The sequence below is a fragment of the Oculina patagonica genome, chromosome 1 (genome assembly GCF_052425735.1).
Source record: "Oculina patagonica isolate OP01 chromosome 1, crgOcupat, whole genome shotgun sequence".
In the NCBI taxonomy this organism is placed as follows: domain Eukaryota; kingdom Metazoa; phylum Cnidaria; class Anthozoa; order Scleractinia; family Oculinidae; genus Oculina; species Oculina patagonica.
In genome coordinates, this window is record NC_135758.1 from 21,078,390 (window position 1) to 21,192,302 (window position 113,913).

The window sequence follows — 113,913 nt, forward strand, 5'->3', positions numbered from 1 at the left end:
GCACGTAGGCCGGCCATATTAACAGGGTGAAATTTATAGGAGTCAGTAGTAATTGAGAATTTGTCCAGTTAGTTTCTGTTTCAAGCTCTAATAATAAAAACTTTCTGTGCTGTCTACCAAAAGGATACTAAGAGTAACTTAAAAATATACACTGGGATTTTCGATAGATTTCCGATTACTTCTGTCAGTAAACTCTTGTTTGCCGACGTACATCGTATTACTACCGATTAGAAAAAAAGCAAGGGCTATTCAAATTATTCATGCCGGAGCCCCAATTTTTCTTTATTTCTACTTTGCAAAGAGCATCGTATCGATAACAAGTAGTGTTTATGGGAAAATCTTAAAAAAATTACCGGACGATATTACGATCACAGATTGACTTCACGAGAATAACAGGTTCAACAATAATCTGAATAATTATAGAAGGATAATAACCAGAGATTCTTGGAAATCAATGGCAAATGTTGGCGTCATCATTCATTTGATTTATGTTTTGCTGTTGCAGCATCTCACCTTATTTGCAACTTCATCGCACATGCAAGGTAAGTTTAACAGTAACGATGTATAAAAGGGATATTGAGACAGGCAGATAATGATTGAAAAATAACAGACGGAGCGAAAAGTCGCAGGTTCTTATTAAGGTAGAACGTATTGTGAAAAGCGGATAAAGGTTGCAATTGGTTCTCATATGACCGCCCCGATCGTTTCTATCGCATCGATCGTTTGCAAATACTGAGACGATCGTAGGCGATCGAAGCGATAAGGGTTTTTCATATGATCGTCCCGATCGCCTCAGTGGTATGAGCTAAGACCTACGAAAAGCAATCATTTTTTTCCCTAGATCTAACACAATGGCAGCCTTCAATGGAAGAGCAAAACCAGTGGCCCCATATTTCTCAGTTATTGCAGTTCTACGGCGAAGAAGGGAGGGAGAAGCAAGAAGGATAGAACGCGGGCAATCCGAAACATCATGATCGCTCCAATCGCCGCAGACGTTAGCGATCGCCTGTGTTATGTTATCATATAATCGCCCCGATCTCAAAAAAAAAAAAAAAAACCTTTTGAAGTGACAGAGGCGATAGAAACGATCCGTGCGATTATATGAGAACCAGCCTTAAATAGCGCGCTTATCAATCCCCACCCTCCTCTTGCTCCTTTTCCGATATATCCAGAGATATTTATATCAAAGGTTTTGCGTCTGTCAGATGCAGGCCTCATTTTGAAACAAAAGGCCAATGATCATGACGATTCGGAAAAGCCTTCTACCTGATGTAGAATTCAGATAAAAAAAGCACCAGATACTAAAGTGATTGTTTTTTCACCAGAATGCACCATTGTCGTAGATATTGTCTTCATGATTGATTCTTCACAGTCTATGGGAAATCAGGAGTTCGCGGATACCAAAGCGTTTATCGGCAAAGTAATTCCGCACCTCAACCCCTCCAGTAAAGGTACCGGTCATAACACTGCATGTGATCAGAGTCATATCACCTAGGTGATATGCTTCTGATGTGATAAATTTAATAGCCTCTTTTCTTATTCAAGAGCGATTTAAATTAAAAGAATCTAAGATTGAAAACAAGTATAACTTGGTCTGGCAGAAATACAAGGTTTGTTTCTAATTCTGCATTACGGTGCGCAGGTTTTTTACTCATATATTAACCTCCAGTTTGCTGAAAAAAGGCAGATTTTATTCGTATGTTGTGGTTTTAATCTATCTTTGGTTTATTTTTTTTTTAACCAGTTTGACTCCTTTCCCTTAACCCTATGATTTTGTGTACTTTGCAGTAATTTTGGGTGGTTTTCTGGCATTTTTAAAAAATTTTGAAATCCAAGATGGCGGATACAAGATAGCGGCTGTTTGACATCATGATGTAATTGTTACGTGATGTCACGTCATCATCTCACGTGACGTATACCAAAAGAAAGATGTTCGGACATACTATATATCCTATAATTTTTATTGTGATTGCTTAAATATTCTGGAAGTTACAACCCCCACCCCCACCCCGGTCAGAGAAGGTTCAAAAAAGCCTGGTCTGAATAGGGTTAAATTTAAACCACAGCTCATACACCTTTTTTTCGTTATTTAACTAATTTTGTTTCTGAATTCATGCTTTTCTTATTCTCTAACAAGAAAAGTAGAGAAAAAAATCTAGAAGTTTTGCTGTTCATTGCTACGGTCGTCCGTTTAGTTTTACAGGTGCAATTTCTACGACGTTGCTTATTAGCCACGCCAATAATGTTGTGGGCAATGCGTAGCGTATGGGCACGTCCTAATAAAAACAGTTGCATTATAACAATGCCTTAAGCAATCTAACAACTGATTTTCCTCAGCAGACCATTTTAACGTAGCTTTGACCTTAAAAACCAGTTTTAATTGAGGAAAAAGCATAAGCTAAGGCAAATCCTCGCTGAACATTCGAAGAGTTCCCGATTCGGGTATCTCATTAAGAGCTAGCGCGAGAACACAGAAAAAAAGTTCCATTAGCATGAACCAACATCGTTAGCAAAACTCGCGGGCTCAGGCTAGTTTCGCACACGGACTGTCGTCGTCAACCGGTATTTGTTTCCACAATGAACTGTAGTTGATTTAACTAAAGATCTCTTAAGCTAATTATACCTCGGCTATCTGTGGAAGAAAACGGTATTGTCTCTTAGAGATATTCTTCACAGAAACGCCATCAAAAAACCTCCAGAGAAAGTTTTAACCAAAAACCAATGCATCTGAGCATTTTAATATTGACTATATGTATTAAGAATATCTTTTATTTGTAATAGCAATTAATTTTAGTGTAGTTCTAGTCTGGTATTTATAGGGGACGGCTGTTATTTAAACTACCGAGCCATCAGTAAAAAATTTCTCCAAAGTACTATTACTATCATTATAATCATTATTTTTGTTATTCATGTATTTAGTCATTCACTTTATTTGTCTTAAAGGAACTCACGTGGGGATTCTTGCCTTTGCGAACTCTGCAAATATCAAACATTCTTTTACGGATAAGCAAGATATCTCAACCATACAGAAGGCTTTGGATGACATTCTTTTGTTCGGGACAGCAAATACAATCATTGCCTTCAACGAGGCTAAGAGACAAATCAATAAACCCCATGGTCACGGAAACCAACACAAGCGACGGCGAGTGCTGGTTGTTGCTTCTAATGGAAAATATCCGTGTAAGAGCACAATGCTTCCCACTTTCTTTGCTCTGTTTCTCGTAATCTTTTATATACAAAGTAGTCAAAGATGGCGTATTTTGACAAAAGTCTAAAGTTATCAAGTTCTTTTTTTCGTTTGTAGACCGTCTCAGTCTCTTCACAGATCACTTTACGGAAAAGGATGGCGAATAGCACAATTACACATAGTTCTTAGCGCACGAAAACCCAAAAACCCTTATTAAAGGGGTAGTATCATGAGAATCAACTCGAAAAGTCAAAAGAAATATCTACTTATAAAATATAATTTGGTTTTTTTTTTTTTTTTTTTTTTTTATTAATGGAAAAATAATATTAAAAAAATAATATTAAAAATTAAAAATAATTTAGCTTTGTTAAAAATTATTATAACAGTCCACTAAAGTAACAAAATAGGTATTAACATGAGTTAAACAGGCATGAGATTTTAATCAAAAATTGAAAACGTCTGCCAGACGTTTTCAAACTCTGCCCATGTGTCTTAGATAAATCGTTAAAAAGTAATTACACTTTGCTCTCCTTCACTTAATATCCTTTCTTTGGTGTTCAAGGCGCATCTTGTAAATGACCGAAGCTATTTAGTAATAATTTTAGCTCTGTTATGGCCACAAATGCATCAACACCCCCATGATTCTGCCACTTTAAAACGCTAAAAATAAGTTTCGAAAACTTCAAACCTGCAGCAACATGGTTTTCTATTTGCCTATTGGCTGTGTTAGGTTCGCAAGGTGTTGTGGTAAATTGTACAGTTGTCATAGTTTTCCTTATGGAGAATTAGCCATCTTTATTCCATGTACTAATTTGGCGTTTTGACCTTATTTTTGTACATTACAAAACGTTATATATCTTTTGTGAGTTATATTAGCTCCCTTAAGACTTTCCTCTAGAGCGCTGCTTTACAAAAATAAGTCTTACAAGCTAAAAGAGAGCTTCCAAAGTCCTAAATTCGAGCCTGAGTGTTAATACTCTTCGCAAAAACCCGTTGTAAATAAATTGAATGGCGTTATGCAGGTTGTTATTTATATTTTTAGATCCAAGCATGGCTATACCGGCTGCTCAGCAACTGAAGGATGATGGGATTGTCATAATTAGCCTGGGGCTCGAATCTTTTGTAGATAGAGCACAACTAGAATCCGTCGCTACTTCCGTAGATCAAGTGGTTACCCCGACGACGAAAAGTGATGTCTCTGCCATAGCTGACCTCCTTTCAATGATTTGCGCAGGTAAAAACACTGCAGGAATTATACTAATCTTAGTATGAACTATACAAATATCAAAAAGAACTATAATGAACAAAAGAAAATCGAAGCACCTCCTTTGGACATCTATATGAGGAATAAGGGGGGGGGGGGGGGTCTTATTTATAACTGCACCTTTGTCAAATCTACGGATAGCTTTTATTTTTTTTTAAGGTAGCAATGTTAAATTAGTAATGTTTTTTCCACGTTCGGATGAGTGCGGATGAAAATGCAATTTGCTTGGATGTAATGTAACGCTGTTTTTTTTATTATTTCTTGTGAATTTGAAATGGCCAAGGTAACAAGAGCGTTTGTGAAGTTTCCTCTTTCAACTTCTTGTAAAAATGCATGTTCTTTTAGTCGACAGAAAACCAGAAGTCGTCGTCTCCCGCTCAGCGGAAGAGTCTGCACTCAGAGGTCACGTAATTGGCACGGTGCATGCGTGGGATGACTTCGCGTGCGCCTTCAGCTGTCTCCATACAAAGAACTGTTTCTCTTTCAACTTCAAGGAAAGGTCACAAGTGTGCGAGTTGAACCATTCAAACAAGTTAGCATCGCCCCAAGATCTTGTTATAGACCTAGATTCCAGCTATTATGAGTTAGATTTCTCATAAAAGAATGGCTTTTAGTCCTCCCAGACCATGCAAAGTCATAAGGTTTACAAAAAATCAAACATATTATTTTCATTTCAGTATGGCCTGGGATCTTTGTCTCATATACTCTTTGTTATAACAGTACTGGAACAATTTTTTTGTAAAAGGGGACTTGCGAAAAATCTTCGAGCGTACCATCGTAACTATCTGTAGAACAAGATGGAGCTTTCAGGTTGCCGTAAACTTTTATTTGTGCTAGTTATCCATAATTACTTAATAGGATAAACTAGATGAACTAAATAAACGTTGAATCACTGATTTTTCGTAAAATATGATCTGAACCAGCCCTTCCTATGCCGAAAAAAAAAGTTTCAAACGATATGTTGTGATTAAGTTTTATTCTTGGTACAATCTGGTATTTGCCATTGTTTTAAATATATTACCATACACCAGTACGAAGAAAAAAAAAAAAGTACATATATTTTGACAACAATGTGCCAATTTATTTAGCACCGTTGTGCTCATTCAAGACATTGTAAATAAGCAAACAAGTATTGCATTCAATTAAATATAAATAACTGTGTAAAATGCAACGGTAAAACAATAAAGTGAGAGGAAAGCAGCTCACTGTATGTAAGAATCATTGGGTAAAAGGGGGAAGAAACATTCCGCGTAAGTAAATTGCCAAAGAGCTTGCGACTACAGTTACTGTTCTTAAACGAAGAACTTATTTTCATTGGATGTCGAAAGCAATTTCGCTGCACAGACTTGAATGGCTTTAAGCTATCCATTATTATCTGCCCAAATGCAGTTTAATAAGCACCGATAAGCTAAGGCACAGAACTGAAGAAGGCAGGGCAAAACATTGCTCCGGGAGAGAGTGCTTCTTATGCTGGACTATACGGGGAGGCTCAATAATTTCAATTTGATTAATTAATTATTGTATTTCAAAGCAATAGTTAAATACATAGCACTTAAAGGCATTTGCAATAAAAATCTATATTTTCAGTATTACTTGCTATAAATTAAACAAACAGGGATAAAGTTACAATCATTTAACGGTATCGTAAACAATAGTACAAAATCTATCTTGAGATGTATTTCTTGTAGGAATTAAGGAAAAAGAAAAGAATAAAAGAGAGTGAGCCTTTCTTGATGCACGTAATAGTTACACTAACATTGAGTAATTAAAAAGTGACCGATAGGTCGTACGTTTTATTCAAAGGCATGTATCCCAGACTCCCTCGATGCACCAGGCTTCTTCCAGTAGTTCCCGGATGTAAGACGCCTTGGGTCTGTTCTCGTCCATCTCCTCAAAGCACAGGTTCATAATTTCATGTAGCTAAAGAAAAACGATTTTAAGTGAGCCACTAAAAAAAGGTTGAAATTTGTCTTCTTGATTGGTAAATTCCATACGTTCTTTCATACATGGCAAATTTGCCCTCCCGTGTTACTGTCTTATTGCTAATACAGCCATTTACCTGCTGAAGTTTTCATTTTAAATATGCAAATAGGCGGGCTAAATCGGTGCATTTTTTCAAGATAATTGAAGAAACAGAAGCTAAATTTGTTATTAATTTGTATACGACAAGTATTTGTTATTTCTGAGTTTAACTTGTACTGTAAAACTGAAACAACTTTATTAAATTTCCTTTTTTTCTTACTGAAAAACAAGTTTTATTTTCATCTTTCCTAAGACATTCCTGACGTCAAATATTCATATCACTAACGTATGTTTTCCAAAGAGAAAATTTGTCGCAAACTTCGAAATCGCTGAAGTTGTCCAAATGAATTATTGAAGTTGATGGTTTCAAAAAAACGAACAGAAAATCGTGAATGGACGTTAAATGCGGAATATTTCAAACACGGCTCTAAAGTGAATAGTAATTGATTATGTTACGATGCAAAATGTGACCAAATGCGCAGTTCTATATTCCTTTGTAATACTGAATGATACACAAACACCACAACTACATTAATTTTACCTTGATGTATTCACAGGAGTCATAACAATACCCTAATAAGGTAGCTAGCAACTGTCCAAACTGTTGAATGTCGTTGCCACAGTTACTCTGTCCATCAACCTCTACGTTTTTAAAGGCACCAGAATCATTCATCTTAGACGCACGAGAAAATCCACCCAAGACTGCTCTTATAGGAGGAAGCTATAGAAAAAGTTGATTAATAAAAAAGCTAAGGTTGAATGAGATACAGACCTATGAAAGGCAAAAAAGAAATTTGTTTGTCGAGAGTGTTTATTTACTCTAGCATGATTACACTTTTAATATATTCTCTATAATCATGGTGCAAATTTACTCAAACAGTTAAATGCTCGGCGCATAAAAGCTCCGTCCACGTACCATGCTTGTTATTGTGTTTGGTTTTAACTAACATTTATTTAGAACATCTCTCCTATCTATTTATAAAAGAAAACTGTCCAAGTGTGCGAAATAAACTAAATAGGGTTACTTAACGTAAGGTCGGGTTTAAGTTCACTTACTCTTGGGCATTGACCAATCAAAATGTTGTTTGTTGTAATGCTGTTATGGAGTATTCCATGATCCTGAAGTCGTTCTATAGCGCTGATGACGTCACAGGCAATGGCGCACACTGCGTCGAAGTTAAGAATAATTCCTTTCTCGCAAAGGAAATCTTTCAATGTTGAACTCGACACAAAGTCATAGCAAATCAGGCTTGAGAAAAAAAAAAGAATCAATTAATTAATATAACTATGATGTTTTCCTGTCTTTCAAGTCTGGGCAAACCGGAAACGAGAACGAGAGTAGACGAGGGGCGCCTTCCTTTTGACCAAAAATTACAAGAACTGTTGAATTTTTACATGTTAACTAGTCAACCGAAAATATTGGGAGAAAAAACAATTGAACGGGGAATTTCCGGGAAGAAACTTCCGAAAATTTAAGTGTTCCTCAAGAGGTTGTCCTCTTTCTCGGACATTAGACCCATCACCGGCTGAAGGCGATTTTAATTTGTTAATTCAACTTTTTAGTACTCTTATAAGATGCCAACTTACAAACTGTTTGAGTCAGTTAAATCACGAATCTTCACATTTCCCTCGATGCTTTGGTCACGAGCTAAAAAAAAAAGATTAACTGATTGCAAATGGATACACAGAAACAACTTAACGTGTATAGCGTAAACATTCCATCAAATCAGTTTACAATACTACACCGCATGCATCCTCGCACACCTCCCCAGTGACTCCGAGAATAGCAACCAGTACATTATATATAAGGTTTGAATATAACTGTTTTCGCCATACAATTGTCATGGTCTCGTCAAAAATGTAACGGAATTTGTGGCCAAGACTGTTTCTCATTTGAATAATACGAAAAAGGTTGCAAAAACGATTTTATCATCTTTTTCAGTAATACAATAAAGGACAAGTCGTGTTCTGCTAGCGATTTTTAGATTTATTTTTTGGAGTTTGAAGTGGTGTCTTGTCCACACATTTAAATAACCACACATTTAAGGGACCGGTCATTATTTTTCGCCTGGGGGGGGGGGGGGGAGCGGAGGATTATGGGGGGATCACTTGATTTTAAGGAGAGCAGAAGGGGGGATCTTTCGTAACTGAGAGTCCAAATGGGGGATCACTAAAAATTTTGGAAGGATTCAGATGCGGGACCACTCAAATCTGCTTGGATAATGCCAGTTTGAGAGCATACAAAATAAATGCGCCCATTCTACTGGGAGATTAAAGCATTTACAGTCTTAATTTGTTCTAACACAACTTTATTTAAAGAAAACGGAAGCTGTCAAACTGGCGAATGTGCACATTTGAATTTATATCGAGAACATTTTGTGTTTGACCGTGCTTATGCCTTAGCTAATATTCATCTTTGAACATGACAGGCGAGTTCTAAATCGTGAACCATCACTTCTAATAACTGAAACATTGTGAAATAGCATGTTCGTTTAAACATAAAGCATTTATTGCGTCTCTAGGGAATGGGCTCCTGTCTCAACTCTAAACTTAATCCGATTCAACTGCTTCATCTGCCTCGCCCTTAAAAAGGGCGCTGCTTGCTCTAGATTTTTTGTTATGGTCATGCTAAAAATACGCTTTTCTAGCAGCCACAGCAAAGGGTCAGATGCAAACGCCTCGTTGTTTTTTTTAGCAAAGTCAGCATTGATGCTAACTACATATACATATATGTTACCCTAACATTCTCTTCGATTGAACCGAAAATTTGCCCCGCGAACTAGAGATGACGTGTCCTCTATAAGAGATGACATGCCCTCTGCTCGAGTAGTTTCTTCCTGGTTTTTCGGACCTTCCTCTTATTTTTAGTTCCTTTCTTCTTGACATTGATGATTTTTTCGCGCATAAAAAAAACTTCGACAGGTTGATATGCGCTGTTGCCAACTTGCCGTTAGAAGCGGACTGAAGTTCATCGTACAGCGTAGTGATTCGCCTTTCTGCTTCTTCTAAAAAGGCGAGCTCGTCGCCTCCAAATTTTTTGGCACACTTCAAATTTCTTACTCTTTAGTAAATTATTCGCTTTGTTCAGTACTAGTTTGACAGCTCCTCGATCTAATTATTTAGCGCTCATCACATTTGCTGTTGTTCAAGCAGGTAGTTCCTGAACCCAGCTTACTTGTGATGAAACACAGACTCGTAAATCTGTTGAGCAGTGCTGTAAAAAAAACTTCAAATTCGTTTTTTTTTATATTTATTGCCAGGGTTTCATGTCTGAACACTGAATATTGATGCGAAGTAATCGGGGGGCGGTGGGGGGGGGGGGGGGGGGATCACGAATTTTTTCTATATTAATGAGGGGGGATCACTTCAATGCAATAACATTAAAAGGGGGAACGCCTAAATTTTACCATGTTTAGCACAAAAACCTCCGCTCCCCCCCCCCCCCCCAGGCGATAAATAATGACCGGTCCCTAAATAACCTAGCCAGGTCTGACAGTCATCTATTTGACATCATATTTAAAGTTAGTTGATTAAATCTGGAAAGCTGCGTGAAATTATAAATTAACGCTCATTTCATCAGCTCATTTCTCACTCACTGTATCAAATTAACTGTAAAAAAATGAGCTTCTTGCCTTTGGAGTGCCAGCGATAATAAAGTAGATTGGCGTGCGGATCTTCACCACAAGACAGACCCTGTATTATATCTGCCTCTCGATCCCAGTCCTCTTTCAATTCTTTTCCAAAATATTTCAGTAACACCATACTTGCAATATTTCCTTCCTCGCACCAAGCGGTAGCATAACCCTAAAATATATATGAAATTTATAAGACTGAGCAGAACTAACAGCTTTTCTAGACGCATTTTATCGGGTCCCCACTGTTTCAGTGAAACAAATTTCCACATTCTCAATGGGTTAGAAATTTTCAGATAACTTAGAAGCAATGACATGTGACATAAGAAAGAAGGGCGTAGTGGCAAATGACGACATGACGTAGTTACTTTGCGAGTTTAAGTGGGAAACACGCCTACGCGCACGATCATTACGTTGTTACTGTTTAACTCTTAGAGCCAAACCTAACGCTGAGGAGCTTGATCTTCCAACAACACCGCCTCACGCGCGCTTTGTTTGAATACACGAATTACGATTATACTAGAGCCGAGACTGGAATAGTTGCTGGAAATAAAGTAACATACTTTGACCATGATTCGGTTGTAAAGCGCGTTTTACTGTTGCTGTTGTGGTTGTGATTTAGTTGTTGATTTATGCAGTGCACGTGCACTGCCCTATTGTGATTAATATTTCATTCGTAGTTAAACTTTCATGCTCCCGCCTAGTGTGATCGCAGTATCAGTTTCTTGCAGGACCTCACGTAGGTAGGGGTTTAGGTTGCAGTGTTGCTCAACTTTTATTTAGTGATGTAGAAATAAAGGGCAGTCTTGGTGGTTAAGAGATAAAAAAGGCAAACATAATTCCAACCAATGAAGGAAGACTACCGGAATATTGATAAAACACTATGCAAGAAGGCCATGATTTGTTCCTAGGTAGTCTACTGCAATCAACCCAAAGTATGTGTTAATTAAATACTGGTTTAGAAAGAGACGTAACGAGATTGATTTTCAATGTGCCAAAAACACGCCCGCACGCAGGCACAGCGCCCAAGCGCAGCGCGCATGCACGCACACATATGCATGAACAGTTCTCCAGCGTGAGCAAACCACAAACCTCTTGATATCGCTTCGAATAATGTTGTTCATTCTTTGTCAAATAAAAACCCATTTGCTACTTACTGTTGAACGCTTTTCTTCAGTGTCGTCTTGCAAAATGTTAACTTGTTCAATCAGCCTCAGTTTAACCTGTACTTGTTTATTTTCTCGTTCCTTTATTTCCGATGTTGGCGATAACGATACAGGACTGGAACCAGCGTTGACATTGGAAACTATAGTGTTGTCACCAGATGCTTCTCGCCAATGAACTGGTTGACGTTTCGTATCTAAAAATTGACAACAGAAGAGGAAGTGTTCAAAGACCTTCCCAAGATGGAATACGTTTAGTAAAGTAGATATGTATAGCCATCTTATTATAAGGATCGAAGTGACAGTAGCTTTTATGCTGAAAAGTTCGTTGTGTAATAGTCATTTTAATTTCGATGTTTTACAGGGTTAGCTGTTTTCAGTTATTAGGCCTCGTCGAGTGTTTTCCTACTATAAATGTTCCACAGTGAGAGCCGATTATGTTCAGCAAGAAAATTAACTCTTCTTCGTCTCCTCTGTTGAAACTGCAGAAATTTAAATATTTCTTTATTGCATCGCTGTCCTTTGCAGTGATAATTAAAACCGTTAAAAATAGATTGATCTGCATGATTTTACCCACCTGACCCAGAGATTTTCATCATCTGCAAAACAAATCCAGTAACCTTTTTCCTCTTCCGTGTTAAGCTTCGTTTAGTTCTCTTGGTGGAAAAGGTGTACAAGATTGGATTGAGGGACGAATTAAGCGGAAGAACAAACACTGCTATCCACACGTAAGCAATCTTGTTTGGATCCTCAAAATTTCCAGTCAAAGACAAAATGTTGATAATAATTATGGGCATCCAACAGCAGAAGTCCGTCATCACAATGAAGACAAGACGCTTGGCCATAGCGGATTCTTTGTTTAGATTTGTTGACCTTACGGCGCGGGAAACGCGCTTTACCGTCCAGAACATTGAAATGTAAGCGATCAGGATAAACGTGAAAGAAATAAAGTTCAAACCAACGAAAAAGGCGACAGAATATTCCCAACCAGCCGGTGTCCCTTCGGACAGTTGAAGCGGAAGGCAAACGGCGGAGCGGCTGTAGAAACCGAAGTTACTGGCGCTCTCGTAGCCGTAGAAGTAGCTTATCCCAGTGATGGGAATCACTGATATGGCTACACCAAATATCCATACCCCAGTGCACGCAAAAACGGCGGCTTTGTTAGTGAGGCGCTTGAACTTGAAAGGGAAGACAATCGATATTAGTCTATCTAACGTGATAATGGTTAGAATCAGCACGGATACTTCACTGGAGAGCATCGAAAGAGCTCCAGCAATTTTACAACCTATCCCAGATCTCCATTCGATGTCATGTTTAAAATATTCCCCTTGCCACCTCAAGTCCATGATTGCAATTGTCATCATATAAACTCCCATAAACATATCGGCCACTGCCAGATTTGTCAGCAAGAACGAATGAACTCTGTTTTCTTCCTTATCAATGATCCGCCATATTATGACCAGAAGATTCCCAGCGAAGCCGAGGATTCCCAGAATCCAAATACAGATCTGAAGAGCTTTATTCTTCATAAGGTCGTCGCAGCTTGAGAATTCATCCACTGGAGATTCACATTCAACTCCAACTATTGTTTTCTTGGCGTAGCAGCAAAGGATGAAGCGGTCAAGTTTCCTGTGTGAGAATTTTAAGAAAGGTAAATTCGGTTTCTTTTAGTCATCTGAAAGAGTCAGGTGCCTTGTACAAGAACACAACCGACCTATTCCAGGGTGCGAGCCCAGTCTTATTGATTAGCTAGAGATTAAACGGACAAATTAAATTAAAGGCGGCTGCCGTGACTCGTATAATGTACAACTTTAAAAATTAAGATTTCGAGCTCGGGCTTAATAATAAGTTAACCCTCGGACGTACAAGGGGGGGGAGGGGGGATGTCACCCCCCCGTAAGGTTTTTTCCAAATTTTGAAAAAAGCATTTACCCTACAATGCTGAAACTTTCGGTAGCTGTTCATTCATTCTTTGCGGAAATGTTGATATGTCAACCATGTGTCCATGGTATATGACGTTGCCATGGCAACGTCATAAATACAAGCAGGTCTTGCCAAAAATCGTCATTTTTAACATTTTTCTTGATTTTTCTAGTTTTTTAAAACAGAAGTGCAAGATTTGTTTATTTTTACATTCCATAAGCATTCTAGCTTGATTTTGCATCAATTTCCGTTATTTTGTGACTTTCTAAGAAAATGTTGAAATCCAAGATGGCGGATCCGATGGCGGCTCTTATGACGTCACGTGACGTCATATGAAGTCAAAGCCAATTAAAATTATGTCATCTTGTAGAGTAAGCTAAGGGCTTTCTTCTCAGAGCAATATAATTTCGCTACGCCTTAATATAACGAAAACTCCGGGGAGGGGTTCCATCCACCCCCCTTCCCCCCCCTTGTACGATGATGGGGGTATGAGTTTCTTGTACGTCCGAGGGTTCAGAAATGAAAAGGAATGAATAAAATCACTCACAGATATTTGAGGTTGGTCAGTTCACTAAATGCATCTGCAGGTATCTTGTATAGTTTATTTCTGTCCAGATACCTGCGTTGAAATATAAGGAAAGACTTAAACATATCAGGCGATGTAGTCCACATTTTTTCTGTTTGTTGCCAAGTGTTATTTGTTTGGAAGTAGCAACGTCATAATTTCATTAGAAATTTAGGTTTTGGTACTTCTTCGTGTCACTAAGTTCAGATTCCTCAGGGGTCTATAAAGACGCTTACATTGATTTTAATTCTGTGCTTTGAAATAGGGGTGTAAAGGAAAACCGTTCCATCCCTCCATTTCTCTTTTTTGATTACATTGCTCTTAATAAAAGTGCAATGTAATCCGACACTTTAACAGTTAGGTAATCAATCCCGCTATCATTTAACTTTATAAGTAGTATTTCTAACCTAAATTGCGGTAGCGGTCTTTGTCACTACATTACGTACTTACATGTATTCTAATGACTTCAATCCTTGAAACGTCTCCTTTGTAACTGTTCTCAACTCGTTGCTGCTTAAATTCCTAGCAATGGCAAAATCAAACAGTGAAGACAAAATTAGGAAGTATTTTTCAATTCACTGTGACAAAACGTTTTCCTTGAGAGCGTCCTGAAAAAAAATAAACTTTAGTAATCGTCGGTTTACATGGTCTTACATAAACATGTACTCACAATAATTTTAGTTTTGAAAGAGCCCCAAACAGGCCATCTGGTAATGCTGTGAGCATGTTATCCTGAAGGTATCTAAGTAGCAATAAACAAATAGTTCACAGACCGGTCAAATGCGTCCCCAGGAGGGTAAAACGCATGCACGTAATTATCGAGGTACGTCGGTATACAGTGACTTTTCTGTAAACTGCGTAACTTATGTAGAGAAAATGGACGGAAAACTTAACTTATTTCCTACTAATCTACTTTTTTAACGATGACTACTCTACCTTTTGTTTTTAATTTGTTTGGGTATGTTGGATATGTTTCCATGACTTTGATGCCTTTGCGAACCGCCGGCTATCGTACACTTCTTATGGCACCATTGTGTCCCCTATATAAGCACACTGTCTTAACAGGGAGCTAACTAGATCGTTTTATACACATAAAGTCCCATTCATCGTCATTATTATGATAACAAATGGTATTTGTAAAACAGAGTTGGACAGTTACACCACTGAAGTAAAGAACTTAACAAATAAACACGAGAAAGCAAGGGATGTACTTTTACTCACAAATATGTCATGTTGCCTTGCTTGTCAAAAACACCATGCTCCAACTCCGTCAGTTGGTTTGAACGCATGCTTCTAAAGAAAAAAAACACTTAACTCAAGTTTAAACTTATAACTGATCGTTAACTTCATCGAAATAAATACAGTCTACAGCGACATGGGCATTAAAACTTAGCACTTACAAAACTTCCAAATTTGATAGTCCATCAAACACTCCACTGACTGCTTTGCGAAGAAGATTCCTTCCCAAATCTCTGAGAAAAAAAAAATAATTGAAATCTCCATTAAAATCTCGTATTGGAATACGTAACTATCCCCTTACGTCTATAGAAAATGTAGGAATACAAAAACGTTTGTATAGTTTTATTGATGGAAAATATAACTTATGGTGTTACTCACAGGACGCGTAAATAAGGCAGTCCGGTGAGTGCTCCAACTGGGAGAGTGCGAAGAAAGTTGGAGTTTAGTCTCCTGGAACAAACAAGAAGAAAACGAATCAACACATCACAATTACGAAAAAAACTCATTCTTGTTGTTTGACTGCCCCACTAAACTGACATGTCTTTAACATGAAGTGTGTTAGGCTTTACTGTTGATCTTTGCTTTCAAGGATGTTCAACGTACTCCCTAAGGTCTGTCATAAGTTGTAGTTTTGACATCGTGTTATTTCTTCTAATAAGTTCCCTCTTGTCTTGTCAATCGAGTTTTGCCATCAATGTGAACCGTTTGGAGCATGATTCACAGTCAAGAAAAATGAAAGTCATTCTAAATCGCTGAATTAGATGGTGATTGATTTTCTCTCAATTTTTAGGTTACAATGATATTTTATCATTAAATTACCTTCATTTTTCACTACTTACAGTGTTTTGACGGAAGAAACATTTTGGAAACAGTCTTCATCAAGGTGAAAGAGAACATTGAAACTCATGTCGCTTGAGACAACGAAGAAGAAGAAAAATACAATCATAGTTAATCAGTGATGCTGTGTATATGTCGGACAATGGCCTAACCATCACAGACCAGTGGCATTTCTGTACGTTTAATTTTAATTTCCTTATATGTTGCAAAATAATCAGATGATCAAGGATTTCGAACAAGGAATTCTGGAAATGTAACACAATATGCCGTTTTACTTTAGTAAAGTGAACACAACTCGTACAGAATTTAAAATAAACATGTTCCCCTTCTCCCCACTCAAGCTAGAAAATGCCAGATCTAAAATAAACTACATATTACAATTCAAGGAAAATGAAATTAAAAAGTAAAATCTTGCTTACATGTATTCCAGTTTTGTGAGATTTGCGAAATTCTTTTCTCGCAAATGGGATATCCGGTTTTGCTGGAAAAATCTGAACAATATCAACATTTTAGATAAACAGGAAATCTTCTGAAACTACACGTATATATGTACATTAAACAATCGTTTTTCGCTTGGAAATTGGGAGATAATAAATTATAAACACAGTAATTATGCAAACAAGGTAAGCCATTATGATAGCTTTTGCTTACTAATGTTCTTATAAATCTAAAGTCAATTTTCAAACCAAGTCGTATTTTACCAAGTGTATTCCATAGATTGTTTTTTTTTTTTTATTTCTTGTTAATCGCTCGTTAAACAGTGCACAAGGCAAAACACAAACGAGGCTTGAAGGTAGCTGGTTTCTATTTGCTATTTTACTGCCTGCTAACATACACTGCTCCAGTGTTTGAAGGAAGGTTGCTCGGCACAGTCAGCAAGTCTTCTCCGGTCACCACAATCTTCTGGTCTGGATCTTCGCCAAACACTTCACATTTGCAACTTGGTGGGCATCCTTAAATTAAATTCCCTTGTTTAGCAAGACGTCCTTAATAAATAAGCCATTGATCGAAAACAGAATCTGATTGCAGTGCTGCCTTCTTTCATTACTGCCAAACCCGTTTAGCACTGTACGCTCTTTTCGAATTTTTTAAGAATCCCGTATATATAGCTAGAAACTGGATGGTGCACTAGAATTTCGGTCCACGAGATAACATGAAAAATAGCCCCTGATAATTGATAAACCGATCCTTTAAAAGAAACAAAATTAGCCGTTAAACAAACAAGAAGCATTTAGATGTTGCAGATCTCTCTATTCAAGACAGTTGTAAACAGTGTTGTCACCTTTGTCTATAGATTAGTCTATGGTAGTCAACTGTAGCCCCTCTTAAACGTATTTTAACATCTTAATTTTATATAACTAAACTATCACAAGGAAAATTTTGAAACAACTATTATGTTTATGTCTAACTGTGAAAGCGTTTTTGTTTACCTTCTTGATGTGAACAAGACAACCCAGTATCGTCATCAGCTGAAAAATAGGCGAAAGCTTTAACTCAACATCTCAATAAAATTAAGTGAAGGCCATTTTCAAAGTTATCAGAGACAGTTGTACAAATCCTTCATTGCAGGCGTTTGAACGTTTGGAATTTTAAGTGTGTATATATGTAAAATGAACAGGTTATTTTCGAGTTGTCACACTTTTGTCTACGGTTGAAAAATGAAGTCTAGAACAAAATCTATGTATTATCGTGTCATTAAAACTAATCTCCTGATGGCAGGTTTGCTCCAGGCTCAGGTTTTACACATTTTCAGATCTTCCGACGGACGGAATCTTGGTGTAAAATAATTCATACTAAATTATTCCAGTGTTGATTGTAAGCAATTCTATCAATACAATTACTTGTATAACTACTATTCTTATCTTTATCTCGAAGTCAAGATCCCCTTATCGTGCGGTTGTTGTTGTTTTTTGGTGTTCTTGATAGTAAAGCCTTCCAGTTTAGGCAAGTATTCAACTTATTTTTTGGTCATGGTGTCTTATCCAGCTCCTCAGCTCTTTTATTTTCCTATTATCTTTTTTTTTCCAGTCGAGATAACGTTAAAGTTAATAGTAAATAAGAAAAAAAAGAGATACCTGCAATAGAGTGATAAAAGGCCTTGAATCTTGTTCCATGCAATTTTCCATGACAATAAAGAACAATAGTTAAATGATTTGATGAAGAGATAAAAACTGTAGGATACGTATAACCGCAGTATTTGCCTATCGCGGGCGCAGTCCTATCACGTCCATCGAAAATCTGAAGAAAACAGTCCTCACACGTGGGGTGGTCCTTGAGTCGGAATTCTTGCAACTCCAGGTGAATGGTGTAACGAGATGGGACGGTGATGTGCCACGTGCAGAACATGTCATCAAGATAGTACCCGGGAAATGACGGAGAGAAGAAATATCCTGACGTGTTCAATAAGTTCTCACTGCAAGCTGGAAACAAAAGCAAAATGTAAATGGATGGTCATGACGAAATTAACTTTTCTTACAGATATCAGCATACCAATTTTCTATTCTGGCTTACATATTGACAGAATAAGAGGGATGTTCTTGGTTATTACCCTCCTTGCAGTGTTACCTTGTTTGGCCATCAGCGGCTTGTGTTTGCAATTTTTCTCCTCGTCAATGTAAAGTCCCGTCAATGCAATCAAGCCTTCTTTAATCTCTTTTTCACCTTTTATCAATACCTGTTGTGTCAGTGAAATACGTTCGCCGTTAGAAAAAAACCACAAGGAATCACTAAATACATAGGGAATCATTTCGCGAAGTTTAATGAGAGCTACTGTTTGTACTGAGGAAGCACATTGGCCAGGTGCCCATTTTTAGCACCTTGCACTTGTGACTGACGTTTGATAGTTTAATCACTGTTTTCTCTCTTACTGTTCCATCCTCCAGAACTCACTTCAGTCAAAAGTATTTCGACTTACCCGGGGTGTTAAATTGCGTACTGAAAAAGTTTTGGAGGTGACTTAGAATTAAATGCCATTCGATCCAATAGTAAAGGAGAAACGATACTTATAGTTGTTCTAATCAAAAATAACCCGAGTTAAGATTCTTAGTCGTGGGCAACTTAAAATTGGTGAAGGTTTTACCTTTTACTGTCTGTAAAAGGTGGATTGTTGGAGTATATAAGTACGATGCTCGTTTAAAACACCAGTGAAGGGATTATGCATCGGGAGGCACCATCTACTGGGGTAGGAAAGAAGTGTTAAAGTATATTTCATAAAACAGTGATTACTTGAAACTCCAAAACAGAACTCAGTGGAACTTGTCCGTAACTCCAAGTTGGGCCAGTGTTGCTTCCTGAGATCCAGATAGGTATCTCTCGATAGCTGTTTGTTTTTTGGTAAATTGTAAGTCTTTTCTCCCCTGGCCCTCTCAACATGAAACGAAACCTTAAGCACCTGCTGTGCCAGTCACGTGATCTGTTGTATGGTCGGCTCGCAAGAACAGCGGTTTGGTAAAATTGAATATCGTTGGTATCTACAACGAGCCGGTCGCCTATTAAAAAAATAATGATAACGTTTATGTTTAGGGAATAACTTGAGCATGTTAGTATAATTATAAAATGATAAATTCTTAGCATGCTCGACAAATATAATTTAATGTAATATAATATTAGTTCGTCCGCCGAAGCTATAAAATGTTATTTTATAGATTTATTTAAAAAACAGTCACTTCAACATAGGCTTACTGAGCATTGATATTACATTTTTCGTGAAGACTTGCCTTTTCTATCTTTGCAAGTTCGAAACCATTTCACTGCCACTTCTTTTTGCAACCATTTTCTTACTGTTTCCCAGGCCTTCGCGTCTCCTGCTTCAGTACCACATCCATGTGACATGCGCTGTATTTCTTCCGGTAAGAGTACGTGACTCCATACATTAAAACCACTCAATTTACCAAGAACAACTGAGGCGTTTTTGCTCGGTGCTCTAAAACCAATCGTCATGATTCTACTTCCTTATGAGACACATAATGCTCAAGGTTAGTTAATTGACGTTGAATAAAATTTGCAGCAACGTTCATTTATAACAGCAATAATAATAATAACAACAGACAACAGTCACTCAAACCATGGTGGTCTACTTATGTCGGACTGTTTTTCTATCCTTAGACCTCTAATTCCACAAAGCTAGCTATCCAAGCCAAAAGGTTACAAGTGTCCCCACCTAAAGCCTATCAACTCGTTGGGCTTTTCGAATGTTAAAATGTGTCTGCCTTTACTTGGTGACTTTTTCTAACATAATCACTTGCCAATTTAAATTTCGTTTGTAAAATGAATTTGCAAACTAGCTATTCCTCACGGCGAAAGCAATGTTACTCAAACTCGAGATCGCAAAAGGCAAAGAGCAGTGGCTTCACGTTTTCGTAATACATTAAACATTTATAAATGACTTTAAGATCTAAATTGCAATAGTTACCTTCAATCCCCTGATTTCGTGAACTTGACCAATATCCATATGACTCTGATTTTCTTTTCCCATCTTTGAATACCGACAGCAACCCGCTGTCAGCTTCCCACGATAAGCACACTTGGTGCCATGTGTCATCAGCAACACCCATCGCGACTTCACTGCGAATCATACAATTGTTTTAATCAATTAAAGCGTCAAGGATTAAATTGATTAATTTATGATAACGCAAGTGTTTAAGAATGCCGGTCTCTTAAGGTGGATTTCCACTGACGCGTAAATATTTACGTACGTAAAACGTGCGTAAAAAAAGATACGTAGGCAAATTTCCACTGTCGCGTAAAAAGTAATAAAAAGCGTTTCCTTTTTACGCGCGTTGAACGTGCGTAAATGCCCGCCATACTGAATTATCAAGTTGGTGAATAGAGTGCGTGATTGTCGGCCATATTGGAGAAGTGAAACAATAAGTTGTTTTTCCTTTGGGAAAAAATCGTTAACATTTTTATGCAAATATCTTGTTGTTTGACTCTTCCAACATGGCTGCCATGAAAACACTTTGTACCACACGCTAGAAAAAGAAATGCGTTAATATGACCGAGAGGCATTTTATAAATACTTCCGAAAGACACCATCGAGTAAAAGAAGATTTGAGGCGACCTTCCCGGATTCCCGGTACAAAGCCTACGTGACCTGACGCCAGGCGTTTTCTTTCACTACTGCGTTCGTGTAATTTGGTTCTGTTGCCAGTTCTATAGATAATTTCTTGAAATGTTAAGACTTTCTCGATGAGAAGTGTTTCTACATCTGATTTTTTTCCCAAGTAAATCGATGGGCGATTTAAAACAAAATGGTTTTCCACATGGTAAGTGCTGTCATGTGACGAAATCCAAAAGTATGATTGGGTAAATCGTTGCGTAACCGCAGACAGCCACGAAAAAAGTTGAACTCGGTTCAACTTTTTTCAAAACCCCCAAAATCGCTACGCGCGTAAACGTGCGCGTCACGTGCGTAAATACCTGGAAAAAAACGTGGCATTGGAAATTGGACAACGTAAATTCGACGCACGTAATCGCGCGCGTAAAATTTCATTTTACGTACGTTTATAATTTTTACGCGCGTTAACGTGCGTAAACAAAAACGCGACAGTGGAAATCCACCTTTAGGGCCTGTTTACATGATTCCGGAATGACTTTCATTCCGGAACGAAACTCGTTCCGGAATGAAGTTCGTTCTGCATTTACATGACAGAGTCGATCGGTTCAACCAAAGGCATTTGCACGTGCGTGGTTTTAGCGCGAGGTCAAAACAAGATGGTGCATGTTTCGCGCAAACATGTTTTTGTGCCCATTAATGGCCGTATCTGCAATTTTAACGAGTAATTTGACCATAGAGCTGCTTCTTTGGGCTAAACAGTAAATGCTTTTACGTTTTTTCGCTTTGAATTCAAACTGTGGAGTCCGTATGCGGTTTCATGAGTTGCGATTTCATCTCGGAACGAATTTCGTTCTGTGTTTACATGATACCAGAATGAAATCTCATTCCAGAACGAAACTTTCATTCCGGAATGAAAACCGGAATGAACTCATTCCGGAATGACTTGACTTTCGTCTCGGTATCATGTAAACAGATACAGAGAAATGTATGGGGATGGAATGAACTCGTTCCGGAATGAAAGTCATTCCGGAATCATGTAAACAGGCCCTTAGAATCAGACATATCGCGGTAAGAGCGGGAACTTCGATTTCTTGCATATTTTAATGTTAGATAGGCTAGGGTATAACTTAAATTACTGTATAGTTTTTTCGATGGAATATCCTTTTATTTTAAAGAAAAATGCAAATAAGGAAAATTCGTTAAAATCGCCATTTGAGGCGCTAAATTATTGCACGAGTTTGAGAGCCTCGCGTGCAAAAACAAATCACTTTACCGTCTTTAAAACACGAAAATCTTTTTTAACAATCTCTGAAGATCTACTGAAATGATTTTGGGAAATATTGCGTTGTTCTTTGTAGACAAAATAATTTAATTTCGAAGGCATACAATTCACTGCCGTAAAAGTACTTGGTAAATAAAATTAATTTTTACCATGTGCAAAACCTTCAAATCGTTTTAACTTCTGGTGGTTGATATAAGAAGAATGGTATATAGATCCCTGTAAAAATTAAAATTCCTTGGCTAATGATTAAGAGCGACGTGAGAGCTTATCGAATTCGGTTAAAAATGCAAATATTTGACCTTCAGCGGCCAACTTTGAAGTTACGGATCAGACATGAATTTCAATCCGTGCACATGTCTTAACCCATTTTAGGTCAAAATAAGCACATACAAAAACATTATGAAATGTTCTAACCTTAATCTGCTGTAAAAGGTAGGTTCGAAGGCCATTTAAGCACGATTCCGGCTCTTGTCATCCGTCGCAATTGAGCAATTGTATTTGTTTTTGTGTAGATTTGTCCGAAGCACCGTGCCAACTGTCAACATATTCAGTAGTCGAATTCCAATCTTTTATCAACTTTCGGCGCATCTCATCACCACTGCATCCTCTTCGACGGCATAGCCGTTTGTAAAGTATTGCTTGGCTTATAGTACACATAAATATTACTTCTGATCCCTGCTAAAATGTCACCTTTAATGTCGGCGCTTTACAGTCTATCTCGCACGAAGCCGTTTGTTCGTCACGCAATACAGTATGTCATGACATACAGGGTGGAAAGGGCTTAATTTGCTTGGAAAACGATCGATTTATGGAACCTCTATAACCTCGGATTAAACGAATTCCTCAGTATAACGGACAATACTCTGCTCCAGTTATAATAAAATACGTAAAAAAGATACGTACAATAAAATACGTAGCCTCAATAAAAAGGAAACTTCGTGGCAGTGAACACATTTTGCGAGTCTCTTGGCCCTTAGATTTGTAACCTTATATCGAGGTTCAACTGTACTTTCTCTAGCCTTGAAACACCAACAAGACTGATTTACAGTGAAAATACGAAAACCGTGAACACCTTAATTATAGTTAGAAAGAAAAATGGGAGAAATTAGTTGTCAAACTGTTCAAAAAAAACTTTTGACTCCATCACTGTCCATGTTTCAACACTTTCCGGCATTTTGAGCTGTCACTTAATTGTTTATGCACAAATTTTCATATCCAAGAGCAATAAAAGTGTTCACGGTTTTATGGTTTTCACTGTAAGAAAAAGAAAACATACGATAGAAGAATTTTGTTCTCCCTTGCTTGTGTTATCTATGCTTAACCCTGCAATAAGTTATCACTCATTGCAGGCGAACACCATTCAGGCTTAGTTACAATAGCTTTTTGGGCATTTTTTGTACTAATTATTAGCTTTGCTTTAATCTGCTCACCAAAATCGTAGAACAAATACCTTAGCTAAAAAGCTTGCCCAGGATAATAACGGTGGTATGGTATGGCTTTTCGCTGCAGGTAAGAGTGCTGTTCTGGACGAGGACGTGGTGCGCGCAAATGACATCGGTGCTCTGTTTTCTCCCGAGTTTTCAGACATATAAACTTAAGCGTGGAGCAGAATCAGCTTATTTTGACTAAAGCAAGCAGTCTGAAACGTTTAAATGTGCTTTATTTAAACCGAACTGGTGACACTTAGGGACCGGTTAATGTTAATTATTATTAACGAATGACAGTGGGGAGCGCATTGGAGGCGTATTCTGATCTCCCTTCGAGTAACTCGTTATACCTCGTTATATTTTCTTATCTAATACATACAAGCCAATCATCATGCCACAAACTGGGAACAATGGCTTCGGCTTAAATGTGATACGCACTTCTATCCTTATTAATTTATCTAACTGTGAGAGCTCAGAGCAAGCTGTTCCTGGATTCTATCTATCTCCTCCTGGTACATTCGTCTTTTTCTTGCTGACATTCAACAAAAGCAGCCGGTCTTTTTTGTAGCCAGGCGTGATCAAAAAACTTGCAACAACGTTTTTTTTTTACATAAAATGAGATCAACCTCATCATCAGGACAGGTCAATTTATACCCAGACTGGTCATGTCCTTATCACATGACAGTAGTGGTTACAGTAGTGGAACGATTTCAGTGTCACGCTTTCGGTCTTTAGCACCATAATCACAAGCTCCACTAAAAAGGGCCTTAAAAAACAACAACCTTCCATTTCCAGTGAAAATTTGACTTTAAAAAATTTCACTCATGCCCTGCCTTAATGTATTAGTCAATTCCAAAACCACCCATTCCCCCCCACCTCCCGGGCAAACCCCCGGGCAATTGAAATTTTTTGGTCAAATTTCCTACTATATTGACAGCTTACAGCGGCTAGGTTTTCAAAGAGGTTCAAATCCCCCCACGTTTTCCAGTTTTTAAATAGGAAAGAAAGACAATTCCCAAATTACTTTTGCTTCATGTAACTTGAAAACGCTTTTTCTAGCTTATCTTTAACGGAAGCATAAGAATAAAATCTCTTCTGACAGCGCATCCACACTTAATTACATTTCAATAAAGGCAAAAGTCGCAAAAGGCTATCAAAGCAAAAGCAGAGGTGGAATCGTGAAATGACAGGAGTTCTGTGAGGAGTGAATGGATTATAAAACCAAAACGAAACCCTTTGGCAGGAGACCGCTGACTGATGTTTTTTCGATGGTCCAATGCCCGACCCGGTGGGCATAGTTTATCGTCAAATGCCCCACTATACAGAGTTAACCTCAAGTCAAATGCCCGGAGCATGCCCGGGGGATGGGCGGTCTTGGAATTGACTGATACATAAAACAATCAAACGGCGCCAAGTTATAGGCCTTATCACGGTTTTCGACGCCATTTTGAATTGACGAGTAGGCAAAACGGGTAGAAATTACAGTGTTTGTATGGGAATCGGACGGCAAATATCTTTTACAAAAATTACATTTTGGATAACTTATGAATTGTAAAGTTAAAATACTAGACAAAAGTTTTTATTCACCGAGATTGAAGGATGTAGCTGGTAGAAAGCATTTCCGCATTTTCAACCTCCCCACCCCCCTAAAATCCCAATGACATGGTATTGCGTGACAAACAAACGGCTGTGCAAGATAGACTGTAAAGCGCCGACATTTAAGTGCCATTTTAGCAGCGATCAGAAGTAAAATTTGTGTGTACTATAAGCCAAGCAATACTTTACAAACGGCTATGCCGTCGAAGAAGATGCAGTGGTGATGAGATGCGCCGAAAGTTGATAAAATATTGGAATTCGACCACTGAATATGTTGACAGTTGGCACGGTGCTTCGGACAAATCTACACAAACAAAGCTCAATTGCGACGGATGACAAGAGCCGGAATCGTGCTTTAATGGCCTTCGAACCTACCTTTTACAGCAGATTAAGGTTAGAACATTTCATAATGTTTTTGTATGTGCTTATTTTGACCTAAAATGGGCACGGATTGAAATTCATGTCTGATCCGTAACTTCAAAGTTGACCGCTGATCGTCAAATATTTGCATTTTTAACCGAATTCGATAAGCTCTCGCGTCGCTCTTAATCATTTGCCCAGGGAAATTTTTACAGGGATCTATACACCATTCTTCTTATATTCAACCATCAGAAGTTTAAACGATTTGAAGGTTTCGCACATGGTGAAAATTAATTTTATTTACCAAGTGCTTTAACGGCAGTGAATTGAATGCCTTCGAAATTAAATTATTTTGTCTACAAAGAACAACGCAATATTTCCCAAAATCATTTCAGCAGATCTTCAGAGATTGTAAAAAAAGATTTTCGTGTTTTAAAGACGGTAAAGTGATTTGTTTTTGCTCGCGAGGCTCTCAAACTCGTGCAATAATTTAGCGTCACCAATGGCGATTTTAACGGATTTTCCTTATTTGCATTTTTCTTTAAAATAAAAGGATATTCCATCGAAAAAACTATACAGTAATTTAAGTTATACCCTAGCCTATCTAACATTAAAATATGAAAGAAATCGAAGTAGTCCCTCTTGCCGGCATTTTCAAAATTGTCTGATTCTAAGAGACCGGCATTCTTAACAATGACTATACTGACATCGCTTGCTAAAATCTGAAGAAGTTTTTTTTTTACGTTTTGCAATTGTAGGTAGATTAAAATGAGACTACTTGCGGACACTTTATTGGTTTAACTTCGACAACTTATCTCGCATGGCTTTGATGACATAATATACCGAAATAAAGGCAGAAAGATATTTTAATACAAAAGTAAAACGTAGGACGTCGTTGTTAATTTAATAATCGGAAAGTCAGCTCGTTTTTAAATAAATGTGCAAATGTGCGCATACATATAAGACGGAAACAAAAAAGAGTAATATAGAGAAAGCGACTAGAAAAAAAGGCAGCAAGAACTTCGATAACTTTTCATTTTATTTTAAGAACAACAAGAAGAAAAACAAAACTACTTTGTACCTTTTTTGGTTTCCGAGCTGAGTTCTAAAAATGTTGTTATGACAATAAACTCCCAGCAGCAGCGTTTCATTCTGTTTCGTCACAAGATTGTATTCAATGAAGAAGCCACTGTACGCGGTCTTCAGCCAGAAACACATAGTAAAGCCCAGATGAAGGGGTGAGATATCGGAGAAGGACACATAGCCAAGATCAATGTCGGGAAGGTGGATCTCGTAGTCACCTGGACCAAAAAATCCTAAAATGACAAGCAGCAAACATCTTGATATATGTACGGCTAATTGCAAATGTTCTTATGAGCTTTGAATGGCCTTTTGCGATCTTTAAAGATTCTGCAAGGAGCAGGAAGGAATTATTTTTAGGATAAATATCAGAACTTGTCTTTTTCTTTATTAACTAATTAACTTGTAAAAATTAAACTTTGGTTAAGAAAGAAGAGAAAACGTTTTGTGTTCGTATCTTTTGGGAAAAGACATAGATTTGCTGCCCTGTAAAGCAAGTCAAGATTGCGACAGTTTATTATAAAAAAATGTTTTTAATTCTCCCCGCCCGGACAACTCAGTTTACCATGCTGAATTTGTCAGAAACCACTTGCTTACTTACCTTGATCATCAGAGCCAGCACCACCATCTTTTTCATCTTCTTCGTTGTCACCATCCTCCTGATAGCCCTGGTCAAGCTCTTTGTATCTTATTTGTTTCCAACCATGCATGCTTTTCCATCCACACCAGTCTACTGATATGTCGCAGGGACGGTGATCTATATTGGATTTAAGAAGTACACTTCTTACACAGTATTTGTTTTTGTATATGTTTGCACTACAAGAACGGTTTCATGACTAATGTGTGACACTTAACGGGGTGTTTATATATGATTTCTAAGGGTCACAAAATATGTGTAGTCATCAGTTTCTCCTATACGTCTTTAGTGTAGATGCCTTGCAAGTCCAGGCTTCCTAAATTCGATTAATACGAAAACTTAATAGCTTAAGAATGAAAATAATGTTATTTTTGACAAAGATAAAATCTTCATTTGTCACTAAGCAACGAGAGACTGTTGGTGAGCTAGGCCATTAACTAGGTTCATAGGTTTTTGTGTGTCAAACTTCCTTCTTTAAAATGAGATCCTTTATGGAGTAGTGTTGATTCTTGTCTTTGGATTTACTCGTTTTATATTTCGTTTGTGTCTGCTTCACGAAGGAGATGATTTCACGAGAATTATTCTTTTTTTTGTCATATTGTTATAACAAGTTGTAGCTGGTCACCTTTAAAATTTTTCGGAAAAAGGATGGTTATGTTGCTTGTGTGTATGGCCAATCCAAAAAGCTAAGAGCCCAGACTACCTGTAAAAAACTCCTTATCATAGTACCTCGACAGCCATACAGTTCCACTCTCATTGATATGTGGTTATGCCAAGCCGCTGGTCTAAAACGGATGTAACGTGCTCTGATTGGTGGGATTAATTCATGATAAACAACAATGTTGTTGTCTGTGTTTCCAACAAAAACCTAAATCATAAATGGCAAACCGTTAGCGATTTGTAAACAACTCCGAGTCGTCACTTTTCCAGCGCCACCTCACACAATACACGAAATAAACTCCATGAATGGAAAAATAAAAGTGATGGTATCAAGAGCGTGCGTGATTCATGCTTAATGTTCACTAACTGGAAACGAACTCAAACGTTTATGTGGGTAAAATATGCTTTACCTTATCTGCAGTTTGTCCTTGTTCCCTGTAGTACTGGAAGTTTACTCCATCGTTACTGTACCGCAGTTTGTAACTTGTTACCCACTGGGCGGCATCACTTCTTCCTTGCGTCGCTAAACGTGACACCTCAGTGTACTGACTACCAAGATCAATCTGGAGCCATTGATTTACATCATTGCTGCCAGCTGACCAGGATCCCGCTTCACACTGAAGCCTGCCCTGGACGGCAGAATGATTGGCATCCAGTTGAGAGGAAACACTAATTTGTTCATCAGGTATTGCGCCGTTTTCCATCCCGAGAGTTTCTTGACATTCTATAAAGGTTCGATGAAATCGATACATATTGATTACGTTGTGAAATGCATCTTCAATTCAATAGGTACACATTTTCTTACGACAAACCTTTTTTTCGTGAAAAAAAAAAAACGTGATTGCGTAAGTCTCGCAGTTGACCAATTTAAAAGGTTTTATTTTTCAAAAGTGCACATGTAAATTACAATTTACAACATGTAAATCTTATTTACATTCTTTGTAAATTACAATTTACATGTTGAAGTTTTGTAAAACTAAATTTCCATGAAATTTACAGTTTTAAACGGATCATGTAAATTCATTGCAAAAATTGATTTACATGGTTCTGTATAACAAAGATAATTTAAAGAACATGTAAAAAACATGTCAAATGTATTATCCACATTTGCAGTTTCTTCTTTGTAAGAAAAACATGTAAATTTCTTTACTAAATCATGTAAAAGAGACATGGAAATTGACAAAGAGGGCCTGTTTGGAAACATGGAAATCGACAAAGGAGGCTTGTTTGGAAACATGTAAAAACCATGGAAATTGACAAAGGAGGCCTGTTTGGAAACATGTAAAAAAACATGGAAATTGACAAAGGGGGCTGTTGGAAACATGTAAGAACGCGTACGGTGTAAATTACAAAAGGAGACCTGATTTTAAAACCTGTATAGTAAGTGGGACTTTCATGTCCCCTGGGAACACGATGCTAACAGGAATAGGGGGGCTTTTATAGTTATATGCAAACGGGAAATGGCTCATTTTCTACATCTACATCTACATTTTAATACGTCGGTAAAAAGTCCATACGGATATCACATTAACATCTAAAAATAACTAAAATACAATATGTACATATATAATAACTAAAAAATTCTAAAAATTCTAAAAATTCTAAAAAATTCTAAAAATTCTAAAAAAAAAAAAAAAATAAAAATTCTAAAATTCTATGGGTAAACAACTAAATTAATAAAAATGCTCGCGCAGTCCAGACTGGAAACATGCAAGGAGAGTCGGACTCAACAATCGCCGCAGGGAGTGCATTCCACTCTCTTATGGTCCTCGGAAAATACGAGTAAAAATACGCGTTTTTCGTCGCTCTATATTGCGTATATTTGAAATTATGGCTGCCGCGAGTTCTGGATTCATTATGTCTACTAAGATAGGAGTCAACATTTATATCTACAAGGTCGTGACTCATTTTATATAGTAATGTAAGTCGGAAAGATTTTCTCCGTTGTTCCAATGTTTACCAGCCCAACTCCTGGATCATATCAGTTACACTGGCGGTTGGGTGGTAGTCGTTTGTGCAAAACCGCGCCGCTTTCCTCTGTACTCTTTCGAGGGAGTTTATGTCCTTTTGGAGATAAGGATCCCAGGCTGCGCAAGCGTATTCGAGCTTTGGGCGAACAATAGCTGTGTATGCAGTTTCTTTCACATTCTTGGGGCAATTCCAGAGGTTTCTTTTAATCATTCCCAGAACCTTGCTCGCTTTGCCAGGGATGGATGAGACGTGATTTGACCATTTCAAGTTGTCGTTCAGGATTACTCCTAGATAAGAAATAGAGTCAACTTGTTCCAACTCGGTTCCAACTCGGTTCCACAGACATCTTTCTCTGTGGGGGAACTTTCTTAGTAGAGAGACAGATGGTCTTGCACTTAGCAGGATTAAATGACATCTGCCACTTGCTTTGCCACACTTCCAGTTTCCTTAGGTTCTCCTGGAGTTGATCGCCGTTCTCCACACTTGAAACAATATATACCGTATAGGAGTGCATCATCCGAAAAAAGCCTGATTGAGGATTTCAGGTTATCAGGCAGGTCATTGACGTACAATAGGAAAAGCAAAGGTCCTAATACGGTTCCTTGGGGCACGCCAGAGGTTACTTGAGCGGAATTAGAGAGCTTGCCCTCGCACACCACAGACTGAGAGCGGTTTGTCAAGAACGATTCCATCCAGCTTAACAAAGGTCCGCGGATATTATTGTAGTGTAGCTTGTAAATTAGGCGTTTTTTTGAGGAACCTTATCGAAGGCCTTACTGAAATCCAAAACAGCAGCATTAACAGAGTTATTTTCTTGGATGGTTTTGGCCATATCGTGAATGGTCAAGATCAGCTGGGTTACAGTGGATCGTTTTGCTCTGAATCCATGTTGCACGTCTGTTAAAGCTGATTTCCAGTCCGTACTGCGCAGACTCGGGGTTTGTTTTCGTTTTTGTTTTGAATTCGTTGAAACGTTACACTTCGGTGACAGCATACATGAAGTTTTTAGTCCGCCATTACAGTTCGTTTCGTTCCAGATTTTCCGATGAGCTGAAACGTCGGTTTGAAATAGCGTCAGGTTCTTCTACTCGTTTTATTTGTTCTGCAAGGATATCTGGCGTTAATAATGAAGAAAAAGGTAAGTTTGTCGCGGATTTTTAGTTTTGCTTGTAAACATTTCTTCGTGGTGGGCTCACATAAACATTGCAGCCGAGATTGCGCAGTACGGACTGGAATTCATCTTTAAGATCGCGTGCTGTTCTAAGTGCTTCATTATGTGACTGCGGATAATATGCTCAAGGACCTTTGATGAAATGCAGGTTAATGAGATCGGTCTATAATTAGCAGGGTCCGATTTTTCTCAATTCTTGAACACACCACATACGTTGGCGTGTTTCCATTTGGATGGTACATGGCCGGCATCAATGGAGGTTTGGTAAATTGCTAAAAGGGAGGCTGTCCAAACAAGAAGAAAATATGAAATTACCTTATATTTCGCTTAAAAGAAGCCGTTCTTTTTTCTTTTTGTTCTACAACAGATAGTATCCGAAAGTCTCAAGAAAGTTATAAAGCTTTGTGTTGGATTTTGCGATCAGGAATCTGAGCGCCTCGAACGTTTGTCATAGTTTCAGTTATACCCTGATGAAATAATGCCTTTTCCTAGGAGTCAAAAACGTCTGGACCGTATCGAGAAATTGGGGCCAAAATAATGGAAATTAAGGTCATGGAATTAACGCTCCACTTTATTAATGGTGCGGAAATTAATTATAACGTTAACAAAAATTAACGCGACTTAAATAAACGCGAATTTTTGAATTTCGCGTTAATTTCGTGAAGCGTTAATTTCCTATAATAAGGTAGATGAGGAAATTTTCCACGCGACCGGCGGTAAAATTTGTCGTTTGCAGTGTTTGACCTGGTCGAGAGGTAAGGCCGAGAAGCACTGGCGCGAACAGAAATTAATCCCGGCGTCCTCTCTGGTACTTTTTGGCGCTCGGTTCAACGGTTCGAAGATCGATCATTGAGAGGCCTTTCTCTCGCAAAAAACGGCAGTTTTCCTCTCTTTAAGACCTCTTTACTTCCAAATTAGCCGCATGGAGTCTTCTTTCACCGGATCTCCAATTACTACGCCCGTTTTAGCCAAGTTTCTTTCCAAGGTAAGCTTATATATGACCATTCGAATCATGTTTTGGTTGATTTCCTAGATTTAGCTTGGAGGTGAGATTGGTTTTAATATTTAACTAGTAATACGTGACTCGCAGGGCCTCGCGAAGCTCTGGGTTGGGGAGGCGGGGGGGGGGGAGGTGGTGTTATAAATAAGGAGTGGATTATTTGAAGTTGAACATTGTACATATTCAATTTTCCACAGTAGGCAGGAAGATATATTTGTTAAAAATTAGTAACAGGCATGGCCGCGACACCCTCGTTCCCAGGGTCTACTCCGCTTTGAAGATGGCGGCTCTTTCAGGTTCGTAAAGAGGTATAAAGCGTTGGGAAGCGCAGGCTATTTTCAAAATCATCGACAAATTATTGGATAGTCGCATTTTGGACATTTATTTGAGGGCATTAAAAAAAAAGAAGAACGAACGGCAGGAGGATTCGAACCCTCCGCCCGCGCGCCCCTGATGGCGATGAAAGGTTTATAGCCTGAATACCTTTTTCAGGGAGTATTATGTGGAAATCAGTGTTATTTTAATCCGAAAAGAAAAACGATATAAATGAAAGGCTCAGGATTCTAACCCACAAAAAAAAATAAGGAAAAAAAAAAAAAAAAAAAAAAAAAACCCTAGCCGGATTCGAACCCGCGCCCTCAGTCCCGAAGATCTGATTTCAAGTTCGACGCCTTACCATTATGCCACCAGCGCGCGGCGGCCGTGTGACGTCATTTCCGCCACACACCAAGCTCACAAATAAATAAATATATATATATATATATATGACCGTAAACTCCACACGAGATTTCATCCCGCCTGAGCCCTTTGAGGGACAAAATTATACACCCCGCTACGCTCGGCCTTCGGCCTCGCTTCGCGAGGAATTAGAAGTTCAGAATGTAGAATTTCATTTTTGTTCTTGCACTCCATACGTATAATTCAGCACTTCTGAAACATGTAGTTATTGTTAGAATAAATTGAATAATTGCGTGTACATATAGAGATGTCAACACAGAACTGTTCAACATGTTTATTATAAGCTTAATAAGCTTATATTATTTAAGAGTGCAAGGCTTATTTATTCATGTTATTGTGTGTGTATTAATTATTATTTTGCCGATTAAACTCAATATAGTTCTTAACTGGCAAATTATAAAGCAAACTAAAACAGCTTTAAAATTATCTCCGAAATTATTTAGCAGCATTAATCAATCTTGTCTATAGAACTCCCGGCATATCGAACAAAATCAAACCCAATCGAACACCAATCATTCGATTAGGTTTGGTAGTCGAAAAAAATCGAACATCTATTTTGCTGTGAGTTTGATTATTGAACCAATCGTAGACAACCGAACACAATCAAACTCAATTCGATTCGACTGTGTTCGAAATCCAGCTCTTGATATGTAAAACATGCAGGACTAATCACAGTGTCTGACATTTGCAGAATGCAGAACGCAGAACACAGAATGCACAAGGCGGACTAAGATAATATATTGTGTTACCTTTACCACTGTTGAATGCTAACCGTAAACAGGCTAACCAAAGTGCTATTTAGGCTACGGAGTTAGCCTACTATACACTCCGGTTAGCCTGTTTATGGTTAGCTTTCAATAATGGAAAAGGTGACACAATGTATTCTCTTAGTCTGCATTTTGCGTTCCGCATTCTGCATTCAGCAAATTTCAGGCACTGGTATAAGCAAACGAAACAACAGTTAAATACTGATATGTACCTTTTGTTTACATTTTAATAGTGGAGGGAAGGAAATGGTTTCTGCCCTGTAGTCACCATAATACTCAAACAGAACAATTTTTTTACTCAAACAGAACTTACACCATTTCATTCACTGCAACATAGGCAATAGTAAAACAAAATAGTAAAAAAAAAAAAATAAACAACAACAACAAACATAGGCAGTAGTGCACCATACAAAATGTCTGCATTATATACAAACAAGGAAGAGTTTGGTAATCGAACATTTGATTTTGTTCGATGGACCAAATTTTATTCTGAGTTCGGTTATGTGCATTTACCGTACCCAGTCAACCATTGGTGTTCGATGGGGTTGAAATACGAAATGTTCAATTGGTAACGTCGGGAGTACTGAAATGATTTTCTAATTAAGTCAGAAAATTACATTAAATTGTTTGAATGTGTTATTATTTTCAGATGAAAGAGTTGATGGCAAGAGTGACATGTAAGTACAAGCTTCAATCTATGTCTAAATGACTAGCAGCCAGTCAAAGTTTTAAATACAATGTAGACTTAATGACCCACAGTCAAAGGCCTTTTTCTGTTAGTCGAATAGCACTGCAATAAGCCCCAATAGGACTAAGGTTAGCCAAAATAGCAACCCAGCTAACCTCAATAGCACTCTGGATAGCCTTAATAGCATTGCAGTTACAATGTAGCCTAAATAGCACTCCAGTTGGCCTTGACAGCACATTGTTTGGCCCTAAAATTTAAAACTCTGGTTAGGCTGTTTATGGTTAGCCTTAAATAGTGGTAATGGCAACATAATGTGTACTTTAAAAATTTTGACAGTTGGCAGCTGGCCTCTGTGGCCCAGTGGTCATGAGTACGGCTTACCATGCTGTCAACTTTAAAGGAAATTTGCTACATGTTGACAGCTGGTCTAGATAATACAAAATGATTCCTACATGTCCATATGTGCATTGTTGAGTGCTTAGAAAGTACATGTTCAACTGTACATGTGCATACTTCTATTAATTTTGTGATGCCATAAGGTCTTTAAAGTTTGAATTTGCGTGCAACCAGTGGACGGCAAAACTCTATTTCTCGCATCCTTTACATACAGCTGGATGGCAATGTGCATAGGGCAATGTGCATGGAGCAATGTAGGCTACAAGTGAAAAATTACTTCCAGTCAGCTGTCCTCAAGGTCAGCCCTCCCAGTTATCTTGAAGTCCCTAATGTGTAGGTTCAGATGTGTTGATGTTGTGGTTTCAACTCTTTGTTGGTTTAATTTTTCAAACCAGTTTGATTTTTATTTCCTTTTGTTTCAGATAATATTAAGGAATGAGACAATGAAAAGTAAAAATTGGTTTTGAAAAATTTTAATCCACAACATTGATCTAACCAGGATGTCATCCCTAATGATTCTTTATAATTTGTTGCCAGGTTAAAAAAGGCTCTACCACTTTCACTGATGAAGTCTTGTACACACAAATACAAATACTAAAGGTGGTAAAGGTGTTTATCACTTTACATTGGTGTCAGTATCAAGTCTGTACCATCACAATGAAGCATCTTGCTGAATTTTCAGTTGGTGTATGAACATGTACATGTCGTATAGTTTTCTGGTGGGAATTTATTCCATCAGTTTTGTTCTACTTAATTGTGCAATTTGGATTCATGACAGTTTTTTAATAGGGGCATGTTAATAAAGCCTAACAATTACAGTGATAAATACGGTACATGTGTTAAGTGAACCTTGGCTAGTCAGTGTTCGAAATCATTGTGCAAAAGGTTCTGCTATGGTTATTTGATGTCATAGCTTTTTGATCAATTGTAGTGCTATGATAGTAGTTGAAGGGTGGGAACCCAGACCATTTGCCAAATAACCACTGTTAAAGGTGAAGAATTATTCTACATCAGTGTCAGTCTTGTACTTTCACAATGAAAGCACTTTTTAATGGTGGAAAATTTTTCCACCCGAAACTTTTTTCAAAGTTTTCTACTTTTGTACAATTTAAATTCATGACATTTTTTTTCTAGGACTATGTTAACATAGCTAAGCAATGAATGATGTTTGAACTTAGCCTGAGGGCAGGCTCACCTTGGGGCACGAAATGTACGGCGGCAGTAGAATTATACGAAATATACTGGGGGGCACAGCAATATGGTGGGGAGGAGACTGGTGGAGAGGCACCAATAAATTTCATACCTCAATGAATTTCATATCTTGTCAACATTCCTGCCAAACTTCTACTGCCGGTGAAATTAAATTGGCTTATCAGTATTTCTGCGGTTTTCTGGATAGGAGTGAAAAATTGGCAGAGGTCAATGCAGGCTCACTGACGGCTGACGCCGCTCGCTGTCCCAGCTTTGCTGCGTAGGTGTCGCTCTCACGCATGCCCCAAGGTGAGCCTGCTCACAGGATAGTGTGAACTTGGCTGTTTAGTGTTCAAAATCATTGTGCAAAAGGTTCTGCAACGTGTATTATTCGTTCGATTTCATAATTTTATGATTACAGCGGGCCGTGGTAGTAACTGAAGGGCTGAAAGCAAAATTATGTGCCAAACATTACATGAATTGAAGCAAAAGACAAGCATTCAACCAAATCCTGAAATACCATGGTTTCATTTCCAACCCTTCAGTTACTGTTTAGTATATTTTATTTGGTTATCGAAAAAGACAGTTTACGTCTGTGAATAAGAGTGATCAATATTTTACCCATAGTATAACTTTTAAAGGCTCATTTTCTTCTACAGTACGTCTTTCATGATATGGTACATTTCTTATATGCTAAGCTATTGCATAATTCACTTCATTTTGAGTGGACAAAGACACTTCAGTAGAGGAACAGAGGATAAATTGGGGCACATGCCAAGCAAAAGAGATTTGCTTTTTAAGAGAGAAGCAAACACCCGTGCAACATGCAGGATCAAAGTGGGCCTTTGCAATAGACGAGTAGTATTATTGCTATTTAGAAATGAAGTCACTGATATGTTATTAGACAGTTCTATCAATTCATCATGCATAATTTATCTTCATCTTCATTGTTTTCCATAATAATTATGTGAAGTTGAAATAATTGGTATCAGCAATATTTGAACTGATAAAACTGATTATTTGAACTGATAAATCTATACAAAACTATACGTTCTAAATCATTTTATCCTGAATGAAATGCTTATTTTTATTATATATAAAATGAATATACCAAAGCTATATGTACACGTTTTATTACAAGATACATGCAGACGAACTTTTTTACTTATGGAGTATAAAATTATTTTTATGTACTGTATTTTTATTAACTGGAAAAATAAGCAATGACGTACTGAAAATGGATGTAGATAGTATCAAAAAAAGGTTCTGGACGAATAAAAGTAAACAGTGCCAGGTATTTTGTTCTTCATTTTCATTACAGGGGATAGGCAAGCACCCTTTTTCAATAGCCATGTTATTTACAGAGTCAAGGGTCTCCCTTTTTCAATTTCCATGTTATGGACAGGGTCTAGGTAGGCCCAATTTTTCAAATTGGCATGTTATTAGCAGGCTTCCTTTGTCAATTTCCATGTTTATTACATGTTTCAAACAGGCTCCCTTTGTAAATTTCCATGTGTTTTACATGTTTCAAACAGGCCCCCTTTGTCAATTTTCATGTTTTTTACATGTTTCAAACAGGTCCCCTTTTTCATTTTTTTATTTTTTTTACTGGTTCAAACGGCCCCCTTTGTCAATTTCCATGTTTTTTACAGGTTTACATACAGGCCTCCTTTGTCAATTTCCATATTATTAATAATAAACAGGCCCCTTTTTTTTTTTTTTTTTTTTTTTTTTTTTTTTTCTGAATGAATTTCCATGTTTTTTACATGTTTCACACAGGCCTCCTTTGTCAATTTCCATGCTTTTTACAGGGTTCAGTCCTTTTATAAGCATCAGGTGTAAATGTTTTTACATGCTTTTTACAGGGTTTATCGGATAAATTGACTTGTTATTTACATGGTCCGTGGTCTTTCGTTTGGGAAATTTACAGGATGTTCCGTGTTTTTAACATGTTTTACTTCAAATATTGACATGTTTTTGACAGGTTTTGAGAAGAACATGTAAAAGGGTAAAAACTATGTAAATCATCCTTTACAGTGTCTTTACATGTTATTTACATGTTATTTACATACTATGTAAATTTTCAACTTTTCCATGCACAAAACGCGTTCAATTGTAGCATGTTGTTGACCTTAAAGATTGACGCTTCAACTGATCGCTAAGTCCATGTCACTTTATGCAGTCTACTCTTTTTAAAGCGTTTTATATGTTTGACACCATAATCATATTAAAATATGATAATGATGGTTGAAATGACATGGCGTGAGATAACAAAACATTAAATTACCTTATTATTACGGTACGGTAAAAGTTGTTCACAAAATAGCACACTTAACATTACCGAAACGTATTTTGACTTGAAGGCCAAGAGTAACAAATATTCTTTTTATGCCTATTTTTTAGTTTAAGGGGATGTGTGCCTATTAAACAGAACGCCACACTTCAGCTACAGATTACGAATCGTTTTTGTTACAAATGTAAAACTTCCCACTAACCTTGACAGCCATAGAGCTCCACTCTCATCGATATCCAGCGAAACCAAGCAATTGGTCGAAAACGAATGAATTGTGCTCTGATCGGTGGGTTTAGGTCGTGAAAGACAACGGTATCTCGGTCGGTGTTTCCAGCAAACACCTATGTCAGAATGATAGTATACTGTGAGAGATCTATAATTGCTCAAATTTTACATTCATTATCTCCTTAAAAAGACGACACTCGCATGACCTACTCGCATGGGGCGAAAAAAAAAATGATTATCATCCCTATTGAACAGGTTTTCCTGAACAAACAGTTGGCTTTTTTTACCGACAAAAAAAAATATAATCATGATTGCAAAAATGGACTATGTAGCACCCTTTTATTACCACTGAAGACAGCATAAACGTGTCGGCCGTTTTCACGCACATCGTTTTTTCCAACAACAAGGCCTATCCCATATACTAGTCACTGTCGGCAGCCACTGGAGCCCAAAGGACACTACAGACTGAAAATAATAAAAACTTCTTCCCCAGCAAAAAAAAGAAAAAAAAAACAGTTTAGCTCAGAAAGGTAAGAGCATTACATTACTACGGCAAGGAAACATTGGTTGTCATTTTATCAACGAAGGTAAATACTGCTGTCAGATAGGATGAGTGCTCGGATAGGGCGCCCGAGAAAAAGGCAACTTTTTCTTTTTGAAGGAAACATAAAGTTTATTTTAAAGATAAAGCTGCTGCTTAAGATGAATTATCTTTATAGCTGCTATCCATTGCAATACTATTTAGAACTGAAGAAAGGAACGAACAAGTCGATAAACATTACAGTTGATAGAGTTTGTTTTACCTTATCTGCAGTTTGTCCTTGTTCTCTGTAATACTGGAACTTCACTTCATCGTTACTGAACTGCAGTTTGTATCTGGTTACCCATTCGTACCAGCTGTACGAATTTCTCCCTTGCGTAGCTACACGCGTCACTTTAGTGTACTGGGTTACCAGATCAATTTGGAGCCATGGGTGGGGATCATTTCTAGCAGGTGTCCAAGATCCTGGTTTCCATGGATTGACTTTGCAGTGTAGTCTGCCCTGGGTGGCGGCATGGCTGGCATCCCATTGCGTAGAAGCTCTAATCTGGGCGTCAGATATTGCACCACTTTGCATACCGAGAGCATCATGGCACTCTAATAAAGGAAGAAGTGATTGGTATAAGGGACTATGGCACGAATTTTAGCCTAACTTAGGCATTGGTGATGACCATCAAATTTGGTGAAATAAAACCTCTTAAAACAGCGAAAGAACATATCAATAACATAGCAAATACAAAAGAAGACACGGACGGCAAAGGTGGGGAAGATTGAAACGAATTGCAATATGGGTTTTTCAAATATTGTTAAGCTGAACAATTTTCAAAGTTAGTCTTGTTTGCTTGTAATTTTAAAGTATAACGCCTGGCAGACACATTTGGTCGGAATAAAGCTATGGTTTGTCATTTGGATGCATAGGAGTAATTTCTTTGAAAACATTAAGTTCCATAGCAAGTATTTGGCAAAACTTAATAAAAGACTTAAATCAGCCATGACACATCCTTTCAAGTAAAAAAAAAAGCTGCTGGAAATTAGAATTATATTTCCCCCCACCAAACAAAATCAAGAACAACTACTTGCCTCCTACGTTACCTTCCTGACAACCATACAGCTCCACTCTCATTGATATGTGACCATGCCAAGCCTCGGGTCTAAAGCGAATGTAGCGTGCTGTGATTGAAGAATTCAGTGTATGCCATACAACAGTGTCCTGGTCTGAGTTTCCATTAAATATCTAATCAAACAAATAACAAATTCACATTCTATTATAAGAGAACATTAGTGCTTAAACTTTCAAATATCCACCCCCCCCCCCCCCCCAAACTAAGCTGGTAGAGTTTCACTAGAGAAATAGTAATATAAATAAGTTGACAATTGCTGACAGTCAAGTTCGTACCGTAGCAAAATTTTATTTTAAAACACTAACACTCACTTGCTGAGATACTAAGTAAGAACAGCATCTCAGTGGTTTTAGTCTGTTTCACCTTATCCGTTGTTTGTCCTTGGTCCCTGTAGTACTGGAAGTTCACTCCATTGTTACTGTACTGCAGTTTGTACTTGGTTACCCACTGTTCTGCATCATTTCTCCCCTGCGTTGCTACACGTGTGACCTTAGTGTTTTGACTACCCAGATAAATCTGGAGCCATTGCTGGAGGTCATTTCTGGCAGCTGACCAAGACCCCACTCTCTTTGGAATTTCTCGAAAGTCCAGTCTGCCTTGGATGGCGGCATGATTAGCATCGAATTGCGAAGAGGCAGTAATTTGAGCATCAAAGATTGCGCCGTTTTTCATTCCCAAAGCTCCGTGACATTCTAAATGTTTCATAGAAATGATAAAAATGAAAATTGAACTATGAAGGGAAACGAAAAACAGTTCGAGTAAGCGGGGTTTCGAGTTATCACGGTCGATCGAATATTCAATTTGCCATGTTGATAATTGATAGTTAACTGATTTTATAGCTTCAGTATACAGTATATTGCAATGCCAATGAAACTTGACTCGTCAGAAACTCTAAAACGATATTTTAGGCTTATGATAAGGGTAAAAAATGCTTGAAATTGCTGTTGTGTTAGTTTTAGTGTTTGAATCCGATTACATGACAAGGAGATGTAGAGCTAATGGGATATTTTAATGGGCATCCGAAGCGGGTTGCAAGAACCGGAACTGGAGTTATCGGGGTAAATGTGACCCAAATGAAATTTAGTTCGAGTAAGCGGGCAATTCGAGTTATGCGAGTTCGAGTTTTGGGGGTTCTACTATACTTTTACTGCAATAAACATGAATATCTTACCTTTATCATAAAATCCTGTAAGAACTGCGTGTTAAATTGCTATATTTAGAGAGGGAGCCACATCAGCACTAGCTAGTTTTCATGTGGGTCCTCCCGCTATCCAAGTCGAATTGGATATTGGAATTTGTATAAAAAAAGGTTGGTCAGTGTTGACGAATCTACTTCGCATAAAAAACACGCAATTGTTTATCCTCCAGAAAAAGACATTCTTAATTGTGATATTTTCGTAGCCTTTTGACTGACATTTTGTGCTCTAATTTCACAATTCATGAGTTACATTATGGATGGTTATAAATACTTAGCCAGCTGACACCAAATCCAATAAACTTCTCTTTTTCGTGTAGACATGTACCTTCTCGACATCCATACAATTCCACTCTCATTGATATGTGGTTATGCCAAGCTATTGGTCGAAAACGGATGTAACGTGCTCTTATTGGTGGCCTTAGCTCATGATAAACAACAGTATCCTGGTCTGTGTTTCCAGTAAAATCCTACAAATCCAGAAAAAATTGACAGTTTTGCCATGCGTTTTACACATGAGCCTTTGGATTTGACGTGTGAGGACAACCTCGCATCGCATATGGCGTTAATAAATTGATTGATTGACCGTAAAATCTTAAATCTGTAACGCCCCATATTAACCACATAATTATTGTATATAGTTATTCTTAGATCGGTGTTATTTACATTAACTCATAAATTGCATTTCTTTCTGACTTTTATTGTCCCCAATTAGCTGAATGCTTACTCTCATTGAGATGTACATTGTATTTTCACTATATTTCTTCCTGAAGTAACCTTTACCTTGTTAATATACCCTAAGTCAGAATGTCGTGGGTATAATTTCTTTTGAACTTTACCATGAGTTAATGAAACGGCCTTCAAGAGAAATTTTGAGAAGAAGAGGACTGAAGAAAAAGAAACTAGTCAACCTGAACCTAGATCACCTTATCTGCAGTTTTTCCTTGTTCCTTGTAGTACGGGAAGTTCATTCCATCCTTGCTGTACTGCAGTTTGTACTTGGTTACCCACTGAGGGTAATCGCTTCTTCCTTGCGTTGCTACACGTGTTACTTCAGTGTTGTCACTACCCAGATGAACCTGGAGCCATTGATTTGCATCATTGCCATAAGCTGCCCAACATCCTGCTACACGGTGTAGTCTGCCCTGGTAGGCAGCATGCCTGGCACCAAACCAGGAAGAGGCTCTAATTTGTCCATCAGAAATTGCACCATTCTCCATGCCAAAAGCTTTTTGACATTTTAATTGTTCTATGGAATGTATACAATACAAAGTTTATTGTCAAAACAAATGATACAACGAACTTTGCTCCATGAATTAATTATTTTAAGAAATGATAGATACACAAGTAATTAATGGTAACAGTTTTCAACGATTTTAGTCATGTTATTGTTGTAATCTCCACGGTCGAAACTTGCATCCCGTCCACCTCTGGTATACCACCAGGCAGATTACAAAGAGAACAGAGGCATCATTTCACTAATATATAGGAATTTTAAGCGTATACATATATAGAACAAGGTTAGGGGATCATACTTTCTTAATTAGACATTTTATTAACAATTCTGTTAGACAAGATGAATCCACTTGCAATATGAAGATATATCAAGCTGACAAGTGAAGAAAATGTTCAACTACGGGATATTGCAAATATTGCATTTCTAAAAAACTGTTTGTAAGGAGGATCAATACTTTGAGCTTGAAATCTCTAAGCAACGTTTAACTATCTTTCAAAATTCTCATTTCTAATATTACCTTCAACTGTTTTCCACGGGATCGATCGACAAGTTTCTTTGGAGAAGGAAACGTCATCAATAGCTATGAATGGTCCACTAGAGGATTTGCTCCAACCAACAAAATCAATCTGTATCATGTAACAGGAAAACAAATACTAAGCTTTTAGCTTGTGGACACTTGCATTAGAAAAAAATCTCATGATTTGGTAAGTGCAGAATGCAATATGGAATAATTGAAGTATGATGTTTTATATATGTTCGTGTTTATTTGCTTTATTTTACTTTCGGAAAAACTGTTCACAGGCACTTCTTTCCGTGTTCCACGCCTGCACGTCACCACTTTTTCGTTTGTAACAAAATCTTTGTCAAATGCGTAACAGAAACTTTTTTTTTTTTTTTTTACGGCGGCACGAGACATTTGTTTAATTTAATTAAGTTACTAGACTGCACGAAAGACGACTCACTAAAGAAAAACAAAAACAACAGTAAAACGCAGTACAAAGGATATTTGTTTCCTGGTATCTGTTCCCCATCCCGGTGCAAGTGCAACCTAATTACGAAAGCGATGCGAAAGTCTCAAAATCTAATATTATGCGGTACTTGGCGCCAAGAGGAGGAAGCCACCGCAACAGAACGCGATGCATGAAGCCAGAAAACAACGAGACAACTGCGCATGCGTTTGGTGTAAATTACGTTGAGTAGTACTACAAGGAGAGCAAAGGGTTTCTGAAACAAATATATACGTTTAGATCTCATGGCGAGATGTGCCCTGGGCCAGGGGCGCGGCCCCCCCCCCCCCCCGAGAAGAATGACAAAGCAAGCGAGGGGGGGGGGGAGGGGGGGGGGGGGGAGGGGAGGGAGACAGCCCCAACAAACCCACAAGACTGCACTAAAAGGACAAAAAATATGATACTAACAGTTTTAAGTGAAATAGTGATAGTTAAAGGGGGTATATAGTCCATTCGATATATAGAAGGGATACTAAATGTACGAGTACAACGTCTGTAAATACCTTTGCATTAGTGTAATTGCTTGGTAAGGGTATCTGTGTATATCGCGCCTTGTTTGTAACTTCGTCCACAAAGAAAAGCAGAACAGTTTGGTTCGACAGTATTTGCCTTAGTAGCACCATTAATGAGGCCGTATGCCAGTCATTAGCGTGATCACTGCCAATGAAATACCAGAAACGTAAGCACTTCCATTCGTAAGCTTTGGTGTTGATGATCGGAGAGGACAGAGACGAAGGCAATTCAGATCCCCCGGCAGGAAGAGAAGCAACGAATCCCCCTGATAAAAGAATGCAACAGTTAGTGCCTATCAAGCTACTGAATAAGATAGAAGTATGTTACGTACAACACTTAACAATCATCTCACCTGACTTCTCAAATCCCTTCACTTGTCTGTCTAGGATCCAACCTTCTCGAGCCTCCCAATCGCAGTTATCCTCTTCAAAATCACAGTCTGGGCTTGCTGGCGATAAAAAAAAAAAACAATAGTAAAAAAACCGGCGTCGGACGAATAAATACCTTTTACATCCAGCATTTCTTAAATGACATTCTTTTTAATGAGGACGTAAGCGTTCTGAGAGGAGATATACTATTTAGACATGATAAACTTCAACTTCTGAAAGAAGCAGTATTTTGCACCCAAGCAGGGACAAAATAACCTAACATTTTTGCTGAGATTTTCGTCCCCATAAAATTGATGGACAAAACTGAATTCTGAGCTTTTTATTAAAATTAATATCAGTCAGTAGTTTTATTTACTAGCAACCTTTGTGACTTTTTTTTGGTGTTGATATAAGAATCCCAAATAGAACATGCCGTTTGTTGTATTGCAGACTGAGTTTTTATATTGCTAACTTACCCTGCCTTTTGATCATTTCACAGATTCCATCTAGAATGGTTAGGTCATCTAGCGCAATGTCACCTTTGCTTCCATTACCAACCGTTCCTTCTAGTACAAACTGACGAAATATTAAAAAAGGATGAGGCTAATCTACTGAAATGTTATTTCCAAAATCGGACAGAGAGTAAATATTTCTGTACGTTCTAAAATGGTACTTTTATTATCTGTAGTTTGAAACCAATGTTTTTTTGTGATTTCTGGTTTGTATGCTTTTTCATAAATCCCAGTCGAAGAGAAAAGTGAATGTACTGTTAGTTTTTTTAAAAAAGAACCTTAAGTGTGGGTTTTTACCGAACGTGATTACATGTAACTAAGACAACTTACTCTATATGAAATCTGACTATTCAGCGCCGTCTGCCCAAATCTCCAGCGGTTTCCTTGATCTCCTGAGCTCCTCCAGACGAGAGTCTCTGATTGGTTAGTTTTCAGATAAATGCTCAGGTTGCCAATATCTGATCCGTGCATGTGATACCAAAACTGAACACAAACTGTTTCGCTGGGCTCTTTCCAGCCGCTTAACAACCATGCCTTGTCTCCAGGGTTTTTGTGAGAAGCTTCAGTGAAGATGTACAGACCTACGAAATAAGAACTTCATTAAGATATACGTATTATATAAACGAAGAGTAGAAAATGTGTCACTCTTTGGCAAAGTAGGCTTCTACTGCTACTATTATAATACACTGCCTGCAGCAAATAAAGTAGAACGTTTTGTCATCGTCCAGGGGAGGGGGGGGGGGGGGGGGAAGAAAGTCGGCACTTTTCTTTGAAGACATAGCAGTGCCTGGAAACGGTGCGAGTCTATGATTAATAGGCCGTTGCTAAGAAACACCAAAAAGTCACCCAAAGTTTTGTTTTCTCAGAAAGATTTAAATATCAATGACAACATGGGTGTAAAATGCAAATTGTGGCAGTGTTTGCGTTTGATGTTTCACGCCACCTGATTTCTCGCCTGATGTTTCACGTCACTGAGAATGTTTTGGAGGCGTGGAATACCATGCGAAAAATTGGTCACGGTTCACATTTAACAACCAAAAAAAAAAAGGTTAATCGTTTCAGAATCATTGGAGTTATTTTTAATTGATATAATTCGCAAGCCCTACTTTTGCTAGACTGGACACCGTTATCACTGTTTGTTGTTGTGATGTCCGGCAAACTTCAAAAGAACAAACAAAATGCAAATAACTATTGTGTTTTGTGCACGGTCAAGACCAAGACATGCGAACTAGACAATGACTTTGTCAAGCTATTCACTATGCCCTTAGCAACCATTCGATAGCTACTGCGCACATTCGGTTGCCCGGCACCGCTATGACCCCCTTTACAGGCGTGTAACAAAGGGAGTTTCTTCCCCCCTGTAATCGACCAAGAATAGTGCGAGAGAAGTAGGGTCCCAAATGCCCATTAAGCACTCAAAGGTAACCTGCAAATAGCGCAGGAGGATTTACATTTAACGTTCCAATGTCGACTACCACAATACCCTTTTATTATTTACCATTCGTGTGCTAGAGAACTGCTACTTTCAGTTATATAGCTTGCACATGCTTTTTTAATCAAACAAGGAGCTTAGCAAAAGTAAAGCCTAAAGAATAATAAAAGGTGTACAAAAATAAGATAAAGACGATCATATTAGTGTTACAAACAACAAAACGTGTGCACACATACTTCCCATAGTTTGAGAACTGATTAACGACGTCGCATTGTAATCACTTTCGAATTTGCATTTCATTTTGTTGACGCATTTTCTTACCATCTTTATCGAACGACGTATGATCGTAACTCGGCCCAGTATTTTCTGTTGGTGTCTCGCCTGAACCCACGGTCCAATGGAACGTTGCATTTTTATCAGTTTTCAGACCACAATTTTCATTTTGGAAACTGCAGTGACCTGTTTCATAACAACCAAAGAAAAAGAAATGCTAAAAATGAAAGACGGATTATTTTTCTTCCCCCTGGTCACCCACGTCCTAATGGGATCCCATCACATTGAGAGTATGATAATCGTCTTTAAATAAATTTATTTGTACCCAAAGGAAGATTTTTTTTCCTTCACCCAACAAAATAAATCTTGTTACAAGTTTTTCTTTTGACACCGATATATTGCATACTTTAAATGATGAGGTTACGAGATTAAACTATAGAATCGTGAAGACATAACGGAGTCTTTTGACTAAACTTGATGCTGGAGAACTTGCTCAATTCTGAATTTATACCAAACTCTTGTTGGCTTAGTCACCAGAAAGCGTTTTTGAAAGCTTCTCGAAATCGCCCTAAAGATAGTTGCGGCACTACCTTAAATGCTATCTTCTAACAAATCTCTATAAAAGATACATGGAAACTAATAATTATATTCAATAAGAATGGAAAAAGAAAAGTCGAATTTGAAGCAAATAAATGATATCGCTTCATTAAATGTACTTAATAGAAAAAATCCCTTTTTTCATCTTACCTCGAAAAGATCTGCATCTTCGATGTTCACTGGAATTTTTCGAGAGACACGCTAAATCATTAAGATGACACTTTCCAGATTCTGCAAACAAAAGAAGAAAAGAAAGAAAGCATCGAAGGGATGAAATGTTTTTACATGACTTCATTCGTTTTGGTAAAACAACCTTAACGCTACGATATCTGATATCTGAATATACCATGCCCAATCCTATAAGGTTAACCACGAGCTCAAAAGCACCAAAGCTGAGTCAAAAGATACTTAAACAATTAAGTAGATGGTGAAATGATCTAAAAATGTTACAGTTACTGTAAAAAAGTTGACAATTTTTTAAAAAAATGTTCAGGTCACATCACTTCAATTTTTATCTGTGGGAGACACACATTCTTTCCACCTACTCACCCCGTCATTCTCCTGTCTCGGATGCATAATAAAATGCAAAAAGGCACGGTTTCAGTCGGAGGAGAATCCTTGTAAGTTGTACGTTTTACCAAACATTCTGGCTTTACTTACCACACACGGACGGCGTGTTAGTTCCGTCTCTGCAGAAAGGTGTTTGACTACATGTATTTGACCACGAAACACAAGATCCATCAAGGCACTGATGACTAGAGGGGCATGGATTTTCTGAAAGGTAATAAGAACATGGGAAGTTACATCGTGTAGTTCAGATCAATGCATGCATAAAGAAACTCGCTAAAGTAACAGGACAAGAAGACATGAGTCTGGATGGGTTATAAAGTGTTTGCCAACTCACGGCAGCTTCTTTCGTCATCTCCGTTATAACAGTCATATCTTCCGTCGCACATTGCTGTTGCTAGGATACATCTTCCTTCCTGACACTGAAACATCGTAGAAGAACATCGACAATCGTCTTCGTCTGAACCATCTTGACAGGCTAAGTCGCCATCACATTTCAAATTCTTCTTGACGCATTCGCCATTTTTACATGTAAACTGGTTATCAGCGCAGCTAAAACCTAAACACCGCAGCACATAAACAAGTCATTCATCTGAAAACCATTATTTTGGTGATTTTGACTTTCATGAGTAGGTACTGCTCTGAGTGTCCCAAAAAGATGTTCGATTTCAACGCCTCTTTGGCGACTGAACACGGAAATCAGTGGAACGTGTTATTGGGTAAAAACCCATATTAGAGTCGGCAATTGTCTTGCCCATCACGATTTAACCGGATTAAATGGAATATGATGACCTAAACTATGCTTTAATCAATTATAATTGATGCCTTATGTGAACACGGCTTTATATAGTCCCAATCCTACAGCGGCGACTGGCACTGTGCAGAAATTTTCGTCCGTGATTATAAAAAAAATATGATATTTCACGGAGACTAAAATAACAAATAAAAGCAAAAGAAGCAAACGTTTACCTGGTTTAGCAAAGTAAGGTCTCAAGGAGCATTTCTCTGTCGTTAAGATGACGTCATCGACAGCAACACTCATCTCATTATTAAGAAAACCTTCTCCCTCGAAAATAATCTAAAAATAAAAGAAAAAGAGTCAAAGAAATGTCATGCAGTTATGTATCAACCATCTGTTTTACTGAGTTGTTGCCAATAATCGCCACAACGTATTTTTAAAGTGTTGAGTAACATTAAATTAAAATATATACTCCCCACCGCATGTCAATGGAATAATAAATCACTTTCATTCATTAATATTATTTAACATTTATTTAACACTCAATGCATTGTTTCAGCAATTTAATTTTAGTTTCTGTTTGCTTTAACCTGAAATCCCTTGATATCTGCCAAAGGCACCTGAGCCTCAGACCATTCTTCACCGTGGTATCCGTCCAATCGCCATACTAATAACGGATTTTCTCCGTTTGATTCTCTAAGGAAAACTTTCAAAGTAGGCCTTGATTTAGCAGGCATGAGGTACTTAAACCGCAAACACAAACCAAGGGATTGATATAATGGTTTCCATGGTAACAAGGGACTTTTCAACTGTGCTTTGTATGGGTCATCAATATAGGCAAAATGACCTGAAAAAAGGGATTTGTTATACGTTGTTAGTATATATAAGAAAAAGTTAAAAGACAATTTAGGCTTACTAATTTAGACACTTGGCTTCACGTCTTGACAAATATATCCTCCTTTGTTCCTGTCCTCCTTCCGGTTCGTGAGCCAGTGATTCCCCCCCCTCCCCCCCCCCCCCCCCTCCTCTCCATTCCACATGTATACCAAACCAACCAACCTATAACCTGTAGGGCTTAACCTCTATGACATTTAATTTGACGGGCCCAAAAAGTGTTATTTTTATTGAAATCACCCGTCAGTTGGGACGTGTTTTTCTTCAAAATGACGTCACCATTTTAAAAAGGTTCGTCATTTTGGATCCGCCATCTTGTACTGTTTACGTTAGTAAAGTTGAAATTACAGTCGAAGCTCTCATAAGCGGACACCCTCGGGACGCGAAAAAAGTGTCCGCAACTGGAGCTGGCCGCTTACGAGAATGGTTCTTGTAAGCGGCCACTAGAGGTGTAGTGGATAGATGGCCGCTTACGGGAGCTTGCCCAGCTAACATAATGGTAATATGCATGTTAGTGAAGTTTCGAAATGTAACCGGACGTGGATGACGACAAAGCAAACACTGAAATATGGTACTGTAATTACAGTAAAATCATTGTGACGAACGGCGATGTGAAGTTGATTGATTAATACAAGATACAGAGGTTTTTTATATGATTTTCTTTGCGGTGTCCGCTTACGGGAGCTTAAAAACAAAGATAAAGTCTAAGTCGTAATCTCGGAAAGTGTCCGCGGCCGCTTACGGGAATGTCCGCTTACGAGAATGTAAAAATACAGAGTTTGTTTGGGAGTAAAAACGGGGTTTCTAAAAAGGTGGCCGTAAGTAGAGCTGTCCGCTTACGAGAGTGTCCGTTAAGAGAGCTTCGACTGTAGGTGAGGGCACTCTGTGCCTCTCCCCCCTCCCTCCTCTCCCTCCCTGCGCACAGCCCATGCTAAATAAGGGATCTGATGTTTCAAAAGAGAGATTGATTGCATACCCTTTCAAAGAACTGTCTCAGATAAAACTGATTTACAAATTTAAACTTGCCGGAATATTTCATAAATGCTCTTTCAATTGACAACTTCCATATGCCTTCGTCACCAATGCATGTCCAACCACAATAACCGGATTCAAAATGGCATTCTTCTAGAACCACGGCTGATAATAAAAACGGGGAAGAAGCTTATTGGTTGAAAATGGTTATGATGCTGATATCAGTCATCTCATCTGTGACAGCACCAACCTAAACAATCTTATATACATGTATTATCAGCTTGGAAGGTTTGACCTAGTTTTCAGATTAGTACATAACTGTCACAACTCTTTAAGTGTTAATTTGCAAACAAGATTGTGCCTTGTTTAAAGAATATTGATTTCTATTCAAAGCCATACAATATTGCATCCAGCAAATCAAAATTACATATAGGATGATGCATCATTTTTCTCAAGGCGTTCACTTTCAGTGCACGTATTTACCTGATGATTTTTAACCGTGTCTAAGGAAATGTTAAATCAATCAATCAATAAATAAACATTTATTCATGTTTCACGCTCTTTTAGATTGAAACAATAATTTGAGTCTTTTGACGGTTATTCTTAGCTAGTGAACATTTAGTGCATTTTTGTAATAAAACTGCTATATTTTATCCAATGTTACATAATGTATCTACCTATGCAAAAAAAAAAAAGAACAAAGAAAAAGGCGTTAACGTTTACCTTGAAGATGAGTATGTCCCAACACTCTCTCGTACACAGTTTGCTCTGAAGTGTTGACAAGCGTATAACCGATCTAGAAAAACAGTCAAGTCTGCGATGAATGAACTGAATACCAGGAATGGTTTCTTCAAGAATTTCAAAATATGAAATAAATCATACAAATATATCACGCCGTCAAATTAAATGGTTGGCAAGCGTCTTTTAAATTCAATTAAACACCTTAGATTCGTGTTGAACTTCTTGTTAGAATTTGTATCATAAAAAATGATTTTAGACGTTCCGTTTTACTTAAATTTCTACTTTGAATAACAAGAACAACTAGACGTCTATTGTTCGGTGACTGTTTTAAGGACATTTTTTTACTTTAAAGAAAGCAAAGACTATAACCTTTTGTACCAAAATTATTCGAAACCATTTTATATACATTTTATCTAACTAACATTTGAAAACAACTGACCTTTATTGCAAAAATTCCAGGTTGACTGTTCGTGTTAAAAGTAGCCCTGAATGATGTGTTCACACAAGACAGGCTCAGTGCGGAATTCACTGATATATTTTGTCCAAGGGTCGAGATACTCAGTTCCAACGGGCAACCCGGGCAATATACACCCTCACAACAGAATCGGTAAAAGCCTGTTTGGCAAGAAAAGCTAAGGTTTTTTTTCGCATCCAAATAACGACAAGAAACTTTTATTTCTAGAATACATACATACAACTTTTCTTTCAAAGACATCAAAACTTGATACCATTTGATATTACACGATACTCCGTTTTTTTTAATCTCACTTTTTCTAATAGTTTTAAACCATGCTCTTGAAACAATTTAGATCTTCTGATCGCTGATCTTCAATAATTGATATTTATCCATGAGTTACGCTATTACCGGATAGGACTATGATCTGAACTCGCCTGAAATATGTAACTGTGAACCAACAATGACAGATAACAATGTTTTGCGATCCTGCAGTGTCACCTCTAATGTGCGTGTTCCTGTAGAAAAAGACCATTCATTTAATTGCTGCGACATATTTTACAGCTTCGCATATTATCCCTTAAATCCAGCCAGATAAATACTATTTCGAAAATTAGGATTTGTAAATTGTCCAAAAAAAGAAAAATAGAAAACAAAAACTGTTTCAAAACACGAGGCAAGCACTTAGGCACTTAAGTTGGCTGACAATGGTTTTCAGTATTTTCCACCACTTACACCAGGGTCTGGAAGGGTATTTTCGGGATCCGGGATTTGACCAAAATACGGTGTGGGACTCGGGAAAACGCAAAAAATCTTGACGGGATTCGGGATTTGACTGCTCTCCGGGAAGCGGGATGCGCCAAAACTTGGGCACGGGATGCGGGATTTTTTTGCCTGTCTGTCGGGAATTTGGGAAATTGTCCCAACCTGAATAATTAAAGGAGCGATTCTAGAATACCCCGCCACTATTGCGTGACATGTTTTTTCTGCTCCCGCGGTCCGTGGTCCGCAGTGAAAGTTTTATGATGTTATATTAGGCTCCTACCGCAATTCCTCAAGCTGTTTACATTTATTGTAATCTTGAGGAGATTGTTTAAACAGTTTAACTGCTAGATAAGGCATATAGTTATGCTGGCTCTGCTCTCTTGAATAAGACAGTCAAAGTTTCGGTGTCGTTCTTTCTTGTGGCTACAGACAAGGCTGCTGACCTATTTCTAGAACGGGGTATCATTTAGAATGCAAATTCTTTCTAAAACAGGGTGCTAATTTGGAGACGCGGCCGACACATACCCATCCAAAACATTTCAAAGTTCCACTAAGCGACGAACAAAAATTGCTCTACGGATTTAAGGAGCACTTGTAAACTTTCACAGCGACACTGAGATAGAAGAAATCCCAAGGAGTAAAGGATTTGGAGAAAACTCGGAGCTCATGATTGCTAGAGTGCAAAAAACAATCAGTGTCGGTGATACTTTTACCCTAAGGACACAAGATGTATAGCAATATGTACGTCTTTTTAAATTTATTTTTAAAGAAAGAGAAAACAGGATTCGGGATAGCAATGGAAAAAAGGGCGGGATGCGGGATTTGCGTAAAAAAGGAGCGGAAATGCAGGATCAGGACCCCCTTCCAGACCCTGTTATACTTTGATGGATCAGTATTACATTTCTTTGTCAGATGCTATAACAATAATTGTATGAAACAAAGGCCCAAACATTAGCCTACAAGTAGTTAACTTTTTTCGACATTAATTTTATGGCTTTCAGTGCCAACAGCTCAAAAATGTGCTGAAATGGCAAATTTTAAAAACGATCTATCAGAGGAGTTCAGAGCCGCATAAATATTTTTAAAATTTAAGGTGGCTCTGATCTCCTCAGTAAAGAATTTTTTTAAAACTTTGCCAAAACTTGTCTCAGACAGATGTGGCACAATAGGGCATGTTACTAGTATGTGCAAATTTGACCCTGCAATAGATCTCTACATAATTATGTCCGCACCTTTACATTCTTCGAGACACTTTATACCTATTTACTACTCGAAAATGGTGCCACGTTAACTAGAAAGAAAGGAATTACCTTGGTAAAGTTCAGTGGATTAATTAAAATGTTTGCAAAAGAGAACACTGTCTTGCTATAAATATCCCAAGCAATTTCAATTTGTCTAAATCCATAATCAGGTCAAAGCAACATTACCCAGCATAGTGAAGTTACCTGGTTTAGTCCAAAACAGTCTTGTTCCTGGAATAGGTCGTTCGTATTCGCCACTTGGTTTGCGCATGCCCACAGAGATGTGGTCGTGACCTCTTCCTTCCCACATAAAGGCCTCCATTTGATAAACGCGACATTTGTCGAGAAAAATTGATTGGGACATTTGCTCTGGGTACCTTGAAAACCAAAACATAACAAAAGATCAGGTTAACAAATCTATCAAGGCGGATATTTGGTCCTCTACGTACTGCGCAAAGCTGAGCGTTCTGGGAAAATTAACTTTTAATAGTCAAAATCTGGCTATGTTGGCTTTACAGACTATGACCTAAAATGTAAGAAAAATGCCCAGCATTGACGCTTAGTTGACAAGATTTCTGTCTAACCCCATGCTTTATCATGGTCAAGCTCCTTGTTGAAAGGAAAATAGCCCAAATATTTGAGTTTCTTACAAACTAACACGTACTGTTCTTTTTTGACACTTTCGACTGTTTCAGCGAACAACTAAGCATAACAGACTCCGTCAGCCAAGCGCAAAAGGAAATAAAAAGTAGCTCTGGAATAAAAAGTAAGAGGACGAGGAATACTTAAAAAAATAAAGCTTTTAGTCGGAAAAAGCTTAAGCTAGCAGCAATCTGGTTAAGTATGCCATCGCTTTACTAACCGGTTCCATTGACGATACCAAGTGTATCTCTTAACGGTAACAATTGGTTGCTCGGTTACAATTTCCTCAGCGTTCATGTCCTTTTCTTCAATGACACTGACATCATGCTTCCACAGCTCACACAAATCATCACACGACAGGTAAAATGTATACTTGCCGCTTTCAGGAACCTGTAAAATAATAACTTAACTGAAGAGGACTGTGAGATACGGTCGAAAGCTTTGTTTGCTTTAATTTTCAAACTTTGTTACCTAAATTATTATCATTAAACTCACCCCAAGGCCAAAAAATGAACGTACATAGTTTAAGCACTAAAACCTTTTTTCATGAACTTGAACGGTACATGAGTATAACTGTATACTGCATTTCATTGAAACACTTTAAATGACATTGTTTTTTTGAAATAGGGAACCAAAGATCACTTTTTCTGGTTTTGCTATCTAGCATTTATCTTTGCTTAAAATAATAAAAAAATGTCTCTTCGTATTTCTAGGTTGAACTAGAAGCTGTATGTTAAATTGTGCTGCGAGTTCGTGGTAAATGACATTGAAATGCTGTTAGTTTTAAAAAAAAATATATGCAAAAATACCTGCAAGTAGCTTGTCAATCGTTGAATGTAATTGTTGTCCATATTTACTGGTGCATCGAAATCCCTCACAATGATCTGGCTTTCAACTGGATGCCTAAACGCGGGATTTTCTCGCATCGTGGATGTTTTCGTGGAGTCGTAATTTACGCCGTACCACACTTCACGTAAAACGCCGTGGGCGTCTCCGACAGACTCTACAACAGATCAAATGAAAAGGAACTCCCAAAAAAGGCCTTTTTAATTTACATTATTCAGTCTTATACCTATTCGCTTTTTAATTTTGATTTCATCCCAAAGCAAACTGCGTCTATAGCCTCACAACTTCGGTTTGTAATTCCTCAATTTTTTACAATGAACCTTCAAAAGTTCAGCTGGCGAGACTCTGGGGCTAACAGTGAACCAAAGTTGAAACAATTATAACATGCACATCCCACGGACATGTGCGAATCTCTCACATTATTCAAACTACACACTGGATCATGAACTGAGCCTGCCAGCACACCAGTTATCGTACCTTCTTGCTGCACATGCCGCATTGGTTGAAGTCGAACGGCTAGAGGGTACCTACATTGTAACTTACCGATTGTTCTCAGGACAACATGGCATAGAACTAGCGTGACATTATCTCCAGTCAACATCACTGTGACGTACGTGCCGCGCGCCGGTGGAGAACAATGTACTTTGTAGTCCTGAGCTTTCCCATACTGCAGTGATCCTGTACAAGTTGAGTCTAAACCGGTTTGACTGGTAGAAACAGTAATGTTTATCATGCCACTGTCACGTGGACAGCAATCGATTTTGTCGATAATTTCTACAGATGTAACATAGAGTGGTTTCTTAAGGGTAACTTGCCACCATGGGTTGGATTCCTAAATGGAAAAAGAATTAAAAGAGGTAAGACCTAAACAGGGAAATATTTGCAAGAAGGCACACACAAAATAAAACAATTTTAGGTTAATCCCCTAATTAGAAAAAGACAAAACCTTAAGTTACTTAACATTTGCCAAGACTTGGCAAGCCTTATTTAGTTATCAAAACATAAAGCCAGATAGAAAACCATTTCTATTGTTACCTTCAATGAACGAAAGCAAGTGGTATAGGATCTATCAATGGCCAGAGAAGGAGAATAAGGCAACCGTACACTTGAACCTTGGGTCAAACTCAGGTTTGACAACGAATCTACTGATAGGAAACAAAACAAGGGATAATCAATTCATACTAGCAAACTATCAACTAAATTATGTTGCAGCAGTACAATTCCGGTAGGGTTGGACATGGGGTAGTTTTTCAAAGATATGCTGATCTGAGCTAGGTCAGCGACAACAGTTGATGTCAGTTGATAAGGCCACCAATGTTAAATTACTTCGGGTCTGTTCTCCCGTAGACTGTTAAAACAGTTTTAGCAACAATTGCCTAGAGACCGAAAACGTCATAAAAAATTTGGTTTCAGAATCATTTAAAAGCAGGTCATAGAAACCTACCGGGTTTCTTCTGGCACAAAGGGAAAAACGTTAACCCGCAATTCTCGTTCTTTATCCTGGATGAACCAGCGGATAGAACAGCACAGCCCTGGATTTCCTTGTAAGATGTAGGATTTCCAGGCATCCATAAAGAAGGATTTAACGGGCTGCCATCTATCCACACCCAATCATCGCGGGCCAACAAACCAATGTGCAAGTTGTACCGCCTTGGTTTCATTCTTTCTAGCATGTTGGAAAATGCATATCTTAAACCTTCCCGTGATATTTTGGCCAAGGTACCTCCTTTAAGATTGCACTGTGCCAAAGCTTGTTGCCAATTTAGGAAATTCTTGGTATTGATGGAGAAGCACCCACCGTGGAAAGGGAGAAAGTTGGGGTTGCATGTCAAAGGTGCTGCGTAAAAAAAGTAAAAGGATTTGATCAACATTTAAAGTTTGCAACTAATTGATTGTCAAGAAAAAAGGTCAACAGAACTGTAATCATAGTGCTTTGATGTACTACCAAAAGATCATAATCAACATCAAAGGTATAACAATCAACGCGAATAACTTGTATTCTATATTAATTTTTCTCTTATTGTTCTGTTCTCTGTTTACGGTTTATCTTTCTATAATTCAGATCTAAATGCTACATCCTGCCACCAAAAACTCAGATTAAAAAAAAACAAAACAAAAGTTAAGCCGGTCTTAAGGTGGATTTCCACTGACGCGTAAATTTTTACGTGCGTAAAAAATTTAGAGACATTGGGCGGGGGCGGGGGGCGCGGGCACATTGTATGAACGACTTGCGTACACGTTAACGCAAGTCGTTCATACATTGTCTCTTAATTTTTTTACGCACGTAAAAAATTAGGCGTCAGTGGAAATCCACCTTTAGCTTGTCTTTGTGTATACTCTACCAGGAGCTTTAATTATCGATTTACACAAGAAAGTTTCGTTTCTCAAAATGTAATATATATTGCAAGTCATTATCGAATTTTAAATTAAATTTAGGGAAGCATGTAAACAAGTAAAGTAAATTGTAAATAAGTATTTTTATATCTAATTTATGCATGTACATTTTGTTTTTTATTTTTGTATCTATTTTTATAGTTGATGTGATGTCTTAAACGATTTTATCAACTCAATAAATGTAGATGTAGATGTAGATGTAGATGTATCTGTCTTTGTGTTAGAAGATATTCTCGTTTCGTTAAATAAGTAATGGGTCATGTACATAGGACGCAGCAAATAAGAGAGTACCTGGCTTAATTAAAATAACTAATATATATTTATACCCTAACAGAGCAGTGTTAGTGTGTGAAGTGTGCCCTTGCTGTAAAAGCTTTTTTTCAATATACTTACTGGTCTGGTTACACCTTTCTTTAACCTTAATAATTTGGTCCACCGAAAGCGCTTGATCATAAAATTGTAAGCACGAGATTTTGCCGCGGAAATGAGTCTTCTGGTTCCTTGAAGCTCCAACTCTTACATTAGACTGAGTTGCTAGTTCCATTTTTGCTCCGATAGAACTCAGTATTACAATGTTGTTATTCACCCACACAGTTGCAAGACCTGTGTGGTAGTCATACGTTGTTCCAACAAAATTCCACGCGTTTCCTTCCAGAACATTTTCCTTGTGCAACTTGTGATTCTTGGAAGTTTTCCTATCGATGTATTGGACTTCGATTGCTAAGGTGGATTGAGAAACCCGCATCGAGCAACCGTACTTGAATATCAGGCCATCATTGTTGTCAAAATATACCCATGCGAAAACACTGATCGAGAACCTGGTATCAAGTTCTCCGGTATTTTTCAATTCGACATAGCTGTTTACATCGCCGCTAAAGAAAAAGGAGCCATTTGGATTTCCAAGTGGGCCTGGTGCAAATGTAATATTATTAGACACAGCCTTGGTGGCTCCATTTGGACTCATGTCCGCAGTTCCATTGGTGCCACTCAGCGAAAATAGAGCCACAGGCATAGGAATAGCTAGAAATGAAAAAAAAAAAAGACAGTTATAAAAGCAATAATTGTTTCTTCATGTATGTTGTAAGAGGACTTCTGACAAACTTCAAAGGAACCTGAGCCAAAGTTGAGCCTCAGGTGTAGCAGTCTAATTCATTTTGTTCATCTTAATAGTTAGTCATCCTCCTATCCTAACAAGTTCCAGTCGTTTTTAAAGTCCGGCACGTACCACAAACGTAAACCATATGTTGAGAATGGATTCCTTTGTTCTATTTATGATTTTAATCTTTTCCAATTCATGCCACGAAAGAGTATTGCCCCTTTACATTGCGAAAATAAAACACTTTACCGTTGTCAGTAATAAATTAAACATTTATAAACACGTTCAATTGGTTGGATGCATAGCTTTATTGGTAATATTGATAGTCAGGCTTCTTTTACTAAAGAAATATGCCAATAACATACCAAGAGACTGTTCGCAGATGTATCCTGTTCGTTCCGTACAGCTATGATCATTCCAACGCCATCCATGCCCAAGCCAGTTTAAATTCCATCGAACGGCATTTAATAATGAACCACATTTGCCGTCTCCGCTCGGTTCGTTCGGACCCCACAAATTAAATAAATTCGAAACATTATTCCCGTCTGACCAGATCCAACGTAACTTGCTGCTTAACCCAAGAAACAAATCGCTGTCATCGAGCTTCATTTCTTTCCTCTTCATGGCTAGAAATTCCAATGTTTCCCCATTGTTTACAACGGCAAGATCAGCACCCAATCTGTGGCATGTATTCCGTGCGTGGCGCCATGTACGAGGAGATTGGAAATGGAACAAATAACACGATTCGGCGGCACTGTACCAACCAGGCTCGCATCCAGAGATTGAACGATTACCTGAAAACAAAAAAGGGTTTTTTAGTATACTTTCGTCAAGTTTTACTGTTAACTTATTTAAACAAAACATGGACTGCATTTTGTATTCATGTCGTCTTATTGGTAGCCAACTTATCTGAAATTCGGTTCCGCTGAGTAGCTTTGCCCACAGTGACCATGTTCCTGTCGTTGGTTCAACGTTTTGTAAAATGCCCTTGCTGTTTCTCTGGAGGTTTTCCTTCGTACGTTATGGACGCTGTACAAAACACACTAACCCGCTCCTTGCGAACATCACACAGAGCAAAACAAATCATCGAAACATCAAAACAGTCTTGTGAAATTCAAATAAGCTTGAAAAAGTCACAATGAATCACGAAACCGTGAAAAGCGCAAGATCAGGCCATTCAGAGAAAACCGCACAATGGCAACAATAAAACAAAAAAGACCATGTTGTTTGCGTCGGAGCCGAGGTACCACTTGTTAAACAGCTTTTGTCCTGCTGGAAACGAACTTCAATCAACAGAAAATATTTACTAAGTTCAGTTGAATTTCGGTCGTGCCGTTCTCAAATTTGAAGCTGCAAATTGCCTCAGTTAAAAATTCTTTCTGCTTGCAATCGATTGTCCTGTTTGAATATTACAACGCGCGTCTTGAGAAATTGTCAGAAATTTAAGTTTGAATCTTTTGAAACTCTAATAACGGCAAAAAGAATGGAAAAGTAATTAAGGGTCATGAAATTGTGTGTAATGCAAATAGTTGTGGTGTTTGTTTTATTTTTTCGACGTTTTTGCTTGTTTACAAGCTAAAATGGTAGAATAGGGGTTATGTGGACAAGATTTGGAACCACATATTTGCAAACTCTCAAGGGACTTTTTTAATTTCTCAAGGGACTGTTTTAATTTCTCAAGGGATTACTTTCCGCTGTGGGTGATCACTTGCGATCTTGTGGAAAAAACGTGACTTGTCACATTTACAAACGTTATATAACAATTTTAAAAGAGACATCGACATGTCAGCTTTCTTATCTCAACGCACGTGTGTCTGAAAGGCGATCTATAAAAAGCGTCGCACAAACAATGGATTGCGTAACTAAAACACGAATAAATAATCACTAGCACTTACATCGTTTAAAAATTACAAACGTCGAAAAGAAACCATACCAAAAACCTCGCTCTTTTCAAAGATATTATTGAAGTTAAAACAAATGCAAGAGATGGGGGCTTCTTTTAGCTTTTAGAGACCTCGCGTTGAGCCGTTGACAGCAATGTTGCATGAATCGGCTTTACAACATGCGATCGTATCTACGCAGTTCGAGTGGAATTTCAGTCAAAGACAGCAAAATTATTTCGTATTTCATCTTCAAATATAATTCGAAAGCATTCACTGTATATATGGCTTTTGTTTAATCCTGGGTCTTGATATCCGACCCTCGCAGAGCCTAGACAAAATACAGCTTGAGTGTAACGATTTGTTTACGCCGCAATTATATGCGCAATGTTTTCTCCGACAGTAGTCGGAAATATCAGTATTTTTTTTTTCGTGCTTTTTCGTGGAGCAATCGTAACGATACGGCCTTGAACACATTGAACAGCGGTCTACCTATAACAATTCAAATATGGCGCCGCAAAAACAAAGCGTCGAACGCATATTTTGCTGTTTCATTTGCTAATTTCGCTGCCGTAATCGACTACCTCGAAAGGTCCTTGCAATTTTAAAGTATAGAATTGTCAGATCTCGGTGAAATTTGCACTGTTTATTTGTGTAATGTTAAGGAATATGTGTATAAATACCCGGCGCGGACGAGCCATTTTTGACAAAATTATATGGCTGCATTTCCTCCGCGAAGATAGGAAATTGTTAAACTAAACTACAAAGAAACTGTAATGATAAGTTCGAAGAACAATGCACAGGATAAACCTTCAACTCATACTTCATGCAAAAACGTCGATATCTCGAAGAGACTTTGATTTATACACGAGCCGGAGGTACGAACCAAATTTTCTGTGGTTTGAGATCTTTTCCAAGGGTTAAAATTAAAAAAAATCGATTTTGATTATTATTACGAAAATACAGATCTAAACGAACTGAATCTTGTATTTTCCAACAAAGTTTCCGAGGGGCTTTATTGTGACAAACTTTGGGGATTTCAACTTTTACATCTTGCACACCGATTCTTGGTATTTACAGAAAGTCGCCCTTCAACCTGTATATTCTTGAAATAATATACAGGTATAAAAACCTGTATAATTCTTTCAAGATTCAAATGAATGTTTCAAATTAATACATTGAATTATCCGTTAATGTTTCATTTGTAACTGAACGAAATTTGGAAAACCCGGCATACATGAAAGTACATAAGACAAGAAAATGGTGAACAAATATTGAAAAATTGAATTGATTCATTACTATCAAAATGAAAAACTTGTATTGTTTTCCAACTTGTAAGTTTTCCGTGTAACAAAATAAATGAATTCAGACAGAAAATTGTTCATTTACTTACAAATCTTAAAGGGAGAACTTACCGGTTAGATCTTGCGAGATGTCACCACTTATTCCAAGAAAATTGTACGTTAAAAATACCAAAAATGTTTTCTGGAGAAACATCATCACATAATTCTTGTATTATATGCGATCTGAAAATATGAAAGAAAATATAATGGTATTTAGGTTTCCTGCTGTCGAATGCCGATTAAGTATTTCAGAACTCAGAAGATGGATGTAGGAAAACACTTTCTAAGACCTTGCTAAAGGCCTAATAACCTTCATCGGTGCTTAAAAAGTTCTAAAGCTACATCAGGACATCAACAGAACGCACCATCAACAGAACTCATCTTATAACAGCACTGGATCACCTGGTATGGACTCTTTTCAATTGTATGTCACACGCATGATTCTCGCAAAATTAGAAATTAAACAACAAAAAAATTAAAACTTAACCGAGGCGTTACTTGGGTATGCAATTTTTTTTTTTTTAATCTCACATATCTTTTTGCTCGATTACTATCTTTAAAAGGAAAAAAAGGTGAAGGGACTCGAAAATCTAAATTAAGACTAGGTAAATTGAATGATAGGCGTGGGAGCCATATTTGAAATAGACTTTGCAAGAAGAATGAGGATATAAAAGTGATGTATGAAATTATTAAAGAACAGGTCCACAACAAAGAAGTAAGGTTTCCCTGTACGCAAACTTTCACAGTGTCGAGAACGCAAGCCGAGAGTAGGCAAATTCGAATTCTATTTTAAACGAGTCAAACGATGTTTTAACCTGAAAAATGAAATTTCAAATCTGGTAAATGACTTGGGGAATTAACTTTCCAAAGGTAAAAAAAGCACAAGCTGTTTTTGTTTTGATACTTCTTTTGTAATTCAGTAAATGGGAAAATTTCTCAGTTGGAATGAAGTTTATAACGACAACCGTGTTCAAAAGCGTTCATTTAATAATAATCTTTTCCTCTTTCAATCTCAATGTTGACTAGCTCCAGAAATATTTCCTGCAAAGAATATAATCCCATAGAAGTAAAGCATTAACATAAAAAGCTAACGGGGCAGACCGTTTCTGTTAACCCCTGATATCAACTTTCATAGTATCGTGTACATGTCTTGTGAATTTTGTAGAAATAAAAATACGAAAACTGAGAACCAAATTTGTGTTGTTAACTCTAACAAGAGCGTGCAAGCTCTCATTTTTCAACCTTCGGACGTACATGAGGTTTTTAGAAATTTTGAAAAAAGAGGGACTTACTCTACAAGGCTGAAACTTCATCATCTGTTCATTCATCCCTTGCGAAAATTTTTATATGTCAACCATGTGTCCATGATATTTGACGTTGCCATGTCAACGTCATAATTAAAAGCATGTCTGGATTACGAATTGTTTATTTTTACATTCCATAAGCATCTGGTATGATTTTGCATCAATTTTCGTTATTTACTGACTTTCTAAGAAAAAGGTAAATTCAATGCGGCTGTAATGACGTCATGTGACGTCATATGACGTCGCAGCTAACAAAAATTATGTTATCTTGTAGAGTAAGCTAAGAGCTTACTACACAGTTTATAATAATTTTGCTTTGCCTTAATAAAAAGAAAACCCTGGGGAGGGGTTCCATCCAACTCTTGTACGACGGTGGGGGTTTGAGTTTATTCACAAAAATAAGAGCCGGAACTTGTTAAATTTCAATTGAATTTGCAAGTAGCTGGAGCAAACTCCTAATCAATGAAGCACTAGCGCCACAAGCTAAAATAACCATCAAATATAGCGATTCATTCCGTCATTCTTTTTTGTTTCCCCCAAACAATTCCCACGATCGATTGCGCCGACGCTCTTACCCAGGCTGCCACTCTTTTTGGAAGCGAGCTATTCTGCTTCAACATAAAACTATGTATAATGAGACAAGTTATAAGTCTTCAAAGACAGGTTGAACGTAAAAATAAAAAGAACCGGAACTGGCTTTCGTCTCCTAACGTTTAAAAAGTCTTCAACCTACATTGTTATCAAGTTCCCCTTTAAAATTTAAACTGCAAATAAAAATATGCATGAAGGTGTATGAATCTGAATTTCATAATATTGGCAACTTATTGAACTCCCAATTTCAGGGCCTCTGAAGATTAATTCTGTATGGTGAATGTCCTTTTTTCAAACGTAAACGTCAATTGCCGTGAAACACAGTAAAAACATTAATTACATAACAAACCGAAATTTTTTTCTCATTCATAAAGCAAAACAAAATTAAAGTTTGGGACGCAGGCGCTTAAAGCTGTGCTAGAAGTCGGCCCTGTTGCGTATTTTTAGACGACATTCGAAATTTAGCAACAATGCACTTTCGAGGAAACAAAATTGTAGCAATGCAGATTCAGTAGCTGTACCTTTTCTGTCAAAAAGATAATTCTTCGGCAATTAAGACTGGCGTCGGAGGCTTCGGCTGCGCTGTTAGTTACAGTCTTTTCGTTTTACTAAACTGACGAATGAAATATAGCAACCAAACTTTAAAGAAATTAAATTGTGATAATGCAAATTCCTCAGCTGGACTTTTCTGTAAAAAAATATAATCCTTCATAAATTGACACTGGCGTTGAAGGCTTCAGTTAATGAGTTAATGACAGTCTTTTCGTTTTACTCGTGGGCGATTTAAACTAACGATTAAAATTAAGAAACCAAACTTTCAAGAAACAAAATTATTGTAATCAAATTTCGCAGCTAGACCGTTCTGTCAAAAATATAATCATTTGACAATAATATTAAGACCTACGTTGAAAGCTTCGGTTCTGTACTACTTCTTATAATTATCTTTTGATAATTATCTTTGATAATGTGTGTTTAAGAAATCATACACCTCTATGAGGCGTTTATACCTTTATACTTTATTCTGACGCGTTGACTTGGCGCTTAAAAATAAGGCTAATGCCGATTGGCAGCCGTTGTTAATCCAACTTCCTTTAATCTCAACGCTTTCGTTCTTAATTTAAATACTTGAATAAAACAAACAAAAAAGGTACTTTTTCCTTTTTCACCCGTCGAAAACTGGTCTCAAAATATAGAATTAATAAACTATTGCAGTACAAAAATATTTCCTTTTCATTGGACGTTAAAGCGTCTTTTTATTTACTTTTGCTCTTTTCTTCTATTTCGATCATCATTCTTCTACATCTTTGAAGGTTTTTTGACAGGAAGGTGCAGCAGCTGCTGAATTTGCAGCGCGAGATCTAATCACGCAAAAAAACTTGTCTAATTATTGCAGGAATTTTGATGCGCTCGTTGCCCGCATTAGGATCTCGTTCAGAGTGCAAGGCCTCAAGAAAAAGCCTCTTGTGGTAGTCCTTCGCTCTGTCGATAATGACGGCATGATCGATATCCATATTATGGCCAAACTGATTTGCGTGTTGTGCCACTTTGGAATTACTGCCCGCAACACAGACTGCCCTTTGGTGTTCTTTGATTCTTGCGGTCAGTTTGTCCATACTATGCAAAGTCGCAATCGAGGCAGCTGACTTTGTACACCACGCACCTTGTTTGTTCAGAGGAAGGCTTGTCCTTGGGTCTTGGGAACTGTGTGCGCAATGGGTTGAGTTGTTTGAAGCCAACTTTAACGTTGTTAGTACGCAACACTCTTGCAATCTTCTCAGATACTCCTTTGACATACGGAAGTGCAACGAAGTTGGGCGGTGTAGATCTCTTACTAGTTCTCTCAAAGAGGCGCGTAATCAAAGTGCTCAGGGACAACAACTATCCAGCAGAGTTTATGAAGAGCTGCAAGTCTCTTAGCAAAGCTCCACGTCGCGTTCCAAGCAGTGACAACGCATCTAGTGAGAGAACTACGCCGCCCAACTTCGTAAATACGTGAACCGTTAAATATTGAAAGCCGTTACGGCTTTTAAGACTTTTTAAAAGACGATGAAGACCGAAGATGTTCGGGTCGAAACGACTTGTTTTAGTCTTTAACGTTGTTATACAACGTTCAGCTTTTTAAGTCAGTGTCAAACCTTTTAATAACTTTGTTATCGCCATTATTTTTTTCTGCTATTAAAGTGTTGTATATACCTTATAGATCACGGGGATGTATGGACGGGTTGGTTCCAAAGAAAATTTCAAACCAACTATGAAGTATGTACTTCACGCCAGTAAAAAATACGTGCCGGAGAAAATTCACCATATAATTTAACATAAGAAAAAAGCTTATCGAAATGAGTTTCGACAAGAATTAAACTAACGAGTCAATGAAAAGCCTTCAAGGTGAACCTTCTTGCGAAGGGAAACATTTCACTGTCAGGAAAAACATTAAATCATATATTATTATAGTACCCAACCGCAACAAGACGTATATATAAATTGCTACAAAGCCTCTTTTATTATTTGAGCTAACTTTACTTACCTTTCTGCGGAAAAAGCTTCAACATTTTTTGGAAATAACTCCTGATCAGTATCAGAGAGAGCTAGCCGTTCACGGAACACAAAAAACTGCATAAATAGTATTTAGTGGGTGTGTAAAAAAAATTATGGTCTGACAATATATGTCAATACAATTGACGCCTTTACCTTGTTTTCCCCATTTCTGTGGATTTTAATAACAATAATTGACGTACGTTAAATTCATCCTCGTAAATAGCCTTAATTTCTGCCGTGTAATTATCTCGTGATCAGACAAGACGGCTGAAATGCATGCTAGCTCGTAAAATCGTTATTGTATGATTAAAACAGGTAAGAAGTTATTGTCTTCTTATTCTGTCTGTTATCACAGTAACACTTCTGATAAAACAAATTGCACGCCGACCCCGTGGTTTCCATAAGAGCAGTTCGTGTCAGGACATGCATTGCTGTACGACCGGCGTTAACGTTATCTTGTCCATTGTTTTTTTTTTCCCGGTGGAAAGGGGGGCGGGTGATAACTTCATATTGACTAAGCTGATATAAAGGTGTTTAACAGCTTCAAAAGAAACCGCCTTCCCCCGTCAAATTAGCTTTCTTTTTTCCTTTGTTTATCGACGTTATTTTTATCTACGGCTTCCCTTCAGCTGTTTTCTTGCTGCTAGTTTAAGCCCCAATTATTTGCTCTGCAATTATCGCAGCACACGAAACTACTGCAAGCATCCAATTGTTTGAAATTAGACTTAAAACTGGTGAAGCAGAAACACATAAATTTCATATTTTATTCAATTTACATAAGACACAAGCAGTCAATAAATTTTCTTCATTTTATGCCTCGCACACGAAGAGCCAGAAAAATTTGGCGTATTTATAAATTATGCTTAGCGGAAATCAGTCATAATCGTTTGTTCAATTTATCTTGAAAGTTGTGACAAATTTAAGCCTTGACATTAATCGTTAAAAGCGCTCGTTTTTCCACTCCGATACGTTTTGCAACCTTTTAAATGTAAACCACCAAAACATTTCTGCTAAAGTAAATGGACAAGGGTTTGAGTTAAAATGATGAAAACTTATTATATATTTTATCTGACTGGCCTTGTATTTTGTTAGTCCCGTCCACACTGATCCGGATAAACTTGAAAACGATACGTCACATCGCAAGCAACGTTGCAACGCACGAGTGGAGCTATTGTAAAGTACATTAATTAATTTTTGTCAGAGATCATATGACTATTTGATGCCAGCGTTTTCGAAAAGCTCCGTTTTCGCCATCCACACTACACCACCTAGCCCGCATTTTCAAATTTCTCCACTTTGGAGACCGTTTTCGGTGCCGGATCGAACACGCCGTTTTCGTGTGCACGGTTTGCCTATCCGCAAGGAAAAACGACGCGTTTTCAAATTTGTCCAGAACAAATAACGATTAAAATTTAGCAACAAAACTTTCGAAGAACAAAATTGTAGTAATGCGAATTCAACAGCTGGAACTTTCTGTCAAAAATATAATCCTTCAACAATTAAGACTGGCGTCAGAGGCTTCGATTAAGCTGTTAATTAAAGTCTTTTCTTTTAACTCGGGGCGATCAAAATTTTGCAATAACCAAAATTTTGTGAAACAAAATTGTAGTGATGCATAACTGCAGCTGGACCTTTCAAAAATACAATCCTTCAACAATTAAGACTGGCGTCAAAGGCTTCGATTAAGCTGTTAATTAAAGTCTTTTCTTTCTACTCGGGGCGATTTAAACTATAAACGATCAAAATTTTGCAATAACCAAACTTTTGTGAGACAAAATTGTAGTGATGCATAACTGCAGCTGGACCTATCTGTCAAAAAACATAATCCTTCAACAATTAACACTGGCGTCGAAGGCTTCGGTTAAGCTGTTAATTTCAGTCTTTTAGTTTTACTCGTGGACGATTAAACTATCGATTAAAAGTAAGCCACCAAACTTTCGAGAAACAAAATTGTAGTAATCAAATAATAATAAGACTTGCGTCAAAGGCTTCGGTTGTGCTTTTAACTACAGCCTTTTTAGTTTTCGTCTCAGTTTAATTATCTTATTATAACCGATGGGCATATTTATCTTTGCATTGATAAATAATGTGTGTTTAAGACATCATACACCTCTATAAGACGTTTATACCTTCATACTTTGATCTACAGCGTCGACTTGGCGCTTGAAAAAAAGGCTAATGTCGATTTGCAGCCGTTGCTGTTCTAACTTCCTTTAATCTCAACGCTCTCGTTCCCTATTTAAATACTTGAATAAAACAAACAACCAAATATATTTTTTCTTTACCCGTCGAAAAATTCTCTCAAAATATAGAATTTTAATATTACTATTGCAGTAAAAAAAAATATTTCATTTCCATTCAAGTGAAACGTAGAAAATACGTACATTTCTGAGTTTGTTCCGTTTTAAAAATACCCCGCCCTGAATAAGCAAGGTGTTCGTTAAACAAAATAAATTGTCTATAAAGCAGATCTTAGCGGGATGTGTTCAATGCTTATTATTATTTTTTAATTAATTTAGTTATTGCAACACAAAGAACACTACTTACAAAACATATACATACACTACTTACAATGCTACTTACAATACATTACTTATTACATTATTTCTTCACTACTTTTATATACATTTTTTTTAAATAATAATATCACGATATCACGCATAACCATGCCAACTATAAAAAATAACATTCTTACTAATGTAATTTTCAATTAAATTTTTTAAAAGCATCGGTGTGAGGATTATTGCATCCTTTTATTTCACGTCGTTTTATTTTTCTTATTCGTGGAATTTTTTGTGTGGGATGTTTAGTAATGTCAACTTATCAAAGCATTGTTGAATAAGAGTTCCTTTCTACAATTTGGAGTGTTAGGATGAAACAGACTTTTTGGCAGTGAATACTCCTATCATTGATAGAGATTACGGTCTTCTGTGTCTCCTAAGGTAGAAGAACCATGACAATAATATTGGTGTTAGAGCCACAAACAAAGGCATGCCAGTTGTTCTTGCTAAACTAAGTGGCTTCAATATATGGAGGAACGCACTCTCGCAGGAGGAGATAATGCGCATGTCACATGGATGTGGCGGCGAAGCAGGAGACGTGAAGGCCTGGGAAACAGTTAGAAAAGAGTTGGAGAAGGAAGTGACAGTGAAATGGTTTCGAACTTGCAACGATAGAAAAGGCAAGTTGGCAACAACAAAAAATAATAATAAGTGTCGAGTGGATAAGACAATTAAAGCTGCCTGTCATGAATATTTTGAATAGGTAAGGGGAGCAAAGTAACCTCTTAAATATAAATTATTATTAACACTGATAATCAACAACTATTTAATGAGGATGAGCATGATAACGCAAAACCGAATGTAATGATTGTTCTATAAAACAGTTATCGGGTAGAACGTTAACATATTTCACAGAGCAGCAACGAGGTTATGCAATGAAGCTTTCCGGCGTACGCAAATTGCGGCCGTGTGATTTTAAGAAAGGATTTCAAATGTCCGAAAAGTTAAAAAAAAAAAAATCGCACTGAAAATTTCGGTAACAATTCAAAAGTTATGTAATAGGGTTTTATGAAAATGTCATGGAGCCCTGATGCAGACTCGCCATCTCTGTCAAACTGCCGACTAGATTGTCTAAATGGTGACATTATATATTTAGCATGCATAACATCCATTGTCTGCAAAAAACGCGACATACCTACATGCATAAAACTATTGTCCGTAGATATGACGCGTGATACACTGCCATCTGGAATTAGCAGCGTACTTTTAGCAAGTCAAAATTTAGATGAATCAGCATTGCATAATATGAAAAAAACTAACCGCTGATTAAAGCTGATTTACAGTCCGTACTGCGCAGACTCGGGATTTGTTTTCGTTTTTGTTTTGAATTCGTTAAAACGTTACACTTCGGTAATAGCATACATGAAGAGTTTTAGTCCGCCATTACGGTTCGTTTCGTTCAAGAATTTCCGATGAGCTGAAACGTAGGATTGAAATAGCTTCTTTTTATTTTTTTTTATTTTTTTTTTTATAATGTTTAATAGACACTCATTGCAGTATAACTGCAATGAGTTCTCCTACTCTTTATTATTATTGTTTTGCAAAGATATCTGGTGCTAATAATGAAGAAAAAGGTAAGTTTGTCAAAGTATTTTTTACTATGCTAGTAAACATTCCTTCGTGTGAAACTCACATAAACATTGCAAGCGGAGATTGCGCAGTACGGACTGGAATTCATCTTTAAAAGCACAACACAGCACGACCGAACTGAGCAGATTTACCTGTTTGTTTGTTTTTTGTTTTTGTTTTTTAAGGTGACCGCCTTGTGGTAGATACTAAGGACCCCCGTTTTAACCAGCCCGCTGTTCTAATGAGCCAACAATACAACAGATCACGTGACTGGCACAGCAAGTGCTTAAGGTTTCGTTACATGCTTCGGGGAGCTGGAGCAAAAAGTCTTACAATTTACCAGAAGACAAACAACTATCGAGAAATACCAATCTGGATCACAAAAAGCGACACTGGTCAAAATTGGAATTACGGACAAGTTCCATTGGTACTCAAAAGCACTCATGGCGGCTGGTTGGCTTTCCCAACGTTCCTCGTCCCTCGCGCTGGTTTTGCTGTTGGCCGTTTGTTTAAACATTTCATCAGTACCTGAAAGTGTACTTAATGATGGTAACGTTTTTGTGGCCCTTAAGCTAAACTCAATTAGCTTTCCCGGACGCAACTCCGGCCTACCGAGACGATCGCATGTTGCTCCAGCGTCGCCTTATTGGAAACTTCAGAGCTGCATCTATCTGGCTAATGTCAGTCTATCGGCTTCGCTACTGGTGCTTTTGGCGGGTGACGTGAGTTCTAACCCTGGCCCTGTCAAAGATCCTTGTGCTATCTGCTTTAAAGGATGTCGCTCGAACCAGAAAGCAGTTCAATGCGACGAGTGTGATAATTGGCATCACGCGAAATGCATAAATATGGGCTTTGATGAATATCACTCACTGCAGATCAACGAAACTTCTACCTGGATGTGCTTCACATGTTTATTTCCCAGTGTAAACTCTTTAAATGATTCAATCAACAGAATTCCTAACGTACATCAAGCTGAAGATTTCAATGATCAACCTGAAATTCGTTTGCTGCGAGGTTTCAAGATCGCTCATTTAAATGTTAACCGACTTGTGAACAAGCTCGACCTAGTTAAAGAACTCGTCCACAAGCATTCTTTTGACATTTTGACTCTGTCTGAAACATGGCTAAAACCAAACGTTATGGATGATGAAGTCATAATTCCAGGCTACTCGCTTGTGCGAAAGGACAGGGTCAGCGTGGTTAAAAGTTGTGGTGGAGGAATCATGATTTTCATTCGAGACGGTATACCCTTTGTAGTCAAGTCCGATCTCACAAAGGACAATTTTGAATGCTTGTGGGTGGAAGTTAAGCGACCTAAATGTAGAAGTCTGACATTATGCTGCAGCTACAGACCTGGCGACCAACATATTGATGATTTTATTTCGTATCTGAACGATGCTCTCCACAAAATAGATACGGATCACACTGACTTTGTCTTAGCGGGCGACTTAAATGTTGATTACTCTGCTAAGAAAAATCATTTACGCCATAAGCTAGAAGAATTTGCATCTAATCAAGGCCTTTCACAGATCATTGACAAACCTACACGTGCTACCGAGAATTCTAGCACCACGATAGACTTAATTTTTGTCAACAACTCACATAGGATCGTGCAGTCAGGTGTCCTGGATTCAAGCATTAGTGATCACAACGTTGTTTTCTGTACCATCAAAGGGGGTGTCAAAAAACTTCCACCGAAGGTGTTTGAGTATCGTTGTTTTAAAAACTATGACAAAGGAGCATTTTTGAAAGACCTAAATAACGTACCATGGTCTGCAATTGAAAGCACAAATGACGTTGATGATGCACTATTCTTTTGGGAGAGTCTTTTAAGTGGCGTTGCCGACGATCATGCCCCGATGAAAACAAAACGAGCAAAAGGTAAACAGTCACCTTGGCTAACGAACAAGCTCTTAGAACTACGGCGTGATCGCGATTACCATAGAAGAAAGGCACGATTTTCCAATTCCAAGTACCACTGGCAAATGTACCGGAAATTGAGGAATTTTACTAACCGAGAAGAGAAAAGGCAGGGGCACCCAACGGAATATTTCGTTAAAATATCTGTGCGGAAGACGATTTGAGATCTAGAATTTTCGGAACATTCATTGTAAATTTTTTTGCTTGCCTGCCTTTCCTAGGACTTTCGAATATCTAAAAAATGGTATAATTATTCATTTTTAACGGATTTTTACTCTAAAAAGGTCACCTAGAATTTTCGGGAGCCCTTCTCTGGCTGGAATTTTTTCGAAAAGGTAAGTTTTGATCCCTATAACTTTCGGATCACTAGACTTTCAGCTAGGAAATCCGAACAGATAAAAAAATTTTAGGGGATAAAAATATGCCTATATCTACCGTTTAAATACTAAAATACGTTCAACGGTGCTATCTTTAAGTGGTTTTGAACTATATTCTCGATGGGTGCCCCTGAAAAGGCTTAAATCGGACTATTACTGCCGTCTTATAGAGGACGCTAGAGGTGACAGTTCCAGGATGTGGAAGGCGATTAAAGAAACACTACCCTCTAAACACAATGAAATTAACGCAATCTTTGCCGATGGAAAATTGCAAACTGATCCTACAAATATTGCTGAGACTCTTAACAATCATTTTTTAAGTATCGGCAAGAAGCTTGCCAAAGCCTTTAGAGGTGTCGTGCCAAGTCAATGTTTTACGTGCAGTGCAAGATTTTCCCTCCAACCTGTCACACTATCTTTCGTCGAAAAGCAGCTGAGCCAGTTGAAGATCAATAAAGCCATTGGCTTGGATAACATCAGCGCTCGCTTACTTAGAGATGCAGCAGATGTACTTGCTCCTTCTCTGCGATACATCATAAACTTATCTCTGGAAAGTGGTAGATTTCCATCTTCGTGGAAGTGCGCCAAAGTAACTTCTCTCTTTAAGCAAGGTGACAGAACTGATAAAGATAACTATCGTCCGATTTCCATCCTCCCCACCGTTAGCAAAGTAATTGAAAGAGCTGTGCATTCCCAATTTTATGACTACCTTGCTCTAAATAACCTGCTCGCCGTTAATCAATTTGGTTTTTGGCGTGGGAGATCTACCAGTCTAGCTCTAACTCAGTTTACGGACGAGGTACTAGGGAACATGGATAATGGATTAGTAAATGGCGTAGTATTTATTGATCTAAAGAAAGCTTTTGACACTGTTGATCATGGCATTATGTTAGTAAAGCTCAAGAACATAGGAGTAACCAGCACTCATCTGGCCTGGTTCGACTCTTACCTTTCTTCTCGATGTCAGAAAACAGTTATTGGTCAGGCCTCGTCTTCTACTAGAAAGGTGTCTGTTGGTGTTCCTCAAGGGTCAATTTTAGGGCCGCTATTGTTTACCATCTACATCAATGATCTACCTACCGTCCTTCGAAACAGTACTGTTACATTATTTGCTGATGATACGGCCCTTCACTGCTCTTCAGAATCAGCTTTAAGTTTGCAGACTATGCTAAATGAAGACCTTGTCATACTAGCACAGTGGCTTCACGAACACAAACTAACATTAAATGTTTCGAAATCTAAATTTATGCTCATCGGTGGTCCGAAGAAGCTTACTTATTTCAGCGAAGTGGCCTTGTCAATCAATGACAGAAGGCTGGATCGAGTTAATTCTTTTAAGTATCTGGGTGTGATTATCAACGAGAACTTGACTTGGACAGATCATATAGAAAACCTCCGTAGTAAGGTATTACAAAGGTTGGGCTTACTTCGAAGAATTAAGTGTTCTCTACCAAGAGATATCAGAGAACTTTTCGTTAAATCAACTATAATACCTCTGTTAGACTATGCGGATGTCACATGGGGAGACAAAGCCAGTTTGACTCTTATGAAGAAAGTCCAAGTTCTGCAAAATTTAGCTGCCAAAATTGTGCTCGATATGCCAAGGCATTCATCTGCTACCGAGGCGCTCCAACAGCTTGGCTGGGATAATTTAATGGAAAGAAGAAGACTTCATAGATTAATTTTTTCTTTAAGGCATTAAATGGCTTGATTGACTGGGATTTTAATTTTTATAGCTTTAAAGACATTCATAATTATAATACTCGTGAACGAAATGACATTTGTAGGCCCAAGTCATGTCGCTCCTGGGGCCAGAACCGTTTTATTAATCAAGCTGCTCACGAATGGAACATTTTACCCGACAAAGCAAAAAGCGCATTTGACATTTTAACTTTTAAAAGACATATTAGAAGTATTTGATAAGTTTTTTAATTTCTTATATTCATTTTTTAAAATTTAACTTTTTCATCTTCTATTTTTAATATTCACTTTTTAACCATTTTTATCATATTTGTTATTTATTTTATGCAGGGCGCCACTGAAAACCACCTTTTTGTGACGTGGGCTCACTGCTAAAATATCTTTATTATTATTATTATTATTATTATTATTATTATTATTATTATTATTATTATTATTATTATTATTATTATTATTATTATTATTATTATATTGAGTTCTGTTTCGGAGTTCCAAGTAAAATTCTTGTTGTGTGAATACAATAATTTGACCCTTCTTTCATTCTCCAGTAGATGGTCCCTGTTGTTGCGTATTCCCTTCCTTGGAATTGTAGAGCTGCAAACTCCTTGTATGCTCCAACAGTGCACTTTGTATCAATATATTTTCCTGATCATAAGCGGCCCACGATTGACAGAGGGGCTTAACTCGGTGTTTATATAAACAAAATGTACAAGTTCTGCTACCCAACCTGGATGGAATGCCAGTACGTTACAAGTTTACCCTTCCAGAATTTTTGCTAGTTTTCCCAGGAATTTTCATTATTACCATTGTGGATTACAAATGACGCGCAAAAACAAAACACAAATATGATTATTGTACTCAACAAGACCGGTTCAACAGGTTACATGTCGTCCTCTTATTCCTCCTGACCGCACGAAGATACAAAATCAGGAATTTCGGGAGAATAAAGTGATTGACAATAAAAATCTTATTTAGACATTTTAGTGCATAGTATCGCTGTACATTTTTACACGTCATTTGTATTGGACTTGCCCTACGGTCTCGCCAAATTACTGAAAAACGCGTAAAAATATACAGCGATAACACACGTCAAAAGGTACATTAAAATATACAACGCAGCTGGGTTAATAGCAGTACTGCTGCGGGGGTGAGTTCGGAGGTGAAGGAGTTAACAGCGGGCTTTGCAGGATACGATAATTTTTTGGAGTGATGCTCTATATCTTGATGTTTCATTATTGTTTTTATATACCGTAAAATTCCGGTTTTAAGCCCTGGGCTTATACAACTTCATAAGGGTTTTTGGGTGGGCTTATAAGTGGAGGGGCTTGTATCCAGGAGGGCTTATAAGCGGAATAAAAAAAACGTTCCGAAACGAGCCACGGGAGTGTTGATCGAAATACGTTTTTAAGTTAAAAACGCACAATAAAGCAACATTTAGCCCTGTTCAGACTGTCATCCGGCAGAAGGGGGCTTATATCCTGGGGGGGGGGGGCTTATAATCGGATGTATTTTCTTTGTTTCCAAGTAGATGGGCCTATAACCGGGGGGGGCTTATAAGCGGGGGGAGGGGGGCTTATAACCGGAATTTTACGGTATGTTTCATACCCATCCTCCCTGAGCTGCCTGCCTCATCACGACTATAATGCGTTTGTATTTCATTGACACGACAGGTATTGATAAGAGGTGAAAAAGAGAATAACGAAGACTTGATAGCACTGACGGGACTGTACATTGACGAGGGGAGACACTGCAAACACGAGCCGCTGTTGGCAAAACAAGGTACGTCTTGACCTAACCACAAATTTCTTTTACTGGAAAGATATATGAGAAATAAAATATATGGGGAATTCATATGTTGACATCTTGGAAGGAAGGATTAGTGCGTCGTGTCCAATCTTTTACACTTTGCTTTTGTTTCCAGCTTGCAACGAGAACTTATTCAACATGTCAGGATATTTCTTCTCACCATCATTTCCTGGATATTATCTCGATGATATATTTTGCACGTGGCACATCACCGTCCCATTGCGTTACATAATTTACCTAGAGTTCCAAGAATTCCGTCTCAAGAACCACACTACCTGCGAGGACTGTTTCGTTCAGATTTTCGATGGACGTGATAAAAATGCACCCGCGATGGGCAAATTTTGTGGTTTTATGTATCCTCCAGTTTCCGTCTCTTCATCAAATGCTTTCACAATTGTTCTTAATTGTCAAGGAGACAGTTCGCGCAAAGCAAGATTCAAGGCCTTTTATCACTCTGTTGCAGGTAAGTACTACTTTACAACGAAACTGATTAAGATAAAACACCTTGACTAAAACAACTAGAACTAACTAAACACCATCGAGGAGTTTAAACTCTTATAAATCAAGAATCACGTTTAGACCTATTGCGCTCCTAGCAAATGCATTGATATTGATATCACCTAAGATCAAACATTTCCGCTTTGACAAAAAGATGAAAACTTGTTGGTGGGCTTTAAATAAGGCCAATTAACAAGTATTGGGTGTGTACCCAATTATATTGAAGTGGAATAAATAAATAAAAATGAATTGAAGAATGAAAAAAAAAAAATAGAAGCACAGGGAGAATGAACCCTCGCTTTGCAATAAAACATGATGATTCTACTGGGAATGCGTTTCTCAGAAACAACGCTTTTAATGGCCAATACTACAACAAGAAGTCTGTGCAAATAACCTAGTGTATGCAATTAAATTTGGCATTGGCTATTTTGAAGTTGCCTTTGACTTTGTTTCAAAACGAGGCCTGGAGCAAAACCTTTTATCGGAAAATGAGTCAGTCACATGCTATATTTAGGGCACTAGATATTATTCCAAACAGAGGCAAAATGAAGCTGGAGTATGGTCTGTTTATTGTACATGCAGTTCCAGCTTGTGTTACCATCTAATTCCAATAATTATCAGAACAAATATTTTCTTACAGATAATTTTTACACAATGACTTGTCGTCCAGTGCTATGCATAGTAATGTTAATGTATTTTTAATTTTCAGCTCATGACGAAGCAGGATCGTCTTGTTCACATCAAGAAAGTAACACCTCCCCCCTCCCCCCCCCCCCCACCCCCCCAACGCCACTTATAACACGTGTTCCATGATTGTCCTTATTCGAATTTTGGACAAAGTTACATTCATTTAACGGATCTTAAATGACCGCCACCACATCAACTTACAGCTGTCTAGATCTTGAAAAGTGAGATCTGCAATAACTGGAGCGTTCTTTGTCAATCTTATACTTACTTCGTTCTTTTATTAGGAAATGGTCATTAAAGTTCCTTTTTCTCTTGACATCTTGACACATTGTAGCTACAGACTGAGTGTTGTTATATCCTTGTCAAATTAAATTGACTTGTTTGCAAACTTGTGCATTTTGTAGCCCGTAATTCTAATTCAATGAATTGCAGTGCATCTTCCGCCTTCTGTGCGTTCTTACTTATTATCAGTTTCTGAAGTAAAAAATGAAATCGAGTGGTTTCTTATATACCCCTCCCCCTCAAAAAAATGATGCTGATGATGATCATGATGATGATGATAACAAGCCTATTTACTACAAAGCTGTGGTCGTAAAACGGATTTGACATTATAGAGTGTATGCAGTTTTCATGGTATTCAGTGTTACTCTGGGGTTTGTGTTGCTGCGATGGGGATGGAGTTAGTTGCTTTCCTTGTTTTCAGCAGGCGTTGTCCGACAGACGCATGCGAGGTGACCTGTTCGTGACGACACGTGTGGTGAAGTTGATTTGGTCGAGGGGTACCGCTGCTGAGGATGCCTTTGCTGGGCGCGGGCTCGTTGCGTGTCACCTGTGTGGGGTTTCACTTGTTTAGCTTTTGCCGCGCGTGTTTCCTTTTCACTCGTCCCTTTGATTACCATTACTAATTAGATTATGGTAAAATATAAATAAAGATGTATGTGAAATTTTACATTAACACAGCGTATGTCTTACCTAACAAAGACATTAATTTTTAGGATGTCCATCGAGCTGCAAATGTGAAGAGTTCGGTGAAGATGCAAACAAAAGGATTTTGGTGACCGGAGAAGACTTGCTCACTGTGCCGAGCAACCTTCCATCCAACACTGGAGCAGTGTATGTAGCCGATAATTTTTACTGGCTATTTAAGTTATTCAGCGATAAGTTAGAGAATTGAATGAAAACTAGCTGGTTTTAGAAAGCGATTTTTAACAGGGGGGCTTCGCTTGTGTTTTTTTTTTTGCCCACTTGCAGGCCTATCTGAGTTTAACACTTCTATGATTAACATAAGAGGAAAAATAACTTGGGAATGAATGAATGAATGGATTTGAAAAGCATTGGGTGAAATGAGACAACTCATTGTGTTTTGAGATCATTAATAATTCTACACAGAAATCTACTTCTTTTATAACTAGTAGATGCTTTTTAACCGGTATTTAGGCAATGTCAGTGAAAAGTGGGGGCCAACTCTGACCTCTCCGCGTTTTTTTTTCCACTATTTCCATCCGCGCGATCGACAATTATTAAAATAAAGTATAACGTTTTTACAGTTTTCAAAACAATTACAATACTAATCTATTGTTCACATTGCTACAAGGTTCTTTCAGCAAAACCGAATATCCCAGTTACGAGAGAAGGATTTCGCAAATCTCACAAAATTGGATTACATGTACGTAAGATATTACTTTAACAGTGAAGAACTGAATTAAGCAAATGTATAACGTCGTTAGAGTTTTTTTTTACGTCACTTGATCTAGAAAAAAAAAAGATATATGGAGCTTGTTGTCTTGTATTCTTGTCGTTATTCTGGATCATCCGATTGTTGTAAAGCGTGGGAAACAGAAATTCTACCCCTTATCAACGGTAACAAGAAAGCATCACCAAGAAAATATATCCTTAAAATGCATTTTAGTCATTGAAAATCTATTTTTAGATCACCCTTTTTCCCTCAGTCAAGCCTACTTATCAGTTGATCATGCACTAACAAGAGTCATCAATATTTGGTTGTTAGAATTACTTCTAGAGTATTATGTCCTAATCGTTGTATTGGAGATGTATAAAAAATAAATTTCAATGACTTTCGAGTTTATTCACCTTTGAGGGATGTGTTCTTTCTTGGTTATGCTTCTGGTAGCCTCTAGCTCGTATATTTAACGACACTCATAAATGTACTTGATCAGTTTTCGAACTGTTGTCATTTAAATTAATAAAGGGATTGCTTTTTTATTTTATTTTCCTTCCTTAAGTGACATGAGTTGCAATATTCTTCTTCACCTTGAGGAAGACTGTTTCCAAAATGTATCGTCTGTCAAGACACTGTAAGTATTAGAAAATTATTTAATTTAGTAATTAAAAGTAAATTACATATCTAATCTAAAAAATTATCGTAAGAAAACACCGATATTGAATTACTGATTGTAAATCCGCAATGTATTGATCATATGAATTTGATTTTACTTGACTGCTAATCTCAACTGAAAACTGTTTACACTGACAAAGAGTTAGCCGCTTTTGAGAAGAGGGAGAACTTGTTAGGAGAAATTACCTGAATGGTAAAATGCAGTTAACAAGTTTCAGTTTGCGCCTGCAAGTAGAGCTCGAACAAGTACAACGAGTCTCCTGTTACGTTATGCCTACTACTTTCAGTAAAGAAAGTCAAGTTATGACTTGTTGATCATGAGTTCTCGACGATTTTTTTTCCAGGAGACTGAATTCGAACTTCTTTCGCACTCTCCATGTTGAAGCGTTCGCCGGACTTCCCAATTTATGCATCCTGTGAGTACATTCTATAATTTGTTGTAATTTTAGTAATAATATACAAGCAGCAATTTCTCCTTTCTGATTGGTAAGAACACGTCAATTTATCCCAAACCAGTGCAAAAAGTGTATTTGGGGTGTAAATGGTATTTTTAGGGTAAAAAGTGTATTTTTAGGGGAAAAAAGGGGTATTTAAAAATATTTGTAGTGGAAGCCTCATAAAAAAAAAATATTTAAAAAAAAAAAAGGGGGAGGAAAAAAAAAAAAAATTTAAATTTAATAAAAAAATTTTATTTAAAAAAATTAAAAAAGAAAGAAAAAAAAAAAAGAAAAAAAATAATTATTTATAAAAAAAAAAGAAAAATAAAAAAAAAAAAAAGAAAAAAAAAAATAAATATAAAAAAACCCCCGCCGCCAAAAATATAATTTTTTAAATTTCAAAAAAAAAAAAAAAAAAAATTATTGATAAGCAAAACCCCAGTATGCATTGAAATCCTCCATCTTGTAAAAGTGTAAAGGAATAGCTACGTTTTCGTATCCAGATTAAACGGAAGACTTTGATTCTTTTCGCTTTAGTGATTTGGGAAGGAATGTTCTTCGCAAAGCAGTCAGTGGAATGTTTGATGGACTATCAAATTTAGAAGTTTTGTAAGTGCCAAATTTTAATTTCAAAATTTATTTCGATGATACTTAAGATAAAGGAATTGAACTTCAGTTTTATGTTTTCTTTCTTTAGAAGCATGCGCTCAAACCAACTAACGGAGTTGGAAAATGGTGTTTTTGATAACAAAAGCAACATGACACATTTGTAAGTATACCCTTATTTTAATAACGTGTTCATCTGTTAAGTCATTCAATTCAGCGGTTTCTTAAACGTGTTTGCAAAAAAAAAAAAAAAAAAAAAAAAAAAAAAAACATTTTACCAGACCGGTTTACTAAGACATGTACTAAGGGCATGAACGTCATTTAACCCATTTACCCAACCGAATTTCACCAAAGACTTGATATAATTATGGTTGGACAATGGAAAATTAGAAAATCCGTGACGTTTTCAATATTTATCTTGAATTGTCAACATCTACATCTACATCTGTATTACAATTTAACGATTGTTTAAACAGGTTATTCTAACATTTTTATGTTAGTTTACAGGAACGTCACTAATTACTCTCACAGATCATCATTTAATATTCCTGTACATATGGCTTTTCTTTCATGGGCACGCTATTTTGATCGGTGACAGACCTATCTGTTGTATTTCACGTAGATACCTTCAGGATAACAAGCTTACAACATTACCAGATGGCCTCTTTGGAGCTCTTTCACAACTGAAATTACTGTGAGTACATGTCCATGTACAGTCTGTAGATCTGCTATTCTTTCAAGAAGCTCTTAAAGTACGATTTTTGAAAGGTGTAAGTAATTTCTATTTTTTTTTTCTTCATTTTTGAATTTCTATCATTTCGACAGGAATTTAAGCACCAATAAATTGAAGACAGTTACAAAGGAGACTTTTCAAGGATTGAAGTCATTAGAATACATGTGGGTACACAATGTATCGAGTAAAGAAGAAAACTCTATCAGTAATGATATTCCGTTGTCATGTTTTTTTATACGTTACACTGTAAAATAATACAGAGAAATGACAAAAAGGGCAACATATAGGACATATGGACAAATATTAACCAGTGTTTACCACATTGATTTCACCCTTTCGTTGTTATTCCATCCAGGTACCTGGACAGAAATAAACTCTCAAATGTACCTTCAGATGCATTTAGTGAACTGAACAGCCTGAAATATCTGTGAGTGATTTTTATTTCTTTTCTATTTCATGTTAATCAATTTTCGAGGCTGAGAACAAAATAAAATCTTAATTTAGTGGTACAACGGGTGACCAGTTGTCGCCTCGTAGTCAGAGCGTTAGGGCCTCTTTACATGACTGAGCCGAGATGAGTTTCGTCCAGGGATGAATTTCGTCCCGGGATGAAAAAAAAAATTCATTTGACATGAGCGTGTTCATCCCGGGATAAGTCGTCCCGCCCGAGTTGAATTCATCTCGCCTGTGCTTACATAACATTACATTTCATCCCGGGAAGGACTGCTTGCATGAGGTTTTTCGTCAGGTTTCATCCTTTTTTTCGGGACGAAATCATGTATCATCATGTAAACAGCAACAAGAAAATGACCAGACACCGAGATAAATTCTCCCGGGACGAAAGTCATCCCGGGACGAAAACTCTCATGAAAAGAGGCCCTTAGTTCCCCGGGCTGGTTCGAGAGGTTTACGCTCTGGCTGAGATTATTGCGTTGTGCACTTTTACAGGACAGTTGACTCTTTCAGTTTAATCAAAAGAGTAAAGAATTTTTTTTATTTCATGAAATATTTACACAGGAAACTTGACCGCTTCATCCTCTGCTGCTACGCCAAGAAATCAATCGAAGGAGTTGAATGTGAATCTCCAGTCGATGACTTCTCAAGCTGCGACGACCTCATGAAGAACAAAGTTATTCAGATATGTATTTGGATTCTGGGAATCCTTGCCTTCGCTGGCAACCTTCTTGTCATTATTTGGCGGACCATTGATAAGGAAGAGAACAGAGTTCATTCTTTCTTGCTGACAAATTTGGCAGTGGCTGATATGATAATGGGAGTTTATATGCTGACAATTGCAATCATGGACTTGAGATGGCAAGAAGAATATTTTAAACATGACATCGAATGGAGATCTGGCATGGGTTGTCAAATTACTGGAGCTCTTTCGATGCTCTCCAGTGAAGTATCCGTGCTGATTCTAACCATTATCACGCTTGATAGGCTTATATCAATTGTCTTCCCTTTCAAGTTCAAGCGCCCCACTTACAAAGCCACAGTTTTCGCGTGTACTGGGGTATGGATATTTGGTGCAGCCATATCAGTGATTCCCATCACTGGGATAAGCTACTTCTACGACGATGAAAGCGCTGGTAACTTCGGTTTCTACAGCCGCTCCGCCGTTTGCCTTCCGCTTCAACTGTCCGAAGGGACACCGGATGGTTGGGAATATTCTGTCGCCTTTTTCGTTGGTTTAAACTTTATCTCTTTCACGTTCATCCTCGTCGCTTACATTGCAATGTTCTGGACGGTAAAGCGCGTTTCCCACGCCGTGCGATCGACAAATTTGAACAAGGAATCCGCCATGGCCAAGCGGCTTGTCTTCATTGTGATGACAGACTTCTGCTGTTGGATGCCCATAATTATCATCAACATTTTATCTCTGACTGGAAAATTCGAGAATCCGAACAAGATTGCATACGTGTGGATAGCCGTGTTTGTTCTTCCGCTCAACTCTTCCATCAATCCAATCTTGTACACGTTTTCTACCGAGAGAACTAAACGAAGCTTAACCCGAAAGCGGAAGGACATCACTGGCCTGGTTATGAAGACGGTAAACAACCGTGTGTCAGGTGGGTAAAACCAGTTATATTACTTCCTTATGTCAATAGAAAGCTTCCATTCCTGGAAATGACAAAAATTATATCATATATTTAAACTTCTGCAGTTCAAGTTAAGAAAACCAGTCGTGTGACCTTACATTTAACAAGATTGTATTTAGTTTTCAGTTGCCAAAACGTAATATGTTCTTACTTTACCATTATAATTTACCTTTTGTAACAGTTATTAGCAGTAGAACACAAAACCAACGAACGTACCCAAACGGCTAAAATTTGTTGACCAAAGATCGCAGAACACTAAATATCTTTACCAGTAGGATAGTTGGTTTAATCTTGCGATGGAAATACAATTCCTTGCGTTTTTAAATGTATTCTACTTGGGAATTTTTCTAAACATCTCCTTCTTTGTTCTGTTTTGTCTATTTTTAGATAACAAACGACCACCACTTCATCAGGAGAAAGCATCTGATGACAACACTATCAGCTCCAACGTCAACGCTGATTCCAGTCCTCTGTCGCCAACAGTAGGAAAACAGGAACGAGATAGTAAACAAGTAAAAGCGAAACTGAGGCTGATTGAACAAGTGAATATTCTGCAAGATGACACTGAAGGAAAACGTTCAACAGTAAGTACATAAAGCTAAAGCAAAAAAAAAAAAAAACAGAAAATCCACTGAGAAAGATTTGTATACTACAGTGGATCTTCGATTTTACGATATGGCAAGGGGACAGCTAAATTATATCGTTAAATAGGGATATCGTTGTAAACGAATTCCCGATTTAACGATCTAACAGCAAAGCAACTAAAAAACCGTTGTATCGGGATAGGGTTAATATCGGGTGATAAGCGGGATTTTACGGTATTGAAATAAACAAAAACTGTAAGTTTTGCTCAGTCTCTGTTCAATTGATACCGTAGGGTTATGCTACAGCTTGGTGCGAGGAAGGAAATATTAAGAGTATGGTGTTACTAAAATACTTTGCAAAAGGACTTAAAGAAGACTGGATTCGAGAGGTTGATGTGGTAGAGGGCCTGCCCTGTGGTGAAGATCCGCATGCCAACCTTCTTCGTTATCGGTGGCACTCCAAAGGCAAGATGCTTTTTTCATAGGATAAACACAATTACTGGTGTCCCGGCCAGTAGCCTAGTAGTAGTAGGAGGGTGATGAGTTGTAAGTATACAAGGCAATACATACAAGTCAATACAAGGCACGGATGAGTTAAATTCGGGACCACTGAACACAAATCCATCCAATGGCAGGGAGGAGGATTTGAACCCGGGACTTTCGAATTATAAGTCCAGCACCGTAACCACTAGGCCACACTGCCTCCACCTATATAAGCTATACTTTTACCAAGAAATATCGTTAATTTGCAATTTTACATCGCATTCCAAACTTAGTCAAACAACTTTAAACAAGGCGTCAAAAAAAACATCACTATCAAAAAATTGTGGAAGGCTAACTAGACTATGGGAATACATGCAAACAAACTCTACATAAAGACGATGTCGTGATGAAAATTTAAACTCATAACTTGGCTTTTATAATAATATTTAAAGGTAATAACACACATTTTGTCGAGATGTTTTTTTTGCTACTTAGCTGGCGAACAGGATTGTGTCCCCCATAAAATGCTGCCATTTTCTCGACGAGACAATAAAAATTGTATGGCGATAAAGTTCATATAATTATTCCTTTGTAATTCAGATATCTAGTCTCAGAGCCACAGGAGAGGTGTGGGGAGGTGTATGCCGTAGGGCTTTGTAAACCTTCTCTATTAACTTAGGTAAATCCATGCATTCAGGAGCGATATTTGTCTTTATATTTTAGCTCGTGACCAAAGCATCGAACGTGGAAATGTGAGGGTTCCTGATTTAAACTCAAACAGTTTGTAAGTTGGCCTATTAAAAGAGTAGTAAAAATTAAAAGTAACAAATTAAAATCCCCTTTATCTGGTTGTATAACACACATAAAGGGATTCATATTTTGAATGTTCTCTTTATGGTTAGTTATTGTTTTGCTGTTGTTTATCCTTGTAAATCTTTTATGTTCTTAGCTCAAATAACTAATTTTCCTTTAGCCTACTTTTTGAAAAAAAAAAAATATATTTCCTGGTTTCCTCTTCCTGTCTATTAAAGGCTTGAACTTTTAACCTAAGATTTCACTACGATGAGAATTCAATAAGGTTTGACAGCATTGAAATCCTTTCACGACCGAGCTATTTTAAGCCCGGGCAATTAATGGAGAAAAAGGTTAATACTCTAGCACTTTTTAGTCGACCAATAATTCCGGTTTGAATTTCCTAATCGAAATTCCTGTGGCAAATGGAACAACATTTTTCTGGTTGACTTTACTGGACTGGAAAATTTCCAAAAAATTCTAAAAACGAGGGCAACCTAAGTAGGTAAGTAAGTAACCTTTATTTTGACACGATAAAATTTTAAAGCTGAGTAGCTTGTGGGGTCGTGTATAAAATAAGCTAGAAATGATTTAAAAATACTAAAAAATATATAAAATACAATAAAAAGTCCTATTCACATAGTATAAAAATCAATCATATATAAAATTCCGATCTCTGCGGCGCACGCTCGAGGCGGTTATGGTGTCGAATTTAAATTCTTTTATATAATCTCTTGTTCTGATACGGTTAAACAAGTCTTTTTTACTCAACTGCGTAAAATCGTGTTCCTTAAAACTGACCATGTTCCACAGACCTGAGCCTCTATGTGCCAGAGAATCTTTTATATACCTGGTTTCGAATCTTGGCACTACGAGGCTGTGCTTACCCCGCAGCGAGTATGTATTTCGTCTTCTCGTGTAGATACTCTCAGATAGGAGTGCTGGCAGCTAATCATTGTGTCCTTTATGAAAGATCTTTAGGATGTCTGTTTTATAGTGTAATGATATGCTCTGCCACTGAGCATAAGTTAAAACTTCAGTTGAAGGCATGTGCCTAGGTAAATTAAATATAATTCTTGCTGCCCTACAATGGAGACTATTAACTGAATTTACAAGATCAGAATTAGTGCACGAACCCCACAAAATAATTCCATACTTCACAGATGGCAAACTTACACTATAATAGAACTTTAAGAGGACATGTCTAGGTAGAAATCTTGAGCGCTTTAATAGGTCTAATTTATTTGAAAAGTTTTTCTTGAGCTCCAACATATGTGGTACCCAATTGAGTTTATCGTCGACGCACATTCTTAGAAGCGAGATTTGGTGACATAGCTTAGCACTGAGCTTCCCAGAAGTACTGGAGGTAATGGTCTTGCGATAGCTTGCCTACTGAGTACCATAGCTTCACTTTTTGTCGAATGAGGTGTCAGACTATTATCTATGCGCCACCTTTGGACATCTTGCAATACGTTATTTAGCGCAGCAACTGCCACATCCGCATTCTCGCCAGTACAATAAATGGATAACCTCGCGAAGTTTACTCAAATTTCCCAGTTCCAATCGTTTTGCTCCCAGGATTTCCCGTTGAATGGTGCGCATGTATTTCAAAAATGACGATCCAAAAACCCATCACAATATTAATTATTAATTTTCTTTTTTCATTTTTCTCAAGCTTGATTTGCTATGAGTTTGTGTCGAATTTAACATTGGAAGATTTCCTTTGCGAGAAAGAAACTGTTCTTAACTTCGATGGAGTGTGCGCCATAGCATGTGACATCATCAGTGCTATAGAACGACTACAGGATCATGGAATACTCCATAACAACATCACAACAAACAACATCTTGATTGTTCAATGCTCAAGAGTAAGTGAACCCGACTTTTCATAAATAAAGTGACATTATTCCGGTTTATATTTCAGGTTGCTTTTGTTGACGGGGGGCAAGACAGCATTCTTGGATAAGAATTAATTGGGAGTGAGAGCGGTTAATAATATGTTTTATTCAGGAACATACTTACATAGAGGGTAGTACATGGTTGCGCGGAGATATGAAATTTATCTTCGAGTGTTCCAATCGATAACTCACGAGTGAGCGCAGCGAACGAATGAAATGTCGGTTTTGAACACGAGAAAATAAATTTTATATATCCAAGCAACCATGTATTATTCTGTTTATTATATAGACCTACTAATTACGATGTTTTTGACGATTTTCCGAAGATTTCCAACCATTTTCCGAAGATTTTTAAATGTTGTCCGAAGGTCGTACAAATGATTACGGACATTTTCGGAACTTTTCCGAAAATGTCCGAAGATTATCGAAGATTGCCGAGAAAGATCCGAAGATGTTTCGACTCACACATGTGTGGATATCAGTTTTTTTCCACACATGTGTGTGATACCATTTTTCTCGATTTGTTACCACTCGCTATACCACTGCAGTTTATATAATAACAAGAAGCTTGAGAAGCTTGAGAAGCTTAAAATCGGGCGCTTAATAATTAGCTATTTGTTTTGACTTGAAAGGCAGGGTACAGTACAGTAAAAATCACTGGAAAAACAGTCACTTAAACCTATTCTGGGCGGGGGGGGGGGGGGGGCTTTTGAGGCCCGCGCTGACTTTGGACGCTTATAACTTTTTCAAGATTCAACCAAACGCTGCCAAACTTTGCGCGTTTATCTAAAATTTATCTCGCAATAATTTGGGAGGATTAGTTATTGTGCCAGTAACTTGAATCACCATGGCAACGTCATTTTGACAGGCTTGTTTTCCCAAATTTGAATTTTTCGTGTTTCTATTTAATAATGAAAATCTGGAATGTTTTCAAGATTGCATTATTACTTAATGACATAATGGTCTTAATTTATAAAAATATATTTCGCACGGCAATACAAATAAACGATTGAACTAGTCGTCTTTTGTATTTTTGGACGATTTTGGGGGATGTCTGGGAGGCGATAGTTTTTCTCAAAGGATTAGTAAAATTTAGACAAATAAGAAATATTGGAGATAAAAAGTTAAAAGTTAAGTTTGAAGTTAAAAATTGGTGGACGGACACCAAACAGTCTCCTGACAACCCGGAGTGCTCTTGCGAGGGGGTCAACTGTTTGGAGGTGTTTCCATTCTTTTCTTCAATCCCTTCTTTAAATCTCTTAAAGTTCCATTCAAATTCAGGTAGAACCCCACCTTAAGTTTTGTTCTTGTGAGAAAACAACAGAAGTCAAAGGTTGTGTGATATAACCAAGCATGGATTTTAATTCTCCCTCCCTTTCCATCTCCTTAGCCTCTCACCTAGGGCTTTCCACAAGTTGCTCGGCAACTTTTTGGCAACTTTTAATATTTCGAGCAACTTTATCTCCTTCGAGCAACTTTATCTCCTTCGAGCAACTTTATCTCCTTCGAGCAACTTTTTTCCTCTCGAGCAACTTGTTACATTTTGTGCAATTTCCAGACCGAAGATCTCCGAAGATTATCCGAGTGTTGTTCAAAGGGCATACGAACGTTTCCGAAGATTTACGAAGTTTCCCGAGGATTTTCGAGGAACATCTAAAGACGTTTCAACTTTCGCCTCATTCTGCCGTCAGCAAACATAACGTCATCGATATCTTCGCGATTTTTCTCAATTAAAGAAAACCTTGTTATTTAACAAATTTTCTCCTTAATATGTTATTTAGATACTTTTTTGCTGTAAAATTGCAGAAAACTGCTTAGGAATCTAACCCTCAAAGGGAAATTAGCATATATTTAGAGAAATTCTCTTGATTAGAAGCAACGTTTTGGATTTTTTTGGAGCAACTTTCGAGCAACTTTTATTGTCAGAAGCAACTTTTTTGAATTTTTGCAGCAACTTTAGAGCAACTTTTTGAGAAATTACGGGCAATTTTTTGGGTAATCTCGAGCAACTTGTGGAAAGCCCTACTTTCACCCCCACCTGTCCCTCCCTTTCTACTCTCATTCAATTTGATGTTTGTTTACATTTCCTAACCAAGTCAGTATCGTACTAATCTTTGCCAAGCAATCAGATAATACCAGAAATTTGCCTTAATTTTGATCTCCCATACCAAGACCTTAGAGTATAAACCGCTAATAAAACAAAACACACTTGATAATAATTCTCTACTTTTATACACCTTGCAGTATTAACGTACTAACGAACTTGATAACAAACCCCATGTCGTACTAATGATTTTTACTGATCAACATAGAAAATAAGCTCACAATGGTTTGTTCCCAAAACGTTTTTTACTATACAGAGGGTCTGTATATTGACCTGTAACTTGTATACCGTAATGAAAAATTCAGAACGAACCGACTTCTGCCCGCTACCATGATATCATGTTGAAACATTAGCTCGTTTGAAACCGTAGCAAAATCGTTAGAGACAGACAAGATACAGCCGTTTACTGGCAGTCTTTGAAAATCCTGAATTTCGTCAAAATGAGCCAAAATAAAGTTTTAAAATTTCCTTTATCAATATGGTTCTTATCTTTTTATTCAATTCTATGAACTGCTTTTATGCAGTACTGTCCACAAAGATTGGGTGTCTGTAAAACCAGGAACCCTCCCGGAACACCCCGGAACACCCCGGAACACCCCGGAACACCCCGGAACACCCCGGAACACCCAGGAACACCCCAGAACATCCCCGGAATAACCCGGAACACCATTTTTTTAAAACCCAGATAATAAAATATTCAAAATGAATTAAAATACATTTAAATAAATTTAAAATAAATGAAATAAAAAAGAATACGTTCCCTTGGCTCGTCACGCAATCTTTTTTCTCTCGTTGGATCGCGTGATGAGCCAAAATAAGGTCTCCGTGGGAGGCTAAAAGAAAGCTGAACTGGAGCATACTTGGCCGAATATGGAAGTGTTCGCGCAGATTCAATTTTCACAAGGATCAATGGCAACTTTAATTTCTATCCTAATCCCCCCCACCCCCCCCCCCCCCACCCCCACCCTACCACACCAAGATCGAAGAATGGCAACTTTAAAATACTGCATGACAATGGTTACAGACCGGCGTTACATGTTTCAAACCACAGGGATTTTTTTCCGTGAGAAATTTTGATAATCTTGTTTGCGGCCACAAAAGAATACTTCTGATTGGTTAACTAATAATATTGGTTGGTGCAGTGGTCTTGCGTTTGCCGAATCGGCAAGATGAGTGATTCCGAAGATTCGGAATTGGAGCTTTTGCAGCCAACATTTTTAGTTAAAAGGTAAGAGAAATTGTCGTTTAACGAAAACAATGAACGCGCGGGGGGAGGAGGCGGGGCGAGGCGAGAAGCGCCTCGCCTCGCCCCGCCACCTCCCCCGCGCGGTAATTTCTTTTTTTGCTTCGCGCTCGACGAACTCTGCGAAAAAAATTTTGCTTCACGCTCGACGGACTCGGCGAAAAAATAGGGACTGCTCGTAGTCTACACCTACCTCGTGTATATGAATTTCTTTCGAATGCGTAATTTTAAGCAACGAGTATGCTCCAGTTCAGCTTTCTATTAGCCTCCCACGGAGACCTTATTTTGGCTCATCACGCGATCCAACGAGAGAAAAAAGATTGCGTGACGAGCCACGAGAACGTCATTCTTTTTTATTTCATTTATTTTAAATTTATTTAAATTTATTTTAATTCATTTTGAATTTTTTATTATCTGGGTTTAAAAAAAAATGGTGTTCCGGGGATGTTCCGGGGTGTTCCGGGGTGTTCCGGGTTGTTACAGACACCCACAAAGATTTCAATTTCCTCAAAGTTTCGGGACAAATGGATACAAAATATTTCGTGCAAAATGTAATTTGATTAAGCGAATGTTTTCACGTCTATAAATACTTCAAGCAGTGAATGAAAAACCGTTTTGTTTTCATCGATGAGAACCACTTTCAAATAGTTTATGCATAAAAAATAACAATCAGATCAGAATACAATAATTATTTATGTAAGGTCTCGCTATTATGTCTCGGCAGAGATACTTCTTTTTTGCAAGTTCAAATGTATGCAAATTTCGTGTGAAATGTAATTCGATTCCATTGTCTTTTTTACAAACTCTTTCATAAGAAAGTTGTATTTTCGTGAATAAAACCCATTGGCCTGTTTTGTTTTCCTGATCATGTTTGTCTGTAATTTTTACAAAACATGTGGTCTTTTTTTCGGAACTAAGTTGTACAAAAATTCCTATTTTGAACACAGATGTCACTTCCGGAATTTCTCATCTAAAATTCAATTGGTATTTAATTATAATTATTCGAAGTTTTCATTTTCAAGTCATCTTTTCATTCGATAGCTTTACTGATCTCTTAAAAAAATTCCATTCAAGTTCACACCAATACTGTACATTGCCAATGTTTAGCTGACGTCTTGAGAACTGTCTTACTAACGTCACCAGTCAAATCTAAAATACATCCAAACCAAGTTGTGCAAACATTCTACTCTTTGTGACAGGCGACTTTGACGCCCCACTGTGCGGAAATGAAAATCGACATACTTCTTGCTAAATATATAAAAAATAGTTTTAAAGTGGAGTCCGCCTCAAAAAAATGTACCGCCAGATCACACTGCTATTTGTAGAAATCAGCAAAGCGTCTAGTTTCAAAGTTTCCCACAAAAACATTGCGTGACATGAATGACGTTACCCCTTTTATTTACAAAAATAGCTTCAACTTGTCAAAGTTGTCAAAGTTACAGTTTCACAATGGTGATTATTAGTACTTTACCCCCTTAAGTTTTTTTCTCTGTCCTCCCGCCGAAGCAAAGAAGAGAACCAGATTGCAGATTAGCCCAAAAGTCGACCCAGTGTTCCTACAACGATTTACTGTCAAAACTGAAATGAAACTGATTGGCCCAGGCTATCCCCGTCATTTTTAGCCGACAGGAGACTATCGTCTAGGACGACCAAAGGGTAAACTATAAATCGGCCACGCCCGATTAATAAGTCCTTGACGGTTCTTGTCGTTTTTCGGTGCCTATTCATCTTCGGCATCTTTCTCATCCACCTCTCGTTCTGTCCTGTGTCTGTCATCACACGAAAGAAAAGCTGATTCTCAAAAAATCTGCCACAAAAGGAAATTGACAAAAACAATACGAAAACCATATATCGAAAGTTTCTTATTCTAAAATTTTATCATACGTCTTAATTCAGAGCTACAAAGAAGTTCCTCCTTTTGAGTCTTGATACTGTTCTTACAGTACCTCTTTCCACTAGCGAAATTTTACAAAATTCCTTCGCGGCGAAAAGGTAGCGCGAATCCAGAACAGACTCCAATCGAGAGTGGGTTAATTCTAGATTACTATTAATTAACTATTACAACATTCATTTCTAAAATAGTTTCCCAAGCCGACTAAGCTAACTAAACGTCGAGTGTATCTTTCAGTAAACAAAACATGCCGTTATGACGCCGGAAATCCAGCTCACGCATACTATACCCCGTGACTCACGCAAACCTCCGACTTACGTGCTACTACAGTCATTCCTTTCTAAACATTTTTTTTTTTGACCACCACCGTACCTTTCTACCCAAAAAACTCATGAAACCGCCCGGTTTTAACCTGTTTTAACCTTTCAAAAATTAGAGCGTTCGAAACTAAATAAGATCCGTAATCACAAACAACATACAGCCGTTTACCAGCACTCTTTAAAACTCCTGAAACCCTTCAAAATCAGGCAAAATAAATCTTTGAAATAACCTTTATCAATGTTTCTTATTTTTTATTCAGTTCTATAAAATGCCTTTCATACACTACTGTCAAACAAGAATTTCAATTTCCTCAAAGTTTCAAGACAAAAGAATAACAAATATTTCGTGCACAATGTAATTTGATTAAGCCAATATTATCACGTCTAAAAATACTTCAAGCAATTCAGTGAAAACCCGTTTTTTTTTCGTATCAACGAAAACCACTTTCGAATAATCAATACATGAAAATAACAATAAGATCAAAAGGAAGAAAGGAACCTTTCTAATTATTTGAAGACTTTCAAAGCCGTGATATTATGCATCCAATCCGCGATAAAATTTAATTACAACAAAATCCAAGTTCTCATTTTGAAGTCCATTTTTTTCAGTTGATACCTTTATCCAACTTGTGAAAAATTCCATTCAAGTTCCTATTAATACTGTACATTCCCAATGTTTTGCTCAGGTCTTCAGAAGCGTCTTACTTACCAAATCTAAAATAATTCCAAAACATGCTGTACAAACATTCTACTCTTTGTGACAAACGACTTGACGACCAATTGTTCAGAAATGAAAATCGACACAGTTCTTGCTAAATAAAAAAAAAAGTTTTACGGCGGAGTCAGGCTCAAAAAATATACCGCAAGATCACACCCCCATTTATAGTCAGAAACCAGCAAACCATCTAGTTTGCTAAAAAAAACACTGCGTGACATCAATGACGTTACCTTTTTCATTTACAAAAATAACTTTAACTTGTCAAAGTAAGTGCAATTTCACAACGGTGAATATCAGTACAGTATGGGGCCCAGTTCTCGGCCGGGTCCAGTTCTCGGCCACTTTGTGTTTAACGCGTTTTTTTACACTCCAGTTGAATTAAAAGAAAAAGGTATTTCCTTCAAACGATAGACTGATTCATGTGCTTTAAGTATCTTGAGTTTGATCGTTCAATTCGATATAGAAAGCTCACACGTCGAGTTTACGCGGAGGTAGGTGAATTTGCATTCCCGAAAAATTTGTTTGTTTACGGCTCCTTAAAATTCATGGATGTAGTTAAATTCGTATTTTATCCAAAAGCCCCCACCATACGAGCTAATTTTTGGCATGTGAAACGTAGAATAATTCAGCTTTCTGCTTTAGTTAACTTTTCGTTGAACCGTTGTATTTTTTGGTCTTAATTTACTTCGAAATTTTTTCTTGCGACGTTTGCGTATTTGCCAGTTCTCGGCCACCCTGCTCGCTATCACAGCTTAGCGCTTGGTTTTTAATATAATTTCATCTGCTGCTGCCAAAATGAAAGAAATAAATGTTTTAAAAATAAAGTTCAATCTTATCTCTAAGTTTTGAGCTGACTCTTGTCTTGTCTATTATTTCTACAACACCTAAATCTTTCAAGACCTTTTCACTGCAAAATAAACCATCTAAATGCACGGGTCACACAATGCGGTTTTGCCAGAACATGCACATAGGCAACTAGGCGCGTTAAAATCCTTCTTTTCTAAAGTAAAACAAAGCCTCATAAAAATAATTTGGGATCGATATAACATAAATAAGTTTACAGAGTGATTTTATGACTGTGAAAATTAATTGAGCATTTTTTTTACAGATAATTACGCACAAGCTTTTTAGTGGCCGAGAACTGGGCCAAGGTGGCCGAGAACTGGGCCCACAAATGGAGCTTTTATTTTTATTATTGCTCGGGCAAATTAATTTTTGACCGGTCGATAGCTTTACACCAAAAAGCTGAATAATGTAGCTAGCTCTGGGAGAAATTTCAAGTTCCTGCGGTTCTTCTGAGGTAAGAAATACAAGTTTACGTCAAAAGTGGCCGAGAACTGGGCCCCATACTGTACTTTGCCCCGTAAGCTTTTTTCTCTGTCCTTCCGCCGAAGCAAAAAAACACAACCTGATTACACATTAACCCAAAAGTCGACCAAGTGTGTCTGCAACGATTTCCTGTCAAAACTAAAATGAAAACCATTGCGGTATGCGTCACCCGTAGCGGTTTTGTAGCAACCCCAAGCTATCCCCGTCTTTTTGGCCGACAGGAGACTATGCTCTAGGACGACCAAAGGGTAAACTATAAATCGGCCACGCCCGATTAAAAACAAATATGCGAACCATGCTGTTTTTTGCTTTGAAATGTAAATTGTTGTTTTCATTTAGCATGCATTATGGGTTACGAGGATCAGCTCCTGAGTACTTTTATCCTGCTAGCATAAGTATACACTTCAGACATGTTACTTATTAAAGGTCTTTATCTCACACAAACTCCTTTTTCATCGTTTATTCTTTCTATAGCATCCACCAATAAGAGCTGTACTGGGTGGATTTTCTCGAGCATGCAAGTGGAATGATACTGGTTTTATTGACAACTTGGTGGTTGATGAACAGAGTAACTATGGCAAAGATATTGAGCAATTTGGACAGTTGCTTGCTACCTTATTAGGGCATTGCCATGGCTCTAGTGAATACATCAAGGTAAATGCTGCTATAAGTTTTGGTTGATTTATTCAGTTACAAACAAATGCATGGCTTAAGAACCGTGCCATGTTTGAAGTTTAATGCATTCAAAGCCCACTCGCGATTTTGTTTTTTGTTTGTGTTTTTATTGTTTTTTGTAAACATTTTCTTCAATAATAGTCTGCTGCAATTTTTTCACTGGAAAACAGGCGTTTTTAATATGATGCTGGACGTCACGAATGTCATTTTGAAAATATGGAAAAAAATTGGCCTCAGCAAAAAAAGCAAAGAAACTTTAACTAATTGAGTTTAGTATTTGGCTTGTAATACTTTAACTACCATAAGATATGACATACTTTGGCAACTTGGTCATTCGTGTAGCTGTCTCATTAAAATTGTAGCTTATGGCCTGGTTAACTTTATTTTCAAATATGAACAATAAAGACAGGCTAAGTTAGTAAATTTATGTTCAGACGATCAAAGAATAGGGAGCGATATCCATTATTCATTTGTCTATGACGAATAGTTTGTTATTCCTGAGTTAAAGCACAAGAACGCAAGTTTCATCTTTTTTTAAGATACTTATTTGAAATTGTTTTCCTTTACATTTAGCTACATGAAATTATGAACCTGTGCTTCGAGGAGACAGTCGAAAAGAGGCATGTGGCGTCTTACATCCGGGAAATGCTGGAAGAAGCCTGGTGCACCGAGGGAGTTTGGGACACATATCTATGAATAAAACTGTTCACATTTTTAATTACTTAATGCAACTGTTCCTTCCAAAGGCCGTATTTTTATTGCGTCTATCAAAGTAGGGGTCACTCTCTCTTAGTTCGGTGTGACTTTGTCTCTCTTACAAGTAATAAATCTCAAGATCAATTGCAGTAGAGGAAGTCTTTGTACGGGAGAGGAAATATATATAACCTTAATTTCTCAAAGGAAGACATAGAACAAACACTTGCATATAATTAACCCTATTCAGACCGGGGGGGGGGGCTTTTGAGGCCCGCGCTGACTTTGAACTTTAATAACTTTTTTAAGATTTAACCAAACGCTGCCAAACTTTCTGAGTTTTCCTAAAATTTATCTGGCAACAAATTAGTAGGGTTGGATGATGTGTCAGGAACTTGACATTACCATGGCAACGGCATTTTGACAGGCATGTTTTCCCAAATTTGTAATTTTGCGTGTTTCTGTTAATAAAAATCAACTTAAATGGCATCATTTTTACATTTTTATAGGTTTAAAGCACATTTTTATTCATTTTGAGTACTTTGCAATGATTTTGGGTGGTTTTCTGGCATTTTGGAAAGATTTTGAAATCCAAGATGGCGGATCCAAGATGGCGGCTGTTTTGACATCATGATGTAATTGTCACGTGATGTGACGTCATCATCCCACGTGACGTATACCAAAAGAAAGAGTTTCGGACGTACAATACATCTTATAAGTTTCATGATGATTGCTTAAATATTCTGGAAGTTACATAGGGGGGGCTTCCGAAGCCCCCCCCCCCGGTCTGAGAAGGTCCAAAAAAGCCCGGTCTGAATAGGGTTAAAAAGTCAACACCTCGCCTCCATTTGAAATGTGCAAAAATATTAATCAGTTGAAATTCTATATAAGGTTAGAATTTGAACTAGTAGTGTTGATCAATCATATTAAAATGGATCTAAAGTGAAGAACAATTGCTAGTTCACCAACTTTTCTCTGTGTGTTTTTCTCTTCAGCTTTGTACAATTTATTCTTTTTTATTTTAAGTTTACGTTTCTCTTTGCGGGAGGCCGGTAGCCTAATGGTTAGCGCGCTGGACTCCGGATCGAACGGTCCGGGTTCGAGCCTGGCCAAGGTCATTGTGTTGTGTTCTCGGGCATGAAACTTTACTCTCACAGTGCTTCTCTCCACCCAGGTGTATAAATAGGTACCGGCGAACTACTGCTGGAGGGTAACCCTGTGATGGACCAGCATCCCATCCAGGGGGAGTGGATAGAAATATTCCTAGTCGCTTCATGCTACAGAAACCGGGGTTAGCTCCGGCCTGTATGGGCCACTAGACCCGAAGCAGGCTTTACCTTACGTTTCTCATTGCAAGGATATGCAACTCAAACTGTTTTAAACATAAAAAGGTCTAAGTTGACAATTTATTTTTTATTGGTCAGAAAGAAATTAATGTCCAGAAGTTGAGCGTTTACAAAAATATTTAACTTTTTGAAATGGGCATTTCTATTATTTCATAGTCCTTTGACAACAGTCAATCATGAGCCGATAAGCCTTTTCAATGGAATCGTTTAACTCATAGTGGATGTTGTACCACGTAGACCGTGTCACTTTGTGAGCGCGTGCGACGCAGATTTCCCCGCGACTCTCTCCTCTCTTCGCGTTGATTCGGAGAAAACGTCATCTCCCAGAGCATATCGCATTTACGTTCTATAGCATCTTTCTGCTTTTTCAGTTCTTTGACTCGCGATTTAACCCCCCTGTAAAGAGCAAACAATCAGTATTATGGAAATACACCAAAGTGCGTTAACAGTTATGTTTGACCCTGTATTGTTTGGTTCTGCACCTTACCCGTGCATATTAGGCTACATTTAGACAATGTGCACTCGTGGATAGCCATAGATAGCTTTCAGCTTTCAGTTAAGTCAGGGCAGTAAATTTATGTATCAGCAATGCACTTTTTCTGTAAGTACATATCGACTCAGCAATGTATATACATTGGACCCCTTTATTAACTTGAATACCGACTCCTCGACTAATAGACCATATTCGTATTCTCGATATTGGACTGGAACTAGCTTGTAATGGAGGTTCATGCGGGGGAATATCATTAAAAACAGCTTCATGTAATTTGCATTTGAAAAGATTACCCGCATTAGCCTCCATTGCAAGATAGTTTCAGTCCAATACCGAGAATACGAATAAGGCCTATTCTGGTCGTATAAATGAGATATTCCTATTCATGAAGGGGCTCCTAAATGAAAAGAAAAAACCTGACTGAGTTTGACTACGAGCCATAATAGGGGCGGTAGCAACAAAATTGTCGTAAAGCATGGTTTTGTCAAGAAAAAGTGACAGTACTCACATTTTTTCTAGTAAGGTTTTCTTCCTCTTATTATGCGCCCTTTTGAGTCCGTGCTCTATCTTTTGAACTTCCTCCGTCAATAACTGTCGATCTCGCGAAGCTTTCTCGTATCGTTCCTTTGCAGCTATCATTGATCGCGTTTGTCTCTCTCGTTTGGACTTCAGTTCTTCTACATTCCTCCTTAATGTATCAATAACATATATAAAAATTACTAGAAACAACGCAATTCTCCTTAACAAGTTCTAAAAACAATGAAGCTTATACTATTTGATCCTAGTTAATAAATATGCAGTGTCTGTGGTCATATCAAGACTATTAACCAAAGTTAACTTTTAGCTACTTCAAGCAATGTGGCCTCTTCTCAAGCTGTTTGCAAGCTCTAACTATAGTCAGGCAATTTATGCCACGGTGACCCATAACAATATAAACTAACAAAAGTTATACCCAAGCAGGATGCATGGGTTAAGCTTTAGTTAACAAAATAGGAACTAATCAGAATGCAGTCTTTCACCGTATGTTGACATTTATTTTTTTTAATTAACTGCCAGGAATACTACTTTGAGAACAATAATATTATAATATTTTCGTGAGACAGTCGATTCGTCTGTAAAGGCCGATTAGCACGTTACGATTTGTCGGCCCTATTTGTTCCAAGCAAATTTACACGCTGCGATTCATCGACCAGCTTTTCTTTGCCTATTCAAATTGGATATGAAAATCGGCAACAGATTACCACTGCAAGAGATTTTTAAGATCTGGCCATTTTTTTTTAAAGCGCAGTCATTTTCTTATCAACTCTGGGTCAAATCGGATCATATCAACAATTCGTAACATGTAAACCGGCCAAAACGTACAATTAGCGTAGGCCTTAATAACACGATCACGCGACGGCAGGTCGAACGTTAAATATACATAACCAAAACTCTGAAGACATATATATAATTATATTTATTTAGATCCAAAGATTCTTAATAATCAAAAACATGAAGCAGCTGTATATTTTCTTACCAGATTTGAAGTATTTCATCTTCATATTCCTTGATAATTTTTATTTTTTTACAGAGTTTCTTTTCCAAATCTTTTCTGTGAGACAAAAGAAACGTGTCAATTTTAAAGGATTTCAAGTGTCGTAAACATCGGCAAAGGAAACTAACACTTTTAATAAATTAAATTTATCTGCAGTTATACCAGCCAACTTAATTACCTCTTCGTAATTTTCTTTGGCTTGCACCTTGACAGGAAATCGGTTAAATGCTGCCAGTTCATGGCGATTAACTTACAAACCAATAAATCACGTGACGAAACAGACAGCAAAGCTATTGTTACGTAAGCCGACGCGCGCAGATAATGAAACTAGCACGCGCAGTTGTTAAGTTTAATAAACATTTTGTTTTATGTAAATAATTCACGTAAAAATCAATCAAATTGTTTTTTTTTTTCAGTTTTTTTTTTTTTTAACTTAACCGGCGTTTGCTGTTACCAATGTACAATCGCATTCAGGTTATCTGTAATGACCGTTTGCTGAAACGATTACCATGGTTCTTTATACTATTTGTCTTCTCGAAGACTATTTGTCTGGTAGAAAACAGAAAGTGAAGAGTGGTGACGAATTCTCTGGTTGGAGGACAGTCAAGAGAGGTGTACCCCAAGGAAGTGTATTAGGGCCAACGTTTTTCAATATTTTCATTAATGATTTATTCTATCACATCGAGGGCGTAAAGCTTCATGCTTATGCTGATGATGAACAACTATACGATTCGGACACTGACTCTGCAGCACTGGATAGGCGGATAATGTATAACGTTGGCATTGCAAACGAATGGTACAGGAACAATGGCATGCTAGTTAATCCCAGCAAACATCAAGCCATGATAATGGGGAAAACTGACTATGTCTTTTCCTTTCCAGTGAAGAATTCAATTGATCTATTTGGAATGACTGTGGATAACGAACTCTGCTTTGATGAACATATATCCAATGTGTGTAAAAAGATAAATAATCAGCTTAATGTTATGATACGGTTCCGTAAGCTCTTTCCGGCAAGTACACTGCTACGCCTTTATAAAGCTTTTGTACTTCCGCACTTCTTTTACTGCGGGCCCGTATGGCATTTCTGTAGCGCTCGAAATCGTGACAAGCTAGAGACGCTAAATAAAAGAATACTTAGGGCTATCTTAGATGACAGAGACTCCAATTACGATGAACTTCTGCAGCAGATAGGTATTGTAACCATTATATTTAAATGCCTGCATTTGCAAGAGTACCCGCAATATTTAAAAGATCTTTTCACCCTGCGATCGGTAACTTACTGCCTAAGGGGAAGTGATATTCGTCATTTACGGAAGCCGTCTTCTACAACATATGGACTAAAATCTTTCAGCTATTTTGCTGCAAAGACTTGGAACTCATTACCAGAAATTATAAAAACTGCGACATCACTAAATGACTTCATTACAGCAATCCGACAATGTACTTTTAGCTAAGACTTTTTATCATTGGGGAGGGGGTGAATAGAACAAACTTTGTAAATTTGTATTTTTATATAGTTTTAATGTGTAAGTAGTTAACGGATATAATAATATTTTTATTTCTATTTTACTTATTTTATTTTTATTTTTTAATATATATTTCACTTGTTTCTCGAAGAAACTAGCTTGTCTTAGCTATATTAAATTCGAGGATAAATAACGTTTTATGTTATGTTATGTTATGTTATGTTATGTTATGTTATGTTATGTTATGTTATGTTATGTTATGTTATGTTATGTTATGTTATGTTATGTTATGTTATGTTATGTTATGTTATGTTATGTTATGTTATGTTATGTTATGTTATGTTATGTTATGTTATGTTATGTTATGTTATGTTATGTTATGTTATGTTATGTACACGGACAGATGCTAACTGCACGCACCTATTTCGTCCGATCCTAAGGTGCAAACTCGATTCGATCGTTCTGTTTCTCAAGGACAAAGCGCTATTATAATCAGTTCACGAACGCTTTTTAATTCACTCGGAGGGTGCATTAGAATATGCAAGAACACAACTAATACATATGACCGGAAGGAATTTTGTTTCCCGTCTTCTCTAAGTTGGTCGCGACCGGGAACGCCGACTCTGGCCAGTTCCATTTTCACGGACTTCCGGCTTCATTATGCACAAGTCTGATCGGCTAAAAATCGAATATGAGCGCCGCGCCTGCTCAAAAAATTAGGACTGACCAGAACGCGGCTCTAGGGACGACTTTTCCTGCGAGTTCAGATATTTTATACGAAACAGCATTTTTTTCTTCCAACGTTTTGCATGCCTAAGAGACCTAAGCTTTTGCAAAATTAAACTATTCACCGCGCAGGTTTCGCGAACAAGATCACTAAAGGTTTAAAAAATAAGACCGAACAAGGAGAACCACAAAATTCAAGCCACGCACTGAATGATAAGGGATCGGCAGCTTGGACAGGAAAAACTAAAAATCAATATGTCGAACAGTTATATTTTTAAAATCGGAACCCGTGCTACATTCGACTGTAAGTGTGTACTCCGAACTATGGTACAAAATTTATTATAAGCACCTATAGTAAGGGATTTATATAAGTTTACAATGTACCGAAGTGTTTCCGTTTGTTTGAGGCACAAATAGAAGTATACCAATAGGGCCTCATTTAATTAGACCCGAGCGTCTTTAATTTCCTAATGTTTAAAGAGTGAAATAATTGAGTAACGCGAAACTTAGGTTGGTGTGAAAACTGATTTTATTTGCTTGTGTTACAATCTGCGTTCGGTATACTTCAAAAGCCACAAAACAAGTTAAACATTGATTGAGTTTTCTCTTTTTTTCATCCTTGCTCCATAACGAACTACTCTTAAGACAGGGAAGAACGTAATTGACTTCTTATTTTACTTCGCCATATTCAACAACGAATTGATGACATTGCACGTGCAAGGCGCAAGATTAGAAAAGATACTCGATTTAAAAAAACTCTATTGTTTTCCACGACAGCTGAAAAATGTTGCTGGTTAATTGTTCCAAGTTCACGCATTTGAGCAGCTAAATAAACTATCAGCAACGAAAAAGGCATATCAATTATTGTTCGAATGAAATTGAGCTTTGTTACATTAAGATAAACACGGGTCTTATAAAGAACAGAATTTATGGCGGTTTTGTTGCGGTTTTGGCTGTTGCTGTGTTTGTTACAGGTCAGTACATAATTGTGACTTTTTTAATCACATGGAGAAACTTATATAAGACTAAGAAAGAGTATGAATCTACACAACAGAGCACGTAGGCCTGCCATATTGACAAAGTGAAAATTATAGGAGTCAGTAGTAATCGAGAATTTGTCCAGTTTTGATAGTTTCTGTTTCGAGCTCTCTTTCCGTGTTGTCTACCAAAAGGATACTAAGAGTAACTTAAAAAAATATTCATTGGGATTTTCGATAGATTTCCGATTACATCAGTCGGTTAGCTCTTGTATGCCGATCGACCTACATCGTTATACTACCGCTTAAATAGAAACCTAAGGGCTAGTTATCATGCCGGAGCCCATTTTTTCTACTTTGTAAATAGCATTGTCTCGATAACAAGTAGTGTTTATGGAAAATTCATAAAAATATAAACCAGACGATATCGATCATAGATTAACTTCTGTCACGAAGAATACTAGATTCCACAATAATAATAAAAGGATAAAAACCAGTTTTTGAAAGTCAATGGCAAATGTTGGTGTCATAATTCATTTGATTTATATTTTATTTTGCTGTTGCAGCATCTCAACATTTTTGTAACTTCATCACACATTCAGGGTAAGTATGTGAAAACAGTAAATATGTAAAAAAGAGAAATTGAGACAGGTAAATAATGATTGGAAAATAAGAGATGGTCCCGGAAACTGAGTCGCTTGTTCTTATTAAGGTAGAACGTATTGTCAAACGCGGATAAAGGTTCATCGTTTACAAATACTGAGACGATCGTAGGCGATCGAAGCCATTGGAAGCGATTGGGGGTTCTCATATGATCATCCCGATCGCCTGGTATGAGTTAAGACCTACGAAAAGCAATCATTTTAGCCCTAGATCCTACACCATGGCAGACTTCAATGGAAGAGCAAAACCCGTGGCCCCCTATCTTCTCAGTTATTGCAGTTTTACGGCGAAGAAGGGGGGGGGGGAACAACTAGAAGGATAGAACACGAACAATTCTAGCGATCGTGATCGCCCTAATCACCGCAGACGTTAGTGATCGCCGTGATGTTCTCATATAATCGATCAGATCGCAAAAAAAACCTTTTAAAGTGACGGAGGCAATAGAAACGCTCCGGGCGATTATATGAGAACCGGCCTCTAATAGTACGCTTATCAATCCCCCACCCTCCTCCTGCTCATTTTCCGATTGAAATACCTGTTGAAATAATTTTCATGGTATCCAGAGATTTTCATATCAAAGGTTTTGCGTTTGTCAGATGCAGGTCTTATTTGAAATAAAAGGCCAATGACGATTCGGAAATAGCCTTCTACCTGATATAGCATTCAGATACTGAAAAAAAGCACCAGTACTAAAGCGATTTTTTTCACCAGAATGTGCCACTGTCGTGGATGTTGTCTTCATGATTGATTCTTCACAGTCTATGGGAAATCAGGAGTTCGCGGATACCAAAGCGTTTATCAGCAAAGTTATTCCGCACCTCAACCCCTCCAGTGAAGGTACCGAACAAAACACTGCATGTAATTATAATTAGACTCTTTCCTTATTCAAGAGCAAATTAAATCAAAATAATCAAAGACTAAAAACCAAGTAAAACCTAAGATCAGGCCAACTTCTCTTAAAAGGTCTACCAGAAATTCTACATTATGGCGCACAGGTCTTTGACACAAAAATCAACCTTCGGTTTGCTGAAAAAGGCAGATTTTATTCGTATATTGTGGTTTTAATTTGTCTTTGCTTTTTTACCTTTGTAGGAAATTTTAAACCAAAGATAGATTTAAACCACAACTCGTGGCGATGAATTCAACTTTTTCGTCTTCTCTAACAAGAAAAGAAGAAAAACAACTAGAAGTTTTTTTTCCTTTGCTACGGTCGTCCGTTTAATATTGTAATTAAACAACGCTGGGAAAAGCATAAACCAAGACAAATCTTTGCTAAACATTCGAAGAATTCCCGATTGGTGTATCTTATTAGAGGCGAGCACGAGAACACTGAACAAAAGTTTCGTTATCATGACGCAATATTGCTAAGCAACATCGTTGCAAAAATCGCGGGCTCAGGCCAGTTTTGCACACGGACTGTCAACTGGTATTTCTTTCCACAAAGAACTGTAGTTAATTCAACTTAAAATCCCTTAAACTAATTATAACCGTCTGTGGAACAAAACGGTACTGTCCTTTAGAGATATTACGCAATAGAAACGCCGTCAAAAACCCTGCAGGAAAAGATTATATCGAAAAACAATGCAGTGGAGCATTTTAATATTGACTATACGTAATTAAGTATATTTTTTTCACCTGTAATAACAATTAATTTTACAAAGTACTTTTACTTTCATCATCATTATTATTTTTGTTATTCCTGTATTTATTCATTCACTTTATTTCTCTTGAAGGAACTCACGTGGGGATTCTGGCCTTTGCGAACTTTGCAAATATCAAACATTCTTTTACTGATAAGCAAGATAACGCAACCATACAGAAGGCTTTGGATGACATTCTTTTGTTCGGGACAGCAAATACAATCATTGCCTTTAACGAGGCTAAGAGACAAATCAACCAACCCCATGGTCACGGAAACCAGCACAAGCGACGGCGAGTGCTGGTTGTTGCTTCTAATGGAAAATATCCGTGTAAGAGAACATTGCATTTATCTTCCTTTGCTCTGGCTAGTTTTCGTAATCTTTTTTTTTTTTATATATATATATATACAAGGAAATTAGGGAGCGTCAAAGATGGCGTATTTTGATAAAAGTCTAAAGTTATCAAGTTCGTTTCTTTGTTTTGGGTCCGTCTCAGTCTTATTTACATTCCACTGTACGGAAAAAAAATGGCGACTAGCACAATTACTCATAGTTCTTAGCGCACAAAAACCCTAAAAACGCTTATTAAAACGCGAAAAAAAGTTTTCAAAACTTCAAACATGGCATGCGCAATGTTGTTAGCGTAGGGACAAATTTCTCAGCAACATGGTGTTCTATTTGCTTATCGGCTGTGTTAGGTTCGTAAGGTATTGTGGTAAATTGTACAGCCGCCATCTTTTTGCTTATGGAGAATTAGCCATTTTTATTGCAGTTATTTATTTAGCGTTTTGATCTTATTTTTGTACATTAAAAAACGTTATTTATCTTTTCTGAGTTAGCTCCTTTAAGACTCTCCTCTAGAGCGTTGCTTTACAGAAATAAGTCTTAAAGCGAAAGAGGGAGAGAAAGAGAGAGCTTCCAAAGTCCTAAATTTGGGCCTGAGTATTAATACTCTTCGCAAAAACCCGTAATAAATAAATTAAATGACTGCCAAGCTCTATGTTATACAAGTTGCTATTTATATTTTTAGATCCAAGCATGGCTATACCGGCTGCTCAGCAACTGAAGGATGATGGGATTGTTATAATTAGCCTGGGGCTTCAATCTTTTGTAGATAGAGCACAACTAGAATCCGTCGCTACTTCCGTAGATCACGTGGTTACCCCGAAGACGAAAAGTGATGTCTCTGCCATAGCTGACCTTCTTTCAATGATTTGCGCAGGTAAAAACACTGCAGGAATTACACTAATCTTAGAAGTAGCGAGGCACGCAACCGAAAGTTAACCTATGAATTATACAAATATCAAAAAGAAATATAACGAAGAAAGAAAATCGAAGCACCTCCTTTGGACATCTATCTGAGGAATAAGGGGGGTTTCTTATTTATAACTGCAACTTTGTCGTATCTACGGGTAGCTTTTATTATTTTTTTAGGTAGCAATGTTAAATTAGTAATGTTTTTAAACTTATTCAAATGTACTTTCCACGTTCGGATGGTTGCGGATGAAAATGCAATTTTCTTGGATGTAATGTAACGCTGTGTTATTTATTATTTCTTGTGAATTTGAAATGGCCAAGGAACAAGAGCGTTTATGAAGTTTTCTCATGCATGTTCTTTTAGTCGACAGAAAACCAGAAGTCGTCGTCTCCCGCTCAGCGGAAGAGTCTGCACTAAGAGGTCACGTGATTGACACGGTGCATGCGTGGGATGACTTCGCGTGCGCCTTCAGCTGTCTCCATACAAAGAACTGTTTCTCTTTCAACTTCAGGGAGAGGTCACAAGTCTGCGATTTGAACCACTCAAACAAGTTAGCATCGCCCCAAGATCTTGTTATAGACTTAGATTCCAGCTATTATGAGTTAGATTTCTCATAAAAGAATGGCTTTTAGTCCTTCCAGACAATGCAAAGTCATAAGGTATACAAAAAATCAAAGATATTTGTCTCATATGCTGTTTGTTATAACAGTACTGGAGCATTTTTTTTTTGTAAAAGGGGACTTGCGAACAATCTTCGAGCTTACCATCCAGTTACTATCTGTAGAACAAGATGGAGCTTTCAGGTTGCCGTAAACTTTGATTTGTGCTAGTTATCCATAATTACTTGATAAGATAAACTAGATGAACTAAATAAACGTTGAGTCACTGATTTTTCGTAAAATTTGATCTGAACCAACCCTTCCTATGCCGAAAAAATGAAAAGTTTCAAACGATATGTTGTGATTAAGTTTTATTCTTGGTACAATCTGGTATTTGCCATTGTTTTAAATATATTACCATACACCAGTACGAAGAAAAAAAAATGTACATATATTTTGACGACAATGTGTCAATTTATTTTGCACCGTTGTGCTCATTCAAGACATTGTAAATAAGCAAACAAGTATTGCACGCAATTAAATAATATATAGATTTAGGCAAGCCTAAAAGCGGAGCTCCCCAGTTAATTATTTTGCACTTTATTGAACTCTGAATTCTGGCCATTGTACAACTTTAAGGCTAAGAATTTTTTATTCGTTTTATTATTTTAATAAATAATAATTAATATTGTTCTTATTTCTTTTTTACTGTGTCCGAGGGGGGGGGGGGGGGTACTCCCTAAAAATTACTATCGGGGTGTGCCGCTGAGTTGCTGAGACTCTGGATCTGTTCCAGAGACAAAAGGTTCAATTTGCGACCCTGTTCCAGTCAAACACTGCAAAGTAGGTACCCTGTTCCAGCAATATCCACAATGGAAATATATGAAGATAGATGAAAGGGGCGGAGTTTCATAGCTATACTCGATAGTGTTCAATCATGATTCTGGGAAAACAATCAACCCTGTTCCAGAGTCAAAGGGGTGATTTGTATACCCTGTTTCAGAGTCAGAGAGGCAAAAAGCATACCCAGTTGAGCGGCACATACCCGTACAGCTCTTATATGGGAGTACCATGCCCCCCCCCCCCCCCCTTCAGGGTACCGTGTACAGCAACACCAAATAAGAGAACAAACAAAATCAATCAAAACGTTATAATTCCACCGACAGCATTAAGAAGTCTGGATGGAAAATTATGTTGCAAAACGGGCAATTATGTTACCTTCGTGTAGAAAAAAAGGAGGGAGAAGTAGGGCTGCATGTCGAGGTAGATAGGCATATCACATGTTAAATTAGGCATTTTTGTTGTTGCTTTACCAGCTTTAAAAGAAAGAAAATCACTTAACTTTTAGAGTATAAAGGAAATAACAAACATCTACATTTATAATAAGGTTGATTTTAATTTTTTTCATTCACTCATTTATTTATTTTCATTTTCACTATTTGCCTATATTTTAATTTTGAATGGAAATGGCAGAAATTATAGCTAAGGGTTTAGAGCATATTGCCCAAACCAAGCTAACTCCAACCAAACCGGAGTGAAAGCTAACCACATGCAAACTAGAGTGAAAACTATTGAACCGCAAGGAAACCGGATGAATAAAGCTAACTGCGAGCAAACAGTGGTGAACCTAACTCCGAAAACAAAGGAGTGACACCCCATCCCCAACCCCCCCCCCCCCAAAAAAAAAAAAAAAGAAAAAAAGAAAAGAAGATGATAGCACTTTATTTACTTTTACATGTCTTTTGACTCCCCTTCCTCTTAAGGGGTTTCACTTCACTTACAGAAAAAAAAGCAAAAATTCTGGGAAGCTAGAATATTGTTTGTGAGTCTCAAACTCAGTTTTGTTATTTGATTACGCAGAAAAAAATAGAATCATGTTTGCTTGTAAATAAAACTATGCAAGAAAAAATATAACATCAATACTTTTACTACTCTTTTAAAAAAATTGTTTGTATTATTGTCCACATTTTTTGGAGTCATGTTGCCCATTCGTCATGGAGTTCACAAAGTAAGTTAGTGAGTCACAATTTGGTTGCTACATGGTACCTTATGGATACTGCAAATTTTATCTGGCTTTAGAATATTTCACTTATTTTAAAAATATAGCTGTTCTTATAAATTGTACACAGCATACAGTACATAAGAATGAAATTGGTAATGCATATTGCTACCAATAACGATTTTAAACTCATCTATACTTTAGAATTACAGTACCACCAGTTTCAGCATAACCAATCCAAATTCAAATAATTACATTGCTTTGTAACTCCACTACCTCCCCCAAGGTCAACCAAAGATCTTATCATATAATTAGACAACTACATGTAAGTCCTGTGTAGTTGAGGGCTCAAAACATTTGGACACTTGCAGGTCATGTTAACTGGCCAAACAGATTTAAGCTTGGTCATATGTGGTTTCTTACCAGTCAAAACATTGAAAATAGCAATTTTAAACTACCACCATTTCTGCCATTACTGTTTTGGCTGCATATTCTTGAAAAGATCACTTCATAATGCCCTTGTTTCATCTAACAAGATGTGAAAGTGACAGGTCGTGACAATTCGTTTTCTGAAGTACACTGTAAATAGGTTAACATTTAAAATATAAATTTTGCTTATTTGCAGCTTCTCTTGTTTTTAATTTACATGTAATTTACTAGTCTCTTAAAAATAGCGTCATGACGACACCCAAACATCGAGCTGGATTTAATCTTTCCTGTTTTCTATTTATGTTGTCCTTGTCCTTGTCTTTTTTTGTGTCTGTGGCTCTGCAAACTCTGCAACTCATGTTAATCCTGAAAAAAAAGTCAAATGCCACAGATTAAATTAAAATTGATTAATTGGCATCAATATCAAAAATTTATAGGACAAAACACTTAAAGTGTCTATCCAGCCTACAGGGTTTTTGTGGTTTTCGTATCTCTTTAATGCATAAACAAGTAATCTAAAAGAAATTTTTGGATTCCTCCACTTTTTCGCTGCAAAATCGAGCTTTAAAGTTCCCGCTTCGGCCACGCCCAAAGAAGTTGACCGCGTGATCGAGGATTGGTGATGAGTGACGTCATATCAGGAACCGCTCGAAGCGTTTGCATTTGTTTATTTGCTTGACAACCACTACATAAAGTTTGTTTTTCCCAAGAATTCTTCGAGTTTGGATGGAATACTCACAAGACAGCGATTTCTTATCTGAAGAAGATGTGACTAGCAGTTCATCTGATTCGAACGAAGAGATCGAGTCCGGAGAACTCGAATCGTTCGCTTGCACTGCAGTAGATAAGAGTAACAAAGAAGAAGGCGCTTTTAATCTCAAGAACCTCTAGCGGACAATGCATGGATAGAAGAATATAATCGAGAGAAGCAACTTATTGAAGAGAGGGAAGGAAAATTACAAAACCAGCTTAACAGAGTGGAATTAGACACATATATAGATACTTTTTCCAATCACTTACTCCGCGCGTTAAATTTGCATTTTGTGCGCAAATTCACTCCAGAAAGCTTTGAATGGAAACTTGACGCGTCGCGAAACCTACAACGACGGACGGAAATCGATCTGCATTCTCAGGCTGTATACCTTTTAATTTTCATTACAGATGTGAAACGAAAATGAAAACAATATAACGAATAGACTGTAAGCACTATTATTCCCGAAAATTGCCCTTGACACGCACACAACGCATTGACTTGAAAGTGGTATGCTTGTTTGTTTTGAATCGAAACTTGTCGCGTCGGTAGATTTGCGTATGTTGCAAATAAATGTGCCCTTAGTTGATACGCAAAAGATTGATATTAATAAACATGTTTATTACTTTTATTAGTCCCTTTTATAACAGCTTATTTAAATACGAGCTCCTTTAGTCCTTCTTGTTACAGCCTAATAAAAATACAAGCGACTTTTCACGCGTTTAGAAATGCCGACAACACGCGCTTATGATAAGTGCGACTGATTGTCTCAAAAAGATTAACAAACAGTCATAACTTATCGATTTTAACTTTTATAACTTAGAAAAACTTTTCTTTTCAATGTGACAATGCTTACTTTAGGCTGTGAAAGCTTTGATAAACTTATCATTGTACGCACTTTAAACAAACAATAGCGCTTGCAGAGACCGATCGATAAAATTATAACTTTACATGTATGGGAGTTGAAACCAGTGACTTCGATTATAAAGATCACATTTAAATAAGACTTTATGAACAAGACTTACAAGAAACAGAAATAGAAATTCAAGCGATATTCGAGGGAGAAATAATTCGATTTACCTTGACTGGTTGTCAAATCGAACGTCGCTTCAGCTACATGTTATCTTTGCTTGGCGACGCTTGCTCGCTTATTATTTCTACACGATGGTTGACAATAGGCAATAAAAATCTCTTGGGAAGTTGGCGACGTTTACTTGTAGTTTTTTAGGCGTCTAACGAGACGCGTGTCTTGTCGTTCGAGAACAGACACTCAATCAAATGAATAATGAGTGATGAATACCCGATGATGACTTCGACTGGACAAAGTTAAGTATTCCGGTGAAATCTTGGCACAGGAACAATGCCAATATCATCTTAGATCAGGCACCGTTGGCATTGAAGACTTTCAAAGGAATGTCTTCTTGTAATATCCCTGGGAGCGAAGTAGCAAGCACAGACGGCAGACGAAGCACTCGGATTCCACTTTGCACGTTTTAACTTGACGAAGTCCATCTTCTTTTTACCTTCTAGCCTTTGCTTCTGTTCTCATATCACCCCAAAATACAACGCAATACCCTTTTCTTCGTTTGGAGTATTCAAGCATACCGCAACGACGCATCTATCTGGTATATTTCTACCGTCAGTATCTCGCTATTACAGAAGAAATGCTGACTTCAAATGGCGGCAAGATTTCGCGGTTCCTGATCTGACGTCACAGCCGGTCTGGAACCCAGACTATTTCTGGTCTTGACTCCCGGTCAACTTCTTTGGGCGTGGCCGAAACGGGAACTTTAAAGCTCGATTTTGCAGCGAAAAAGTGGCGGAATCCAAAAATTTCTTTTAGAAAACTTGTTTATGCATTATAGAGATACGAAAACCACAAAAAACCTGTAGGCTGGATAGACACTTTAACTCGAGCTTGTTTAACTGAAGCCAAACTACTGGATGCAAAAGGATCCATTAGATATTTAACAGAGATGTATCAGCACAGACTATTTTTTTACTGATAACTGCGAAGTCAACTAAATATTTTAATAAACTCAAAGCATCACTGCAAACCCTAACACCCCCTCTTAATTAAAAGGTTTGGCCTTTAAACAACCCCCCCCCCCCTCCCTCCCCTAGCCCTTTTGAAACTTCCATTGACGTTACATGGGATGGATCTGAATATTTGGGTTTTCCTTGGTGTAAGAACCTGTGAAATATTTCTTTGTTTTGGACCTATTGTTTTCCTGCTCCATGTTGTTTTGAGGTTCTTTGATGCCTTGTTTCACTAGTTCATACACGAGGATGAGCTGGATATCTGCCATAACCACACATTGGAATTTTTAAAGGAGTTTGTGAGGGGAGGTGACATTCAAACCATTTAACCTTCCACAGTGAGGCTAGGGTACATAGATATTTTCTGGTACAAGATCTAGGCATTTCATGAAAACATACTTTTAGTGAAATATTAATTATTTAAATTGTCTACTAATACATATGTAGTTGTTTTGAATGTCATTGAGGAGAGACAAACTAACTCCCGAGTTAGGATTTCAAGTTTGATTTCGAGTTTCGAGTTGGATTTCAAGTTGGATTTTCGAGTTGAATTTTCCAGTTAGGATTTCAAGTCGGATTTTCGAGTTCGGATTTCGAGTTGGATTTGTTTTGACAAAGCAAAACCCATTACAATTATTGAAAGCTAACCGTAAACAGGCTAACCGGAGTGCATAGTAGGCTAACCGAAGTAAATAGTAGGCTAACAGGAGCGAACAATTGTGTTTTATAAAATTACTCAAAATAATTAACTAAGATAATTTTATGTGGACGGAAATAAACTGATTTTTTTTTTGTTTCTGCTAAGGTGTGGTAAAAACGGGTCAATTCAACGCAATAAATTCGCAACGTAACGATCTCTGGGCGTATTCGTCCACGACTCCAAAATAGTTCGTTCAAACAAATTCCAACAGCGAGTAAATAAGAATAAATAGATGACTTAAAAAACTAAAACACTAAGTTTAGCCGGGAGTTTCATTATAAACAATAAAACATCATTCAATTTAATATAAAGTTCTGTAAACCAGAACCACTAAACCGAAGCAAATTCACTCATAAAGCATATAATTACAGATTTTCACAAAAAAACATGGACTTAGTGTATTCAGTAAAGTCAACGTTTGTTACCTCATATTTGAAGTCAGGGAATGCTTGTCAATTCAGCAGGGCAAAGCTTTCAACCAGCTCATGCCAATTAATCCGAGGCGAAGCGGCCGCAGTTTTTCGTATTATTATCCAACTACGAAGTACATGTAAGCTATAAATTATACTCCAGCACCACTGCGGAGGTCTATTTCAGCCTTTTCCATCCGTGTAGCTATTGACACTTCTTTTTTCCTTCACGTCAGTGAATTGAGTTTAGCTCAATTAATTTCCGAGTTGGTCAGCCGCCGAAACGGTAGAAACTCGCTCGCTCGCCAGCTGTTTCGGATCTCCCCGTAAGCCCTTATCGTTTGCCACTTGCCAGAACTTCCATGATGTGTAAAACATTTAGACGGGGTAGACCGAGAAATATTTACGAAGACATTTCTCTTTCCTACTCGGTTTCTCCTTGTGCTTCGTTCAGCTTACAAACTGTCCGGGTTGTTCACTTTGTCCTTCATGTAAATCTGAATCGACTCACTTGCGCCCGCGGACCAATAGCAATGACATCACTTGGTCAGCGGTCAACTTCAAAAAAACACGCGACCTTGACCAGTTCTAAACCTGAGCCGCGATATGGTCATGTGATACTGGTCAGC

General features: G+C 37.6%; 6 protein-coding genes and 1 long non-coding RNA gene across 7 annotated transcripts; 3 read left to right on the forward strand and 4 right to left on the reverse strand.

Moving 5' to 3' along the window:
* The first annotated feature begins 1,365 nt into the window (after positions 1-1,365).
* LOC144641261 (uncharacterized) lies at positions 1,366-5,104 on the forward strand. Its single transcript, XM_078500322.1, has 4 exons — positions 1,366-1,451; positions 2,944-3,180; positions 4,230-4,421; positions 4,797-5,104. Exons 1-4 carry the CDS (start codon positions 1,376-1,378, stop codon positions 5,048-5,050), a joined length of 759 nt encoding a protein of 252 aa, XP_078356448.1. The 5' UTR covers positions 1,366-1,375; the 3' UTR covers positions 5,051-5,104.
* Positions 5,105-5,994: 890 nt separating this feature from the next.
* Positions 5,995-49,151, reverse strand: LOC144641914 (uncharacterized). Its single transcript, XM_078500934.1, has 43 exons — positions 49,063-49,151; positions 48,703-48,811; positions 48,071-48,292; positions 47,827-47,940; positions 47,317-47,397; positions 46,618-46,755; positions 45,195-45,445; positions 44,829-44,928; positions 44,337-44,432; positions 43,975-44,249; positions 42,982-43,090; positions 42,154-42,476; positions 41,556-41,697; positions 40,396-40,724; positions 39,992-40,145; positions 39,174-39,508; positions 38,348-38,486; positions 28,341-28,654; positions 28,000-28,138; positions 27,256-27,390; positions 26,635-26,854; positions 20,244-20,395; positions 19,549-19,782; positions 19,058-19,320; positions 18,398-18,506; positions 17,908-18,252; positions 17,263-17,301; positions 16,668-16,785; positions 16,252-16,323; positions 15,835-15,906; positions 15,374-15,445; positions 15,157-15,228; positions 14,978-15,049; positions 14,427-14,498; positions 14,207-14,278; positions 13,739-13,810; positions 11,846-12,897; positions 11,263-11,465; positions 10,106-10,277; positions 8,061-8,121; positions 7,530-7,722; positions 7,015-7,194; positions 5,995-6,371 (listed from the first exon to the last, which is right to left on the reverse strand). The coding sequence occupies exons 2-43, from the start codon at positions 48,773-48,775 to the stop codon at positions 6,249-6,251; spliced, it is 7,509 nt and encodes a 2,502-aa protein (XP_078357060.1). The 5' UTR covers positions 48,776-48,811; positions 49,063-49,151; the 3' UTR covers positions 5,995-6,248.
* LOC144641985 (uncharacterized) lies at positions 31,896-37,144 on the forward strand. Its single transcript, XR_013568669.1, has 3 exons — positions 31,896-32,057; positions 34,227-34,254; positions 35,199-37,144. It is a non-coding gene; the product is annotated as an uncharacterized LOC144641985 (long non-coding RNA).
* Positions 49,042-56,700, reverse strand: LOC144645495 (uncharacterized). Its single transcript, XM_078505090.1, has 8 exons — positions 56,472-56,700; positions 56,063-56,169; positions 55,571-55,859; positions 54,991-55,184; positions 54,402-54,571; positions 53,744-53,916; positions 51,971-52,051; positions 49,042-49,319 (listed from the first exon to the last, which is right to left on the reverse strand). Exons 1-8 carry the CDS (start codon positions 56,698-56,700, stop codon positions 49,042-49,044), a joined length of 1,521 nt encoding a protein of 506 aa, XP_078361216.1.
* Positions 56,701-56,755: 55 nt separating this feature from the next.
* Positions 56,756-61,911, reverse strand: LOC144645505 (uncharacterized). Its single transcript, XM_078505098.1, has 4 exons — positions 61,813-61,911; positions 58,883-59,311; positions 57,748-58,441; positions 56,756-56,864 (listed from the first exon to the last, which is right to left on the reverse strand). The coding sequence occupies exons 1-4, from the start codon at positions 61,895-61,897 to the stop codon at positions 56,756-56,758; spliced, it is 1,317 nt and encodes a 438-aa protein (XP_078361224.1). The 5' UTR covers positions 61,898-61,911.
* An 8,690-nt stretch (positions 61,912-70,601) lies between these two features.
* LOC144634555 (uncharacterized) lies at positions 70,602-96,484 on the forward strand. Its single transcript, XM_078493591.1, has 22 exons — positions 70,602-70,727; positions 72,778-72,779; positions 74,775-74,793; positions 75,969-76,077; positions 76,220-76,567; positions 77,312-77,350; positions 78,285-78,402; positions 78,884-78,955; positions 79,533-79,604; positions 79,990-80,061; positions 80,620-80,691; positions 80,780-80,851; positions 81,311-81,382; positions 81,514-81,585; positions 81,777-81,848; positions 82,439-83,490; positions 83,908-84,104; positions 84,398-84,569; positions 85,311-85,371; positions 87,055-87,247; positions 95,357-95,536; positions 96,131-96,484. The coding sequence occupies exons 1-22, from the start codon at positions 70,602-70,604 to the stop codon at positions 96,251-96,253; spliced, it is 3,315 nt and encodes a 1,104-aa protein (XP_078349717.1). The 3' UTR covers positions 96,254-96,484.
* Positions 96,485-97,625: 1,141 nt separating this feature from the next.
* LOC144641666 (uncharacterized) lies at positions 97,626-99,896 on the reverse strand. The gene is made up of 4 exons (XM_078500702.1): positions 99,802-99,896; positions 99,606-99,680; positions 98,598-98,777; positions 97,626-97,992 (listed from the first exon to the last, which is right to left on the reverse strand). The coding sequence occupies exons 1-4, from the start codon at positions 99,861-99,863 to the stop codon at positions 97,809-97,811; spliced, it is 501 nt and encodes a 166-aa protein (XP_078356828.1). The 5' UTR covers positions 99,864-99,896; the 3' UTR covers positions 97,626-97,808.
* Positions 99,897-113,913: the final 14,017 nt, after the last annotated feature.

Excerpts from the sequence above, each read along its gene's own strand:
- LOC144641914 (XM_078500934.1), bottom strand. The coding sequence starts at position 48,775 with ATGAGTGTTGCTGTCGATGACGTCATCTTAACGACAGAGAAATGCTCC. Across the intron at positions 44,250-44,336 it reads GAAGGGATTTGAGAAGTCAG|GGGGATTCGTTGCTTCTCTT; the intron begins GTGAGATGATTG and ends TTCTTTTATCAG. Across the intron at positions 16,324-16,667 it reads CCTTCAAACACTGGAGCAGT|ATTTTTCCAGCAAAACCGGA; the intron begins GTATGTTAGCAG and ends GATATTGTTCAG.
- LOC144645495 (XM_078505090.1), bottom strand. The coding sequence starts at position 56,700 with ATGCTAGAAAGAATGAAACCAAGGCGGTACAACTTGCACATTGGTTTG. Across the intron at positions 55,860-56,062 it reads CTTGCTTTCGTTCATTGAAG|GAATCCAACCCATGGTGGCA; the intron begins GTAACAATAGAA and ends TTTTCCATTTAG. Across the intron at positions 54,572-54,990 it reads GATTGACAAGCTACTTGCAG|GTTCCTGAAAGCGGCAAGTA; the intron begins GTATTTTTGCAT and ends ATTATTTTACAG.
- LOC144634555 (XM_078493591.1), top strand. The coding sequence starts at position 70,602 with ATGCTTCGGGGAGCTGGAGCAAAAAGTCTTACAATTTACCAGAAGACA. Across the intron at positions 80,852-81,310 it reads AAAAGCAACATGACACATTT|ATACCTTCAGGATAACAAGC; the intron begins GTAAGTATACCC and ends TATTTCACGTAG. Across the intron at positions 81,383-81,513 it reads CTTTCACAACTGAAATTACT|GAATTTAAGCACCAATAAAT; the intron begins GTGAGTACATGT and ends TCATTTCGACAG.
- LOC144645505 (XM_078505098.1), bottom strand. The coding sequence starts at position 61,897 with ATGATGTTTCTCCAGAAAACATTTTTGGTATTTTTAACGTACAATTTT. Across the intron at positions 59,312-61,812 it reads CATCTCGCAAGATCTAACCG|GTAATCGTTCAATCTCTGGA; the intron begins GTAAGTTCTCCC and ends TTTTGTTTTCAG. Across the intron at positions 56,865-57,747 it reads ACTAACACTGCTCTGTTAGG|CACCTTTGACATGCAACCCC; the intron begins GTATAAATATAT and ends TTTTTTACGCAG.
- LOC144641666 (XM_078500702.1), bottom strand. The coding sequence starts at position 99,863 with ATGAACTGGCAGCATTTAACCGATTTCCTGTCAAGGTGCAAGCCAAAG. Across the intron at positions 98,778-99,605 it reads GATGAAATACTTCAAATCTG|GAGGAATGTAGAAGAACTGA; the intron begins GTAAGAAAATAT and ends TGATACATTAAG. Across the intron at positions 97,993-98,597 it reads AAAACCTTACTAGAAAAAAT|GGGGGTTAAATCGCGAGTCA; the intron begins GTGAGTACTGTC and ends TGCTCTTTACAG.
- LOC144641261 (XM_078500322.1), top strand. The coding sequence starts at position 1,376 with ATGGGAAATCAGGAGTTCGCGGATACCAAAGCGTTTATCGGCAAAGTA. Across the intron at positions 3,181-4,229 it reads TTCTAATGGAAAATATCCGT|ATCCAAGCATGGCTATACCG; the intron begins GTAAGAGCACAA and ends TTATATTTTTAG. Across the intron at positions 4,422-4,796 it reads CCTTTCAATGATTTGCGCAG|TCGACAGAAAACCAGAAGTC; the intron begins GTAAAAACACTG and ends ATGTTCTTTTAG.